Source organism: Callospermophilus lateralis, chromosome 8 (genome assembly GCF_048772815.1).
Source record: "Callospermophilus lateralis isolate mCalLat2 chromosome 8, mCalLat2.hap1, whole genome shotgun sequence".
NCBI lineage: Eukaryota > Metazoa > Chordata > Mammalia > Rodentia > Sciuridae > Callospermophilus > Callospermophilus lateralis.
This window is the reverse complement of record NC_135312.1, coordinates 41,813,455-41,935,350: the sequence shown is the minus strand read 5'-3', so window position 1 is coordinate 41,935,350 and position 121,896 is coordinate 41,813,455. Positions and strand designations below refer to the sequence as shown.

The window sequence follows — 121,896 nt, the reverse complement described above, 5'->3', positions numbered from 1 at the left end:
GCTGGCTGGATTATGCTACCTACCGGCCTAAGCTATAAGCAAAGGATGTAAAAGAAAAAATGATTTTATGCAGTTTAATCAAAACGAAGAGAAGCAACTACCATGTTTCTCCACTGGTCCTACAGAATGGTTACAATTTATAGAAACAAAGATTAGGATGGATATAGATTATAGATTCTATATAGATTATAGAAACAAGCTCTAGGTTGTGCTTAGCCAGCCTAAGAATATTAGTTTAAGCTTCCTCGGCGCTTGTCTTCAGCATGAGGAAGTTTGGAAGTTCTATTTCACAGACACCACAGTTATTGTACTCAGGGCTTAGGGAATTCGCTTCACCTCAGAACTGCTTTGTTTTCTTTACGGATCCTATTAAAAGTTGCAGATTTCTTAAAACGTCAATTTCATCATGAAATGGACTTCGCTTGTAGGTTTCGCCACTGCAGTCACTGTCCCCATCAGTCTTGGGCAAAGTTCTCAGAAAATATCGAGTGAATGAAAGCCAATCATTATCATATTTCACAAAGATTTATTCTTTATAGCCTTAGGAGACATTTTTATCCCCGCTTTATGAATGAGGAGACAGGGGGTCAAAATTCAAGACTCTTGTCCAGGGTTTTCTTGGCAAGTAGGAAAGGGTGAGATTTTACACTGATCACTCCAAAGTCCTTGCAATCCCTGTCCGAGATCCAGCGTGACTCGACTCAGCGCCTAGGCCGAGAACCGTAGCAAAAACCCACCAAGTCCTCTCGGCTTTTCGCCACTGGTTTCGGAAGGGGCGAAGCAGAGGTTACGGAAGGGGCCAGGCAGAGCTGCGCTACCATCTGGGGTCGCCGGGGTGACGTCAACCAGCGACACGGAAGATTTACTTGAAGTGCGTCACGACGGTGTAGCTTTACGGCTGCTGGGTAACTGCTGTGTCTCAGCGAGGAGTGTCCCGCGTGGGCTGCAGGGAAAAGTTCCGGGTCATCAGACCTCCCTGGGGGACCGTCCCAGTGAGTCGCTGCTGGGTGTCGGGCAGGGTTCTTTGAGCGGGAGGGGATGGATGGCGACCCCCCGCACAGGTTTGCTCAGCCGCAGAACCTCTCCTAGGCTTTAAATTGGTGGGGTTTGATGGGCTGGTAAGGTGCGGATTAAACGTGACCTGTGTGATCTCCCGAGTGACTTCATTAAGTGGAAGTAAATACGCCTGTAATCCCAGCGACTCGGGAGGCTGTGGGATTACAGGCGTAGTTTACTTGAAAGTATGAGGTCAGCCTCAGCAATTTAGCAAGTCCCTGTCTCAAAATTTAAAATAAATGAATAAATTTTTTAAATAGAGCTGGAGGTGTAGCTCAGTGGTAAAGCGCCCCTGGGCTCAGTCAGTAACCCTTGCCTCGCAATCGCTCCCCCCGAAAAAAGAAAGAAACTTGCTTTGCCTGCCACTTCCTAATGTGATTATGGAGCACAAATGAAAAAACTGTTTTGAAAGCTGTAAAGTGTGTTATTGTTAAACGTAGTTACATACTGAAGACGCAGGTGGATAAGGAAAAATTACTTACTCATCTTTAAAATACCCAATAACCTAGAAAGAGTCCTTATTTAACACTCTTCTTTGTTGTTTTTGTGGTGTGCTGGGGATTGAACCCAGGGTTTTGCACATGTTATTGTTGACAGTTTTAATACCTCTGATGCCTAACAGCCTGTAAGTTGTAAAATAGCAAATAACTTAAACTTGATACCCGTTATATGTAAAATCTGCTTACCATATTTTTGTTGTTGTTGTTGCTTTTCTTATAAGGACCCAGAAATGTCTGGACAACTAATAAGTAGAGTGTTCTTTATTGGAGAAATTATATATTTACAAATCAATGAATGAAAATGAAAACCTGGGATAAGATTGGATTTCCCCACTGGAAAACTGGAAATTAACCATAGAAAAACATTTTATTATATTGATACCTGTGGTGAGTTGTTATAATTTAAAAATGGCATATTAGGGACTGGGGTGGTGGCTTAGAGATAGAGCCCTTTCCTAGCATGTGTGAGGCACTGAATATGATCCTCAGCACTATGTAAAAAAATAAAAAGTTATTTTGTCCATATACAACTAAAAATATTTTTAAGTGGCATTTTATTTTTTAAGATTTTAGGGTCTGGGGTATGGCTCAGTGGTAGAGTGCTTGCCTAGCAAGTGTGAAGTACTGGGTTTGATCCACAGCACCACATAAAAATAAATAAATAAAATAAAGGTATGAAGTCCAACTACAACAAAAAAAAATTAAAAAAAAAAGAATTTATTTTATAATTCTGCTGTTACTTTGATATAATTCTGAGGAGTTATGAGTTAATCAGGTTGGGAAATTAACTGTTGGATGTATTTTTGTGTTCAAGGTGGGAAAATGCATTTTTTGCACATAGACTAAATTTTGTAAGAATGCCTCAGTATGATATATTACACAGTGTAGGCAGTTTGGTATTCATGTGTTACACAGCTTGATCAATCTGTAGCAGTAACTGAAGGAAAAGGAAAAAATAAAGTGTGTGGTGCTTTTAATTATTGGTTAATTTTCAAATATATTTCCTTTTTATATTGTGGTCAGTTGAGAAAGAAGTCTACATATCTTTTTCATTCTCATTTCTGTATATGTTACATCCTTCAATTTTTTTAAGGCTCTAACTTAGTGCTAGTTTGGCTATATCAAGTTAATTTTTAACCTCGTTGCTATAAAGATACTATAAACATTTATTAAATTCACAGGTGCTACAGTTATGTATTTTGATAGTTATTTTTATGAGGTTTTCCCTCTCCTTGGACTAAATTCCTAAAGCTCCCTTTCACCCTGTAATTTTTGTGTATGGCTAGAGTCCTCTGCACCAATATTTGGATAAACTTAAATGAAATGACTCTTCAGGAATTAGTACATCAGGCTGCTTCCCTTTATTTGGACAAAATAGCTGTTTGTTTTGATGAATGCAACAACCAGCCTCCAGTTTATTATACCTACAAGACTGTGATTAATGCTGCTTCAGAACTATCAGATTTCCTGCTATTACACTGTGACTTTGAAGGAATTCGTGAAATTGGTCTGTACTGCCAACCTGGAATAAACTTACCCTCTTGGATTTTAGGGTAATATTTTTCATTGCTATTAATTAACAATAACTTACTCTAAGCTAATTGAAAGTTTTTAGTACAAGAGTATATTGCAAGTTACTATTTTATTTACTACTGGTTTCAGTGAATGAATGAAAATATTGGAGAATGTCTATTAAAATTGAGATATGAAGCCAAGTTCTAGGATGTTATCTTTTTGTGATTTCTGTTTTAGGACTCTGCAGTAAATAAATGCAGCCAACCAATTAAAGTCAATATTCATCCCATAGTATATATCTTAGATTAATTTTATAATTATAAAGTCAAAAATGCTTCAGAATTTACTCAATCATTGACAAAGGTTTATTGAGAATTTACTATATGTGAAGATCTAGTGTCTCCCAAGTGTACCTCAAGAGTATTTTTACTTTTTTTTAAGAGAGTGAGAGAGAGAGAGAGAATTTTTTTTTTTAATATTTATTTTTTAGTTTTTAGCGGACACAACATCTTTGTTTGTATGTGGTGCTGAGGATCGAACCCGGGCTGCACGCATGCCAGGCAAGCGCGCTACCACTTGAGCCACATCCCCAGCCCAAGAGTATTTTACTTAACATGACTAAATGATGTTTGATCTTGTTTATATAATATTGGTATATACAGAAATTTAAAGGTGGTTTTTTTTCCCTTTAAGGTGTCCTAATTTAGGTGAAGTATGCATAATCTGCATACTAATAATTGCATGTGGATGTTTAGCTTCTTTTATACCAGTCTGTGTAGACAGAAAAAGAAAATAGATTTTGCTACTTTTTTGGTATTTTAGTAGTGGCCAGTTAGTCAAGTATATTATGCTGTAATACATTAATTTTTAAAAAATCTTGTATTTCTTTATATTACATAGTAAGAATTTAATATAGAATCTTATAATACTCAGATAGTCATTAAGAGCAAGATAAAATAACCAAAGATCTGTCCATAAAAACACTGGGAATTTTTGGTAAATAGTAATGTACATAGAAAGACAGAAATGCTAAAAGGAGGATTATATTTGGTAGACATTGTATCTGACTCTACTTATTTCTTTAGAATTCTCCAGGTTCCTGCCGCTTATGCTCCTATTGATCCAGATTCACCACCATCATTATCAACGCATTTTATGAAAAAATGTAATCTAAAGTATATTCTTGTTGAAAAAAAGCAGATTAATGTAAGTCTATGTGTTTAAACTGCTTTGTTTGTGTTATATTTATCTTTGAATTTAAGAATTTTCTCCTCCCCCATCTTAATTTTTGAATTTGCTAACTCCAGCATGGTGAATTAGTCAGATTTTCAGTTGCTGTGACCAGTACCTGTCAGTAACAACTTAGAGGTGGAAAGGTCTGTTTTGAGCTCACAGTTTCAGAGGTTCAGTCGGTGATTCAGTGACTCTGTGTGTCTGGATTCAAGGTGAGGCAGAGCATCATGGCCAAAAGTTAGGTGAAGGAAAGCTGCTTACTGCATGGCAGCTGGGAAGGATAGAGAGAGAAGGAGGAGCTAGGGGACAATATATTATTCCCAAGGGATGCCCCAACCACCCCACCACCCTACAGTTAACACCCAGTTAGTCCTTTCAAATTATTAATCCATCAAATGGATCAGTCCACTGATTAGGTTACAGTTCTGCTGATCTAATCATTTTACTTCTGAACATAACCTGCATTTATGCAGGAGGGACTTTAGGGGGATACCTTATATTCAAACCATTACACATAGTTTCTCAGGCTCAGTTTTATTGACAGTTTGAGTGGAGTAATTGTTTATTGTGGGAAGTGTCCTGTGTATTATTGAATGTTTAACAGATTTCTTGCCCTTCTCTCATTAGATACCAGTAGCACCTCCCAGTTGTGACAACCAAAAATGTCCAGACTTTGCCTCATTGCCAAATGTTCTTGGCACTTTCCACCCCTAGCACTCCATTAAGAGCCACTACTCTATGGCATGAAAGTATCCTCTGATCTTATGATATCTGTGCATTTTTCAGGATTTTCTTTGTGTTTCCAATGTATTTCCTATACTGGAAAAATTTTTTAATACTTGAATCTTTGATCTTTGATTATTTATGGAAAGCACATTGGTCAAAACATGAAAGAATTATAATCAAGCTTAACATTTTGAAAAATAGATTGACACATAGACCAAACCTTTCTGGGAAATTAACTTCATAATTTTTTATTTTTAAGTGTCTGTCAAGCAAAAGTGTAGCTAAGAAACATTGATTTAAAAACAAGAATTAGTATTACATATTCAGCAGTGTGAAGCAGCTCATATTTCAGTGTTATTTCTTACTTATAAAATATTGTTTTACCAAAAAAGAATGTTATAGAAGATATATTCAACTTAACTTGTTTTTACCCATTTCCTATATGAACCAGTTTATATTTGGGAGTAACCAAAATGCATTGTGTGTGTGTTGCACATGTGTGTGCATGCATACACTCATATGGAGTAACAAGCGCTTGAGATGAATGAGGCTTCCTAGAGAATCACGGGTATTAGATAAAGATGCTTAGAAAGAGATCTGAAGTATTAAAATGGTTAATATTTAAAAGTGTTTTCAAAATAAACATTAGAATCTGGCCAAAGTTTTCTCTTTTCCTCAAATTGGTTATTTTATTGTATGTAAATAAGCAAAACTGAAATGGGAATAGATTATTTACTTTTCTTAACTTTGGTGAAAGTTTTATGAAGGAGTTGGTTGGGTATGAGAATTGTTAATAACAAGCCATTCTCTTCTCTCTTTCGTGTGTGTGTGTGTGTGTGTGTGTGTGTGTGTGTGTGTGTTGGGGGGGTGGTACTGGAAATCAAATCCAGAGGTGCTTTACCACTGAACTGTATGCATCTCCATTCCTAAAAATTATTTTGAGATAGGGTCTTGCTAAATTGCCAAGGCTGGCCTCAAATTTGCAATCTGCCTTAGCTTCCTGGTAGCTTGGAATTCAGGACCAGCTTTAAGGTATCTTTTTTTCCCCCCAGTATTACTGAGGATCAAACCCAGGAGTGTTTACCATTTTTTAAAAATTTTGTTTCAGAACTTTTGTTTATTTTTATTATGTGGTGCTAAGGATTGAAGCCAGAGCTTCATATGTGCAAGGCAAGCTCTCTGCTGCCGAGCTCAGCCCCAGCCCTTACTTTTTCAATTTTGAAGCAGGGTTTGGCTAAGTTGCTGAGGCTCTTGCTAAATTTCTGAGGCTGTTCTTGGACTTGTGATCCTTCTGCCTCAGCCTCCCATGTCTCTGGGATTACAGCCATGTGCTACCATGCCCAGTGAGAATAGCTACTTAGAATACAGATATTACCTGTAGAGCAATTTTTGACCATCCATGCAGAGTTCAGTCTAACCTTTTCTGTCTCCGTTAACATTTCAAGAACATGTCTTTATTACATTTGCCAAACTGCATTGCAGTTGCAGGTTTTTGTCTGTTTTGAAGGTGAGTTTGAAAATAAGGACAGCACTTTACTCTTGATGTCTTTTGTCTTTTTATCCCTGTATTGTATAGTGAATACCCCATTCCCCCCAAAAACCTCATTGAATGAGTAAATGAGTATTTCATGTTACTTCTATATTAGAAATTCCTTTTAACATATTAACAATATAAACTTTGTCCCCTATCCAACATAGAAATTCACATCTTTAAGTGAAACATTATTGAACTATGATACAGTCACAGTAGAACACAAAGATCTGGTACTCTTCAGACTGCACTGGGAAAATGCTGACGTTAACTTGAAGTTAAATGATAGAAAAGAGAAATGTGCAAAAGAAAAAAGAAAAAACAGCATGAGGTCTGAGAACAGCATTGAAGAAAAAGAACACATGGATGTAAGACTAAAGCATTGCTTAGCCTATGTTCTACACACATCGGGGACTACAGGGACACCAAAGATTGTCAGAGTGCCTCACGCATGTATCCTACCAAATATTCAGCATTTTCGGTAAGTTCTGTTATGTGAATTCTTCTTAGAACTTGTGTTTTAAAAAGAAAAGGACTTTTAAGTATTTATTTTTTGTATGTCTTGTTTCTAAATGGATAATACTAAGTAATTGTGTTTGCTTTGCTCATCTCTATCTGAACTTTAGCTCTGCCAACAAGTATATCTTTTGATCCAGGCCAATCAAAGGAATGATATGTTTAGAAGCTTTTGTTTTCCAATTATTAATAAAAAGAGCAGAAAGATGTTACTGGCAGAGGTACCAGCAGAAGCATGGGAAAAAGGGGTTTGTCCTGTTAGAATGTGTCTGGGCAGGACTAAGGAAAGTGTGGGAGAGCAGGAGCTTAGAATTTCCACTTGAAATTTGAATTTAATCTATTAGATGATGAGGAATGATTTAAAGATTTGCATTTCATTAAATTCACTCCGTGGTGGTATTTTGGAGTTTGGCTAATGATGTGGCCAAAAGATAAGAACTAACTAAAGTTGCGATTCTCAATTTGTGAATAAAGAAGTAGAGGAGGAAGAGTGAACCAGTAGGGTGTAGGTAATCAAGAAAGGAAATAATTCCCAGTGCTGCAAAAAAGAAAAAATAAAGTTATATGAAACTTATAATTACATGAAATTATATGTGTCTTATGAAATTCATATTTCTTTTGTAGTACCAGCTGCACTATACCACTGAGTTACATTCCCAGCCCTCTTTAGGTCTTGCTAAGTTGCCCAGGTTGGGCTTGAACTTTCAGTCCTCCCACCTCAACTTCCCAGTTTTCTGGGGTCACAGGTGTGCAACCCTGTGTCCAGCAAGAATTTTAGTTTTGAAGGAGCTGTTTTATTTTATTGGACAATAGCCAAGTTTGATTATTGAGTCAGAAATGAAATGAAAATTTAAAATTCCTTATGTCACAATCTAAAAAGGTAACTCAGTAAAAAACAAAATACATTTCTTTCTATTATTTTGGTATGCCCCTACTTTTCTACTTCTGGAGTTGGTAATCTTTTTATTTTTTTCTTTTTGCTACTGGGGGTTGAACCCAGGGTTAAGAACCCAGGGGTGCTTAATGCTGAGCCATATCCCTGCCCTTTGTATTGTTTATTTGGAGACAGGGTCTTGATAAATTGCTGAGGGACTGGCTAAATTGCTGGGCCTGGCTAAATTGCTGAGACTGGCCTTGAACTCTTGCTTCAGCCTCCTAGGTCACAGGGATCACAGGCACACTACACCATGCCCCTTTTAGCTTGGTAATCTTTAATATAGTCCTTGAAGTGATACTTACTAAGCTATATCGTTTTATGTTTTGGTTTAGATTAATTTTATTAAAGATTTTTATAATTTCATATCTTGAAGAGAATTGTTATTTTTTCATGTTGAATTCTCTTCTCCATTGACTTTTTTTTTTTTTTTTTTTTTTTTGTAGTGTAGGGGTTGGAACCCATGGCCCTGTGCATCCAAGGCAGGCACTCTACCAACTGAGCTATCTCCAGCCCCATATGTCAATTTTTTTTTTTTTTTGTATTGGGGATTGAATTCAGGTGTGCTTAACCACTGAGCCATATCCCCAACTTTTTTTTTATATTTTATTTTGATTACTTATTTGTGGAGCCTGGGATTGAACTCAGGGATTGAACATACAAGGCAAGCACTCTATCAACTGAGTTATATCCCCAGCCCTCCATTGACATTTTTTTTTGTGGGGGGGAGGTACCAGAGATTGAACTCAGGGGCACTCCACCACTGAGCCACATCCCCAGCCCTGTTTTATATATTATTAGAAACAGGGTCTCACTGAGTTGTTTAGTGCTTCACTTTTGCTGAGGCTGGCTTTGAACTCAGAATCCTCCTGCCTCATCCTCCTGAGCCACTGGGATTACAGGTCTATGCCACTGCATCTGGCTCCTCCATTGACATTTTTAAAACCAAATTTTTAGATTGACATTTTTTCTGTATCACATTATTAAATTAATAATAAATACCAAGTGAGTTAAAATAGGCACAATTTTAAAGTATTTTTTTAAAAGATATTTACTAATTGATGTAAAGCTGGGCACTCTGGTGCCTGCCTGTAATGCTAGCAATTTGGGAGTCTGAGGCAGGAGTAAGTCCTTGTAAGTCCAAGGCCAGACTCAGAAATTTATCTAGACCCTGTCTCAAAATAAAAAGGGCTGGGGACTTGGGGACTTGACTAAGGGGTAAAGTACTTAGTTCAACCCCCAATACAAAAAAGAAGTAGAAGAAGAATTAGATGATATATATGACTTTGCAAATGTTACTTAACCTCCTGGGACTTTAGTTTTCTCAGTTTTAAAATGGGGATTAAAAAATGGGAGGAAACACTAGGTGTGGTGGTGCAAGCCTATAATCCTATTACTCAGGACCCTGAGGCAGGAGGACTGGAGGTTCAAGGCAACCTGAATAATTTAGTGAGACCTGTCTCAAAAAGGACGGGGAATTTAGCTCAGTGTTAGAGCACCCCAGGTATAATCCCCTATTCCAAAATGAAATACAAAAGGGGTGTGGATACATCTTGGAATGCTTGTGTTTTGCACACAAGGCCCTGATTCAATCTACAGCACCCCAAAGAGAGGGAAAACTTTTCCTCTCTTTTCCCCAGTATTCTCACTGTCTGGGGACCTCAAAATAAACTGATAAAAGACAATAACAGGAGATGTAGCTTGATAAATGGTTAAAATTAGAAATATATATATATACACTTTAGTTGTAAAAAGAGATGGGGAGAAAAGACTTCTGTAGGAAGAATAAGTAAAGACAAATAGGTTCAGAAACACAAACAGGAGATGAGAAAGATTGTGATGATGCTATACTGAGTAAAAAGAGCCTTCCTGTCTCCTTCATGGCCAAAAACTTCCCCTGGGGGAAGGGATTTATGATAGGCTTTTCCTTGGTCTTCCTAGGAGGAAAAGTCACCCTGAGGAGGTATTTTACTGCAGCCTCATTTCTCAGAAGTTTCTGCTTTTAGTCAGAAAAAGGAAGCTTCATGAAGGTTTCTTCTCTTTTTGGGGGGGTGCCAGGGTTGAACTCAGGGGAACTTGACCACTGAGCCACATCCCCAGCCCTATTTTGTATTTTATTTAGAGACATGATCTCACTGAGTTGCTTAGCACCTTGCCATTGCTGAGGCTGGCTTTGAACTCTCGGTCCTCCTGCCTTAGCCTCCCAAGCTGCTGGGATTACAAGTGTGTGCCACTGTGCCTGGCTGAAGGTTTCTTCTTGATTTGTTGACTCTCAAATGTCTTCTGCTTAAAGAAATAACATAACAACTTCAGGACTCTGAGTGTGTCCTCATACAACCATATGTGCTTCATATTGTGGTTGGAAAATTAAGAACCAGTGTATTAGACAACCATCACAGTATCACAAATAGTAAGTTCAAACATTCCTTCCATTCCACATTTTCTTCTTTCCTCCTTCAAAATCTCTTCTTTTTTTCAGGTTTTCTTATATTGAATACATCTGTTATGGTTTAGATATGAGGTATGTCCCCAAAGCTCATGTGTTTTAAGGTTATCTCTGCTTTTAGATACAGTGGGTTTTCTGTGCCATAGGTTCAATGCTGACTTTCCATGCCCTGTAATATCCTAACCATATATTCTTGTTCTACTCTCTGTTTAGATCCTGTGAGGAAAATGCCAAATAGTGGGGAAAGGGAGTTAAGGGTCTCTATTAAGCATCATTGAAAAAACTATCTCAGAATATGATTTCTACTAGAATAAACCCAGGAGGATATATTAGGGTTAAAACAAGGAATTGGCTTACACAGTTGTGGGAGCAGGCAAAAGTCCATAGGCAGGCAGTCAGGAAAGGATGATCAGGAGCAGGCTGGAACCCCAGGGGCATCAGATTAACAACAGGCTAGTCAGAAAAGAACTCAGGCAGAAGGAAGTTTATTGCAGACCCAGCTGGTGTCTCTGGGCTCTTCAGAAAAGGGCTCACCCTTCTAATAAAGGTCTCAATTGATTATATCCAACCAATTCGACATAATCTCCTAATTGATAAAAGAGGCTGATTAAAGCTTTTAGATTAGGCCAGTTGCACACCTGTAATCCCAGTGGTTTAGAAGCTAGGGCAGGAGAATATCAAGTTTAGAGTCAGCCTCAGCAACTTCGTGAGACCTATCACAAAATGAAAAATGAAAAAATAAAAAATGGGATGTATCTCAATGGTAAAGTACCCATCAATTCCAATACACACCACACACACACACACACACACACACACACACGACTCGATTAGATTCTTTTTTTTATATATAAATTTTTTTAGTTGTACATGGACACATATATTTATTTTTTATTCATTTGTTTTTATATGGTGCTGAGAACCCAGGGCCTCATGCGTATGAGGCATGCACTCTACCACTGAGCCACAACCCCAGCCAAGATTAGGGTTTTTTAAAATATTTTTTTAGTTGTAGTTGGACACAATACCTTTATTTTATTTGTTTATTTTTATGTCGTGCGGAGGTTCGAACCCAGCACCTCTCACATGCTAGGCGAGTGCTTTTCTACTGAGCTACAATCCCAGCCCTAGATTAGGGTTTGATTGAATAACTGGGAGGAGTGTGTGTGCTGCCAAGTGGCAGCTGCCACCCTGCTGTTCTTCATCTCTCTCACCCTAAGGAGAAGCATGCTAGAAAGGCAATTCTGGGAACTACAGTTCTGTCTATCCAAGTTAATATATCAGAAAACCATCATAAGGACAGGTGCAGTGGGGCACACCTGTAATCCCAGCAATTTGGAAGGCTGAGGCAGGAAGATCCAAGTTACAAAGCCAGTGAGGGATATGGCTCATTGGTTAAGTGCCCCTCGGTTCAGTTCTTGGTATCAGCAAAAAAGAAAGCCATAACTGATGATAAAATATATCTAATAAAAAAATGAATATTGCTTTAAACTGACTTTAATCCTTTTATAAAAAGGATTTCCAGAATTAATAGCACTATTTTTGTTAATCTAAAGGAAGAATAAAATTGCACAACATTCAGAAACTTAATCATCATAATTATTTTTTTAGAGTCTGTGTTTACAAAATGTTAGACATTCTTATGACTACCTTCTGTTTTGCCTTAGGGTACTTTTTGACATCACGCAAGATGATGTTTTGTTTCTGGCTTCACCTCTGACCTTTGATCCTTCCGTTGTGGAAATGTTTGTGGCTCTATCAAGTGGTGCCTCTCTGCTTATCATACCACCTTCTGTCAAAGTGCTCTCATCAAAATTAGCTGAGGTTCTCTTTTCCCATCACAGAGTGACTGTTCTGCAGGTACATTTTAGGAGCAAATGAAGTGTTTTGGTTTTTATTATTTAATATTTTAAATGTTTTAGGGAAATTTTATATTTCTTTAGTTCTTTGCAATAGATTAATGATAATCAAGTTAGATTACCAAGTACTATCCCTTTATGATGTCATTTATTTATTTAAAAATTTAAAAATCAGTTAATTCTATCAAGAAAATTATTTTATTGTGGATTTGGTGCTTACTATATAATAACTAAAGGAATTTGATTCAAATCTTTTGGACATGCTATGGGATATCTCCTATCTTAAAATTTAAGTGTATCAAAAGCTAACATAAGTAAATTATAATTGACTTAGGGATTTAAATTTTTAAAATTTTTATATCAGTGCATTTACAATAACCTCTAAAAGCATTTTTGAAGTTTGGCCTTCTAAAATGCTTTTCAAATGTGTACTTGGGAAGTATATGGTACACAAACCTAAAGATATTACATTGTAAATGGTTAAAGAGAGAATTAACAAAATTATGTACATATCATGATATCTTAAGTGTTTAGCTGCTATGAAACTGTTTAATCCATAAATAGAAATATTAATTTCATATGGTATGTAAATTAAATGAGAATAGCATAGTTCCTGGTATGTATGTGTCTCAGATTATATGAATTGTTATAACAAAACACCATAAACTGGGTAGCTTATAAATAACAGAAATTTATTTATCATAGTTTTGGGATCTGGGAAGCCCAGGATCAGGCCCCAGCAGATTGAGTTTTAAGTGAGGGCCTGCTCATTGATTCATGGATCATTTTCTTAACTGGGTCCTCACATGATGGAAGGGCCAAGGGTCTCTCTTGGGCCTCTTTTTTTTTTTTTTGGTGCCAGGGATTGAAACACTGAGCCACATCCCCCAGCCCTATTTTTTGTACTTTATATTTAGAGACAGGGTCTCACTGAGTTGTTTAGTGCCTTGGCTTTGCTGAGGCTGGTTTTGAACTCTAGATCCTCCTGTCTTAGCCTCCTGAGCTGCTGTGATTATTCTGTGTCCAGCCCTTCTTGGGCTTCTTTTGTCAGCATATATTTCATTCAAGAATGCTCTGCCTGTGTGGCCAAATCACCTTCCAAAGGTGCTACTTCCTAATTTTATTCCATGGATGTTAGGATTTTAGCATATCATGTTTTTATCTAGTGTAATAAGAGAGAAGGATGATAAATTTCTGCTCCAAAGACAAAATTTAATATTTTGAATTTTTTTTGGACTAGTGTGTTTCCTCTAAAGTAGAATTTATCTCAAATGTATTTGACTTATGATGATACACATTACATGAAGAGCAATGGACAAAAAAGCACATGCTTATCTTAATAAATGCAGAAAAATGTGTTTGGCAAGATTTAAAACCTATGATTAAAAGGAAATATATATATATATATATTTTTTTTTTAAATATTTTTTTTTATTGGTTGTTCAAAACATTGCAAAGCTCATGGCATATCATCTTCCATACATTTGATTCAAATGGGTTATCAGCTCCCATTTTTACCCCAAATACAAGTTGCAGAATCACATCGGTTACACATCCACATTTTTACATAATACCATATTAATGACTGTTGTATTCTGCTACCTTTCCTAAGGAAATATATTTTTAAAAAATTTTTTCAAGCCAGGTATGGTGAACCTGTAATTCCAGTAGCTCAGGAGGCTGAGGTAGGTGGATCGCAAGTTCAAAGCCAGCCTCAGAAACTGCAAAGTGCTAAGCAACTCAGTGAAACTCTGTCTCTAAATAAAATACAAAATAGGGCTTGGGATGTGGCTCAGTGGTTGAGTGCCCCTGAGTTTAATCCCCAGCACCAAAAAAAAAAAAAAATCTTTAAACAAACTTTGAATTGAAGGAAACTTTTCCTCAAATCATAAAGGGCATCTATTGTTAAAAAAAACAACTAGGACTGGGGACATACCTCAGTGGTAGAGCACCTGCCTAGCAAGCAAGAGGCCTGGAGTCCAATTCCCAATACCCCCCCCCCCCATGCAAAAACCAAACTACAGCTGATGAAACTCTGAATGCTCTCATCTTAAGATTTAGAACAAGGCAAAGGTATTTGCTTTTACCACTTTTCAGCATTGTTTTGGCAGTTCTAGCCAACACAATAAGATAAAAAGAAAAGGAAGAAAAGGAGGAAGAGGGAGAAAGAGAAGAAAAGAATTAAAGTCACCTACATTGGATAGGAGGAAATAAAACTCTTCATACACAGATGACATGATATTATAGAAAATCCTAGGGGTAGATCAGGATGAAGAAGGGAAGACTACTAAAATTAGTAAACACATTTATCATTTTAACTTTAAATCTTTTTTATAAACTATATAATGAAACAACTAATATTTTTGCATACCTTTTTTCCTAAAGCATAATCCCTGTCCTCATAAAAAAAGATGATGCATACATCAGTCGTTTTCTAAATATGATTTGCCATTTGATATGTATTTACAGAGTAATCATAGCAGCTCAGGAGGCTGAGACTAGAGGATCTAGAGTTCAGAACCAGCCTCAGCAATGCCAAGGCGTTAAGCAACTCAGTGAGACCCTGTCTCTAAATATAAAGTACAAAAAGTAGGGCTGGGGGATGTGGCTCAGTGGTTCAATCCCTGGTACAAAAAAAAAAAAAAAAAGGCCCAAGAGAGACCCTTGGCCCTTCTATTATTGAGGGCACAGTGAAGAAAATGATCCATAAATCAATGAGCAATAATTTTATGGCTGTGAACTTCAAATGCATTGCTGTGAATTAATTATTACAGTGTTTACCTTCTCAAGAAGTGAGTAGACAGAAATTATTTTAATGTATCTGCAGGCAACGCCAACATTGCTTAGAAGATTTGGATCTCAGCTTATTAAGTCAACTGTTTTATCATCTAGTACTTCTCTTCGGGTGTTAGCCCTCGGTGGGGAAGCATTCCCATCATTGACTGTTCTCAAAAGCTGGAGAGGAGAAGGCAATAAAACACAGATATTCAACATTTATGGTGTCACAGAGGTATCAAGTTGGGCGACCACTTATAGGATTCCAGAGAAGATTCTTAACTCTACTTTGAAGTAAGGATTTTAATTATTCCAGAGAGGAAATTGTGTTTTTTTTCAGGATTTTAGTGCCATGAGTGGGGTTTTTGTTGTTGGTGTTTTTGAATTTTGGGGGAGGTTGGGTTTGGGGTTGGTTGGTGCTTGTGATTGAACCCAGGGCCTCGAATGCCAAACATATACTCTACCCCTGAGCTATATGCCCACCCCCTGCTAACTGTATTTTGATAGGCACAGGAGTAAAAATTTTAGAAACCCTATTTACCTACTATTTTAAGTTAGGAATCCTTATTATAACTGGTGCTGAGATCCTGCTAGAACTTTTTGTGACTAAATTATAATGAACAATATACGTGACAACATTTCCACGTAACCATTTCCTATTGGAAATCTTTGATTTATAATAAACTTCCTTTTTTTCTTTATTTGGTGTAGTGTGATTTAAATACACGAGGACATATTCTTTTCAAGTGTAAAATTTTAAATCTACTTTGGGTTTGTTTTTCCTAGATGTGATTTGCCTATACAACTGGGATTTCCTCTGCTTGGAACTGTAGTTGAAGTCAGAGATACAAATGGATTCACAATTCAAGAAGGCAGTGGCCAAGTATTTTTAGGTTCTTTTACATTTGTTGATTGGCAATAATTTTTTTTTTTTTTCAGGAAGAACAACTAATGTGTTTATCTTACTCTTGATTTTTATAATGTCTAATGTGCTTTTCAGTTGTAATTTTCAGTCTCATTCTCAATCATGAAATATTTCATGTTGCCATAATTATATACATTGTCTAATACTCTAATTAATTTAGAAACTAACTTGGACTGTTATATAAAAATAATATTTAATGATTATTATAGAATTTTTAAAAATAACATTTTTACAAATAAGCTTTTTATGTCTAAATTTTTTTTTTTTTTTTTGGTACTGGGGATTGAACTCACAGGCACTCAACCACTGAGACCCATTCCAAGCCCCATTTTGTATTTTATTTAGAGACAGGGTCTCACTGAGTTGCTAAGCACCTTGCTTTTGCTAAACTCCCGATCCTCCTGCCTCCTGAGCCAGTGGGATTACAGGTGTGCGCCACCATACCTGGCCTGAAGTTAGGTCTAATTTTATCTGGCATTATTTAAAAGTGAGCCCCCTTTTAATATAAATGTTCAAATTTTGAGTGTTAGTAACTGAGTTTGAAGTTGTAGTTAAGTTCATGGTTTTAAAATATATTTTCCATGCATTTTTATGACATTGGTGTTTATATCTTTGGAAGGTGGCAAAAACAGAGTGTGTTTTGTTGATGATGAAATAACAGTACCTCTTGGCACAATGCGAGCCACAGGAGACTTTGTGACTGTGAAAGATGGAGAGATGTTTTTCTTGGGACGAAAGGACAGTCAGATCAAACGCCATGGTAAACGTCTTAACATCGAGCTTCTGCAGCAGGTATAGCTATTTAAATATTAACTATCTATTAATACATGTAGGTATTGGAGGTGATTACCACCAATTTTCTATACCAGGTTCTTTTATCAATTATTTTTGTCTGAGATTTTTGTGTTGGTGATGAATCACACTAAATATTCAGTATGCCTTTTATTCCCAGCGTAATTAAATAGAGTTTTTTTTTTTTTTTTTTTAGAACTAAGGATTGAACCCAGAGGCACTCTACCACTGAGCTATATCCCTGGCCATTTTTATTTTTTATTTTGAGATAGGGTCTCACTAAGTTGCTGAGACTGATCTTGAACTTGTGATCCTCTTGCTTCATCCTCCCAAGTCACTGGAATTAAAAATATAGGCATGTGCCACTGTGCCTGGAAGTGATTATTTTTTAAATTAGTGACAGAATGGGTTTTGAGATCTGTGAAAGTAAATTTATTTGCTTTAGGACAATTTTTTTTTTTTTTTTTTTTGGTACTGGGGCTTGAACTCAGGGGCACTTGACCACTGAGCATGTCCCCAGCCTATTTTGTATTTAGAGACAGGGTCTCACTGAATTGCTTAGTGCCTCACTTTTGCTGAAGCTGGCTTTGAACTCACGATTCTCCTGCATCAGCCTCCTGAGCTGCTGGGATTATAGGTGTGTCCTACCACCCCCAGCACAGTTTTTTAAAAAGATCTCTAGGATATTCCAGAATTTAATTCAGCTGTACTTTTTTTTTTTTTTTTTTAATCAGTGATTGAACCTAGAGTGCTTTAGATGTTGAGCCATATCCCCAGCCCTTTTTACTTTTTTAATTTTTAAAAATTTTTTTTTTGAGACAGTGTCTTGCTAAGTTGCTGAGGCTGGTTTGAATTTGTAATCCTCCTGCCTCAGCCTCCCGAGTTGCTGGGATTACAGGTGTGTATCTGTGCCTGGCCACTGTACTGATTTCAGACATAAAAAATTAGAGCATCAAAGTTCATTTTTAAATGTCTTCATTGGCAAATTGGAATATTCTCTTATAGGTTGCTGAAGAACTTCAGCAAGTGGAATCTTGTGCAGTTACATGGTATAATCAGGAAAAATTAATTCTCTTCATAGTGTCCAAAGATGATTTAGTGAAGGATTACATCTTTAAAGAACTGCAGAAATATCTTCCAAATCATGCAATCCCGGACGAGATTGTGCTGATTGATACTCTGCCATTTACGTCTCATGGTAAAATAATTTAAAGCAGCTATATTCAATGATGACAGATAATACTAAGTGTATTCATACTAGTTAGTTGCCACATAAATCTCTATTATGATAAATGATACTAGCATTTATTGTAGTAGAACCTCTGTTAAATACTTTGTATAATTAACCCATTTTCAGAAAATCCTGTGGGTAGGTGATATTATTCCCATTTATAGCTGAGGAAAATAAGATTAAAAGAGGTGAGCTAATTTTCCCAAAATCGCTTTGCTAGTTTGTGCTTGTATTAATCAGGATTCTCTAGAGACACAGGACTGATTTTTAGATAAATATATATAAAAAGGAGATTTATTATAAGAAATTGTCTCATGTGCTTATAGAGGCTGAGAAATCCCATGCTCTTTCTGCAACCTGGAGACCCAGGAAAGCTAATGGTATAATTCACACTGAATTTATAGTCCTCAAAATGATACAGACCCCACAGGGCAGTAGAAGACAAGATATCCCAGCTTAAACAGGCTCCTTCTTCTGTCTTTTGTTTTGTTCAGGACTTCTAGGGATTGGATAATAACCAACACTTGGAGGTGGGGCAGTCTTCTTTCCTGAGTCCACTGACTCCTTAATCTCAATCGGAAATACTGTTATAGACACCAGATATAGTGTTTAATTGGGCATCCTGTGACCCACTCAAATTGACATATGAAATCAACCATTAAATAGTATTAAAATTCTGCCTAGCACTGTCTTTAAAATATGCTCCTATTGTTCATATTATATTACCTTCTCAATTTTTATTTACTGTATACTTCAAAATGTAATAATTCCTCACTTAACAGTACTATTTCTTTTAGCTCTTTAAATTACATAAATATTTAGCTCCTTTGCTCTTGGCTATTACTACATTCTTTGTAGCATTGGACTATTTTCTTAAGAATTAATTATCTTTTACAAACTATATGATTTCTATGTAATGAAAATTATGCATGACTAATGAAGATATAAAATATCTTTGAGACAAAATTTTATTTATTCATTTGTGGTATTGGGGATCAAACCCAGAGCCTTACACATGTAAGCGTGCACTCTACCACTGAACAACACTTGGCCCTGAGGGTAAATTTTAAATATTATTTTAAAATATATTATTTCTCTTTTATATTAAGGCAAAATTGATGTTTCTGAGTTAAACAAGATATATTTAGACTACATGAATTCAAAGCCTGAGAAGAAACTCAATGGAAAAGAGGAGCTTTGGGAAAAATTACAGTTTTTATGGAAGGTACAACTTTTAAAATACAAGTTTATTATTATAAAGAGTTCATTTTAGGGAATGTAGCATCCTGATAAATCTGAAAAAATTTTCTAGGAATGTTATCAATGTCCACAAGTCAGGTAATATGTATTCAATTTATATAAAAATAAAAGTTAGTCTCTTAGACAAATTTCCCACCTTGAAATGTATTGGAAGAAGGTAGTTAGGGTGTAGGTAGATGAGGCCTGTCTTGACTAATTTACATTTAGAATTATGTTATTAGTCCAGAACAACTTTAGTAACAACCTGTGTTTCTGTTTAAAGAAATTTTTGTTTTTTAAAGTACTGGGGATTGAACCCAGTTCAATCTTAGTGTATCTTTAGGTCTATATCTTCAATATAGATACTGTGATCTTTGTATCTTACTTGTAAGTAATGGAATCTTTTGGTTTGGGGCTTTTACCATATTTCTTCCTTCTCTCACTCTAGTCTGTTCTGAGTCTCTCAGAAGATCTTTTGAAGGTTCCTGATGAATCGCTCTTCTTAAATAGTGGTGGAGATTCCTTAAAGTCCATACGGCTTCTTAATGAGATTGAGGAACTTGTTGGTGCATCAGTACCTGGCCTTCTGGAAATTATTCTCAGCAGTTCCATTTTAGAAATTTACAATCACATTCTTCAAACAGTGTTTCCAGATGAAGACAAGACATTCAGCAAGAGTTATGCCACAAAGAGGAAACTCAGTGACACTAATCAGGAGGAAGCCAGTGGAAAATCTTTATATCAGAAGTCTCTCCTACCTTTAAATTATGACAGTGAGATAAATGCCTTTATTGCACTGAGCAGAGGGAGTCAGATTTTGTCTGATTATATAACTATGTTAGGACATTACCCTTCAGCGTGTTCTTCTGACTTTACTATACAGACCAATATTGAGAATTTGAAATGCTTAAGTCCTTCAGCTATATTTGGGAAGTCAGAAGATCCATCCTATGTTGCAAAAGTTTGTGAAGAGGGGAAACCTGTGATAGGGGCTGAAAAACTGGAGTTACGTGTTCGGTGGAAGTCGGACACAGGCAAATGTGTAGATGCTTCCCCTCTGGTTATAATACCAGCTGTTGATAAGTCTTCTGCAACTGTGTACATTGGCTCTCATTCTCACAGAATGAAGGCAGTTGATCTTTATTCTGGGAAGGTGAGATGGGAACAGACTTTGGGAGATCGGATTGAGTCATCAGCATGTGTATCTAAATGTGGAAACTTTATCATGGTGGGTAAGTTTCTGAATTTGAGGTTTGTCAGGTTAAATTGAATTACCTTACAATAATGCTAGTAGGGCCGAGTTAAATTAAAAAAAAAAAAATGGTGGGGGACTGGGCATGTAGGTCAGTGGTAAAGTGCTTGCCTGACATGCATGAGGTTCTGGGTTTGATTTCCGCCTCCCACCCCACACACATTTTTTTGTTTAAAATATGTATGATGTTTTGGTTGCTCCCAATGAATAATGATTTAGTTTGTGCTGAATAAATATGGATCTTGGGGGTCAAAGTTCTTGGGTTTGAACTTAATGCCATAGATGTTATAAACTTTGACCATTGGCAAGTTGCTGAACTTCTTTGAACTTCAGTTTTCTCATGGGAAAACTAATGAAATGTGTTGTTACATCACACATTTTCCCAAACTTAAGGACCTAATAACATTTATTATCTTACAGTTTTGTGTGTCAGGAATTTAGGAGCAGCTTAGCGAGCCTGTCTCATGCAAAGTCTCTCATGTTTCTATAACCATCTGAAGGCTTTACTTTGGCTAGAAAATCTGCTTCTAAGATGGCTTATTCACATTGCTCTCGGCAGAGGGCCTCAGTTCTTTGCTGGGTCTTGATGGGAAGCTACATTTTGGGCCACATGAGCCCCTTCTCTGTAGGCTGCTTGACTGTCTTCACATGGCAGCCAACTTCCCTCAGAATGAGTGATTAAGTGAGGAAGGACCCAGAACCGTTTACGACCCAGCCTCTAAACTTGTATACTATCATTTTGCTTTATTCCATTCATTAGAAGCCCACATTCAAGGGGAGGGGAATTAGACTCCACCTCTTGAAAGGAAGAAAAGCAAATAATTTATGGACTTATTTTTATTTTTTGGTTCTGGGAATTGAACCCAGGGGCACTTAACTATTGAGCCACATCCCCAACCCTTTTTATTTTTTATTTTGAGACAGTGTCTCACTAAGTTGCTGAGGCTAGCTTTGAACTCAAGTTACTGGGATTACAGTTGTACATCACTGCACCCAGTTATGGACTTAATTTAAAACTATAATCATCCTAGAGCTTTTGGGAGGATTAAGTGAGGTGTTTTTTTATGAAACCCTTAGTACCTTGCCAGGAAAGTACTAAACACCAGTTGCTTAGAAAGTGTTAGTTACTAGCTGCGGTTCAGTTCCTTAAGGTAGAGGTGACTTTGCTAGAAACGTGGACCTCTCTAGTGTGAAATCTCTCCCTCATTATACTTTTTACTCCCCCAGGTACATAAGGTTTCACTTTATATGCTCATGGAATCTGTCAAACTTTTCAGACTAAGTGCTTCGAAATTTGTACCCCTGCTTTTGCTGTGCCAGCTGGGACCTACTTGAATCTAAATTTGATAATTTCATTTTAAACACCTACATTTTGAAAATTATAGAAGAGGAAACTTTCAGTTTTACATGAGATTATCAGTTCTAGAGTAATGCCCATCCCGAAATTAACTTGTTGAAATTCGTTTTTGTATTCTGAGAAACTAGACTGGGCATGAGTTCAAGCATCTTTGTTCTGGGTGATCACAGGCCTTGAGTCTAGATGCAAGTTTAAAAATGCACAAAAGATTTGAACAGACAGATTGCAAATAAGCCTATGGAAGCTGCACTACATACTGGGCAGTAGCTCACATCTATAATCCCAGTGACTAGAGAGGCTGAAAAGTGAGGATTGCAAGTTCGAGGCCACCTCAGCAGCTTTGCAAGGCCCTAAGCAACTTAGTGAGACCCTGTCTCAAAAATTAAAAAGGACTGGAGGAGGGACTGGGGTTGTGGCTTAGTGGTAGAATGCTTGCCTTGCATGTGTGAGGCATTGGGTTCGATTCATAGCACTACATATAAATAAATGAATAAGATAAAGGTTCATCAACAATTAAAAAATAAAAATTAAAAAGGACTGGAGGAGATGGGGCTGGGGTTGTATCTCAGGGCTGGAGTGCTTGCCTAACACAGAGGAGGCGCTGGGTTTGATCCTCAGCACCACATAAAAATATAAAAGGGGCTGGGGTTGTGGCTCAGCGGTAGAGCACTCGCCTAGCACGTGTGAGGCCCTGGGTTCAATCCTCAGCACCATATATAAATAAATAAAACAAAGAAAAAAAAAATATAAAGGTATTGTGTTCATCTACAACTAACAAATTTAAAAAGAAGTGGAAATGTAGCTCAGTGATAAAGTGCTCATGGGTTCAATCCTCAGTACTGGGAAAAAAAAAAAAGAAAAAGAAAAGCTGTTTAACATCATTAGTCACTAGGGAAAGGCAAGATACAAGTCCTATTTTGTTTGTTTTCTTTTATTTTTGCAATGTTGGGGATTGAACTCAAGGCCTCCTGCATATTAGGCCCACTCTTTACCACTGAGCTACATCCCCAGCCCTGGATATGAGTCTTTTATCAGATGTGTTTTCTCCCAGTCTGTTGCTTGTTTTATCATTTTCTTAACATAGTATCTTTATTTATTTATTTATTTTTCCTTTTTGAAGTACTAAGGATTGAACCCAGGGACTCTCTATCATTGAGTTACATCCCCAGCCCCCTTTTGTTTTTAAGACAGGGTCTTGCTAAATTACCCAGGCTGGCCTTAAATTTATGATCCTCTTTCATCTGTCTCCTGAGTAGCTGGGATTACATAGTATCTTTTGAAGAGAAGTTCTTAATTTGATGAAATCTGTTTTTCCCCCTGGTTCTGGGGATAGAACTCAGCAGCCCTCTATCACTGAGCTATATCCCAGCCCTTTTTTGTTTTTTATTTTGAGACAGGATCTTGCTAAATTATGCAAGGTGGCCTTGAACTCCTGTTGGTCTTGTCTCTGTGTCCTGAGTTGCTGGGATTACAGGTATGTACTACCACACCCAGCTCAATTTATTTGTTTTATTTTTTTTATTGAGTTGTGCTTTAAGTGTTATATCTAAGCAATCTTTGCTTAACCCTTAGCCACAATGATTTTCTTATATACATATTTTTGGAATTGAATTCAACTGAAAGAAATATTATTACTAAGCAGGAGTTTGCTATTTTTGTGCCACTAAGTAGTCTCTTTCAGAAAAAAGACATCACAGGGGCTGGGATTGTGGCTCATCGGTAGAGCACTCGTCTAGCACGTGCGAGGCCCTGGGTTCGATCCTCAGCATCACATACAAAAAATAAATAAAATAAAGGTATTGTGTCCAACTACTTCTTAAAAAAAAATACAGCACAAAAAGTATATTGGAAATTGAACCTCAAGTGAGCAGCAAACGGTCATGGCCATGGGCATTACCATCTAGAGAATGGAGGCCAATGAGATTTCCCTAAATAACTGTCCTCAAATTCTTATGATTTACATATGGATACATTACACAGAAGTCGAGTAATCTTTCTTTGTAGATTTTGACCACTCCTACTTCTAGCTAGGTATTTGACTACAACCAAGATCAGGGATCCCTACCCTGTCTCTCATCCATGGTTGTAGTCTGAGAAAAGCAGTCTATTGTCATTATTAAGAATATAGACTCTATGACTCAAAATGGGATAGGGAGGAAGAGCATGAGAAGAAGACTACCACTAAATAGGGAAGAGAGGTGGGAGGGAAAAAGAGGGAGAAGGGGAGTTGCACAGAAGATGGAAGGAGAACCTCATTGTTATACAGAATACATATATGATGTTGTGATGAGAAAAAGAAAAATAAAGTGTGTCACATTAGATTGGATAGAGAAGAAGGGATGGGAGAGGAGGGGAGGAGTAGGGGGGATAGGAAGGGCAGCAGAATAGACAGTATGATTGATGTATGTACATTCCATGTATGTATTATATGTCAAAATACATTCTGCTGTCATGTATGACAAAAAAAAATAAAAATAAATCGTATGGTTAAAAAAAAAAAGAACACAGACTATAGAACTTGACTTCTTAGATTTAAATACTGGCTCTGCCACATGTTACCTTTTTAATTTTGCCCAAGTGACTTAATCTCTCTGTGTTTCAATGTTATCATCTGTAGAAGGCAGATAGTGCTTTTTTACATAGTGCTTACTTCACTGTGAGTTATTTAAATAAGTTAGTGGATATATCATACTTAGCATAGTGCTGACACTTAGTAAATGCTCAGTGAACATTAACTGGTAATAATGTTACCCCTTCTTGTTTACAATAACCCTTGTAAGTAGATGAATCCACATTCTGCACATTCTGCAGAAGAATAAACTGAGTCTCACTGGTGCTGGATGATTTGCCCAGTGTCAGCCCTAGTGAAATTTGAATCCATATTTATCAAATCCTTTCTCTGCCACACCATGATTTATTGTGTTCTTGGTTGTGAAGCACTTCATAGTACTTATTAATAATTAGCAGATGATGTGGTGCATGCCTATAGTTACAGCTACTCAGGAGGCTAGATAGGGTGAGCAACTTAATGAGACAGTGTCTCAAAATAAAACATAAAAATGCTGAGAATGTAGCTCAGTGGTAGAGCATCCTTGGGTTCAATACCACACACACAAAAAAGGTATGACTCCTAAATAGGTGTTTTACATAAATGACTACTGTTCATTCGGTTTCTGCTTTACGTTGCTGAAATTTAAATTAGATGAGTGAACATAGAGACTACATACATAAGAAAGCATCCAATACAAATTGTTATGATTTAGGCTAAAGAGTTATTTTCTAACTTCTGGAATCCAAGGTTTGGGGTGTAGCTGAGCTGGAGAAGTCCTCAGGAGTCTATTGTGAACACATTGATCTAGGTTCTCTGGCCTGGGTTACTCTAGGAGTTTCTTGGTACTCGCAGGAAAATAACAAAGATAAATAGTAGAAAAGTTAGGTCAGGAAGGAAACAGTCTGGGTAATAGGCTAATAAATCTGTGCTGAGTGGGACATTAACCAAAAAATCTCAGATGATGCCACTTTAAAAAAAAGTTATCTTCCAGTGATGTATTTGAATCTCATCTTTTATATTTTGTTTCTCTCTAGGCTGTTACAATGGATTAGTTTATGTTTTGAAAAGTATTAACGGAGAAAAATACTGGATGTTTACTACTGAGGATGCTGTCAAAAGCTCAGCGACCATGGATCCCACCACAGGCCTTTTTTATATTGGATCTCATGACAAGCATGTGTATGCTTTAGATATTTATGTAAGCATTCACCTCATTAGTCTTGTACTGTAAGCATAGAGGAGTTAGAAACTATCAGATGGTGTTGACTTTAGGAATAGGTATTAACTATTAAGAAGGGGTTAATTAAGTTTTAATATCATAAGACTTTTTTATTAGATCTTTATAGTAATACATAGTAGTTCTTAAGGCATTTTTAATATCTTTACCAAATTTAGCACAAATACATTTTGAAGTATAAAAAAACTTAGAATTATTATCTTTTTAAAAAATGTTTTTTAGTTGTAGTTGGACACAATACCTTTATTTTTATTTTTTTAATGTGGTGCTGAGGATCGAACCCAGTGCCTCATATGTGCTAGGTGAGTGCTCTATGGCAGAGTCACAACCTAGAATTATTATCTTAACAATAGAAAAAAATTACAAAGTAAGATATCAGTAAGATATTTTAAGACCTGGTTATATAAAAATACTAAGTTAATGTAAGAATTATAAAAATAGAAGAAACAAGCTGGGGAAAGTTTTGCAATAACTGAAAGAGTAAAAAATTGTTTGTAAGTATAAATTAAAATAAAAAGATATTTAGAGGAAAAAAAAAAGAGGATCCAGATAGTAAAATAGATTTAAGGGATGTAAATACCTAGGACCCCAAAGAAAAAATGGCTAATAAATGTATGTAAATATTTCATACCTTTAATAATCAAAGGAATGAAAATAAAAACTGTAAGATAAATAGTGTTAGATTAGAAAAAATGTTGCAGTGATAACAGAACTGCTGAGGAGAGTAGTAGAGAGTTATAATTGGTGAGGACTCTAAGGAATAAACAGTTTAATCATAGATAGCAATTTTCTTTTTCTTTTTTTTTTTTTTTTTAAGAGAGAGAGTGGGGGAGGGAGAAAGAGAGAAAGAGAATTTTTTAGTATTTATTTTTTAGTTCTCGGCGGACACAACATCTTTGTTTGTATGTGGTGCTGAGGATCGAACCCGGGCCGCACGCATGCCAGGCGAGCGCGCTACTGCTTGAGCCACATCCCCAGCCCCATAGATAGCAATTTTCTATCTTTTGATCAAGTAAAATTATTTTTCTAGGATTCTATCCTGGCAAAATAATCAGAAACCCAAGTTGTTTAAAAGCCAGGTGGAATAGTTCATGCCTGTAATTTCAGTGACTTAGAGGATAAGGCAGGAGATTCTCAAGTTTGAGGCCAGCCTCAGCAGCAAGATCTTGTCTCAAAATAAAAAATAAAGAGGGCTAAGGGTGTATGTAGCTCAGTGGTAGAGCTCCCGTGGATTTGACTCTCAGTCCCACAAAAACAAACAGGTCATTTATAATACCTAATAATTGGTTCAAGGCAATTTTCAGTGTTTAGGTAGAGAAATTATTTTATGTTCATACAGGATAGTATGAATTAAAATTATATTTAAGTTATTTTACACAATAAGTGAGATAAATGTGATACCAGGTTATTTATTTAGAATTATTTCAACTATGTTAATCTCACAGCTATACATATATGAAAAAGATCAAAAGGGAAAATACTAAAATATTAACAGAATATCTGGGGATGTCCTTTGTTGTCTTTATACTAAGTTGATTCCCCACAATGGGCATGTGTTTTTTGCTGAGTTAAAAATCTTTGTTAACTAAATAGACATAATACATGGGAGGTGGGATATATGGATTAGTTACCCACCAGCAAAACTCACATTTTCCATTCTTATTTGCAGGAAAAAAAGTGTGTTTGGAAGTTAGCTTGTGGAGGAACTGTCTTTTCTTCTCCTTGTTTGAACCCGATTCCACATCATTTGTATTGTGCTACACTGGGAGGACTTTTATTGGCTATAAATCCTGTAAGTTAAAATAAAAGTGTGTGTGTGTGTGTGTGTGTGTGTGTGCGTGTGTATTTTTTCTTTTCTTTGATTTTTTTTAATATTTATTTTTTAGTTTTAGGTGGACACAATATCTTTATTTTATTTTTATGTGGTGCTGAGAATCGAACCCAGTGTCTCACGCGTGCTAGGCGAGCGCGCTACCACTTGAGCCACATCCCCAGCCCTCTTTTCTTTGATTTTTAAAAAATGTTTGCTTTGGATTCTGAAAGTGTGAGTAGTTTTCATTTAGATATAATCCATTTATTACTGAACCTGGATTTGTTAAAAATGATTGACAGTAAGTCTGGGAAGATGAGATAATCTGAGTTCATATGTTTTTCTTTTTACCTGTTTTTAAAATTTTTAGACATAATTTTCCTCATTATTTTAAGAACTGCTTGTCCATTATAAGGTGAAATCTGGGTTGTTGTTTTCTTTTTTTTTTAATGTATGTGTGTTTTTTAAAATTTATATTTTGTGGGGGCAATCTGCCTAGCAAAAGCTCCATCCCTAGCCCTCTTTTTCTTTATGTCTAGAGCTTATGTGCTGCTTTTTTCTTTGTTGGTTTTCTTGCAGCTTTTTATCTGCTCTCATAATTAGCACTGATTAATTTTATAGCTGTGTACCTGTGTTCTTGCTTCAGTAGTCAGCATACTACTGTAGCAATCTCATGTTCTAGCTCTGCCTCTGGGAGATTCATGAGTTTGTTTTTAAAAGGATAACTGATTAGTAGAATGATTTTAAGAGCTGTGAAATACTTTTTGCCCATGACAGGCTACTGGAAACATAGTTTGGAAACATTCCTGTGGAAAACCACTCTTCTCCTCCCCACGGTGCTGCCACCAGTACATCTGTATTGGCTGTGTAGATGGGAATTTACTCTGCTTTACTCACTTGGGAGAACAGGTAAGAAAGATATAGTTATGTTTTATATATCTTTCTTAAAGGCACAGTAGCAAGTGACAATGGAAATAAAATTTTGAACGTTATTATTCAACGCACTGTGTTCAGACTAGTTCTACTTAATTGTCAAATCATAGATTTCTTATTATTTGAATGATGATATAGTGGGTTTAAAAGATTTCTACTTAAACCTTGTTTTAAATTTTTAATAGTGTTTTCCCAGTTTTATTATAACTTCTGTAGAGGTTATTTAGTGTTTTAGTCAGCTTTTTCTGTGACTAAAAGACCTGACAAGAACAATTGTAGAGGAGGAGAAGTTTATTTGGGGGCTTACGGTTTCAGAAGTCTCAATCGATAGACAGCAGGCCCCATTCTTCAGGGCTCAGGGTGAGGCAGAACATCATAGTGGAAGAGTGTGGTGGAGCAAAACTGTTCACATGCTGATCAGGAAGCAGAGAGAGACTCCACTTGCCAGAAACAAAATATATACCACAAAGGCACACCCACAAGGCAAGCTTGGGCAATTTAGCAAGATCCTATCTCAAAAGATAAAAAGGACTTAGTGTGTAGTTCAGTGGTAGAATATTCCTGGGTTTAATCCCTAGCATAAAGGGGAAAAGAACGTTTAAAGATGCATTTGTCTTTTAATATGAAAACCAAAATCTGTTCTGCAGTTAGAATTCCATTTTGTGTTTGTCTCATTTCTCAACTTTATGACTGACAAGGTAGGCTTTTTCTGGGTTATATTAGCTCTTTGCTTGGGATAATCAACACTTTTGTAAATTTCTCCAGTGGCTCCTTTATGTACAACTTCTGCTACATTCTGGATTTGGGGAATTATTTTGTAGATTTGAGAGTGTACTTGCTACAACAAATAGCTCATCAACAACTGAGCTTGATTCTGTATGCCTTTTTTGTTGTTGTTGTTCTAGGGATTGAGCCCAGGGGCGCTTTATAACTGAGCTAAGTCCTCGACCCTTTTTATTTTTTATTTTGAGAAAGGGTCTCACTAAGTTGTTTAGCGCCTCATTAAAGTTGCTGAGGCTGACCAACCTTAAACTTGGGATTCTCTTGCCTCAGCCTCCCAAATTGCTGGGATTACAGATGTGTACCACCATGCCTAGCTTGATTCTATATGCTATATTTAATTTATATTCATCCTTCTTAACTTAGCAGTTCCTTTTGCTCTGTGTAATAAGTTGTAATGAATTTATTATTACATTCACTTAATATTATTTACAAAGTAGTATGAATATATTCTCACCTTGAGATTTCTGAGAAGATGAGGCAAAGGCACGTGCTGTTTTGCCCCTGTCTTTCTTTTTGTATGCCATGAAAAATAAAAGTGATTTTATACAAGTCAAGATAGTATTGAGCTCACAAATCATATTTTGTGAATATGTCCACTGTTTTCTTATTTTTTCCATTATGCTGTTGCTCTGCAGTTACCTTAGATATCATGCCCTTTTTTTCTTATATCTTTTCTTCTATAAATAAAACCCAGAAGTTTATTTATAGTAGCTTTGAAATGAGGAAATAGTAGATACCCATGGGGCAGACACACAACTCATGTTTTTTTTTTTTTTTCTTTTTTTTTTTTGAGAGAGAGAGAGTGAGAGAGAATTTTTTAATGTTTATTTTTTAGTTTTCGGTGGACACAACATCTTTGTTTGTACATGGTGCTGAGGATCGAACCCGGGCCACACGCATGACAGGCGAGTGCGCTACTGCTTGAGCCACATCCCCAGCCCTCATGTTTTTTTTTTTTTTAATATAATTTTTTAGTCATAGTTGGACACAAAACCTTTATTTATTTATATTTATGTGGTGCTGAGGATTGAACCCAGTGCCTCCCACATGCTAGGGGAGCGCTCTACCACTGAACCACAACCCCAGCCCCACAACTCATGTTTTTGTGTAAAGCTCTAAATTATTGCATGTAAACTCTTTGAGCCCAATTATGTCCTTCTCCCTACCTTTAGAGAATAGAGTAAGATGCAGTTTTTAAATAAGATACATTAAAACCAATGTGTCTGAACATAACAGTGATAACTCTCAAATGATTGAAAATTAATTTTATTTCATAATATCCTATAATAAGAATGCTTCAGTGTATTTTGTCCTGGATTTTACTACTGGGACAGAGGATACTAGGATGGTGCTACTTTTTAGAAGAAGGCATCTTTATCTGTATTTGTAGTTACCAGTCAAAAAGCTGACATCACTTACATCTGTATTAAGAAACTTGTAGAGCTTTAATCTAAGGCAGAAGTTTGCAATTAGGTGAATGTATTATTTTTGCTTTTACTTCCCTTGTATAGGTTTGGCAGTTCTCTACTAGTGGACCAATCTTTTCATCCCCATGTACTGCAGCATCAGAGCAAGAAATATTTTTTGGTTCCCATGACTTCTTTATCTACTGTTGTAATATGGAAGGTCATCTCCAATGGAAATTTAAAACTACTTCAAGGGTGTATGCAACACCATTTGTTTTCCATAACCATAATTGCAGCAATGAAATGTTACTGGCAGCAGCATCTACTGATGGGAAACTGTGGATCTTGGAATCTCAGAGTGGAAAATTACAAAGTGTATATGAACTTCCTGGAGAAGTCTTCTCCTCGCCTGTAGTCTGGGAATCAATGCTTATTATTGGGTGTAGAAATAATTATATTTATTGTTTGGATTTATTGAGTGGAAGTCAAAAATAATCAAGTCCAGTTTCTATCTGTGAAATGTTTGAAAATATTCACTATGATGAGCATGATATAATATTTTATATTAAAGATTATATTTTGGTTAGGAAATGTGCCTACTATACTTTATTTATTTTTTTATTTTTATTTTTTTAAAGAAAGAGTGAGAGAGAGGAGAGAGAGGGAGAGAGAATTTTAATATTTATTTTTTAGTATTTGGCGGACACAACATCTTTGTCTATATGTGGTGCTGAGGATCGAACCTGGGCCGCACGCATGCCAGGCGAGCGCGCTACCGCTTGAGCCACATCCCCAGCCCCCTACTATACTTTAATAGAGAGCAAACATATTTTACTTTCTGTAGGAGCAGCATAAACTTTAAGAAGGCAGGGACAGAACATCAATATATTTAGTAGTGCTTTCTTTTAATTAGGAGTGAAGGTTAATTTGGTGTCAAAAATTTTTAATTAGTCAAAGGGATGCTGCTGTGGTTTGAATGTTCCACCTGAATCAAGTTGGAATCTAATTCCCACTGTCAGGTATTAGGAGGTAGAAACTTAATCTGAGGATGGAATTAGAGTGGGACCTTTCAGAGATGATTAAGGTTAAGTGAGGCCATAAGGGTGGGGCCCTCATCCCTTTGGACTGTGGCTTATTATAAGAAGAGACCTGAGCTAGGACATTGTCTTGACATGTGATGCCTTGTACAGGTTTGGGACTCTGCAGAGAATTCCCTCCAACAAAAAGAACCTTGGCAGATGCAGCTACTGCTCTTAAACTTCAGCTTTCAGAACTAAGAGCAAAATAAATAGTCTGTAGTTATGTGGTATTCAGTTATAATAGAAAACGGACTAAGACAGTTGGGCAGATAGTTGTTAAAACACTATTTCTGAGTGTGCCTGTGAGGGGTTTTTAGAACAGATTAAAATTTGAATTTGAAGCAATAAACTTGAGTGAAGGTCCGTCTTCACCAATGGGCCACTGTGGGTGGGCATTATCCAATCTGATAAGGGCCTAAATATAACGGAAAGACAGAAAAAGGACAGATTCTCTTTTTGAGCTGGAGTAACCATCTTTCCTGCCCTTAGACACAGAGCTCTTGATTTGGAGGCTTTTGGACTATGTGACCTACTAGCTTCTCAGGCCCCTGTGTTCTGAGGTTTTTGGATTTGGACTGAATTATATCACATGCTTTCCTGGGTCTGCAACTTGTAAACAGTAGATGGTGGGACTTCTCAGCCTTGATAGTCAGATGAGTTAATTCCCATATTCCATCAATCGATCTCTCCCTATCTCCTATTGGTTATGTTTCTGTGGAGAACTCACATTAGTGCTACATATTTTATATGTTGTGTATAAGAAGTCTTATATATATATGTATGTATACATATAAATACATGTATATACATACATATTTAAATACACACACATATACATGCACACACATTTTTTTTTTAAGTCCTGTTGGTAATATTTCTGTAGAGAACCCTAAAAGGATTTGGGTTTTAAGAAAAGACCTCTGTGGGAAAAAAAGATCAAAATATAACTCAATGGGTTAGAAACAGTGATGCAATTCACCATTCACTTATTTACACTGAGATTTACAGCAAAAGCTTTTCAAAGGTAGGAGCTGTCAAATTAAGTTCCTTTTGTTGTTGGTGAGTGTGTATGTGTGTAGCTGGGGATCAGACCAGGTTGGCAAGCACTCTACTACTGAACTACATCCTCATAATTGATGTAGTTCAATAGTAGAGTGATATTTTTTAAGTGAACTAAAGTACCAATGTAGAATTTATACACACACACAAACACCCCCCCCCCCCCACACACACTGTGTAGTTTCAAATTGATTTATGGTGATTTTAGGCATTCCTGGCTACATAGCTTGAGCCCTATTCAAATTCTTCACAAGTTGGTTGCTATCCTTTTAGGTTCTAAATGTTCCACTTTTGGTTCCCTCCATTAATACTGGGAATTGTTCCCCATGACTGGCATCACTACAGGCTTCTTCACAGTTCTTCCATCTTTTGTTCAGTTGCTCCCAATTCATTCTCTTCCAATTTAAAGTGAAACAGGTTCTATACCCTCAAAGCAGTATAGTAAAGCACATCTGTGGTAGGAAGTGGGTGCTCTCTCCCATCAAGACCCATGACTTGAACAGTGCCCCAGGCAGGGGATGTTAGTGTTGGCTGTCTAAAAGACCTGTCTTCACCTTTTAGATCAGTGTATCTCAAGCCTTAATCACTTAATCACTTGGAGTTCTTGTGCACATTTGGGTTGAGCAAGGCTGAGAGTGGGGTGCCCTGATGGGCCATGCTGGAGCCTGCAGCAAAAGGAAAATCAGTACTCCTGAACCTGACTTGACTCAAATTTTGAACTTTTTTCCACTGTAGTATTTAAAAATATTTTTTTGCATTTCGATTTTTTAAAATATTGCATTGAAATAAAATTCTCTAGTTACTGAGTTTTTTGGCACCTGAGGCAAGTGCCTGATTGACCTTACTTCACCCTGGTCCAGCCCTGTGAGTCAGCCCCAGCTGCACTGTCACAGGCTCTTGACTAAAGCTGACCTGTCTGGACATGGTCTGCACTGTAAGGAGGCTATAGGATTATTTTGTCTTGAGACTCAAGTCATTCAGGATTGAAACAAACATTTGTCCCTGTTAATTATTTTTTCCCTGTTAATTAATAATTATTAATTATTTTAAGTACCTAGGAAAAGTATAATAAAGTACTATATAAAACACTTTGAAATTCTTTTTCCCAATAGCTCTGTAATTGAGACTGCTTGTAGATGGTCATCAAATAAGTATAAACTTCAGCTTAAAAAGGAAATCCATCAGTGCCAAAGATCTTGTTGGTATTTTTTATTGAAAGATCTTTTCCCCTTCAGTAATGGACATTTTACATTAAAACTTTATACAACCAAAATCCCAAAATAATATTAAAATCACACTAAGGTATTTTCATTAAGTCTCTACTTAGCTTTATTGTTGGTAAAAATATTGCAAGACACTTGTAGCTAATATTTCTGCTTTAAAATAAGCAATTAAACTAAATGTCACAAGAAGAGACAATACATACTATACATTTGCAGATAACTGGCTAAACTGATAATTTAATAGTAATAATATTTGTAAGAAACAATTGCACTTGAAAAATTAAAAAAGTAAACAAAAAACTCTAGTTTTACATATAAGTCTATGAACCAGAGGTTAATCATCTATAATTTTGCCAGAAGTGTATTTAAATTCAAAACAAAACAAAACAAAAACCTCATGTATTTAACAATCATCCATTAAAAAAAAAACCTCTTAAGCTGTTTATATGGTTTTACAGAATTTTCCTATAGTTTTGTTGCTCAGAAAAGACTACAACACAACTAAATCAAAATAACACTTCATTGGTATTTAGTGCAAATTTGGGGTGATGTGTAAATGAAATGTTAAACATGTACCTTTTAGAAGTTGTTAGAAATAAATATGGTGACTGCCTTTACCCCAGTAGACTCTTAAAAAAACATAGATGGAGCATTTTTAACTCAGGCATTTCTCCTACTTGGTATGAGACCTGAGCCAGTACAGACTTGACTCATCTTCATTCTTTGTTAATGATCTTATTTCCTCATCAGTTCCCTGCCATTACTGTGATATTGTCCAAAGCTGATAAGATGAAAGAAAAAGTCAATTCAGAAGAATTACCTTAGCACTCTAATTCCAGGGTTCTAGGTGGCGATTCCCATTAAAAAGTGTTTTATCAGTAAGGAAGTCATTGAACTAACAAATGCCTAGACATAAGACTTAGAAATGAGCATCAGCATGGAAAACGTGCAGTGGGATATTAATTGCTTCCAGTAGCAATAAAAAAATGTTATATTGATTCTTAACAGTTTGAAGGTCCAGTATATATAATATTAAATCCAATTTGTAAGAGAACAACTATCCATTTGGCCACACATGCCAGCTGCTACAGTGAAGCTGAGCCATTGTTTCTAGAAAGAAAGTGCTTTCAATATGGTGAATAACTTTGCTGTCATTCTTTCTTTAAGGACAGCACATTGCATATTGAGTAAAAGTAATAATGTATACTAGAAAAGTAATAATGAATACTATAAAATGTTTTTATAGGAGAGGAAAATGGATGTAATTCCCCCTGCACTCGGCCAAGAATTTGCACCTACATTTTGGAGTAAGAATCTATGAAAAGGGGAATATGCCAATACCATGAAATATAAAGTTAGTGCCAAAGTATGTGGTGGGAAAGGATTTGCTGGTATGTTTGTGTTCTGTGTAAAGCAAATTTAGGGAAATAAAAATAAATATGTGTGGTTTTGAAATTGCAAAATTCTTTTTTAGTATGCACATGTGTATGATAATAACAAGGCCACTTAAAACTTTGAGATGTTTTTTAAAGGTAGCAAGGTGAATACTCTGAATTTTAAATGCTACTGAACATTTGACTCTAAGAATGAATTGTTCAATTATAGTAAAGAAAAAAAAAATTCCTGCAGGAAATCCTTAGTACAAAGGCTTCAAATCTTTGCTTTCTGCAATTTTTCCCTAAAGACCAAAGGGAATCTTCAGAGACATGTAATGTCAATCTCCTAACATATCTTTCTAATTAATGGCTGGTTTAGGTAGCTGTTTATTATTATTATCTCACTTTTGTTTGAATGAGCTGTCCCTTCAGAGTCTAGAAAATGAGACTACATTAGAATAAGTGAATCCCAAGGTTCATAACATTAGATACATTAACATCACCTCAAGAATTCTTGCCAGCATGTACATTCCTGGCCCTGATCTCACAGGATTGATTCAGTAGGCCTGGGATGTAGCCTGGATACCTTATGACCCACATGCTCTAGGTAGAGAGTCTCAGAGCTAGAACAAGAACTTGTAATTAATATAGGATCTCCTTTCTTTGCCACATTAAATAAAAATGTTCCCTAGGAGCCAACTGGGCCGCATGTTTCACATGTCCTTGAGGGTACTAGTATGACAGAGACTCACACTGTGTTGATGGTATTGTGGGTCCACAGTGTGCTAGAAGAGTGAATGGATTTGCCTTCCATCTGACAGCTTTGGGGCAGGGGAATTCATGAAAACTGGACATGGGCACAGAATTGGGAGGCAGACTGCTCCTTATGATTCCCAGTTACTGCATTCAGGAGGATAGGCATTCTTGTTCTAACTTACATAAAATCCTTTCATCATTGTTGTAGAAAGAGTAGATGCACCCAAATATATGGTAACATTCATGTTTTGGATAGAAGAAATCAAGGGTAGAGAATCAAAAAACTATTACAAAGGTTGGCAAAAGTACATGTCCTGAATGGTGTGTGGGTGTACACGTGTGGAAGGACCATGGGATGAGCACGGTAGGCTTTCAAGAGGAGCTATTAGTTTGGAGATTTTGCTTCACGTGGTCCCTTGGACGGAATTGACTCTTGAGAATTAGGGGGAGCTCAAGGCACCAGGACCTAGGGTTGTGCAAATCCACTCTTTACAATGAACACCACCAGTTCAGTTTCTAAACATTATTATAGAACCTATAAAACATGCTTCTTTTCCCTAACTTGGTTTCTTTACCTCATATAAAAAATAAATAAATAAAAAGGGCAAGAGAGGAGCCAATAACAGGCAATAGGAATGGGTAAGAGTCACTTTTTACTTAATAATCTGTGGACAGTCGCTCCAGGCCTTCGCTTTTCTTTTGGCCAAAGCCAGCCAGGCTGGCTCCGTGGACACAGGGGCAGCATCTGGGGTGGAGAATCTCTTGGTTACTTCTTTCACCAGTGGTGCTGGGGGAGCTGAGTCTGAGATCTCCACTACATTTTGTTTGGAAGCAAAAAGAGAAAGGAATAAGTCAGAACCAATTTAATTTTTTTTTAATTAACAGAATTACATGTAGTTACTGTGTATATCATAATGTTTTAAATATATATACACATTGTGGGATGGCAAAATCTAGCTAATTAACATGCATTCCTTCACAAAGTTACCTTTTTGTGCTGAGTACATTTAAAATCTACTGTTAGCATTTTTCAAGAATAGATTGTTATTAATTATAGGCACCATGTTGCACAAATATGTACCTTATCTAAATGAAAAATTTTTTAAAATATTTTTTAGTTGTAGTTGGACACAATCTTTATTTTACTTATTTTTATGTGGTGCTTAGGATCGAACCCAGGGCCTTGCATGTGCTAGGCGAGTACTCTACCGCTAAGCCACAATCCCAGCCCTAAATGAGATTTTGTAGCCCACATCTCCCCATCTCTTACTGCAGAAGCACATTTTGAATTATTGGTATGATGAGGAAAACTGAAACACAAAGAGAGGCAAGTTCTTAGGTGGGCTTAGTGAGAAGAGTAAGCCATGTGGTTATAACTTGCTTAGAGAGTTACAGTGATCACAGTGCAGTAAGTTCAAATTTCAGTGGATTTCTAGAAGTCTAGTTTTCAGTACACAATAGCTATGCCTGCATGAATACAAGAAATAAAGGCAAATTTTGTAATTCCTGTTATACAACCAGTCAATCCCATGAAGAAAAAGATCAAAGCAGTTTGAATTCATCAATCTGGCAGGGTTAATAGCTGCCTCCTCCACAAAGCATCCCCTGGGTCCCTCCATCTGAGTCTCAAGAATCCTACCAGCTCTTGTGACTTGCAGTCTTCTAGGAATTCCTTTGCATTCTCTCACTTCTTCTTTTTTTTTTTTTTTTTAGTAGTAGATGAACACTACCTTTATTTATTTATTTTATGTGATGCTGAGGATCGAACCCAGTGCCTCATATGTGCAAGGCAAGTGCTCTACCACTGAGCCACAACCCCAACTGCTCTCACATCTTTACCAGAGCTTACAGGCTTCTGTGAGAGAGTTTTGTGAGAAAGTGAGAGGGTTAACATATTCTCTTTGGATCACATTTAGTGACTGCCCCCGCCCCCACCCCATTGCCTACACATATGCTTCTAGAACTCAGGCAATAGTGATTGAAAGACAAATACTTCAGAAAATGTCGTTTCATTAAACTGGAGCCACTGTTGAGTTGTGATATCCCTTTGGTACTTCCAATCAGGCAGGGGAAGGTGTGCGCTCTTCAACTTCAGAGCTTTTATTTTATTTTGAAAGAAATTCCCTCTTTCCCTTCCCGCTGCCATCCTACCTATCTTTAATTCCTATATGTAAAAGCTAATGATAATGCCTATGGAGTTTCTAGAGAAATTATAGTGTTCTAAAATGTTTTTTCAAACAGAAAGCACCCCCACCATCTCACCAAGTAGTAAATACATCTTTAATATTGAGACCTCTTTATATAGCCAGATCTCAGGTACCAAGTAACCAGAGAGAAGCCTGGCATGGTGGTTGGGACACTGCTACAGAGTGTGACCCCCAAAAGCTCATCTTTTGGAAACTTAATTCCTCAGTGTGACAGTGTTGGAAAGTGGTGCCGACAGGGAGGTTCTTGGGTCATGGGGGCAAGCCTTCTGAATAGATGATGAATGTTTTAATTACATGAATAGGTTAGCTAGTACATAAATTCACCTCCTTTTTCTCTTTTCCACACACTTGCCCATCCATTTTCTTTCTTTCTTTTTTTGGTACTAGAGATTTAACCCAGGGGTACTCAACCATTAAACCATGTTCTCAGCCCTTTTTAAAATTTTATTTAGACACAGAGTCTTGCTTAGTTGCTGAGGGTCTCACTAAGTTGCAGAGGCTGGCTTTGAACTTTCAATCTTCCATCCTTAGCCTCACGAGCTGCTAGGTTTACAGGTGTGTGCCACCATGCCCGGCTTGCCCATCCTCTTTCTACCTTAATAGCACAAGGCCCTCACCAGATGCAGCTGCCTAATCTTGGATTTCCTGATCTATGAGCTAAACAACAACAACAACAACAACAACAAACAAAAAAAAAGCAAAAAAACCTTCTTTATTAACTACAAAGTTTCAGGTATTTTGTTATAGCAGCAGAAAACAGACTAAGACAGATGCCCTTTGGGCAACATTGCTGTCAAATGGGGAAAACAAATGCTATGTTAACTCTGGGGAGGAAACATGTTCATCTATCTTCCATGTGATTTGTAATAAGAAAACAGAATAAAGATTTTTTTTAAATAAGTGTCTTTAATGTGTTAGGAAGATATAAAAACTGTTATTGCTTTCGCAGCATATACTAAACAAACAAACAAACCCCCAAACTCCTGTTGTTAATTAACATCAAGGACCCAGTGTTAAGAAACTTAACTTCGAATCTTAGACTACAAGAAATGCTGTTTGATCCCAGCAGTGAGAATGGACCATCATAGTTTTTCCTGGAGCATCTGAGCCACATGGGTCACTAGGAAGCAGTTTCCACTTCCAACTAAGGTGTAGAGCTCCAAGGTAGGAGATTTTAGATATGAGATTTCACACATTTATCTTTTTTTTTCTTTTTCTGGGGATACTGGGGATTTCCAGGGGCATTTTAGCATTAAGCCACATCCCCAGCACTTTTTATTTTTTATTTTGAGACAAGGGTCTTACTAAGTTGCTGAGGCCCTCAGCCTCCTGAGTCACTGGGATGATAGGTGTGTGCCACTGCTCCCAGCCACACATTTAGCTATCAGTTTTTCAAAGGAAACAGGACCTTGAATCTACTTTGCAGCTCTAGCTTGATGTCCACCCCTGCTTTGCTTGGAGCCTATCATCAAAATGTTGCTCCATTTAAATTTTACCTCAATTAACCCTCTCCCCCAAATACTAATATATTCTTGTCTCTTCCTTCATTTAAGTTTTTCTGGTATGTGTTGTCATTTGCTGCAACAAGTTAACAACCTCAACTTTGTCAGACAATAAGCAAGTGAGGTATTGTCACACTTTCTTGATAAATGTTTGAGAATTTAGCAGGCCAATCACCAGGCATAGTAGCACACACTTGTAATCCCAGCAGCTCTGGAGGCTGAGACAAGAGGATCACAAGTTCAAAACCAGCCTCAGCAATTTAGCAAGGTCCTAAGCAACATAGTGAGATTCTTCTCAAAATAAAAGAATAAAAAGGGCTGGAGATGTGACTCAGTGATTAAGCACTCCTTGGGTTCAATCCCTGACACCTCCACCAAAAAAAAAAAAAAAAAAAAAAAAAAATTAGGCCAGTTGACCAGTTAATGTCACATTAGTAGCTTCAAATTGGCCATGGTAGAAGGATTTACATCATGGAAAATGGAAAAATGCTACAAAGAGGTTTCTCCATGCCCAGAAGAGCTGAAGGCTAAACATTTACCATCATACCACTGATAGAAGGCAAGTTCCTGGTGGTCTTTATTGGATGAGCTTTATTAATATGAAAGTTTATGAATGGGGTTCTAGACATCACTCTGTGATGCCCAAAGTGCTGTGCTAGTGAGAACACTATAGGAAATTAAGCGTGTCCTAAGAGAAATGTGCAACCAGAGTCAAACAGGCATGGACCAGCTCCCTACCTGTCACAGACGTAGGGAGAGTGTTGGCCTTTTTCAGTTGTTCTCTGCGCTCAAGCCTGGACACTGCAGTCTCAGGCTTCTTCTCTTCTGGCTGAGCTGTGGATTTGTGCAGGGAACCTGCTCTGCTGACACTGCCGCTTCCAGGCTGCGGGCTCACACTGACCTGGGTGGGCAGACAGGGAAAGCATGTTTTCAACCTGTGACGTTTAAAAGCCTGAACTGAAGAGCTTCAAGTCCTGTTCCACCTGCCAGCTCTGACCTCTGTTCCCAGAGGAAGGGCTGGGGCACACTTGTGAGCAATGTGTGCTCAAGCCTGGCCTCCAATGAGGGAGCGGCTCAGCGCCCGTGTACCAAGGAAAGTCACTCTCCAGAAAAGCCCCATCCAGCTGACTGTAAAATCAGGTTACAGAACAGGCTCTGGATTTGCTCTCTGCTGCTCAAATAAAATCATTTTCATATTTCTCATATACAGTACTCTCCCCTTATCCATGAGGGATCTATTCTAAAACCCCTGTAGATTGCAGAAATCATGGACAGTAATGAACCCTTCATAAACTATGTGTTGTTCTTACCTTAGATGTTAGCAATGTTGATATATTTCATATTGTCAAGAACTTTCAACTTTACACACCAAGAAAATACTCCACAGTTTCACTTTGGCATATTCAAATTGCCAATATCACTTCTCTTATGTTTTATGGCCATTTTTTTTGTCATTGTAGATGGATGGCATGCCTTTATTTTATTTTATTATTGTTTTTGCAGTACTAAGGATCAAACCTAGTGCCTCACGCATGCTAGGCAAGTGCTCTGCCACTGAGCTACAGCCCCAGTCCCTATGGCCATTCTTAAGTAAAATGAACACAATCACTGTGATCCTGTGACAGTTGATCTGATAACCATGATGGCTACCAAGTAACTAACAGAGGGGTAGTACATACAGTGTAGAAACACTGGACAAAGGGATGATTCATGTCCCAAAGGATGGAATGGGATGGCATGAGATTTTATCACACTATTAAAACTCATAAATTTAAAACTCATAAATTGTTATTTCTGGAATTTCCTATTAATATTTTGGGGACCACTGTTGACCTCAAGTAACCATGAAAAATGAACCTCAGATAAGGAGAACTACTGTACTTATGTTGTGTGTGGATCACATATACTATGTATATATCACCTCAGATCAATCCTTTGATCCTTCAATTCTTCCTTCCTGTCTTCATCCCCTCCCCTTCCACAACCCTCCTCTCTTTCCTTTCCTTTCTTCTTTTCTTGTGGTACTGGACTTGAACTTGCAATCATCCAGCCTCAGCCTCCCAAGTAGCTAGGATTACAGGTGTATGCCACCATGTCTGGCTGTCCCCCATTTAACTCTGCTTTCTATAAACTCTATCACCCTCTCCTATCATTTCTCTTCCTGTCTGACTGTCTGTCTCCCTCTCTTTCTTTAGTCCTTGTGACTTAAAAGAGAGTCAAACTTAGACAACAAAAATTTTTTTTAATTTCTCTGAACTTATCAAAGAACTGCTTTTTTTTTCTTGAGAGAGAACTTTAATATTTATTTTTTAGCTTTTGGCAGACACAACATCTTTGTTTGTATGTGGTGCTGAGGATCGAACCCGGGCCGCACGCATGCCAGGGGAGCGCGCTACCGCTTGAGCCACATCCCCAGCCCCAGACTAACAAAGTTAAAGTAGTGGAGCAGGCTACTCACGTTTTCTTTGGAGAGCTTTTCTGCCTGTTTGGCTTCTCGGGCTTGCTTTCTCTCCTCTCGGGTTGCTTGCTGCTCACGAAACCCCTTTTGCTTTTGTAGTGCTAACGTTATCCACAGTGGCTGGGCAGTTTCAACTTTCTCTGTAATTTTGGAGCCATCTAAGGAGTGCCTACTCTGAAGCACCGGCTTCTCTGTGGGGAAAAAGACAAAAGAGGTTTGCTGTGAAATTAATTGCTAACTTGTCTCAGTTCCTTACCGCCTAAGTCTTTTGGCATATTAATAAGCCTGGGAAATAGTCCTTCTTCACACAAATCTGTGCTGATGCCTGAGGGGCCCCACTGGGTGGGAAAGTATCATCTTTGATCAATAGAAAAAGGGGCATTTCTCTTCCTTAGACATGGAAGAAGCTACTTTGCAAGAAAATTAAATTTTCAGTGTCATCAAATCTCATGTCTACAGGAGACCAAGACAGTTATATGGCTCAAGGTGGTTTTCTATGAATTCACTGCTTTAATGAAATTTATTTTTTAGCAATAGCCATGTCCCTGCACACCACTCTTGCAGACAACACTCTATGTGGAACCCCAATGTTTGAAAGACAAACAGGCACTGCTCTGCCTCAGGAGCTGCTGAGGGCAGCAAAGCTCTGAGGAACACAGTGAGAATCCCATGATTTTGGTCCGATGCCCTCATCTGTCCACTGGGAGTACCAGCATCCACAGTAAACCAGTTGTCCCTGAGTCTTTTGACTTCCAGTCTCTGCAATGGGGAGTTCACACCCGGCAGGTGGTTGGTATCAGAGTAAGTATGGGGCTCTGACACTGGGCAGGTCTGGCTTTGATCTTGTGACTGTAGAAGAGCTACTTTACCTTTAGGTCTCTAATAAATAAAATGAAAATAATAGCACATGCCTTATCTGATCAGGATACTTGGAACAATATTGGTGATCGGAATATTTAGAACAATGCTTGGCATATAGTTGTCACTCTACAAAAATGAGCTGTAACTATTACTTATGTCTATGAGACAAAGGTTCCTCTTCTTTACTCTCAAGTAAAAAGTAAAGAGATAATCATTCTTGAATTGGATTCTTTACCAAGTCAAAGGAAAGGGGCTTATTCTAGTCATGTCCTTTTATAATCCAACAGAAGTTTACTCTTTGATAGTCCAGAATCTTGCCACTAGAGCTCTTGGTCAACTGACTTTTTAATATTGTGCTCCGAGGTGAGGACAAAGACCAAATGATGAGAAAACAAATTAGAAAGTTTCAATGAGGAATTTAAACAACAACAATAATAAAGGCAATAAAAGTAGATTCCAATTAATTTTCCTTTTTCTTTTTGGGACTGGGGATAGAACCCAGAGCCTTGCATATGCTACATAAGCGCTCTACCACTGAGCTACAAACTCAGGCTCCCTGCTTAATTTTCCATCTTCTATAAGGCTGTACATAGATAATTTATCTTCATAATGAAACTTGGACATTGCAATGTCCCTAATCATCAAATAAAGATTCAAGTATGATCTAACACAAGAAAGAAAAACAAAACAGGGCTGAGGTTGTGGCTCAGTGGTAGAGCACTCGCCTAGCATGTGTGAGGCACCACATAAAAATAAATAAAATAAAGAAATTGTGTCCAACTACAACTGAAAAAATTTTTAAAAAGAAAAAATATTTAAATCAGAAGGTTTAAAAACAAAATAAAAAAGTGAAATTGAAAGGAGATCTTTGATAATTTTTCAGTTAACTGGAAAATTTGAAAAAAGTCTTTGCCCCTCAAGCTTCTTCGGTACTGAGTTGTTTATATATACTGGAACTAACCTGATGAGTTCCTGTTTCCTACCCAAGAATTGTGGAGCACTTGTTTGTAAAACTTCTAACCAAACTGCCAAGACCTAAATGATTTTCATATAAAGCTATTATACAAAAGAGAATTTTGAACTAAAATTTCAGTCTGAAGCAGCCTGCCCAAAACATTGACTGGTGCTTATCATAAGGGTCAAAAATGCCTTCAAAATATAATTGAATAAATTTATAATTGACTAAAATGAAAAAAAAAAACACCCAAACCTCTGGTTGGGGTCAGAGGTGGAGGAGAGATGGTGGCTGCAGTTCTGTGATGGTGGGGTGTATTAGGGATACAGAATCTGTGGTTTGGATGAAGCTAGCCTTGGGCTCACAGTGTTTCTCCCCAATCATATATCCATAAAAGTGCTTCTCCTTTCTCAAAAAGTGGGAAGAAGAATAAAAGTGTCTTCCTCTTGGCAGATGGAGAAGAGTGTATGCTGGGGCAAAGGCTGTGTGAGTGGTGTCTGGGGTCCACAGGTGGAGAGACAGAGATGGGCAGATGGATTGAGAACCAGGGCGCAGGGGGAAGAGGAGATTGGAGGAGATTTACTGATAGTAAGAGCATTGCAGAGAAGGGGGAAAAGTGGAGGGAGGCAGGCGAGGCATCTGAGGAACCCACAGAAGAAATAGCACTGCACCCAAGAAGAATGAACCTCAAAATGTTTCACCTCTCTCCCTTCCTTTCCTCTAGCTCCAGAGCCAGTTTCTGGGATGAAAGCAAAGGGAGCATTGGCCATGTCCACATCCCCACTTAAGGGATTTCAGACCTAAGCAGGCCAAAGTGGGAGAAGGGAGATATATTTTTTTTTAATATTTAGTTTTTAGTTTTTTTTCTTTATTTTCTTTTATGTGGTGCTGAGGATTGAACCCAGTCCCTCACGCATGCCAGGCAAGTGCACTACCACTTGAGCCACATCCCAAGTCCCAGAAGGGAGACATTTTAATTGAAAAAAAACTTTTTATTATTATTACTCTGGATGGAACTTATTAGTTACTAACATGAGGCTACTGTTACTGAAAATGAGGGATTTTTAATAATAGAAAAGGGACTGAAACTACAAAAAAACCTAAAAAACGAAACAAAAAACCAACTCCTACAGATCGACAATTTTTTTTTTTTCAGTGCTTGAAACTGAGTACAGTTCTCTACCACTGAACTACATCTACAGCCCATTTTTAAAATTTTTATTTTGAAATAGGGGTGTCAGTAAATTGCCCAGGCTGGCCTTGAACTTGCATTCCTCCTGCCTCAACTTCTCAAGTTGCTGGGATAACAGGTATGTGCCACCATCCCTAGCTGTAAAAAGTGTTCAAAGGCTTTCAGAATTTTACAAATGCCAAGTGAGGATTACCAGGGGCAGCTGTAGAGTGATGGGAAGAAAATTTATCGTAGGAAAAAAACTCATGCTGGTGTTACCACTGTGGACGCCAGGAAAACACCCAACCTTACAGATACTGTTGTCCACATCTACAAAACAGAGCCAAGACTATCTAACATATGTGCTGGTGAGCGTCTCAGGAACAGTGTAAATAAACGTACTTGGAAGTTGTCCAAAGAAGGACTGCTGTTGAAATCATCCAAACACAATGAAATCTTTCATTTTATCAAGGTTTTACCAGACAGGGATGCTCTCTGTCAATTGCATAACTTTTTTAGGAAGCAAGTTTATAATTCCTAATTAAAAATTGATTTTGTTGCAATTTAAACCTATTGTCTTTCATCCTAAACTCAGTGAACTCAAGTTCCTGTCTTCCAATTCTAAGGGACAGGCAAGTGATACCTGCAGTTACAGGGTTCAAGTCACTACTCCCAAAGGTTATTTCTTGGAGAAAGGTGTACTTAATTATTTATCTGTTCTGCATACCACAATAGGTAGGAATTCTAGAATGAGATGATACCAGTAATCAAAGTCTGTACATAGTACAACCCATTCCCATGAGGTGGGTTCAAAATCAATACAGTGGCTTGGCAGAGGGCGTGGCTTACATATTCTGGCAGCCTGTTCAGCCTCCAGAACTCAGACCTCTTTGTAAAGCAGTGGTCTTCAAAAAAGGGCGCCTACACCCTAGGGGATGTGCAAGACAATTCACTGGGGTGAAGAAAGAAATGATTAGAATTTCTACTTATCTATTTTAAAATCTAAGTATAAAAATAAAAAATGCTTTTCTAATATTTAATACTCAGACATACTGACATACTCACTAAGCCCACATAGCCAAAGACTATATATAACAAATAGGATGTTTAAATAATCATGAGGGAAGTTGGGAGGGCTACATTGTGGGGGATATTGGGGGAGGTTGGGAAGGACCGGCATTGTTGTTCTCACTAATTCTTTCTTTTAGCATAGTGGAAGGTTCCATAGTTAGATGATTGCATGGAATATCCTATCTCTTTTAACTAAATGATCTTTTACAAGATGGACAAATGGCATAAAAGAACTCCTTAGATTCAATTTACTACAGAATGCAAGCATCAGAAAATAGCAGAGCTCTTTGCCGCCACTTTATGAAGAAATCAGATTTGACAAGAAGTTGGCCAAAGAAAATAAAACATGGCACCATGATTTGCAAAGCATCCACTGTTGTTACAATGAACTTCACTCCAAATATACATGATGTCCCAGGGGTGATAGTTAATGATGGTACCACATGTATATGACCAACAAATAAATTGGAAGTCTATGCTTAACATTTTTATCCTGACGGGGTGTTCAGTTAAACAAATCTGGTCAGCCCTGGCAGCAAGTTGAATAGCAAAACACCCACGAATGGAGGCAGCAGGTCCCATAAGGCGGGGGTGTGTGTGGGGGGTCTTGCTTCTATGTTTGTTTGTTTTTCCCCCTGAATCAAGAAAAATTCAATTGGCAGATATTGACAGCCCAAAATCTGAATGCTGGGCAATAATAGTTTTGGTGAGAAAATTACAATAATTGAAGGATCATGTCTAAAAGAAAGAAGCAAGCATGAGCTTTCTTTCTTCAGGGAGAGAGAAAGTGAGCAACAGAACAGGCCAAGCCTTGAGAGGGAATCTGCAGATGCCAGAAAAGTAACACACAAAAGCTAATGTCAAAACTAAAAATGGACCCATCATTCAGCAGGACAGAAATCATTAGGGAGAAACAGTCTAGAAGCTGCTGCTCAACATGTGCATTCAGAAAAACAAGCTAGGTAAGTGGATAATTTAAAAAGGATGTTAGGAGTTGGTTGCTGTGGAGCATGCCTGTAATGTCAGCTACTCAGGAGGCTGAGACAGGAAGTTTGCAAGTTCAAGGCCAACCCTGGCAATTTAGAAAGCCCCTGTCTCAAAATAAAAAAGGATGTAGTTCAGAGAAAAAAGAAAAACTATACATATGTAGAAAGAGAAAGAAAAGAATCATCATGGTTGGCCAGAAGTAAAGGGTGCCCTGAAATTTCTTTATAGGAGGACTTCACAATGGCAAGACTTTGGGGAGGATGTGAGGCTGCATTTGCAGGGCATTTTACATAAAATTAAGTGAAAGCTGAGCATTCACAGAGGGGACCCATAGACAGGATGGGATGTCTGAAGCCCCTAACCTCCCACCTCAGTGCAGCTACTGCCCAGAGGCCAAGCACAGACACTGGTCCGGGAAACTAGTTTTTTTTTTTTTTTCCATCACTGCACATCTCCCTTAGAATGATTAATGACATCTTTGTTAATTAGGACTATATTTCATATCAAATAACAAGGATCTCACTATGACTATGAGTGAGTGTCCTTTGAGAATGATGTCAGTCACTGGATACCCCAGCCAGCATTTGAGGCTCTTGCATATATGAGCTGGACAGAGACCAAGGCTCCACCTTACAATACCTACCTTTCCTCCCCACCTCAGGCGTTTGGGAAGGTCTCTCTAGCAGAGTGGTAGACAGAGGTGGGGAAGAAGGTTTCTTCTCCAGCACCTCTTCCTCATCCTCTTCCCTCTTCTGCCCCTTCCTTTCCTCTGGGGGTGGTGGTGATGGTGGCTGGGTACCACTGCTCTCCTGGCCCTCCTGGCCCTGCTGGCCCTCCCTAGACAGCTCGCTGGGCTCAGAGTCTGGCTTCCCAGCTCTGCGAGCCAGCAGCTCTACCAGGTAGGGCCTGCTTAGTTTGGAGAGCGGGGATGGCGGCGGGGTCTGGCTGGCAGGCTTGGGAGCCAGTGCTGGTTTCTGCCCTAATGGCATCTTGTTTGCTCCCTTGTCGTGCTCTGGAGCTGGGGCCTGGCTGCTGGACGGTGGGGGTCCCGGCTGGGCTGCAGGAGGAGAGTGGCTGGAAGGGATTTCAGCAGAGTCCCTTCGAGGGGCTAGGACTTGTTTCCTTTCCTGGGGGAGGGATGGGCCAGGCTTGGGGGCCACGCCCTCTGTCTCTTTGTCTGCATTGGCGCTGGCCCCGGCAGGAGGCCCCCCATCGCCACTGTCACTCGTGCTGCTGTGCCTCTTTTTCTTCTTTTGTTCCGCTTGTTGGTCGCAGTGGAAGCGCAAGGAATAGTTGGTCCTTCTCAGCTTTATTCCAAAAGGTGAGGCTTTTTCCTCTGCACCGGGCATCCCGGGGTCTGGCTTTGCTACACCACTTGTGGCCTCGCTGTGCGCAGTGCTCGTGGATTCCGTGTGGACTCCTTTCGGGGAAGGCAGGCTTGGAACAAGGAAAGATGGAAGGTCTTTGGCAAATTTGCACCCCTCTGTGGTGTCTGCTGGCTCGTGGCGCACCTCTGGCTTCTCTGGACCCTTCCGGGGCTCCTGGGTACTAGCAGGCGAGGGCGGGGGCGCTGTCTCTTCGCCGGGCCCGGGTCTTTTTCTAATGCTCTCTGCCTCCGGATTCTGTTTGGAGGCCTCGGTGCCACCGTCTGCGAATTTCTGCCAGGCGGGCATTATGGAGAACTTGGCGTTCACGGGCGGGGTCTTGCGGAGGTTCCCGCGGGAGTCAGATCGGGCCCTGGGAGTGGGCTCCTCCGCTGGCCTCGCCTGCTCTCTGTCGCCGCGCGGCTCGCTCTCCGCGTTCTTCAGGATCCTGGACCGAATGGAGGCCCACTCGGCCAGTGCGGTCACACTGCTTTGCGACTCCTGCGGAGGCCTGGCTTTCCCGCCGCCTCCCCGGGGCTCGCCCGGGGCGCGGACGGGCTGCTCCACTGTAGGGACGTCCACGTGCCTCTTCTCTTCCGACAGGCCCAGAAGGGACTTGCAGGCCGTGTCCTTGATCTGGTTCAGGTTGACGGCGGGGCCGCAGAGCTGAGCTCCGGTGACCAGGATGGCGGTATGGGGGATGCTCAGGGTGGAGGGCAGGGCGTGCGAGGCCGCGCTGGCTCTGGGGGCCTTGGGTTCCTGCGCAGCAGGGCTGGGTCCCGCGTCCTTGGCGGGGGTCACGGGGGTCAGGTTGACCTTGGGGAAGAGAATCTGTCTCCCTCCGGAGGACACCTGGAACGTGTAGGGCCTCGGCATGGTCTGCCTCTCATCCACCTCCTGCCACCTGAGCTCCTCCACCTTTCTCTCCTTTTCTGGAGTGGAGGCTTCGTTCTTCTCCCCCAGGGGCAGCGCTTCTTCCTTCTGCTCCTCTTGCTGCTGGGGAGGGTCCATTTTGACTGATTCTCTCCGGTCCTCCACGACGCGATCATCATCGACGCGATGATCATCCTCGCCAAAGTCGCCCCTCTTCCCAGGCTGCTCAGTTGCTGGCCCCGCGTCCTGCTTCTGCTCTTGCTCGGAGCTTTCTCGTTGCCTTCTGAGTTCCAGGTCTTCTCCATCTTCTGGCTTCTCCTCAAAGCCATTCTGCAGGGCGTTCCGCGGGCCTCTGCGGGCCTCTGCCTGTGGCTGCCTCTCTTCCTCCGGACTCTGTGGCCTCTGTGGCGTATCCCCAAGCTCCTTCGGGGCCTCCTGTGGCCCAGGAGCCTCCATTTCCTCCTGCTGTATCAGCTCTTGCCTTCGCTTCTCTTCCTCTTGCTGCTGTCTGAGCTCCTCCAGTCGTTTCCTTTCCTCCTGCTCCCGCCTTCTCTGGGCCTCCAGCTCCTCCCGCTGCCTCTGCTCCTCCAGCCTTCTGGCCTCCTCCTCCTGCCGCTGTGCCTCCAGCCTTTGGAGTTCCTTCAACTCCTTTTCTTCTTCCTGCCGCTGCCTCTCGGCTTCACGCTGCCTCTCGGCCACGCGCTGCCTCAGCTCTTCCACCCGCTGGGCCTCTTCCTGCAGGGGACTCCGTTCCTCAGCCTCCAGGTGCTCTGCGTCCTCGGGCTCCCTCTGCTCTTGTTCTCGGCAACCTTGCTCTTCTGGGCCCCGCTGCAGCCCTTCCCCAGGCCCCCTTTCCTTTTCCGTTTCTAGCTGGAGTTCCTCCTCTTCGCCCCCCTCTTCATGGCCCTCCTCCTCCTCCAAGAGCTCCTGCCTTCTGCTCTCTTCCCACAGCCTCCTCTCCAGGGCCTGCTGCCTCTGCTCCTCCAGGCGTCTCTTCTCTGCTGCTTCTGCCTTTTGCCTCTTGCACTTGGCCTCTAGTTCTCGCCAGTAGTCTTCTTGGTGTCTTTTCTCTTCCTCAGAATCCAGCGGCTCCGGTTCCTCTTCAAGCCACATATGCTTGACTTCTCCTGGGTGTCCGTTTTGGTCCAGGGAAGGCTGCCTGTCAAGGCCACCCGGTTCATTTTGTCGATCCTAACAGGGGGAAGGGAAATAGAATTAGTCTTTCACTTTTCTCGCAGAAAACCCTTTTCTTCCTATTCACAATGCAGGCGGCCCTGTCAGTCTCAAAAGGGACAGGTGTTCAGTCTCCCCTTATCCAAGGTTTTGCTTCCCATGATTTCAGTTACCTGCCCTTAACCAAACATTAAATGGAAGTTCCTGGAATAATTTACACATTTTAAATAACACACACTCACACACATACTCTCTCTCTCTCTCTCTCTCTCTTAATTCCTTTCAAATGAAGACTTACTGCCACTGCTGTCTAGGCTGGACTTGAATTTATAAATCCTCCTGCCTCAGCCTCCCCAGCAGCTGGGATTGCAGGTGTAAGCCTCTGTGTCCAACACTAACTTGTATTACAGTAAATTGTTATAATTGTTGTTAATCTCTTACCTAATTTATATATTAATTTCTTGCCTAATTTATAAACTTTATAATAGGGATGTATAAGAAAGAACATGGCCTATGTAGTATCCAGAACTAGTCGAGGCTTCAGGCCTCCATTAGGAATCTTGGAAGTTTCCTCTGTGGATAGAAGGAATAGTGTGAAGGTGAAATCAGGCAAGGGTCACACCAAGCAAGAGTAAACTGTGGGAGAGAAAAACTTCCTCTTTATGGTTTACCCTCTAGCCCTTCTGTCATTTCCAAATTCCTTTTTCTTAATATAAATGGACACCAGGAAAATAGATAGCCCAAAAGTAGGAAGATGGGGACTGGGGATGCGGCTCAAGTGGTAGCACGCTCGCCTAGCATGCGTAAGGCACTGGGTTCGATTCTCAGCACAACATAAAAGTAAAATAAAAGATTTTTTTTTTAAAACTAAAAAATAAACATTTTTAAAAAAGTAGGAAGATGAACAAAGAAAGAGATTTGGGTCAGGCATGTGGTGCTTGCCTATAATTCCAGCTACTTGGGAGGTTAAGGTGGAGCAATGGCAAGTCTGAGGCTCAGTCTGGGCAATTTCATGAAATTTGTCTCACAATAAAAAATAAAAAAAGGGCAGGGGATGTAGTGCAGTGGTAGAGCACCCCTGAATTCAATCCCTAGTATCTGCCTTCCCCAACATATACACACAAAAAGAATAAGAGAGATTTGAACTTCATTAATGTCCCCTGAAGCCCAGTGCTTAGAAGTCTACCCTAGTCAGACTAAAGGCCTTTTGGCTAGAAAGGCAAGCCCTCCACCCATGACCTCCCCCTCCGAGGTCCACCAGCCTCATCTCAGAAAGGGCAGTGGAGACAGACCTGCAGATTCCCACATGCAGGTACACTCAAGTTCCCAATGTGCAGAGACCTAGATCCTTCTAGGGCTCCACCCCAACACCAACGCACTTGGCAGAATTAGTGCCCAGCAAGCAAGGGCACCTGTCAGGTCAGCCAGGACACGCTCTACGCACCCCGGCAAGCCGCCTGTGCTTCTTTGACACCCTCTGGTTTTTTGGCTTAACAGACAGTTTGTGCTTGGCAGCACTGTTGTCCAGGCGAGCGATGGCCAGGGGGATGGCATCGAGGTTGACACTTTCAATGGTGCCAGCAGAAGAGAAGTGTCTTTTTGGCCGAGATGGTTTAACTGGAGCAACCTACAGCACAGATTAAGATATAAGGTCAGTCTGGATCAGAATGCCTTGCAGGGAATCCAACGACAGTAGAGTTCTATCCTGTGTCTGCCCAGCTTGGCCCAGGAAACACTGGCAAGCAGGAGGGCTGGGGTACAGTGAAATGAGCCCTAGTTTTGGAATCAAAGGACGGGATGATATTTGTTCTGCCAACGGTGAATGTATTCACTAGTGAGGGTCATTTAATCTTTATATGACTAATTTTCCTACTCTGATTGATATGGGTTATAGTAAATGGAGAGCCAAAGCACCTGCAGCCTATTTTTGGTAAACAGAATTTTACTGGTCCACAGCCATGCCCACTGTCTTTGACTGCTTTTGTGCTACAAAGGACAGCACAAAGGAGAGTCATGCTGTGTGGCTAATGTCACAAGCCTAAAATGATTAGTGGTTGCTGGTTCCTGGTCAAGATCACCTCTGTGCTAAGGACTCTTTAACTCTCAGACACTGTGTACATGCTCAACTTCTATGTAGGATTTCAGTCCCTTCAAGGCAGGAAGGAATCTTTTTCATCTCTGTCTCAGTCCTTTTTCTGCTCAAGCAGAAAATCTCATTTGGTAAGTGATCAGTACATACTTGTTCAAGGAATGAAGGCAAAGTAAAGTATAATGTTCCCATCTAGGACTTGGCAAAAATGTTTTGACATAATCATTCCAAAGTCACAGAGTACTGAGTGTACCAAAAAGCTAAAAGAAAAAGGGCCCTAAATTAGGTATGGTGGTCCATGCCCATATTCCCATGTTCAAGGCCAGTCTCAGCAATTTAGCAAGGCCCTAAGCAACTTAGCAAGACTCTTGTCTCAAAATAAAAAATAAAAAGGACCAGGCTCAATGTAGCTCAATGGTAAAGTGCCTCTGGGCTCAAAACCCAGTTCCAAATAAAGAAATAAATAAAGAAAGTAAAAGGTTTCTGGTGGAAAAAAAAAAGTGGTGAAAATGTGCCTCTTGGGCAGGTGCAATTCCTCAAAGGATGAACTACAGAACAGACTGCAGTTCTGGAATACAAATGCAATCACTAAAAAAAACCACTGTCTCAGATTACACATTTAGAAAGATCCGAGCTGCCGTGGCACCTGAACAAGAAGCCACACTAAATGAGAAGGTAGGAAGCCAGGCCTGTAACTGCAGAGAATGTAGATGGTGAGAAAGGGACTCCCAGGTACACAATGCCAACTTGCAGCAGCAGGTGCTCACAGCCCCATCTGCCCACAGTCGGCAGTTTGCACACACAAGGGCAGCCCTGGATTGGAAGGGACAGGGTTCATGTGTTTGTGCTTGTGCTGGCAGTGCAGAGTCGATGAGGTTTAGCTGAAGGGCCTGCTTTTTGCAATTACCCTCCATATTTATGCACAAAAGATAAAAGACCAAGCTAGCACCAGGAGCAAAATGGAAGCCCAGAGCATTATAAATTTATGACTAGAAGTACTGAAAAATAATTCCAGTACTTTGGCCTTTTAGCTTTCATTTATTTATGGCTATCTTTTTTATAATAGGTATCAAATTCTGAGCTATTGTTGAGAAGAGACAAATTAAACATTTATTTCCATCCCCTATGAGATGCACAAGGAAAAGGAGTCAGAGCCAAAGTGACAGATTGAAGACAGAGATAAGCACTTGGAGTTGAGATTGAAGTGCCATGCTCTGTATCTAGTTATCCCAGCTGGGCTTCGTCATTGTCTTGGTGGTGGCACCGTCTTGAGCCATTTCTTTTATGGGAACAGACCTGCTCAGGGTTCCACCTGCCAGATCTTAGGAAGTGGCCTGGTTCCCTGTGCAGGTGAAAAGTCCTTGTCAGAGCAGATCCGCTCCTACAGAAAGGTGCTCAGGAAAACGGTTCTAGACTCCCTAGACTCCTGTAGGTAAAGCTCTAAGTTTAAAAGAGACACCAAAACATTTAAAAAATATTATGTAAAAGTAGAGAAAGGACAAGGTCGGCTCTTTTGTTTCTCACATCTCTAAGAGGACCGTTCCTTTCAGACTTGGGTATCTCCACCTATTATAGAATAGCTTTTTCAACAGATTAACAGTGTCTTGAAGGATGTGATACATTTAGAAAGACGACCAACTTGTAAGACCCCAGAGCATGCTGGGAGTGTGGCTATTTTTCAGAGCAGGGTTCAGTTCCAGCAGTTGCATTGCCATGGAAACAGATGCACCAGCCTCTACCACTAGTTGCATGTTGAAGAAATTTAAAGTAACATCCGAAGGTGACATTTAGGAATGGAAAATGAAGCAGTGTATTTGGGGGGTAGGAAGGAAAAATGGAAGTTCAAGTAAGGAAGCTCAACAAATAATTTCAAGTCCAATTACCTTCTCTTCCATCTCACTTCCAGCTCCAGGGAGATTCAGAGGACTCGGAGAACTTGGCGTATCACTGGACTGGAACAGTAGAGAGAGCGCTCAAGTCAAACGCAGGAACAGGAAGTTCTGGGCAAATTACTGGACACTGGCTGGGGCCTGGGCAGGGCTGCCTCCTCCCACACAGGGGTCAGCTGGCCTCAAAGAACCAGCAGGAGGCACGGTGAGGACTTTGCTGACAAGGACTACCTGAGGCGCAGAGGGGCCACCATCCTCTTCCCGAGTTCAATGCACTCCCACCTGGGTAGTCCCCACCTCAGCTGAGTGTTTCTGTCCACTGGCTGAGAGAAGCCCTGGGCGGCTCATCAGCCACCTTACCTGGGAAACGGAGCTGCGTTACACACATGGCCTCCAACCTTGGAGCTCTCGCCTTTGCTGGCTCTCTTCCCCCCTTCACCTGTCAGATCTCTCCCCTCTAAGCAAGGATGCAAAGGGCAGGGCTGAGAAGGTGAAAGCCCAGGGAGGGGAACAAAACCACAGAAGGGAAGGAGAAGGGAAAGGCTGAAGGCTCACACCCCGCGACCTAGGCACCCTCTGAGAGCACCCCAGTAGGTCGTCTGCATGTTTCAGACTAGTAGACCTGCTATGTCTTGTGCTGCTATTTTATACAAAAGGATTCGATCTTCCTTTCCAGTTTGCCGTACCTAAGTCCATTCTTCACATCACACTTAGGAAAATCTTTAGAAAACACAAACCTGATGAAAACACTACTCTGCTTAACATTACTCAGAGGTTTCCTATTGCCTTCAAAACAGAATTCACCATTTCCCCATAGTCTACGCCACCTGGCGTCACCACCTCCTCCCTTCTATCCCAGTTGGTTCATACTGGCCTGCTTCCTCGTCCTCTTTTGGGGATGACTTCTTTTGGCCTGTCCTGGGCCTCTCTGTGCTGGGATAGTTTTCCATCTATCATTGCCAGGTCTGCTCTCAACTTCATATGCAGAGATGTATCCTGTCCCTCACCAAGTTATTCACTTTTGCGTTACTCTGTTTATTTTCTGTGTGACCAACACTTTTCCCGGTCTGAAATGATTATATTTATCCATTTGTTGACTTGTGTGACTCCCTTCTCATTAGGGTATAAACTACTTAGAAGCAGCTCCCAGGCAAATCTTGCCCATCTCTGTAACACCCACATCTAAGACAAGGTTTGCTGAACAAAGATCCTTTCTTCTTCTAAGGCCACGGCACCTTGCACTTATGAGGTCATTGATAATAGAAGAAGCTGCTTCAGTCCTTACAAAATCTCTGCCTCAAGGTGGTGGCTGCTGCTGTGACCCTGGCATTGGAGAGGCTGGGAGAGCAATCTCAGACCTACTGCAAGGGAAGGATCCATCTCTGCTTCATCCACCACCCCAAAGGGTGTCAACATGTGAGTGCCGGGGGTCATCAGGGCCAGGCAAAGATGGACAATGGGGTGGACCAGCCTTCACTTCCCTTCCTTGCTTTCCTGTGCAAATCACTTGCATCTTTCTTAATATTCTCATCATATATTAGCTGATAAAAGGCATGATTTCTTCTGAGATGCCCATTTTAATAACATCTGCCACAACTTCATGTTCCTTGATAAACAGAACTGAAAAAAAATGCTTTTTCCTTTTTTAAAAAATATATGAAGTCCCATCTTTCATTTAAGAATTTCAAATTCTGGTTACTGGTAGGACTTTTGCTTCTTTTTCCATAAGTTTTTTAAGGACATCCTTTTTGCTGGTGGAAAACTCTCAATTCAGGACATGCTCAAAGCATTACCTTAAAGTGTCAACAGACCAAATTTAGATAAGTCAGCACTGGAATATGACTTTCTACACTAGGGTGACTTCAAGCTGGCCTGTTGGATGGATTCTAGCTCACTAAACCCCTATAGTTTTCTTTTTTCATTTCCCTTTAAATCACCCTAACCTGACAAGTCATTATACAGTGCACCTAAGCAGGCACTAGCTAAGATCTTGGGGACACCCAGATGGGTGAGACCCACTTTATCCTCAAGAAAGTCAGTGTTTTGAGGTGGATGTTTTGAGACTAGTTCCATGGACAGACATGGATGGGAGATATGGGTGAGGAAACAGTGGTGACACAGCAAACGCAGAGAGAAAATACACTCAGAAGTGAGGCCAGGAGAGTGTTCCCAGAAGAGGTGGGCCCAACCTGAGTCTTGAAGGGTACTTGGAAGGCACTAGAAAGAGACCTCACGGGCACCAGGAAGTACCCTCCACCCCTGAGTTACTTCTCAGAGAAGCTTCTCCCATCTTGTTCTCCCCACTGCAGACTGCAGGGTCACGAGGAGCCTGTGTTCACTGCCTAAAGTCCTGCGAATGGCTTAGGAGCCATCAAGTCATTCCCCAGCAGAGACTTACTTTGTTCTCAGCGTCTGAGAGGATGATGTCCTGCTGAGCCACAATTTCCATGGGACTGGCCAGGAACAGGTCCTCTTCTGAGCTGGCCTCTCCACTGCCTGCCTTCTTCATGGGAATGGCATTGGGTGGCCGCTGCCCAAACTTGATATTCTTGCCCAATTGTCGCTGGAGAGGAACAAAAGAAAGACATTCTGAAGCGGTGAAGCAGTCCCAAAAACCACAACCAGGTTCTCCAGCATATCTAGGAAGCGCTGAGGCATACGCCTGAGCCCAGCTGCTTCCTAGACCCACTGCCATGCCAGGGAACCACAGGCAGTCCTAGAGAGCATGCGTGTCTTCCAGTCCCTCTGACTTTCCCATCTTCAAACCGGGTCTTTTTTCATCCAGCCACCTCTTTCATGGAAATGCCAACATTTTTCTAGGGTACAGGCACCATATTTCTGAACCAAACGTTGAAATATGTTTTTTGATTTTGGACTTGTCTATAAATCTAGGAAGTCTTTTTTAAAAGTACAAAAACTGTGCAGAAAACAGTTACATGAAATGTAGAAACTTCTGGGGGAAATGAAAACTCTTAAAGCAGGTACAACTTGGGAACTTTCTGGCCTCTTCTGGACACGTTCCCTGTGAAAATCATTCTTCCACCATCTTCACCTCTGGCACCCAGCTTGCAACCCCACGCCAGACCTCATGCTTAGGTCATGGTGGGTCACAGCCACGGTGAAGAAGGTCCCTGGGCCAGCAGGTCTTTCCCTGATCAATGTCGAGAGCATATAAGGGATGGGAACGGTCCAGACTTCTTTGCCTTGGAGTATTTACACATCACGAAATAGGAGAGAGACCAAGACTGAAGGAACCAGGAGGAGAAAAAGGTCAAGGAGGGGTGGACCACTAGTAGTTACAAGGAGAAGGGAAGACAAATTGTATTTGGAATTAGACAAGGGCCAGCTTAGAAAAGAAAAGAAAAAAAAGTCTCTAGATGTTTCCCAGTGTCCCTGGGGTAGGGGGTAAAATAGCCCCCAGCTGAGAACCACTGCTCTAGATAGTAGGTTCTTGAGTTTCACAATCCTTATATGCCTCAAAAAAAAAATTTCTCTGATATTTATCTTTAATCTGGCTAATGTTTAATCTCACAGACCAGCAAAGAACCTTAGTAATCACCTATTGAAAACTCTTCACTTAATTAATAAATAAGTAAGTAAGTAAATAAATAAATAAATGCCAGATGTCCCACAGGGAGAGGCAACTGGCCCAAACTTATGGGAAGAGTAAGTAGCCCCAAAGGAATCAGAACCCGAGTCTTCTTAAATCACATTAAGGTTATTTTCATTGCACTTCATCAGCCCTCATAAATTTGACAATGTCCTTCCTGCTTGCAGGGGCAGTTATATAAAGAGATGATGCAGCATTTAAAATATTTGTCTGAAGTTCCCTTGAGGGAATTGCCCTCTCTCCCTTAGAAGTCAATGGTACCAAATCCACCCACGTTCACCCAGCGCCCCCACCCCCAGCCTCGCCTAGTGAGCAGGAACACACAGACAGAGACGGGCCCCAGCCTCCCCTCCCCGCGCACCCAAGGAACCCCCCGCATGCCCAGGCAGGAGCGGCAAGGCAAGGGTGGGGATCTGGCCCGCAGGTGTTTCAGCCTGAGCAGGGCTCCCCAGCTCCAAGGGGAAGGAGCACACATCAAAAGCCTTGTGTTCAGCCAGGGACGGGCAGCTTCAGCAGCCTGAAGGGGTTGCAGGGAGGAGAAGGTTGAAAAAAAGGTGTTTTCCAAAAACAAGCCCAGCAGGAAACAGCAGTTAGTGTCTACCCTAAGCAGGTCAGTAAGCAGGCACGTGAGGATAGCGATGGAGTCAGACAAGAGGACAGGGGGTTGCAAAGCCAGCGGCCAGCTGGGTTCTGCTGCCCAGGGGCAGAAGACTGGGGCAGGTTCCTGTGTCCTCCCAGGCTGGCCTTCCTATTAGTGTTGGCTAAGAGCTAGGGGCTGTCCTAAACCCTGTGACCCTGGACACCTCCTGTGAGCAGGGTCTGCTGATTGCCAATGCTCCCAATTACTGAGATGCACGTGTTTCTTTGTTTAATTGACATATACTAATTATATGCTTTTATGGAGTGTGATACTTTAATATATGTATACAGGGTATGATGATTAGGTCAGGGTAGCTGGCATATCCATGACCTCAAACACTTATGCTTTCTTTGTGCTAAGAACAAAGTTCTGTTTTCTAGCTACTTTGAAATACACAATAAATTGTTAACTAATATTTCAATACATGAATACAATGTATAATCAGGATAATTGATATATGCATCATCTCAAAAATTTATCATTTCTTTGTTAGGAATATTCAAAATTCCCTTTTCTAGCTATTTTGAAACATACAGCAAATGATTGTTAATTCTAGTTACTCTATAGTGTGCTACAAAACACTAGAATTTATTCCTCCTCCTAACAGTAATGTACAAACCAACTGAGGTGAGGTTATTTCTTGTACTTATAATGGAAAGAATAATTCTTTAGTGTAATTCTTGGCCTAATACTCGGATGCCATTTAATTGTGAATAAATATGCTGATATTTTACTTTTTAGAATACTCATGTTGGTCCATTAAGATGCTTATGAGGCAAAAAAAAAAAAATGAGGCAAAATGTAATCACATTCTAGACTGAAATAACTGCAAAGTTGGGATGACTATTGTGGCCACAAAGGGAACAGGAAAGAGAACATGAAAAGAAACAAATAAATGAATAAGAACAGGGATAAGGGGCTGGGGTTGTGGCTCAAAGGTAGAGCGCATGCGTGAGGTACTGGGTTCGATCCTCAGCACCACATAAACATAAAATAAAGATATTGTGTCTACCTATAACTTAAAACAAAACAAAACAAAACAACAACAACAAAAAAAAAAAAACAGGGACCATACAGTACCAGGGGCATGTTCACAAATGAGGTAGAGAATTCAAGAGGCGGGTTGAGGGAAAGGTGCTGGGGACAGAGGAAATGCATAGGGAAGAAGAGAGAGAAGGGCCCAGAGAGAGCTGAAGGCCTTGCTGGCAGTTTCAATAGCTAGGGGGCCTGGGGGACAGAGAGAGAAAAGGAGGAAGGGGAAGAGGACAGGAGGCAATGACTGTGTGTGTGTGTGTGTGTGTGTGTGTGTGTGTGTGTGTGTATGTCAAAAGGTTGATTTCTATCACAGATATGTTCATCCTGGCAAAAGAAAAACACTGCTGTTGCCTTTGGAAATGAAAATGTGCCTCTTGGTACAGGAACAGATTTGAAATCCCCCCAGAGAAAACAGATTCAGGCTAGTGGTTTGGGACCTTGGGGGTGGGGACTGAGAAGCAGGAGAGGAATGGTAGCAGGGATCTGAGTAGGGCTAGTCTCTGTGTCCAGACAAAGGACTGGCCTCACAGACATGTTCTGCAACTGTCAGGCACTAGAGGTCAGGGCAGGACTTAGGGTCCAGGGCTATGGCCATCGATCCTCGCACACCCAGTGACCAGGAGCTCCCACCCACACGTCCTCCCTGCAGTTCCTCCTGCAAAGGTCTCCTTCAGCCTCCTCAAAGGAGACCGGGCAGTTGTGACATTTTGTGAAATGTATTGACAATTAAAAGGTAACTGCCAAAACCTACTGGGCAATCTCAGGTGTCACTTGAATTGAATATTTGGATAAACATGGCTTTTCTGTTACTCTAATTTGTGTGCTACTCATTGTCACGAGACGAACTATGACATCAGTGAGCAGTCATCTCAATAAGATGAGGTGGTCTTAGGTTCAGAGACAAAACTACTGCTCTCCTCACTTTTTTCTTTTTTTAATACCCATGAGCTGTCTTTATACACACTGCAGTTATTACTTGTGTCTATATTGAGTCTATTGCGGGGCTATGAATGGAGTTACTGTTGAGACCAGAATGTGAGCTAAGAGGAGCCATATTTTATTCATTCATATTGGGCCATTTTGTTGTAATATGGAATGCCAGAGAATGACGCTACAGGAATGCACATCCATATTCATGAGGTTTGTTCCTATGGTGAGGAAATGCCAAGCACATCATATTCTGTAGCTCTCTCGTTGCCAGTGTCTAGAATTCCCCAGATTTTTCATGGCCATTCTTCAGACCATAATTGTAAGAGTTAAGCAGAGGAACAATAAAGTTCCTGTCTTCTTGAGCAAACTACAGATACTTCCATTGTTAATGTGAATTTTTTAAAAAAGGAAAGCTTAACAATTTAAAAACAACTGCTCTTTAAAAGTGACTTTAGAAGTGACTAAGTGCACGTGTTTATTCTTTGTGTCCTTGATAGCTGCATTAGTTATCAAAATGCTCAAACGTATGATTTTTGGTATTTTTAAGTGAAATCCAGCTCAGTGGGAGATACTAGCTACTGAGGATGAAGGTTTCCCTCCTATGCCAAACAATCCATGATTCAATATTTCCCTGACAAAATTCTGGTATAATTGTATAAATCACCCACAGGCTTAAAATATGATACCCCTGACTTTTCTCATTGGCTGGGACATAACCTCATAGCCTGGTCTGATCTCAAGGAGGCACTCTCCCAATCCATGTTGCTGGAAAACTGTAAGTAGTGTCAAGGTCATTTAGTCCAAATGCCACAAAGTTTAACACGTATCTAGCCACCTTGCACAACAGCAGGTGAACAATGACTTCCTAAGGTGGGGCAGATTTTAAGAACCAGAAGGGCCCTTCACATTGTCCATCACAGGCTTCCCCCTTATCAAGGTGGGTGAAGTGAGTATCAAAGAGTTTAATGGCTTCTTTACAAGGCCACAGAGCCAGATGGTGGCCAAGGCCTGACACACTTTTTATTTCACCTAATTCCCTCCCTGGTTGACCTTGAACTTGTGATCCTCCTGCCTCAGCCTCCTGAATTGCTGGAACTACAGGCATGTACCACCATGCCTGGCTGTATTATTTTTATACTCAGAAAAAAAATTAGTTTTTCTTTTGAAAGGTTCAATAGTTTGCCACAAAATTTTTAGCAGGTGATAGGCTGGCTTTATTCAGGAAAGGACAAATTAATTTATGCTATATTCAGTTAGTCTGCACTGAGATGCTAACAGCTGCCCATCTACCATGACAGCTCCAGGTGAGATGACTGCTATGGACACTGGAGGGCAGCCTTGCCAAATGCAGAAAGACAAATGCCTTTCTAGGAGTTTCCAAGGGTTTGAGAGCTGGGCAGTTTTTTAAGCTATGGAGAAAAAAAAAAAAATTTTTTTTTTTTTTTAAATGGCATTCCAGTAGAAATCTCATTTCAAAAGAATGTTTTAATATGGTGGCTAATCAGCTCGTCAGGACGTTTACAGTGTTATCCATCCCGTACCTCTCTTTAAAAATAAACATACACATATACACAAAGACAATTCCAGACATGAAACATACATGCCTCTGACACGCTGAACTCTCTCATTCCATGCTGGAGTTTACAAGGGGGCGATCTTTTATGCTGCTTACTAAGCATCAACACCAGCATAATGTTGTCATGGAAAAATGCAAAGCATTCATGCAAGTTAATAAAGTTACTACTATTTCTACGACTTACCAGGAACATACTGCTTAGTCGACTGAAAAATAAAGCATAGTCTTTTGGGGGTGATACAGTCACATCTTAGGTTACTCCAAACTCACATTTGCTATGATCACGGTCCCCATTTCCCTCCTTGAAGAGCAAAAGCCTTTTGTGTTTTCAAAAACATCACTACCAAGCTGAAAGGAAGCTTGTGACTCCATGCAAGCAGAAGCTAAATTAGGCAGACCTTGTATGAGGAGATGTTATCAAAATGAGAGCACTCAAATAATTATTTTGCTTTATTCCCATTTTTCTTCTTGCGTTAAAAGAACGGTCACTTCAGGAAAGTTAGTTATTCGATATTTTATTGATTAAAAAGATCAGATTATTTAAAATCATCCTTATTGGTAACAAATCCTAAGCACTCACATATTTTTCACTAGGTTTCTATATTTTCAATACTGCACAATTGCCTCATGGATTGTCGTGAACATTAAACTGGACAACACCTGTGGAGATGCCTACCATGATGTCTGGCATTTGGTAGCTTCTCCAGAAATACTGTGTTGATGAATCTCAAGTATTGTCCAAAGTAGCAATATTAACATAGGTGACCACAGGTTTCATATTCCATCTCTTTATCAAGAATGTAAATGGCAACTTTATGATATACTAAATATTTTCAGTATTGTCACAACCAGTTTTTGGAGTGGTGGTGGCATGTGGTATGTTACAGAGCACCTATCATTGAAGACAACAGGCTATTGTCTTTTTTCAAGAAATTCTAGAATTCCTTATATTTTACAAATATAGCTATTTCATACCCTGCATTCTGCACATCATTCGTCTTAGAAAAGGAATATGATGAGCCAGGAGTTCAAAACCTATTCGAAATAATATTCTAGAAATCAAAGGACTAGAAGGGGGAGGGTCAGGGTCTTCCCTGGCCATCCCCATTCTCTCTTCTTCTCCAATCTATGGAAAGTGACAACCTGCTTTGCCATCAGTCTATGAACAGTGCAAGAGCACAGCCAGCTAGAACCAGGAGTGGGAGCTGGTTGGGGCACGCTGGGATATGAGGGACAGGCCTGGGCTGGCTCTGCAAGCAGGACTCTGGCCCTGGGCAGCAGTGGCCACAGGCATAAAGATGTAGGCATGCCTGGGTGTGGTTACAGGGTGTTGGCTATTCACCACATGCTACCTTTGGCTGAGTGTGTGTGGAATATGTGACCAAACACAGGTCACAAAATACAAAGCTCATGCTCAGGAGAACAAGAGCAGCTTAAGAAAACAAAAATCTCCTTTTGGGTACAATGCTTTATCGTATCAGTAGCTACTCAGGTCAGCTTTTCCTCTTTTTCCCTCCCCCGTCCCTTATTCATTCACTCATTGTTGTAGACTTACAGACAGATGAGAATCCAGAGCCCTCTGTTCAAAATCTGGGTAGCTTCTCAGTGCTTCCATCTCAGAGAATGCTTGCTTTGGCACTGCTCTTGGGTATTTGGGGGCAAGGGAATTCTATGAAGAACTGGGGCAAACCTACCACCGTGCCCTCAGTGTTTTTGCTCTTCTTGCTTACCCTGGCTTCTCATTATTTTGATGGCATTTGGTAAAGGATCATTGTATTTTCATTGCTAGGGAGTCACTCCCCGAGTCAATTTTTACATAGGAAAACTGCCCCACCCTGCAGCATGAACAGGAGGGAGCCTGTGGTGTTCCTCTAAGAAAAGGTGGCTGGGGGGCCAGATTTACAAACAGCAGAAAGTCTCATTAATCACTATCCAGCAATAGAGACAGACAGTGAACATGTGCTATGTAGATTCCATTGGCAGGAATATGGGTTCATTTGGTTAGGAGATGTTTTTCCCATCCAAGCCCTGCAGATTGTCTTGGGTATTTGTTCTTCTCATGTCCATTTTTTTTTTTTTTTTAAAGGAACAATTTGAGAGAAAAGGGGAGGGCAAGTCGTGCAGGTGGGTATGTTGGTGATGTCTCATAGGAGGCACAGGAAACTTCCAGAGAACTGAGTCAGGTTCAGGAAGGAATCTTACCAGGAGCGACCCTGAACCTCCCAATCCATCACTCAAGGATGAGCTAGGGACTTGTCCACTTCCCTCCACGGCCGGACCCCTCCTCTGGCTCTGACCTTCCAGTCTTAAGCTGTCTTACCTGAAGAGTTTTGACTTTGCCCAGGATGTTGTCCTGTGACATTGCTTGAACTGTCTGCTCACTTTCTGCTCCCCCATCAGGGATAAAAATACTGTCATGGGAAAGCGCCCGAGTTCCCATAGAATAGTTGAAGGACCTGGAATGCAAATCATGTGCTTCATTTATTAGGATGATAAATTTCTTTTGGCAATTCAGTTTTCTGTTCTGACTTGGGGGGACTCCACCCATGTCCTCTGTCTCATTCAGAAATCGCTTCCAGCACTGTGACCCCTCCTGCTGGCGGTCAGCCAAGGGGCTAGATAGATGAAAATGTCCCCCAGGAATGGGAGAACATGGCTCTTACACAATCCTGGTTCAGAGCCATTCAGAGAGAACTCAAAGACTGTTAGTTATTTGTAAAGGATCCAGGGTAGAATTTACAGCAGAACTTTTAAATGGAAGAGCCTTTCCCAGCTGGGCTGTCATATCAGTTTTGTTCCAGGAAATCTTGCCAATCAGCATTTACTAAGGACATGAAGATCTAGAGGCAAGAGTTTCTTTCATATTACAATCAAGTTGGAATAAAGATATGTACATCTAAAGCAAAGGCTTTGGAATAGAACCAGAGTTCCTGATAGGGATAGTCAATGCTTGAGGATTTCAGAGAAGAGAGGAGGAATATGGATGGGGCTTTTATGACAGGCTTCATACATACTGAACACCTGACATGTGGTTAGCACCTGGCTGCTATGGTTTGTACATGATGTGAACCCAAGTGTTCGTGCATTGGAAGCTTGGTTCCCAGTGTGGCAATGTTAAAAGACGGTAAAATCTTTAAGAGGTGGGGGCCTAGGTAATTGAGGCCGCTGCCTTTGGAAGGAAATGATGGTGTTCTCGTGGGACCCTGGTTAGTTCTCACTAGAACTTTACAAAGAGCAAGCCCAGCCCCTCCTTGTGCTCTCAGGCTTCCTGCCTCACCACATGAACTCTCCCTCTTGCACACATCCTGCTATGATGCCGTCCACCATGATGTGATATATCCAGAGATTCTTTGCCAGAGCCAGCACCATGCTGTTTGGACTTTCAGGCTCCACAACTAGGAACTAAATAAATATATATATATTTTTGCTCTTATTTATAAGAATTTATTTTTATAATTCTAAGCAATAAATCTTATTTTTTATAGGTTACCCAGTCTCAGGTATATCATTATAGTAATGGGCAATGGAGCTGGGGGTGTAGCTCAGTGATAGTGTGCTTAGCATGCATGAGGCCCTGGGTTCAATTTCCAACACCCCTCCTTCAAAAAGAAAGGAAGAAAGAAAGAAAAAAAAGAAAAACAAGAAAATGGACTAATACTCAAGCTCTTTAGTGTAAAGGTTGGACTTTGAGGAAGTCCAGACTTCCATCTGACATGAGGTATGAGCACTGTGAAATGCAGGACGAGGAAGCTGCAGAAGCAAACTCCTTACTTGATCTTAGAAACTAACTTGTCTCTGGAAAAGAGCACCTACCAACTCTCCCAGTTCCTCAGGGCAGGGAGAGAGGTTCACCCTCCCTTTGGCAAGACAGCACATTTCCCAATGCCAGGCAACATGGTGGCACTCGGGAAGCAGCAGAGGGCAGTGAGAGCATCACTTCTCCCTCTCCATCCTCAGAAAGGGACCTCAACTGGAGGTTTTCTCAGTGAAGGAGTGCATGAGAATGCAGCCTTCCTGCAGACCCCTCGTGCTAAATTTCGAAGTGCAGTGTGCAGGATCCCTGGGCAGCTGTACTGTTATCTGTTACAGTCTAGACTGAGCTGGGAAGATTGGTTATAAAATTATATCATTTAATTTACCAAATTACGGAAGTATGGCAAAGAGCATTTGAGGTGTGTGACATTAGGCAATAACACCACCAATTAACCAACCAACCAACCAAACAACAAATGAATCAGCCTTCAGTTTGATTTCATTTGTGCATTTGATTTCACTCTGTGCACCGAGGTTTAATTTCATTTTTTTTTAAATTTTTTAATATTTATTTTTTAGTTTTCAGCAGACACAACATCTTTGTTTGTATGTGGTGCTGAGGATCGAACCCGGGCTGCACGCATGCCAGGCGAGGGCGTTACCGCTTGAGCCACATCCCCAGCCCCGGTTTAATTTCATTATCTCATTAAATCCTTATCACCACCATTTTGTTAGAGTTGAAACATACAGTTGTGTGTGCAGTATATACCACTGCCAGGCTAAGTTCCACTCCAGCTTCTAAGTCAATTTTGACTGTGTCATGAAGTTTATCACCCTTGCTTCTATTATTTTTTTCAGGTAGGCTAAGAATTTTTTGCTGCTCTTCTGTGTGAACCCGCAAATGTTCTTTGTTGCCAGTCAGGATCCACTGTTTGCCCATCCCCCAGTTACAGATGATTACATTGAAAACAAGAAAAAAAAATGTTAATAATATTAGTTGTAATAATTATAACAATAGAGGTAGTCACAATGTTAAGAATTAATTCTAGCTAAATTTTTTGGGGCACTTAAGATACCCTTTAAATGTGTTAGCCTATTAGTGTAATATCTAAATCTTTAATGTATAAAATTTAAATCTTGGGTGGTATATACTATAATTAAGTCTATTTTATAAATGGGAAATTAATACTTAACGACAGTAACTTGTCATAAATAAAGGGACTTTCCATATGTGAATCTAACCCTGGCCTCTGTACCCTAAGTCAGCTTGTCTGTTTTAACAGCAATAACCCCATACTATAGCTTCCAAATGAGTCTTGATAGTTTCAATTTTTCAAATTTGATATTTGGGTCTTTTATCCCAAGAAGGCTATTCCTGTCCCTTTGCTTTACTATATAAGTTCTCTCTCTTTCCTATGCTCCTAAGACTATTTTTGTGATGGCATTAGATATATAGATAAATTTTGGGTTAACCAATGTTTTTACAATATTAAATCTTTTAATCCATGAACATGGGCTACCTTTTATTTTTGGAGGGGGCGTACCAAGGATTGAACTCAGGAGCATTTGACCACTGAGCCACATTCCCCTGCCCTATTTTGTATCTTTGAATTGCTTAGGGTCTTGCTAAATTGCTGAGGCTGGATTTGAACTCTCAATCCTCCTGTCTCAGCCTCCTCCCGAGCTGCTGGGATTACAGGAATGTGCCACTGCACTTGGCTACCTCTTGTACTTAGAGCATCATTAATTTCTTTAAAGACTGTCTTGATGGTTTTCTGTATAGAGATCTTATACATATTTTGTTAGATTTACTCCTACATATTTGGTGGTTTCAAATTTTTATAAATGCTATAGGTTAAAATTCTTATTTTCTGATGTTTTATTGGTGGAATATACAACTGTTTTTTGTTATATTGATCTTTTATTTTTTTATTTTTTTGGTGCTGGGGATCAAACCCAGGGCCTTGTGCATGCAGGGTAAGCACTCTACCACTGAGCCATACCTCAGCCCTGTTATACTAATCTTATAACCAGCAACTTTAATAAGTTTATTTACTGAATATAATAATATAACTGTTGATTCTTTTGGATTTTCTACATATTGCAATCAGATTGTATGCAACAAAAGACCATTTTATTTATTCTTTTCACATTCTGTATTTTTTTCTTTCCATACTGAATTAGTTAGAATTTTCATATAAAATTGAATAGCAGTGGTGATGGTGGACCTTGTAATGTTCTCAAACTTACGGAGAAAACAATATTTCAGCACTAACTACAATGTTAGCTATAAAATTTTTATAGATATAACAGTATCACTGCTTCTTTGAAAAGGCAAATAATCTGTCTTTTATTTATAGTGTAGTTAAAAATTCATCTCGTTAACTTTGGTTTTCAGCAGTTTTTCTCTGACATGGCTGTGAACATCTTCTAATTTATCCAGTCTGGGGCACATAGTGCTTTTTAAATATGAGGCTTGATGTATTTCATTAGTTTTGGAAAATTCTTAGCCCTTATTTATTTTTTAAAAAAATATTTATTTTTAGTTATAGTTGGACACAATACCTTTATTTTATTTATTTATTTTTATGTGGTGCTGAGGACTAAACCCAGGGCCTTGCACATGCTAAGCGAGCACTATACCGCTGAGCCACAACCCCAGTCCAGCCTTTATTTCTTTAATATTGTTTCTGGTCATTTTCCTCTTAATCACTTTCTAATATCCCCACATTAAGCCCTTTCAAAAATGAGTCATTTGATTTTATTCTCATGTCTGTATCTATCATTCTTCTTAACTAAAAACGATTCCGTCTAGATCTTTCCATGGACCTGCCCACTAGCAAATTCTCTCTTCAGTTTTTTTCAATCTGCTATTAAAATCCCCCACTGAGTTCTTAATTTCAGAAGTCTTTTTTTAAATCTCAAATTTCCACTTATCTAATAGATTCCAATTCTCCAGTGAAACTCCTCCATCTCATCAACTCATTTCTTGACTATACTAATCAAAATTACTTAAAAAGTCTCTGAAACTCCAGTATCTTAGTCACCTCTGGGTCTATGTCTATTATCCTGTTTTCCTTGTAGTCTTGTTTCTTAGATGCTTGGTAACCTTTTGCTGAACAACACATATCATAAATGAAAAATTTTAGAGGTTAGGTTCTCTCCTTCCAGAGAGGATTCACACAACTCTCATGTAGGCAGCAAATGGCAAGAGAGCAAGTCACTTCCGTCCAATCACCAACAGGCGACTCATGGCTGGCCAGCAAACTGGTAGGACTCCGACTACCTCTGTTGCTACTTCTAAGTCCTCTTGTAGTCTTAACAGAGAGCCTAGTTTATTTCCTAAGATCCCCCTACTTGGCAGGCTGGGAAACCCAATTTCTATCTTTCCAGTACCACAGGCTTCCAAAAACTCTGAGCTGTCAGCTCTTTGCCTAATACTAATACTAATCTTATAACCAGCAACTTTGATAAATTTATTTACTAAATATAATAATATTTATTATATATAATAAATCAGCAAATGCTTCAAAAGGAAAACTCTGTCTAGATCTGGCTTCACTGTTCTGGACTTTTCTTGGGGATCTTAATCCCTTAAGCCCTGACTACCTTAGCACCCTCAAACTCCAATTTTGAGTCCCTGGTCCCATGAAATTGCCTATAGCTCTGCTGTATTCTCTTCCTATTGCCAACTACCCACAGACTTTCTGACCTCTTGCCTTGCACCAAAAATCAGCTAAAGACCACAAGAGAGGAACAATACACGGAAGGCTGTGCTCAACCAAAGGTTCCCTTCTCTCCTGGATATCACTGCTCTGGTCTGTCCTGTGAGTTGGCCACCAAGTAATGCCTTCAAATGGATGTCCTTAACATGCTCTGTATTTCTAGCTGTTCTTGGTGGCAGTACAGATTTGCCCACAAGCTACTTCATTCTAGTCATAACTGGAAGAATTAAATAACTTTTTGATATTTTTTTGTTTTTACCATGTTATACATATCAAAGCCTATTTGTTAATATTACCATTGCTTTTAAGAGGTGTGTTTTTTCAAAATGATCATAAACCTTTATACCTTTTTTCTTGTTATATTTAGTTTTTTTTTTTTTTTTGGGGGGGTGTTGCAGTACCAAGGATTGAACTCAGAGAAACTCAACCACTGAGCCACATCCCAAGCCCCTTTTTGTATTTTTTCATTTAGAGACAGTCTCACTGAGTTGCTTAGCACCTTGCCATTGCTGAGGCTGGCTTTGACCTTGCAATCCTCCTGCCTTAGCCTCCTGAGCCGCTGGGATTACAGGCATGTGCCACTGTGTGCCCAGCTTGTCATATTTAGTTTTTGTTTCAATTTAAGGCACTAGAAAAATAGTGGTGAAGGAGGCTGGGGTTGTAGAGCACTTGCCTAGCATGTGTGAGGCCCTGGGTTTGATCCTCAGCATCGCATAAAAATAAATAAATAAAATAAAGGTATTGTGTCCATCTACAACTAAAAAATTAAAAATTAAAAAAAAAAAAACAAGGCTGGGAACTGGATTATGAGTTACATGAGTGAACATGCTCTTGTAAGTAATTTCATTTACATAATGCCACTCTATATTAGATCTTTAGAAATCATGGCTGCTGGCTCCCATGATGTAGATTTTTCTACTCTATGATGTATATTATTTCCTTTTCTCTGAAGACGTAGCTGAGACAGAGCGGGTGAAAATGTTCCCCAAAGTTCCAGAGTCTAGGGCAGGGTAGGAATGGAAACCAAGCCCACATGTGGAGATCTAAGCTCAAAACTATGTTCTAATGAACAAAGAGCCTGGGGGGAATCATGGTCCTGAACCAGCTGAGAACTACAACTTACACGATTGGGAGGTGAAGGGACAATTTCTCACAAACTGCACCTCAGCAGAGTTCACCTGAACCTCTGTATTCTTGACATTTAAAGTCTTTCACGACTGAGAGGCAGGCCACCCTCTCTTCTCCACTACCTCCCTTTGACATGAGTAAACCAAGAGCGTGAGAGGTCTCCCAGCCTCACTGCTAAAACCTTTCCTCAGAGTCCCCCTGCTGAAGCGTAAGAAATAGGGCCCAGCCTGTCGGTCATGAGAAGACATGTGTAAAGCCCTGTAAAATCCTGTATTTTAAGCCTCTAATTGCAGATAGTCATATAGCCATTTAACTGTTTTTTGTTTGTTTGTTTTTTGGTGAGGGGCACCAGGGATTGAATTCAGGGGCACTTGCCCGCTAAGCCACATCCCCAGCTCTATTTTCTATTTTATTTAGACACAGGATCTCATTGAGTTGCTTAGCACCTCGCTTTTGCTGAGGCTGGCTTTGAACTCTAGATTCTCCTGCCTCAGCCTCCAGAGCCACTGGGATTACAGACATGTGCCACCATGCTTGGTTCACAGAACTTTCCACTTTAACGTTTGCAGATACTGGGATTTCTTTGGGGACATACACACTATGAACAGTGGCTGCTGGACCATAAGGCAGGAGCCTTAATTAAGGTCCCTGGACCCCCACAATTATAAATCTTATACAAAGAGGGTGATTTCCACTTCTATATGAAATTATAAAGCAGTAATTTAAATAATCATAATAATAAAACAAAGAAGACTAGTAGAGTAGAGCAAGCCTCAGCAATGGTAAGGTGCTAAGCAACTCAGTGAGACCCTGTGTCTAAAATACAAAATAGGGCTGGGGATGTGGCTCAGTGGTCGAGTGCCCCTGAGTTCAATTACCCCTGGCAAAAAGAGGGTAAAATGAGTTTTGCTTCTTCAACACCAAATCTGTCAACATCAAAAATAATGTCAGCATCCACAGATTTCTTTGTTAACGTAATTTTGATTGAGACTTTTTTTTATTGTGGTAGAAGCATATGTAAGATAAAATTTATCATTTTAACCATATGATTCAATGACATTATATTATTATACAACCATCCCCACTATCCATCTCTAGAACGTTCTCATCACCCCTAACTGAAATTCCATGTTCATTCAATAGTAACTTCACAATTCCTCTCTCCCCACAGCTCTAGCAGCCTTGATTCTACTTTGTATTTCTATATTTTGACTCTTCCAGGTGTCTCCTGTAGGTGAAATCATATAACGTCTGTCCTTTCGTGTCTAGTTTTTCACTCAGTACAGTGTCTCCAAGGTTCACTCATGCTGTAGCATCTTGTCAGACTTCCATTCCTTTTTAAGAATGGGTAATCTCTCTTCGTATGTTACACACCACATCTCCTTTAAACATTCACCCATCAGTGGACATCTGGCTTGTTTCCACCTTTGGCTATTGGGAATGGTGCTGCAATGATCGTGGATGAATTAATTGAAAACTTTAAAAATGTAGGAATGGAGCACTATGACTCAACTGTGTAGACATGGCCAAAAATTAGGTAAATGGGTGCACCACAGTCCTCGTTTCACGACAGAATTGTCTTTACTATCCGCAAAGATTAGCAGAGACTTTATGGAGCAAAAGAAGTAGAGGGAGGAGAAGAAGGAAAGTGGGAAGAAGATAAGAAAAACTGGAAAAAGAGGGAGGAAGAAAAGAAAGAAGAAGAACCTCTTGGCATTGCCTGAGTCGTGGAGGGTTTTGAGGTGCAAAGCTGGAAAGGGTGGTCCTGGTGTCTGTGTCCGGAGCAGCAGCCCCAGGGAGAGTGAAGCACCACCCCACTCCCTCCAGGCAGGAGGGCCAAACACCACCAATGCCTTCCAGAATCTAAGGGCTGGAGACCAGAGACTTCACATAGGCTGCTGATGCTGAGGAAGGATGTGTGTTGGAGTGGCTTTGAGGGTCCTGTCCTACCTATATATTAGAACATCAGAGTCCTTTGACTTAAGTCATTGGTGGTTTTGGAAAGACAAGAGGAAAGACACTGCTGCTCTTACTCTCCTTCTCTTCCCCTTCATGTGCTCAGTGAGCTGGATGAGCTCTCAAGAGTCTACCCGCAGGCTCTAGAGGCTATTTTAGAACAAATAGCACAGCACTCTCAGTGCACTCTGGCAGCACGTAGAACAAAATACAGAGCTGTTCTCAAGGGCCCATCTCTGTGCTGAAAGATCTCAGGCTGCTCAGTGGAGGCCTGGCTGGGTGACCCTGCTCTGTTGGAATACACGGATTGGATCATTATTCAAATAACCACCTGTTGAGAGCCACAGCCGAAGGGGCCCCAGCAAACTTTCAGACTGCCAGCTGATGATTGGCTCACAGCGGCCCCAGCAACATCTAGCTGATTGGCTCCTCTGCGGTGAAGCTCATTGGGCTGTTTCCCTGCCCTTTCAGGCCACGGAGCTGCTCATTGGGGGACTTTTTGGCTCCACCCATGCGACCCAGCCAATCGGCATCAAGAGGAAGAGGATTGTGGGAGATGTGGAGGCTGGTGGTGGGGGAGTGTGGCTTGTGGGAAGCCGGTGGTGGCAGTTGGGCTCTGAGGGTTTTTTCCTGAGGAGTTGTTTTGTTTGGCTTGTGTGGTTCTAAAAATAAAGTTAGTTTCTTTTGACAAGTGGCTCCTGAATTGTGCCCAGCCAGACTGCGGCAACCATCAACAGCAATGCCAATGCCAATAGCAATAAAAAGTTCAAACTTTTAAACTTTTGTTGCTGTTGTTGGTATTGTTTATTTTGAAGCCACTTCAGACTTTGTTTCCCTGGACCATCTGAAAGGAAGCTGCTGGAAAGACACCCCATCACCCCATCAGGGCAGGTGGCAGGGGCCCAGAGCGTCTGCACTTGACCACATAGGACAATGTGCATGGGAACGTTCAGAAGTAAATGGAGGAACCACTGAGGGCAGCTGGAGGTCAGCATATCTGTCACTGTATCCCTGGTTTTACCTCCAGCCTCACCGGGCTCTGTCACCTCTCTCTGGATTGCCCAAGACCACCCTCTCCATTCAGTCTACTCATCCTTCAAGGTCCAAGACCCTACTTATCAACTCCACCCAGCCTTTCCTGCTTCCCTGGAAGAAAGGGGTGTTTTCTCCCTCTGAAAGCCCTGTTCAGAATGTCTTGATGCTTTCCGTTATGGCTACTGTGATCATCCTTAAATGAGAGGGCAAATAAAAGTGCTTTGCCTGTTGTACAGGGCAGCCCAGATGTGACAACAACGATGACAATGGCATCATCTGTGGCCACATGGTTCTGAGTTGCATGAGGACAGGATCGCATCTGCTGCCCTTGTTTCTCCCACATGCTTTCTATGATTAAATCTGTGAGTAAATTCTTTCAGTGGGCCAATCAGTGACTAGTACAGTAGGGTGAGCTGGTTTACCGGATGGATTTTCTGGAGAGGTCGCTGAGGGAGTGGGAGGCGTGATGCACACGAGTTGAAGGAGGAGAGAGAACTCCAGGTCACGGGGTGTGTGTGTGTGTGTGTGTGTGTGTGCAGGTGGCCACTGTGGAAAGCTATGAGCAGCCCCTGGTGGCCAAGTCAGGAGGATCTTCAGCAGCTTTAAAGAGTTCTTCCAGGCTCTCTTTTCAACTCAAACCAGGAATGGCTCAGGGTTTTGCTTTCTGTCTTTTATTTCAAACCTTCTGTCTTGCTTTGTTCTCCTGGGGTCTACCTGTGTCCATTAGAGTTCCTAGCTGCAAGCAACAGAAACTGACTTTACCTCTCTCATCCAAAAGAAATGGTGGGGGCTGACAAAACAAAAGCAGCCAGAGCCCAGGCTTGGAAAAACACAGGAACTGAGAGAGCACGAGACATCTAGGCCTCATCAGCTGCAGGAAGAGCCCGGCTGTCAACTCCTCTTAAAGTTGTGTCTCTTACATCCTTGAGACACCTGTCCAGGCAGGTCCTAGGATAGACAGACTGATTGTGCTCATGCCAGTCTGAAGCGGGAGGAGAAGTGGAGGATCTCAGCCTTTTGGCTTCAGACACTATGTCCTATTGGAGCTACACGACAAGGCAAAGGCAAGTCCCAGAAAGGAAATTTGGATGCTAATGGCTGGATGCTAGGATCTGCACCTTGGTTCCATTTCCTAGGCTAGTCCCTCCCGATGGACAGCTCATTTGTAGAGCTGTATGGTGTTTTGTTTCTACTTCTCTAGAGGCTGCTTTCTTTCTTGGTGGTATGTGCTGCTGTCTGAGATCAAAGGATGCCACACCTCAGCAACGGGAATACCCAAGCCCATGCTTATCTGGAGAAGTGGAGGAGATGGGACAGAGGGCACCTGCTGGGCCTGTGGCCTGGAGCTCAGGGCACTAGGAGGTCAGAGTAGAGAGACAAGTTGAGAAGAAAAGCAAATCAAAGCCAGACCTGTAGTCATGCAACTCCATCCCTCACCCACCCACTGTGGACTTTGTACTAAGGAGTGTGGGGAGGAGCCAAGAAGAGCTCCTCTCCATTTTAAGTTCCATTGTCTTGACCTACCATCTAAAGCAGGCTCTGGTGTGAAAGGGACCATTAAAAGCAAGTGGCAGGGGTTGGGGCTGTAGCTCAGTGGTAGAGAACTTGCCTTGCAGGTGTGAGGCCCTGGGTTTGATCCTCAGCACCATGTAAAAATAAATAAAGAAATAAAGAAATAATCTTGCTAGGAGGAGGCATTCCTGGGAAATTCTCACTCACAAAAATGACACAAAGCTGGGTGTAGTGGCGCATGCCTGTAATCCTAGCAGCTTGGGAGGCTAAGGCAGGAGGATCATGAATTCAAAGCCAGCCTCAGCAAAAGTGAGGCGCTAAGCAACTCTGTGAGACCCTGTTTCTAAATAAAATACAAAATAGGACAAGGGATGTGGCTCAGTGGTCAAGTGCCCCTGAATTCAAGCCCCCCCCGCCCCGAAAAAAAAATACATGAGACAGGGACAGTCCTCTTCCTTCCTTCCTTCCTTCCTTCCTTCCTTCCTTCCTTCCTTCCTTCCTTTCTTTCTTTCTTTCTTTCTTTCTTTCTTTTTTTCTGCTGAGGATTGAACCCAGGGCCTTGTGCATGTGAGGCAAGCACTCTACCAACTGAGCTATATCCCCAGCCCTGGGATAGTAGTCTTTCCATTCCTGGTCTTTGTTGTCTGTGTGTGACATCTGGAACTGTGGCAGTCATCTTGTGACCATGAGGAGACAAACATGAAGACAAAAGTCCACTCCCCAAAGGAATCTGACCAGATCTGGATGATGTTGCTGGACTCATCAAGCTCTCCACCTTCCATACATTGGTTGATATATATCATTATTGCTGAAGACACTAGCACTTGTGTTTTCTGTTAGAACTGAACTTGTGCTACCTGGTATAGCCTTCTTAACACTACCGTAAGTACTGGGCACATTCTGAGACCTGCTGACGTCATCTACCCTTGGATTGGAGCCAACAGAGGGAAATTCTCTATATCCAAAAAAGGAGAAAGCTTTCGGCAGCTGCACGAGAACACGTGCTTCAGGCCAGTCCTCCAACTCCTTAGCCTTTGTCTTTTTTGGACAAGCATCATGTAATTTGGGAACATAGATATTGGGTAATTACTATGGCATGATTAGGGATTCACTTCAGGAATAAGGAAATATAATTACAGTCCCTTTTCAGCCTGTTTCCATGACAACAGGGGCAATTGCAATTGATCAGCAGTTTTCTTTCTAAACAGATCCGTGAGTCTCATTCAAATGAAATGCTAAAGAGCAATTAGTTCCTCCACTCATCCCATGCCCCCCCCCCCATATGGATTAGCATGGGATGAGTGGAGGAACTTTGGATGGGGCCAAGGGGAGGTTGGGAGGGGGCAAAGGGATAGGAAAGACAGTGGAACGAGATAGACTTCATTACCCTAAGTACATGTATGACTGCACGAATGGTGTGACTCTACTTTATGCACAACCAGAGAAGTGAAAAATTCTGCTCCATTTGTGTGCAATGAATCAAAGAGCTTTCTACCGTCATGTATATCTGATTAGAACTAATAAATAAAAAAGTTGAGAAAACAGCTTTATAGTGATGCTCTTAAATACAGTTGTAGTGCAAATGTAAACCTCTATTCTTTCATAGAAACCCACTATGAAGGAAACTACCAAAGGAATAAAGTATCCAGTATGGAAAAAGAAAAATAAAGAGCAATTAGTTATCCTCATCAAACAAAAAACTGGAGTTGCTGGAAGAGACAGGGACCAGAGGATACATTATGTGGCATCCTGGAGGCTCATCCTGGATTCTATATATTCTATGAAAAAATGTGACACCCAATAGGCTACAGAGGTCCACATTACCTGCCACAACAGAAACAGGGCATGCCATACAGACTCAAGGAAGAAGAGGCGAGTTTGGAATCTTAAAATACTCAGTCTTGGAGCTGGAAATCAAAGGGGTCATCTACCCCAATCCCTAAGGACAGCAGTCATATGACCTGCCTCTCAAATTCTGCAGGGACTCCTCAGTCCACTCCTTGGCTGCCCCATGTGGAGACAGATCTTTTCTAGCTATCATTTGAATCAATGCTCTTGGTTTATGCTCTGGAAATAGAACACTAGTCATCAACATCTTTATCTCAGAACATCATCTCGTGTTTGTAAACTACTTTATAGCAGGTAGTGTAAAATTACATGGATCTTTTTTTTTTTTTTTGTCCTATGATAACCCTGGAAGATAGCATATCCATTTAACAGATGAAGAGGCTGACTTGGTTAAGGTCACCCAGCTTATTAGTGACAGCATCTGAATTCACAAGAGGACCCCGGCTTGGGGTCAGATGCATTTCCTACCTCTTGTACCTCTAAGAACTGCTATTACTGATTCCCCCGCTAGACTTATTCACCCTAATTCTTTTACTTCTCCTACTTAGTTCTTCATTTCCATTCATTTATTAGGTGTTGAATGTCTTCTCTATTCCCTGTTCAAATTCCAGGTCTTCATGATAGAAAATAAACGATCAAGTATACAATAGGTCTCTTCTGACTTCATCCTCTGAAAAGCAGTAAGGCCAAGTGACCTCAGGCGCACGCTGGAACTAGGGAGCCTGGGCTTCACCGTGATTTCACTGCTGACACGCTGCTTCAGGACGCTAACTGCGTGATTTTCCTTTTTCAGTGGGTCAGAGGGATGGTGACACTCTTCAGCACGGTGGGAAACTGGAGGCCGGGTTAGAACATGCACTTGTGCAGTGGGAAGAGTCAGTATGGTAGAGGGTAATATCCAGGCACCCATCCATTCAGTGAGTATTGACAGAATGCCCACTATGTGCTGGGCAGAGTGCCAGGGTTAGGGACCTCAGGCCACAAGTAAAAGTAGAAGTTGTAAGAATAATATCAAGGGAGGGACTTGATCTAGGTCGAGGGAACTGGAGAAAGCTTGCTCCCCGGGGGAAGCCACATTTGGGCAGAGAATTGAAGAATGTAGAGGGATTAGGTGAAGAGGTAGAGATGGGACATGGGGCTGTTCCTGGTAAATGGATCACCACGAAGGAAATCAGCAGGCTGAGGTTCTAGTCATATCTCTGATATTAAGAGCACAGGGATGGATCTCTTTGAGCCCGTTTTCCCACTTATAAATTAAAGGTACTGAATGAAGACTTAAAATTATCCTAAATCTTCATTTTTTTATTTTTGGCAGTGCTGAAGATTACACCAGCTACATCCCCAGCCACTTCTTTTTTAATTTATGTATTTATTTGTTCTAATTAGTTAAATAGGACAGCAGAATGCATTTCGATTTGTAGAGCTTGAATTTTCATTTCTCTGGTTGTACACAAAGTAGAGTCACACCCTTTCTGTCTTCATACATGCACTTAGGATAATGATGTCCATCTCATTCCACAATGTTTCCTACCCCCATGCCCCTTCCTTCCCCTCCCTCCCCTTTGGCCTATCCAAAGTTCCTCCATTCCTCATGTGCTCCCTTCCCAACATTATGGATCAGCATCCACTTATCAGAGAAAACATTCGGTGTTTGGTTTATTGGGATTGGCTCACTTCCCTTAGCATGATATTCTCCAACTCCATCCATTTACCTGCAAATGCCATGATTTTATTCTCTTTTAATGCTGGGTAATATTCCATTGAGTTTATATGCCACAGTTCTTTATCCATTTATCCTATTGAAAGGCATCTAGGTTACTTCCACAGTCTAGCTATTGTGAATTGTGCTGCTGTAATCATTGATGTGGCTGTGTCCCTGTAGTATGCTGTTTTTAAGTCTTTGGGGTATAAACCGAGGAGTGGGATAATTGGGTCAAATGGTGGTTCCATTCCAAGTTTTCCAAGGAATCTCCATACTACTTTCCATATTGGCTGCACCAATTTGCAGTCCCACCAGCAATGTATAAGTGTGCCTTTTCCCCACATCCTCGCCAACACTTATTGTTGTTTGTATTCTTAATAGCTGCCATTCTGACTGGAGTGAGATGAAATCTTATAGTAGTTTTTATTTGCATTTCTCTAATTGCTAGAGATGTTGAACATTTTTCATATATTTGTTGATGGGTTGTATATCTTCTTCTGAGAAGTGTCTCTTCAGTTACTTAGTCCGTTTATTGATTGGGTTATTTGTTTCTCTTGGAACTAAAAAAGAAAATTATGTTTTTTTGAGTTCATTATATATCCTAGAGACTAGTGCTCTATCTGATGTATGTGTGGCAAGAATTTGCTCCCATTCTGTAGGCTCTCTCTTCACCTCATTGATTATTTCTTTTGCTGAAAAGAAGATTTTTAGTTTGAATTCATCCCATTTATTGATTCTTGATTTTATTTCTTGTTAGGAGTCTTGTTAAGGAAGTTGGGGCCTAATCTGACATGATGGAGACTGGTGCCTACTTTTTCTTCTATTAGGCATAGATAGGGTCTCTGGTCTAATTCCCAGATCCTTGATCCACTTTGAGTTGCGTTCTATGCATGGTGAGAGATAGGGGCTTAATTTCATTTTGCTGCATATGGATTTCCAGTTTTCTCAGCACCATTTATTGAAGAGGCTATCTTTTCTCCAACACATGTTTTTGGCACTTTTGTCCAGTATGAGACCCAGCCCCTTTTTGAGATAGATTGGCCTGGAATTTGTGATCCTTCCACCTCAGCCTGTGGAGGAGCTGAAATTATGGGAGTGCAACGCCTAAATCTTTTAACATTTTACATTACCTCCATGAATGAATAAGGGTTCCAATTTCTATGTACCTCAGCCAGCACTTGTTTTTGTCTGTCTTTTGGGTTGTAATCTTCCTAAGGAGTGGGAAGTGGTATCTCTTTGCATTTCCCTGATAGCTAATGATATTCAGCAAGTACAGTTTATGTGCTAATGGACATTTTTATACACTTTTATTTTCTAATAAATGTCTATCCAAATTTAAAAAAAAGAAACTTTTTGTCTTTTTTATTATTGAGTTGTATGCATTCTTTACCTATTGTAGACACAAGTGTCTTATCAGATATATTACTTGCAAATGTTTTCTTATTCTGGATCTCCTTCCTTCCTTCTTTCCTCCCTCTCTTCATCCCTCCTTCCTTCCCTTTCTTCCTCCCTCCCTCTCTCCCTTTCTTCCATTGAACCCAGAGGTGCTTAGCCACTGAGCCACATCCCCAGCCCTTTTTCTTTTCTTTTTTTAGACAGGATCTTGACAAATTGCTTAGGGTTTCACGAATCTGCTGAGGCTGGCTTTGAACTTTTATCCTCCTGCCTCAGCCTCCTGAGACACTGGGATTACAGGCATGTGCCTCTGTACCCAGCTTTTTTTCACTTTTTTGATGGTATCATTTGTAGCACAAATTTAATTTTTATGTAGTCCAACTTATCTGTTTTCTTCTTTTGTTATGAGTGCTTTGGGTACTTAAGAAACCACTGCCTAATTCAAGAGACTTACTTCTTTGTTTTCTTTTAAGAGATTTTTGTTTTGTTTGGTACTTGGGATTGGACCAGGGAGCTGAACTGAATCACTGAAATACATTCCTAGTCCTTCATTTTTATTGTTTTATTTTTATGAGGCAAGTTTTTGCTCAGTTGCTGAGGGTCTCACTAAGTTGCTGAGGCTGGCTTTGAATTTACAATCCTCCTCCCTAAGCCTCCCCAAGTCACTGGAATTACAGGTGTATAGCATGGGGCCTGGCGTTATCATTTTGATTGTTACATTTAGATCTGCAATCCATTCTGAGTTAATCTTTGAACATGGTATAATAAAGGGGTCCAATTTCATTCTTTTGCATGTAACTATCTAATAGTCTCAGAATAATTTGTTGAAGACTATTTTTACTCATTGAATTGTCTTGGCACACTTGTTGAAAATCAGTTGATCATAACTGTAAGGGTTTATATCTGGACTCTATTATAAACCCAATTTTACATCCATCCATATCTCTCTCTCTCTCTCTCTCTCTCTCTCTCTCTATATATATATATATATATATATATATATATATATATATACTTATATATACTTATATCAAAATCACACTGTTCAGATTACTATAGCTTTATAATAAGTTTTAATATTGGGAAGTGTGAGTCCTCCAATTTTGTTTTTCTTTTTAAGGATTGTTTTAGCTGTTCTGGATTCCTTGCATTTTCCTAAGAATTTTAGGATCCACTTGCTCATTTCTAGAGTAAAATAAAGACAGCTGGGATTGATAGGGACTGCAGAGAATCTACTGATCAATTTGGGAGTACAGCCATCTTAATAATATTTTCTATTCCATGAACATAGTATATCTTCCATCTCTTTAGATCTTTCATGTCATTGTCAATGATACTTGTCATTTTTAGTGTATAAGTCTTGTATTAGTTTCATTAAGTTTATTCTAAAGTATTTTATTCTTTTTGATGTTATTGCAACTGAAATCGTTCTCCTAAGTTCCTTTTCAGATCATTCATTGATAGTATACAAAAATACTACTGAGGGGCTGGGGATGTGGCTCAAGCGGTAGCGCGCTCTCCTGGCATGCATGCGGCCCGGGTTCGATCCTCAGCACCATATACAAACAAAGATGTTGTGTCTGCCAAAAACTAAAGAATAAATATTTAAAAATTCTCTCTCTCTCTCTCTCTCCCTCTCTCTCTCTATCTTAAAAAAAAATACTACTGAGATACAAAAACTCCAATCCCACATCCTGCAGCCTTGCTCAACCTTGTTTATTAGTTTAGCAGTTTTTTATGTGAGTGGATTTCTCATATCTTTCTATATATAATCATGGCATTAGTAAACAGAGATAGTTTTACTTCTTTTCCAAGATGGATGTTTTTTATTTATTTTTCTTTTCTAATTGTCCCAGTAATAAACTATAGTACAATACTACACAGTACAGTGTTGAATAGAAAGGATCAGAAAAGACATCCTTTTCTCATTCCTGATTTTAAGAGAACACATTCATTCTTTCACCATTATGTTATTAGCTGTGGATTTTTCATAGGTGTCCTTTACAAAGACAAAAATATTCCTGCCTATTCCTATTGTGTAGTTTCTGTTTTTCAGTTATAAAAGAGGATTGGATTTTTGTCAAACTTTTTTTCTGTACATCTAGAGATGATTGTGTTTTTTTGTTCTTTGTTTTATTTTTTCTTCCTTTATTTTTATTAATATGACATAGTACACTGATTTATTTTTTCTACATTAAACCATCCTTGCACAAATTCCACTTGGTCATGAAATATAATCCTTTTCATATGTTTCTGAATTCCATTTGTTAGTATTTTGTTGAAGATTTTTGTGTCTATATCCATAAGGAGATTGACCTATGGGATTTTTAAAAATTTTAATTAAAAAAATTTTTTTCTTGTAATGTCTTTGCCTGGTTTTGGTGTGAGGGCACCAATAGTCTCTTAGAGTAACATGGAAAGGTCCCTCTTATTCTATTTACCACATTCATTCATCCTTGAAAGTTTCTGCTTATGTCATTATCTGGCAGGTTCATGCTCTTCTCAGCTCCTCCAAGTCCTGCACATTATCTGGAGCCAGCTCATGACCTCCTTATTCCTGAACCTATCCCGACTGTTTCAGTCCTAGAGTGAGCTCACCCACCCTGGAGCACCTTCATTTCTCCCTGTGCTTACAGTTGGTACTCAGTATAAAGTGCTGAAGTTGTGCATTGTATAATAGGTAATTGGTGTTCAGAAGAAACTGGAAGCAGAACAAGTGGAGTCTTAGTAAATAGTAGAACCTCAGTCAGGCAGCAGGAGGCAGTCGGACACCTAAGTCTAGTGACCCAGGACTGGTAGGACAACTCAGGGCCATGTGACTAGCTCCCTAGTAAGGTTGCAGCCTCCGTGAGAGGCAGTGCAGCCAACACTTAAGAATGCACTCTTTATGTTTGAATAGTTTGGGGACTTACTGGCTGTATGACCTTGGGCAAGTCACTCTATCCTTACTTTTCTCATTAGTATTCCAGGGAATAATAATGTCAATCTTAGAGGATAGTAAATATTCTGTGAGTTCACCTATGCAAAACATATCACATTAAGCTCAATTAGTGATAGATTTAATACATGCCATTAGATATTTCTATGAAGAAAAAAAAAAGGATCTGAAGTCAAAGGACTCTTGGAAATACTCTGTACCATATCCCTGGTCTTAGGATTCACAGGGCACATGAACACAGCAGAAGCCCTATAAAGTTCCACGTCAAGAATCTTATTTTTTCTTTGCCCAGCATTACCCAAACCAATTTATCAAAACGATTCTTTTCTCCCCTCTTTTACATATAACATCCATTTCACATACTTCTGGAAGCATAATATTAATTGTATTTAACTAACAAAGAAAGTCATATTAAATTGTTAAAAACTGGTGGTGTTTCATTGCTTCTCTTTTCCCAAGGCATGTATAATTTAAAAGCAGCAGCCTAGGAGACACAATGACTTCTCACCTAGAGGAAGAACAGAATGCTTTAAAAGCCCAAAGGAAATGGAAAACCTCAGGCAGAAGGAGCAGATCGATGAGGAGCTATTCTTGGTCACAGAATCATTTCTGGAATTACAGATTCTTAGAGTTCAATAACATGTTGAAGTTCAGCCACTTTAAATTCTGACTCAGTGAAGAAATCTCACTCTCATGGGCCCCATCCCCTGTGGACATATCACAAACTTCCTATTTTTAGGTGGCTTTACTAATTATGAAATTCTCCCTCACACTGCACTGCAATCTGCCTCCTTGAACCTCTACCCAAGACCATGTTGATAGAATTTCTGTTGTGGTTGTTTGTACCAGGGATTGAACCTAGGGGTGCTTAATCACTGAGCCACATCCCCAGCCATTTTTTATTTTGAGAGAGTGTCTTGCTAAGTTGCTGAGCCTGGCTTTGGACTTGTGATCCTCCAGCCCCAGAGTCACTGAGATTATAGACATGCAACATTGCATTGATTGAATTTTGAGTTTTGAGTTTCAATGAGAGTTTTCCCTAAGTAAAATGTTACGTTTAAAAATCATTGCAACATAAATTGAGCAGTGAACTGAAAATAATAATTATTGGAAACAATATTTTTCATTTTCTCCATCTAAAAGGCGGGCAGACAGAAGTTCAGTTATGCTGTAAGCAATACATGCAATTTTTACTTTGTGGACAGGATTGTTTTGTAATTGTCAATTTCCTGGAAGAAGGGGAAATACATATTTTTAGATTATTTCTATATTTCAATTTTGGGGGGTTCTGGGGTTTGACCCCAGGGGTATTGAACCACTGACTCAGTGAATTTAAATTCTGACTCAGTGAAGAAATCTCACTCTCATGGGCTACATCTCCAGCCCTATTTTGTATTTTTTTTTCTTTCCTTTTCTTTTCTTTTTTTTAAAAATTTTTTTTATTGATTGTTCAAAACATTACAGAGCTCATGATATATCATCTTTCATACATTTGACTCCTATTTTGTATTTTATTTAGAGACACAGTCTCACTGAGTTGCTTAGCACCTCACTTTGGTTGAGGCTGACTTTGAACTCATGATCCTCCTGCCTCAGTCTCACAAGTTTATAATTCCATTTTAATTTTTAAAGTATTTAGATATTTTTAAAAATGTATACTCCAAAGTGCTAGCTCCCTTATTTATTAAATGAGCTTTTAATATAAATACATACTTAATTGGAATATAGCACATGTTTCATAAGTGGAAGTTTATAAACAAGAGTCAATAATGGGAATGGGTGAAATTATCCATATTTTATAGAAATGAACCTGCTTGATCTAATATGAGCTTTTGCAAGCTTTTGAAAACCTTAAAACCTTAAGGAAATCTCAAGAGGGAAACAGAATGTAGACTTAAGTGAGAAGAGAACTTCTGAGGTCTCCATCTCCTCTGAGTCCAAAACAATTCAAGACGACTTCAGGGACATGGCAGAACCATTACCTACTATAAAAAAGACAAGTTGGTTTTATAGGATCATTTTTCCAAAGGCAAACTTTCCACACGACCTCATTTTTGCATAAAATGACTTCTTGGGCATGCTTTAGTAGTACCTGTATCTCATTCTGACACAGAGGCAAAGATTCACGTTCCTGTTTTACACCTGAAGAAACTGAAGTAAAATCAAAATGGATTCGTACTGGGCGATACTCAACGAGACATCAGCACGGGTATTCCAACAGTGGAGTCCCTCAGAGCTGGCTGAGTGTTCCTTTCAGTTAAGTCCTCTCCTTCCTGAAGGGTGAAGGCAACGGAAAACAAACACAGGCCTGTCGACAGCCAGTGGTGGCTGAACTAACGGATGCTGCTGGGAACACCACAGGGCTTAAGGCACGCTGTCTGCCTGAGGGTTTTGTAATTTGGGCACAACAGTAAGTGGTGTCCATTAGAATTTACTAACACACACCACTGAAAGAGCAGTTGTCTTTCTCCTTGCAACACAGTAAGAATATCACATTTCCTACATCCCTTCCTTCAGCCTGCATTAGGTACCAGGGCCAGACATTCATAGGAACTTTAAAAAAAAAAAATTTATAGGACACCGAGTTAAACCCAGTCCCTGACTTCATGAGACTAACAGTCGAACGAGAGAGACAGACAAGCAAATTAGTCATTTCCATAGGAAGTTCTTTGCTGGAGCCAGGCTCATGACATTGGGGAGCATGGGTGAAAGCAAATCAGTCAGACTAGGTACTTGCAAAGGCTTCTTCAAGGAGCCTATTTCTTTCTTTTTTAAACGCAAAGTGAACTTTTGTTTCTTTAAAAAAATTTTTTTAAGTGTAGATGGACAAATCTCTTTATTTTATTCAGTTATTTTATGTGGTGCTGAGGTTCGAACCCAGTGCCTCATGCATGTGAGGCAAGTGCTCTACCAATGAGCTACAACCCCAACCCTCAACCCTCAAGGAGCCCATTTCTAAACTGTCAGAGTCAGAGTGCAGCCGGCTGACTCTGACTTCAGTGCCCAGCACTCAGGTGATAAGTTCCCCCCTGACCCTGCTTTTCTGATTTTGACACAGACATTGTGAGATTTGGTGCCTGTGTTCTAAGAGGGAGGAAGGCAAGAGGGAGGGAGAGAAGGAGGAAGACAAAAAAGAAGTTACAAGCTTCACCAAAACACATTCCAGAAGCTGCAAAGGGTGCTCGCCCTGTGCCTGAGCAATCTGTGGCCTCAACTCAAATGTGAGGTCTCATCTGTGGTCATTTTATCTTTGCCAAGTAATGGGACGTGGGAACCTGGTCTTCGATCCTGAGGACCTTGCTGGGCGGGGCCATGTGCTGCCTTCTACCAACAGGGCAGACAGACACCAACGCCCGGTCCCTGTGCACTCCAGGAAAGCGAGGCCAGACTCGTCTGCTAAGTCTCCAAGGTGACTTCTCCACACAGAACGCACAAGTGCTGCCAGCATGCCCCAGGTGGGACACCCTTGTGAGGCTGTTCCTGCCTGGTGAATCCCCAAATGGCACCTGCCTCCTTAGGAATCTCATTCCCCAACCTAGGACTACACCAGAGAAATGAAAAAGAAAGTGCAAGTTATTACCTTAGATTGTCCTCCAGGGTCTCCTCATCTGAAGAGAAGGTCCCATTGCCGACACTCTGGGAAGAGGAACTCTTCTTCCCCACCGACTCCTCCCGGGACAATGAAGTGTCTTTCTTTTTCCTTTTGCCAAACAACTTCTTAAAAGGCTGGAATCTGCCTCCCTTCTTCTTGTCTGTGGATTACAAGATAAACACAGTTTGATAGGGCCGTGCCTCTGAGCCTAGGAGCAAATGACAACCGACTTGCCTCTGGCCCAGGGAGCCAGGGCAAAGGGCAGAGACCAAGCCCAGTGCCAGGAACAGAGGAGCCAGCCCCAGCGCAGTCTGTGCTCAGGAAGGCAGAGCACAAGCTGAGGGCATGGTGAGACTGTGTCCCCAGGAGCCCAAGAAACATCTGGGGTGAATGAGAAGAGGTTCCAAGCTTCATTGTGGCTGCTACTGTACCCCTTCACGCAGGCTACAGGAAGGTGGTGCCTGCTTTCTTTAACAAAGCAGATGGCCAGGGGCTGGGGTTGTGGCTCAGTGGTGGAGCCTAGCATGTGTGAGGTACTGTGTTTGATCCTCAGCACCACTTAAAAATAAATAAATAAAATAAAGGTACTGTGTCAATCTGCCAAAAAAAAAAAAAAAATAGCCAATGTCCTTTTCCAAAGAAGAAGCTGAGAAAAACATGTAAGTCATGCAAGTCGCGCAGGTGTTTGTGTTTACACACACACACATCTTTGATCATATGCTTCTGTATTAGATACAGAAGATAACTGCTAACTCTTGGTACAAGGTTTGCCCTCAATACCCCACATCGCCATATATCTCCATTTATTTCTTTTATCTCTTTTAAAAATCTACTATGAAGAGCCCCAAGGAATTGCTGTGAACACCTCCCCACACATTACTGCATCTAGTCAGGACGTAGGCTTGCTGCCAACATTTGCGGCAGATATTTTAGGTAATCCCTTGCAGTTCTGCTCTTTGGTACAGATTCCTTCACGTTACTCCACTTCCACCTTGGGAAAGAAAATGTAAATCACCGTCTACCAGAAATCACATTTTTTTTTTCTCATCTTTCCTTTAAGAAGCTTAAAAAGCCACTTAGCCAGTGGTCTGATAACCATTTTTAATGGTTTTTAAACTTGTTTACTTGTATACTACTGCTGTAAGAACCTTACAGATAGTAACTGAGTTCATCTTCACGACTATAAGGTAGACTTTAATAACGTCCCCATTTTACAGATGAGGAATCTGAGACATGGAGAGGTGGAATAACTTGCCTATATTGTGGGAAATACATCTCTGAAGCCAGAGTCAGGAGTTCCGAAAGAGAGGGAAAGGTGGAAGCTCACAAAGTAGACTGAAAAAATACCTGCTCAGAGCATCCAGATCTATCTCCAGAGGCCCCGGAGCTTTGCTGGCCACAACCTACAAAGGGATCTGGGGTTAACAGTGAGGTCAAGGATGTAACCAGCTGGGGTCTCCTTTCCTCTGGTGGCCTTCAGTGCTAGTCTTACTTCCCTGAAAATGTGAAGCGAGGAAGAAGTGGTTCCCGCCAAGTTCACCATCAGTAGTTACATAAGGTGCTGAGGAAGCAGGCAGAAAGCTCACCATTACAAAGAGAAACAACCTGGGATCTAGTACAGGTGCACACAGACCCTCAAACTTCAGTGTACTCAAGTTTGCTTTAGATGGCATTTAAATGGAAGTGATGTTTATGTGCACACTTCATAGATGCTTCATACACACCATTTGTATTGTGCTAGGCATTCAGTTCTCGAAAAAGGGTTAAATTATTTTTAGTGCATGTTATTTGAAAGATAAGAAAGTGGGCAACACAATTAAGATCATATTTTAAAATGGTTAAAAAGAACTGGAGGGCTGGGGTTGTGGCTCAGTGGCAGAGCGCTTGCCTAGCACATGTGAGGCACTGGTTTCGATCTTTTGCACCACATAAAAATAGACAAATAAAATAAAGGTATTGTGTCCATCCACAACTTCAAAAAAAAAAAAAAAAAGAAAAGAAAAGAAAAGAGGATTTGATTTCAAAATGTTTGTTTTTATAAGCCAGTGATTTTCATGAAGCCTACTTTGGATTTTCATGAGTAAAATCCCTCCAAATGAAACAATCTGTATGGAAATTGATGAAAAAAGTGAATATCTTCTCTACAACTGTCCAAGGCTGAAAATATGTAAATGATGCCTGATTTCTAACTTCGACAGCATCGTAGTAAACAGTCACACAGAAATTTGTACTCTACTTACTTATTTCCAACCTAAGTCTTTCTTTTTTCCTTTTATACCAACTGTTTTTTTTTTCCTCACTGCAGAAATAACTAACCTCAAATTTCCTAATCAGAAATATTCCAAAGGATAATAGTAAAATTCCAGAAATACCAATTTGGGTATCCTAACCCCAACCTGGGTCTGCAGTCTAGCATTTAAACTAAGCTAAGAACTGTAGATCATGTTAGAATTATTAATAGGAAAAAAATCATGAGTGCTGTAAAGTTAAAGTAATTTTGTTGGTGTTCAGTTGAGATGGAACCAAGGGAGTTAATTATAATTTAAAATCAAATAAACCACAATTTTTTTGAATAGGTTACTGGCATATTTAACCAACAGGTGACCTGGTGTGTGGGTCAGCTCAGAAGGTTGATGAGGTTCTCAGAGTCATAGCCACATGTTCTGAAAGGTGGCGGCCACCACGTGAGATATTTGCTGTGTTGGCCACGTGTTTGGGGGACAGAGTGTACAGAGCACGGAAGGAGCTGAATGTGAACACAGGGTAGGGAAAAGGCGGCCCTGGAGAGGACACCAGGATCCGAAGCCTTAGCTCTGAGACCTGGATGGGTTTCCGTAAGCACACAATGGCCTCCATCGGTGACCCACCCTCAGGGCTAGCCTGTTTGAGGACTGACTGTGAAATAGGTGCTGTCACTTGATGCTGTACCTTATATGGGCAATAACTTGGCACAAGTACATCATTCTGGAGGGCGTGTCGAAGTCCGAGTGTCATAGTGCACTTCTCAGAGGTCACCGGGGTGCTGTTTCAGCAATGCTCAGGTATTACCACAAAAGGAAAAGGACAGCAACACCTGTCCAAACTTCCATTCAACGACCAGCCCTTCTTACCAGGAGGGGACAAAGGTCATGTCCTGAGGACACAATTTCTCTTTCAGAACACAGACACTTTTGTTAGAAGTCTGCTCCAGAGTCTATGTTTGGAGACATCTCCATTATGAAAAAATAATTTCCCCATCCTCATTTCCAAAATTAATAATGCACTTCCTGTCAGAAATATCATTAAATCTTAAGATTTATTTCATTAATGACCATGGCAACTCACTGATTTTCTAGGATTAACTTTATGAAAAGATTCAGTTATAACATGTAAGCAGACCCTACGTGGAGACAGCCAAACTTGAGTGACATTAGGAGGGAATACACTTTATAAAGCAGAGGAGTTATACTGTGATTTATCTGATACCCTAACTTATACTTTCAGGTTCAAGATCTCTCAGCAAAAAAAGCAACTTACGAAACACACAATGACCATTATGAAAATTTGAGTGTGTGTCTATTAATATCCATTAAATAGACTGGTTTATTATCAACATATGGTTTGGGAGCGGTGTTCGCAGCCTGTCTCCACAGAATCAGCTACACTAAGTGCACGGTTGCCAGTAGCAGACATGTTCTTGACAAATTACCGATCCTGCGAATGCTTCAGTGGTTCACAGATGGAACCTGAAAGATCAAAGCAATTTTAGCAACATAGGAAAACAGCACCCTTCTGCATTGCTATTGTGAAATATCCCCAAACCCAACAGCCAGGAAGTACAGTCTAGCAAAGTATTTTCCAACATAGAGTATTTAAGGTGGCATTTTGGAATTTTATGACATTAAAGTCACTTTTGTTGGGTGGTTGAAGCAATGGGGAGAAGGGGTAGGAAAACTGCTGGTACCACCAAACTGGCTTTTTTAAAGGTTACAGCTCCAATTAGGGGTTAAGTGTGTGGGCTCGAGATGAGAGCTTGGCCCAGATCCTGATCCCATCTTTATTAGCTATGGAACATCTGCTCACCAGCCTCTCTAAAAATTTACCCTCTTGGGCTGTATGAACATATTTATAGGCAAAAAAAGGCAGTGGGCACCACATTTTCTTAATATTTCAGCATTTTTCTGTAATAATCTTCCACATGAAAGAATCTATATATGCATATATACTGCTTCAGGGATCACAGCAATTTTTATTTTTAAAGTATGGGATTAATTTATTTTCATCATCCAATAATTACTTTTAGGGATTTTTTTTTCACATAAGGAAGTGTTTATTATCCATTATTTCATGGATATAATCACATACTATCTGATGGCTGCATCATCATAATTACTAGTTTATCTAGAAGATCCTAAAAATTAAAAATCACTGGGCAAGTCAAGCAAATCTAGTTCATTTTCCATTTGTCATAAGGATGCAATTCTTACATTTTCATTTCTAAACCTAAAATAATAACAGCTTCCAATTCCTTTGCATCAAAGTTCTATTGTATGTTTCCAAATGAAAACCAGAAATCTCCTATGATAGTTCATTTTAAAACTTCATAAATGTCTTGGTCTTTGGGATTTCTCGGAAGTCAGTACAATTTCTTAAGGCCAGTACATTTGAGAATCCAGGGAAAATTAAAACAAAACAAAACAAAAAACACCAAACAAATTTACTGACTGTGGGACCTTTCAGAATCCTTAATATGCTGCTATCACTACTGGTCTCCAAAGAGCAAAGAATACGCAGTGCCTCCTAGACTGTTTTTGAAATTCGGCCTTGGAAATTGAAAGTCTCATTTGGCCAAGGAAACTTGACTTTCTTGACATTCATCATGACTGGGGTTCCTCTAAACACACTTTGGAAAATGGTCTGCATTATTTCTTTCAAACATCTTTTAGTTTCTTTAGGCACCATATATTTTGCAGGCATGTGCGCACGCGCGCGCGCGCACACACACAAACACACACACAAGTACTCTTTCTCTAAACCCTGGTGCACATCAGTCAGGAAACATGAGTGAAGTTGCCTGAAACATTTTTGAGCTTCATTGGTTAAATAAACCTAATGTTTTAGGTAACTACTGATTTCAACCATGCATATATTAGGACATGGTATACAGCAATTATTTGAGTCCTGTAATTTTACTCTTTAAAGAGGATTTTTGCAATGCTTTTCTTGGCTCTGAGATATCTAACTACACTTCAGAATCAACTGTTAGTTTGAAGGGTTACTTTTCAAACCCTGGGATGCACAAGCACTTCATAGCTATCACAACTGCACTGGACCCCACAATCCAGGGACATTTCAATTATGACTAAAAAAGGTAGCAACAAGTCAAGGTGGCTATGTGCTCCAGGGACCTGTGATGAAAAGACTGAGGACAGAAATTCTACTTCTGGAAAGGATGGGACATGTGAGGAGGATGACATGGTTACTTGCTGCTTTAAGGGAGAAAGAAGGAACAGTTTTTTTTTTTTTTTTTTCCTGGAGGAATCAGAAAGCAAGAGGACACTTGCTGCTGTGCTAACTGGAACATGAAGAGATGGGTCTGAAACTCTTTTAGGAGATAGAGGGGAATCCCTGCAGCCAATGGTGAGAGGCCCAAGAAAGGAAGAGACTGGCTTTCACAAGACAGGGGTCAGAGGCAGAAAGCATGATGACCAGCTGGGTGCAGAGGCACATGATGTAATCCCAGCTGCTTAGCTGAGGCAGAAGGACTGCAAGTTCAAGGCCAGCCTGGGCAACTTAGCAAGACCCAGGGGTTGGTGGGGTGCGGGTGGTAGCTAGGGATATAGTTCAGTAATAGAGTGCCCCTGGGTCCAATCCCCAGTAGTGTAAATAAAAATTTAAAAAAGAAGAAAATATGAGAAGGAAAGGGAGAAAAGTGAGGACTAGTGTATACTGGGCACACCAGGTTCTGGACATCGGGATGCATGGCTATGGTATGCTACAGATCTCTAAAGTAGGCCTAAAGCTTGGATTTGCTTTGTTTCTGCAGTCACAAATGTCATTCTCTTCCTTTTCAAAAAGATGCAATTTCTTTCCAACATCTTTAAGTTTCTGTAGGCACCATATACTTTGCAGGCATGCACATGCGCACAGGTACTTAAGACCTCTGTCCTTAAGCCTTTTTGCTGGGAGCCATCAGCCAAGTAGGTATGACAATCTCCTTGCCAGCTTACTTCCATGCTGTCTAGTGGAAGGACTTCTGAAAGGTGACCTTGCTCAAGGAATAGGGCAGTTTAGCATAATAGGAGAGTAGGGTGTTCCCCCTTTAGAATAGGGCGGTTTAGCATAATAGATTAGGGTGTTCCCCCTTTAGAATAGGGCGTATCCTGCTGCTGAGTTCCTCTTGAGTGCTTAGGGTCAGACAGTATATTTTGGGAGACAGAAGCCCATGTGGAGTGAATTTGGGCAGAGAACGTGGATTCCCCCAGAGCGTGTTTGTAGACGGCCGGTGTGAGTTCGGGAATAAAGAATTGCTGTTTGAATCTACAAGCTGTGTGGAGACTCGTGATTTGTGCCCAGCCAGAGACTGCGGCACCTTTTCTTGAGTCCTCAATCCCTGAGACCACTCCTTACCCCTTCCTGGCTCCTGGGTGCCCTACTCATACTTCAGCTTGGCCACACAATTGTTTCGGGCTGAACTGTGCCTCACCCCAAATTCACAAGTCTAAAGCCCTGACATTCAGAAGCTCAGAATGTGATCATTTAAAGGTAGGGTCTTTAAAAGGTGACAAGATTTAAATATGATCATTAGGGTGGACCCTAGTCCAATATCATCGATGTTCTCAGAAAAGGAGATTGGGACACAGACACATGCAGTCAGAAGACAAGGAGAGAGGCTGCAGAAAAAACCAACCCTGCCAACACCTTGGTCTTGAACTTCTGCCTCCAGAACTGCAAGGAAATAAGTTTGGGTTAAGCCAACAGTCTGGTTTAAGGCATCCTAGCAAACTGATCCAATGCATTATGGTTGTGTGACATTAAGGAGACAACCCTGGATGTGCTGTTTTGTAACTGTGCCTTCACACCTTGCTTCTACCTGGAATAACTTTCTCCCTCTGCCTAGAGAATTCCTAGCCACTAGCCCCAAACAGTCTAGCTGTCATGTCCTCCAGATTTCCTTTAACATTTCGGTCAGAAAGAATGGCTTCTTCCTGTTCTGTACTTGTGCACTGGGTAGACTACCTGACTACACCCCAGAGCACTAGATCGTCCCAGGCTGCAAGTTCCCTGGGGATTCCAAGGACTGCCCTTCATTTCCCCCCAGTATCTGCAACACTCAGCATGATGCCTGATTCTCAATAATATAGATCTCCATGTTCTCTACCCCTCAGGGCCAAGGGTATTTTAGAAATCAGTATTTTTCACATTGTATAACACCATATTTAGGTCCTCATGGGGTCTATGACAGCCCTTCATAATCAAACACATTATTTTTGGAAAACATCAATATTCACAGTAAACTTTACTAAACAAATGAATTTGCACCAGACATATAAAGAAATTTTGGGATAATTGCAGTAAAAATAAAGGATGGGTGATTTCCTTATGTTGTTTAGTCGGTCCTGTAATCAATCTTGTTCTGAAAATGCAAATTTGTTCCAATGTGATTGATACGTGCTATCTCATCCAAGAGAAGAACAAAATGAAAGCAGAAAATTGCCGTTGAAATGAGGTGTGTAGAAATAAGACAAAATGTATGTGTGCATAACCGCAAATATCTTCTTGCCACCTTAGATGGCTGCCTGAGTTAAGAGATGTGCCCATTCACATGTGGTGTTACAAGTTTCCATGATTCCAGATAAACCTCCTTGTACCAACCACCTCACCAACCACAGCCCTCACCATGTCCCAGTCCACAAGCCACTTGCATGATTTCTTCAAGGTAAAGTGCTGTATTTATTACTTTTAGGTATTTCTTTTTTGGGGGGAGGTGGGGGATTGAACTCAGGGGCACTCAACCACTGACTCACATCCACAGCCCTTTTTGTATTTTATTTAGAGATGGTCTCACTGAGTTGCTTAGCACCTCGCTTTTGCTGAGGCTGACTTTGATCTCGCGATCCTCCTGCCTCAGCTTCTGGAGTTGCTGTGATTATAGGCGTGTGCTACTGTGCCTGGCTCATTTCTTAACCACTATATCTGTGACACTGTGCTACATTTTTTATTAGGTCCCTACCCTTTTAAAATTAGGGTTAGAGTTTATTAAATTAGATGCTAGTGAACAGTGTGACGTTCAGAACAGCACTTTACAATCAAATGCAATCAATATTTGAGAAAATAATAATATTTACATTAAGCTTTGCTAGGAAATGAATTTGTGCCACACGAACACAAATTTGTAGCTGTCATTGTGACTGATTAATTTTTCAAGTATAGCACCACACCATAAGCCCTGTGTTTTTCATATCATAATTTTGCACTTCTCATATCATTAATTTTTAGCAAATATGTTGCTTAATAGAAAAACTACCTGTTGTAGCCATACACAATCTTCTGAAATAGTTTGTACTTACCTAGGTCTAGGCAAGGGCCTATGGATTAAAATGACAACTATTTTTTGTTTCCTCCCCATTTCTCAAACCCGTATTAAGCTGGGCATGGTGGTACACACCTGTAGTCCCAGCATCTCAGGAGGCTGAGACAGAAGGATCACAAGTTCAAAGCCAGCCTCAGCCACTTAGTAAGGTCCTAAGCAACTTAGTGAGACCCTGTCTCTAATAAAATATTAAAACAGAGCTAGGGTTGTGACTCATGTGCGAGGTGCTGGATTTGATCTTCAGCAACATGTAAAAATAAATAAATAAAATAAAGGTATTATGTCCAACTACAACTAATGTATGAATATTATATATGAATATATTAGTTGTAATTAGACACAATACCTTTATTTTATATCTATCTACTATATCTATCTATCTATCTATCTATCTATCTATCTATCTATGGCTGGGGATGTGGTTCAGTGGTTAAGTGCCTCTGGGTTCAATCCCCAATAAAACAAAACAGAAACAAATATATTAATTATTCTAGTTTTTTTTTTTTTTTTTTTTTCCGGGAATCAAACCCAGGGGCCCTTAACCACTGAGCCACATTTGTAGCCCTTTTTTTTTTTTTTTTTTAATTTTGAGATAGGGTCTTGCTAATTTTCTTAGGGCCTCTCTAAGTGGCTGAGGCTGGCTTCGAACTCTAGATCCTCCTGCCCCAGCCTCCAGAGTTGCTGGGATTACAGGCATGAGCGACTGCACCCAGCCCCTCTAGTTGTTTTCACTGGCCTGTCAGAACCTCCTTTTCATGTTTTACAATTCAAAAGGGAAATCAAATAATATTTAGAAATAGTAACAGAGGCAGAAAGAACTTTAGTGTGAAGCCTCCGTGTTTAGCCACATTTCTCCCACATACTAGAAGACGTGTGGGTGGTGGTTCCTCTCACTGCCAGTTTCTGCTACTTGTGTTTTGGAGGGTGCTGGGAATCTGTGATAGGCTCCCAGGGGAGGATGCCGGGAGGGGAGCTGCCTGCTGCCTGCCCTTGCACATTCAGAGAAGCAGCAAAGTACCTCAGTAAGGGAAGCCTCCCACAGAGGCCAACCACACGGAAACCATGTGGTTCAACACATGAACACCCAGCACCCAGGGCTCAGCGCTGCACCTGGCTGCCAGGGCTGATGGGTAAAACTAAACCCACAGAGGACAGCTGAGGGGGTTCAACCAGATAAACAAAACCAGCAGGAGATGGAAGACCCACGGATACGGATATCCCAACCTCTATATTACAAGGAATTGTCATCAGGAAAGACAGGTTGGAATTCACAGGCAGGAGCTGAAGCTGCTATCTGCAGGTGACATTTTTTTTCTTTCAGGGAAGCCTCTGCCCTGTGGAAGGTTCCTAAGAAAATCCTTTCAACACCTTGAATCGGGCCCACCCAGATGATCTTGAATAATCTCCCTCATTTGAAGGCAACTGACTGTAGACTTTAATTTCTTCTATAAAATACCTTCACAGCAAGAACTCAAGCAAAATTGCTGTTTAATAAAATAACTAGGGGCAACAGCCTAGCTGAGTTGACATACCAAAAAGATCATCATGCTTCAGTCTCTGTCGGTTTGGCATCCATACCCGTGGCCTTAAAACAGTGCTTAATCTCTATCAATCACAAATTTATATTCGCACGAACATGATATCCAATATCCCACATACATATGAAAACACTAGTCTCTGGAGGGTCCACACTTCTATTTCGAAACCCCATAACTTAAATACCAAGACATAAAGTGGACCATGATTACATCTTGTGTTAAATAAAAGGATACAATCAGGAAACAATCACAAAAATTTGGTTAATATATACAAACATTCGTAACAAAGTAAGGAAGAAACACAACTATTAAGAGTCCTTGTTCTTTTAACTGGTATATGGTCATGGCTGGTCTTCACAGCCATCTTCTGCTAACCATCCCATAACCCTGCCCTTGGCCAGGACTTTCACCGGTGGTGGCTTTTTGCTGGGTGGGATAGTCTACACCTGTGTTCCTGACAAACCTGGGCCATTAGTCATCCAGGCATGGTCATTCTGGTCTTCTGTGTCCTTAACTTCCACTGGGGGACACCAGCCCAGTTTCCCCGGGTCATCAGGATCAGACAGTCCGGCCAGCATAGTGGCCACTTCTTTTTCTCCTGGAGCAAGGACTCCTCCCTTTGGACCTAAGACTTCTAGATAAGTGGGCTCTCAGGATGGGAAACAAACATTAGAAGTAATAATGAATGGAGCCAATCCTATTTACACTCCTCAAATCCTGGGCCCACAAATCCAAGGTAGGAGAGAAACAGCACCTTGTATTAGGTATGGACTTGGAGCATAGACAGATAGTCCTTTCACGAATATTCACAAGGGGCAAATATCTTTAGATTCATTGCCCATTCAGAGAGGTGTATCCACCTACCCTTTCCCCAGATCCTTTGTCACTAATTTTCCAATCATGTGCTTTCCAAGTCCTTGTCCAGCGTCTGACACCTCTGGTAATTTCTCCTTACAATCAGATGCATTGCTTGAAGTTCTGCGCACTCGGGACATTCCCCTTCACCAATGTCATTTGAAACCATCCCAGAATGGGGCTATAGCATGAAATTTTCAAATGGTGCTTTCAATATCATGCAGAACTAACTGGAAATCAGGCCTGAGTTGTCCCTTCCTGCGTTATCTTGAGATAAGGTGAGAAAGTTTAGAAGTGAAATGATTGCATTGTAAAAGCCTTAACCTAATCAGGGCATTAAACCACAAATAGGGATTAGCTGGGTGGTAATTGTAGGCAGGTAGGGTGTGGCTGGATGAGGTAGGTCATTGGGGACGTGCCTTTGGGGTATATATTAAGGGTCAGTCTCTGCTTTCCTGTGGCCATGTCCTGAGCTGCTTTCCTTTCTCACCTTGATAGTCTGCCTCATCTTAGGCCAAGAGCAATGGAGCTGGGTGTCTATGGACTGAGATTAGCGAAACTGTGATCCCCAAATAAACTTTTCCTCCTCTAAAATTGTTTTTGTCAGGTCTTTGGTCACAGTGGCACAAAAGCTTACTGAAACAAGGTTCAATCATCATGTTTACAAGTTTGCAGTTTCTGCGATGTTACTGATGGGTCACTGATTTCTTTTAAAAACAAACTAACTAATTTTAAAACAATTCAGAGTCTTCATTTGGTACTCTTTCAAACTTTTAGCTGTTAATAATTTCAAAGTCTGTGTTCTTTACACTGGTAACTTTATTAAATTCAGAGCTGATAAACAGAAGAAAATCTTGACTAATAATATAGTGTTTATTGAGGACTGCAGAAAAGATGAGTTTAGGGTAAGATTCTCAAACCATGCCAGAGTATGTAAAAATTTTCAGAGATGCAGGGCAGAAGTCATTAGTTCTACTATGTGAGCACCAGCTCTTGATAAATCTAGTGGGAATTCTAGACAGTGCCAGTGGGAAGCAGACAAGGGTCAACGTGATACTAATTTTCTCAGATCCGGGAGGCACAAAGCATGTTTATTTCCTGAATAGATAAGACCCACGAAATATGAACCCAAGTGGTAGCAGAATGGACCCCAAAACATTCAGATGGTCTAGAACAGGAAGAAGGAGTCATTTGTGTATACCTATGGGTAGAGACACACTAATATTTCTGAGAACTGGGGTGGGGATTGGGGAGACACTGTTTTAAAGGATTTTCAAATGAAATTCTGTCATCTCTCTGCATGTTTCAGATTCCATCGGGCTGCACTTCCCCAAGTCTCCCTCCATTCTCCAGCGCTGACACAAATTTTCTTTCTTTTGGCCCCTTACTTCTTTTTGCCCCATTGGAGAGCACCAGGGGCCCTTGAAATCCCCATTCTGCCATCTTATTCCTGACTCAATCTGCTCCGGGAGATAACAGATTCACTCTGGCTCTGTCCTGTTCTGATGGGACAAAAAAGGCACAACCCCACCACCTGTTCTGTGCAATTTTCCGGCAAATTCATGCACCCAATTCTGGAACAGAATAGCTCCAATTCTGAGATCTGAAGGGCCAATGATTTGCATTTCCACCCATTTCTTGGAGGCGGTCCTTCTTTCACTAGTGAGGGCAGGTTCATGTGAGGTAGGAGAAGAAGAAAAATCCCCAAGCTGTCCTTTGTCCTTTTATCATTGGTAATAACTTCCTGAGCCATCTCTAGCGACAGTGACAGATGTCTTTGAAATGCAGATGTTGGCTTTGCAACTTTTCATTGTCCAAAGCCCAAGGGGAGGGCCGTGGAAGCTGCAAACCACCAGCAGGAAACCTCACAATGGTCTCTTCTGGACCATACACATTATTGCTCAAATTTTTGTTACGTAAATGCAGCCTCTTTGGGCAAATCTGGCTGGGTTTTTTGGATTGTTTTTGGGGTGTTGGTGTTTATTTTTGGTTTTAGCATCACTGAGTCCATGAACAAAGGTGGAAACCACAGGCACTTTTGTTTACTATTTCTTAACAACAAGGAAAAATCCTCTTTACTTCAAGAGGAAGTGAAACATAGGAAAATAAGCTCTGGGCCTTGGAGATCTGGGGTTAGTTACCTCTTCCATTTTCTAGCTTCTTAGGACCTCAATTTCCATCTGTAAAATAAAGCTACAGAATCACTATGGACTCTCTATGGTCCCTTCCAGCTCTAAATACTATGAGCTGTTTCTTTAAAAACCTAGGTATGTTTGGAATTTGGCTGACTCATAAAACTTATAACTTCATAAAATATCTATAATTATATTCATTATGTTTTTTTCCATTCCTAGTTTATCTCCATAATATGCTGGTTCTGTAATCATTGCGCTTATTTAGCAAAATAAACGACCTTTGGCACTTGGGAGAGGCTACAGCATAGTCTGCAAGTTGGAATGTGAGCCACATGGTTCCGTCAGGATCCAGGACCCATTCCTAGGAATGCAAATGCAGAGAGAGAAGGTGTCATAGTCCTAGAGCCTGGATACCCAACCGTTATGAGCATACAGCCACCCTGGGTCTGAACAACTGAGGTTTTCTAAGAAAGACTAACATGTGACCCTCAAATCTGAGCAAAATATGTGACCCTGCCCTTCTGAAATTAACAGGATTACAGTAGCCACTAAAGGCTACTTAGCTCCTGAGGATCTACTCCTAGAAGCAAAGTCAGATGGGCTTCAGAAAGTCACAGGCTTATGGGCCAATGATAGAGGGAAAGCTTTTCACCGACCAATTCTGCTCTAGTATATCCAAAATGGGCAAGTCCTGAATTTGCCTGTCTGCTTTTCTTGATGTCTTATGTATTTAGGAATATGCACCCTGCCTGGTCTCCTGCTCCACCTAACAATTTTACAACTTTAAATCCTGTACACTAATCTATGGAGCAGCCGGTATGACTCTAACACAGGTGAGGGTGATCTCTCTAACAGCCCTGTTTCCACTGTTCTCAGAGTGGACCTGGCAATAGGGCCAGTCCAGGTATGTTTCCTGCAGCCCTTCTGAATACAAAGCCACTGAGCCAGCACCAGCACATGCCAGGAATTCTCGAGTTTCGGATGACAGATAACCCTAAAAAACTTAGGAGGAGAGTGTGTGGCTTTGCAAAACTGACAACGTTTTCATGATTCTTGCCTTTTATGAGAAATAACTGGAGCCTACCTGTGGCAGAGTGGAGTGGGGGGGTCCCTAACAGGAGCTGATAGATTCTACTTGAGGGTCTAAAGAGTTTGGCTCTAGGGTGATGGTTATAATGGTGGTATGTGTATGTGTGTTGGGGCCATCTTAGATCTTGCCTGTGAAGTCTAGGGAAGTTAGGTGGTATTTTGGACTAAGGGGACTCCTAAGGCCAGTGTTCTCAAAATAGCTGAGTGTGGTGGTGCACACCTGTAATCCCAGCAGTTTAGGAGGCTGAGACAGAAGCATCTCAAATTGAAGGCCAGTCTCAGCAACTTAGCAACTTTGTGAGACCCTGTCTCAAAATGAAAACAAACCAAAAAAGGTCTGGGGATGTAGCTCAGTGGTAAACTGCTATGGGTTAAATCCTCAGTATTTTAAAAAAAAAGAAAGTAAGTAAAATAAAATAGCAGTTGAAGCTGCGCATGATGGTACACATCTGTAATCCCAGGGACTTGGGAGAATGAGGCAGAAGGATTGCAAGTTTGAAACCAGCCTTGGCAACTAGAGAGACCCTGTCTTTAAAAAAATGAATAAAAAGGGCTGGGGGTGTAGCTCAGTAGTAGAGTATCCTGGGTTCAATCCTAGTATGGTGAGAGGTGGCTGAGGGGTGAGGGGCAAGCAAGTCTGTAGGTGATGGCCCACTTAGTCCACCTAGCAATCCATTTAGTGGGTCATGACCAACATTATCCTTTAAAAATAAGTAGAAGAGGAGACGAAAGTGGAATGCAAGATAGGGTACTATTTCATGAGACTTGTTTCTAGTTTGTGTGTGTGTGTATATATATATATTTGTGTTAATATATGTATGCACAACTTTATACATATATATTTTCTGATAGAAAATATATTTCTTGTTCAGTATCAAGTAAAACAAACCTGAGAAATACTGATCAGGAAAAATTACATACTTTCCAATTAGGGAGGCATTTAGATGCAAGGTAGAACATCATGGTGGAGGGGCGTGGCTCACCTCAGGGCAGCCAGGAAGCAGAGACAGCAAGTGAGGAAGGGACCTCAGGGAAGATGATCCTTTCTAGGACAAGCCCCCAGTGACCCACCTCTTCCAGCCCTGTCCTGCCTGCCTGTAGTTAACACCCAATCAGTCCATTCAAATTAGAATGGACTGACCAGGCTCCAGCTCTCAGAATCCAATCATTTCACCTCTGAATATTCCTGCTCAACACAGGAGCTTTGGGGGGACACCTCATATCCAAACCATCACACATGACACTTTTGTTTCTGATTTACAAAGGTATGTGGATTTACACAATTTTATACATACATAACGATCTAATAGAAAACATACTTCTGAGCCGGGCATGGTGGTGCACACCTGTAATCCCAGAGATTCGGGAGGCTGAGGCAGGAAGATCATGAGTTCAAAGTCAGCCTCAGCAACTTAGTGAGGCCCTAAGCAACTCAGTGAGACTCGATCTCTAAATAAACTATAGAAAGGTCTGGGGATGTGGCTCAGTGGATAAGTACTATTGGGTTCAATCCCCAGTACCATTAAAAAGAAAGAAAGAAAGAAGAAGAAAACATATTTCTTGCTCAGGATCAAGTTACTCATACCTAAGAAACACTGATAAGGAAAAATTATCTCACTTCTCATTCAGATGCAAGTCAACAACCATCCTCATGAGCCATGGCATACGGGGCAGTCACTGTGGCTAAATGAAGATGAGGAAGAATTGCAAGTAAAACTGTGGGAAATTTTAGAATTTACTCATAACCCCCAGAAGCTGCATAGAATGAACACAGGGATGGATTCAGGAAATCTTTAAACACATTAACTAATGAAAAGTTCCTGGTGGTTACTGCAGACAGTCACAGGTATTTCAAATTGTTAAATGAAGATGGTTACAGAAGAAGCAAACTATTTTTTCCCCATAAATTACAATACTAGGCAACTCTGTAAACCTTTGGCCATGTGCCATAGTCAGAGTTTAACGTGTAATATCTCACAACAACTATGATGTATTATTTCCCACATTTTATTAGATAAGGAAAGGGAGGCTCAGAGAGGTAAGCTGATTTGCCCAGTGTCACATGTTAATAACTGGCAGTGCTGAGATTCAAACCATGTTTACCTAATTCAAATACCATGCTCTTAGCCATTTTGCTGCATTGAGAACGTAGATCTCAGAGACATCACCAGATGGAGAGCTCATTCGGTCCAAGGAATAGGAGCTTCAGAGTCAGACAGTGCATTTGAGACTCTATTACTAGCTACCAAACTTTGGGTAAATCCCATAATCTCTTAAATTTCAGGTCTCTTGTAAAACAGAAACAATAATAAGAATACATAGTTGACTGATTTGTAAGGATTAAACACTGCATTTAGAGCATTTATTACAATGCCCAACATATAGTAGCTACTCAAAAACTGTTAGCCATAATAGTACTAGTTAGTGTTAAGATAGTCATTGTAGCTCAGTGATAAGAGCACTTGCCTAGCATGTGTGAGGAACTGGGTTCGATCCTCAGCACCACACAAAATAAATAAATTAAATAAAGGAATTGTTTTCATTTACACCTGAAAAAAATTTTTTAAAAAGATCTTCATTAAATTAATGAATGGGTATGTCTTGACTTTACATGGCATTTCTTAGTTGTTATGAAAAAAGAGAAAAAGAAATGAGGAAGAGGAGAAGGGAAAGGAGAAATGTGTGATATATGAAAGCAAAAAAGAAGAAATGAATAAACCAAAAGGAAGAAAGGATGAAATGGAAAAAAATTAGAAAGTATGGAATGCAGAGAAAAATTAAAGAGCTATAGGTATTTTTTCAGAGCAATATTGATTTACTTAGAAGATGTAATAGTTTTTTTTTTTTTTAATCCTGTTTTACCCCAATCCCAGAACATATAAATCTCACTGGCGTGTGGCAGCATCCTGGAGGAAGAGGGAATAACATTAGCCCTCATAAATAATGTTGGTGACATATCAGATACACAAGCAATAACAGACGATTTAAAATTAGAGTTCAAAGAACCATGAGATAGGGCTGGGGCTGGGGCTGAGCGGTGGAGCAGTCGCCTAGCACACGTGAGCCCTGGGTTTCATCCTCAGCACCACATAAAAATAAATAAATAAAATAATGGTATTGTGTCCCACTACAACTTAAAAAAAAAAAAAAAAAAAAGAACCATGAGATAGGAATTTTCCTTTTTTCTAGGAAGGCTTGAAACCAATCTTTCTCCTAATAGTAGCACTAAACTGCCGACATGGTGCAAGGGGAAAGGGCAAGCCCCCAGGGAAAAGGGCGAATAGATGAGCTCAGAGAGGCAGCCTCCAGCTGCCTAAATGACCCAAGTAGCCTCTATAGAGGTGGGAGCTCAGTGATCTCTGCAAGATAACTGCCAAGGTAGGTTCCAGGTATTTTAGGAAAATTCATGTCTCTAGTGAATATATCAAGACTCGAATGCGTCTTAATTTTTAAAAATCTATGCTTGGGCTGGAGTATAGCTGCTCAGTGGTAGAGCATTTGCCTGCTAGCACTCACAAAGCCAAAAACAAACAAATGAACAAACAAACAAACAAATAAATAAATAAAAGTCCATGTTTATGCTCTCTCTCCAAGCAGAGGGTGAGCTCCAGGAGAACAGGATTTGTGTCCTCTGCTTCCCTGTACCCTTCAGGCGACCCACCTAACTGTGGCAGGAGCAAGATAGGCACATAAACACTTCCCACTAACTGTAGTTGCAGTTCACCAAAAGTGAACAAATTAATCACATGAATGAGCAAGTCCCTGAAAAGAACATCTTTCCTACAGAGATGTCAGCTCTAGCTCAGGATAAGGGTGATTTGGAGAATACTTTCCAGTAACTTGAATAAAGAAAACTCTCTGGAATAATTTTGCTGCGTTGCCTCTGCAAAGCTCCTGACTCTTGGGTGGAAATACATACCACTGGTGTCTGTGAGAAGAGCCTCCATCAGGCAGAAAAGCTGATCTTTCCCTTGTGGGATCCCATAGGCCCGCCACTGGACAGATCAACTCCACCTCCTGGCATCGCTGTGATGTCTTACCCATCTCCTTGGGTGCACCACAAAGAATCCTCAGCTCATAGAGTTTACTCTCGTGCTCTGTTCACCTTGGTAAAATACTGTGGAGTGCCAAATCCCTCCCTGGCTTTGCAGTGGGATTCTCTAGGTGGGTTTTCCTGTCCTGTTGTTAGGTGAAGGCCGCACATCATGGGGAGACAGGACAGGAGAGGTCCCTCCTGCAACTCTGAAGTCCAGAAAGGGCTATTCTTTCGATTTCTGAGTTACAATCAGCAGCCACTCAACAAATACCAAACCACACAGCTCAACATAAACCACATAGCGAATATACTAGTGAGTACCTGTAACACAGGAAATAAAGCCAGGATGAAAAAAGGCTATTAGAAAAGCAGAGCTTCGTCACGCAGGACTGATCAAATGAGAGACGCAAGGCTTCCAAAGACACTCTCTACCTGGGCTCCAACTCTTAAGCTTACTCTTAAGAGGCAGACAGAGAGGATCCTGTGCACAAGGGTTTCAGGCCTTGCTCCTCCCACAGCTGCCAGATGATGGTCACAGAGCATGAAGCTGGGATGAGATGCAACTCCCTGTCCCAGTGATAATGTAAACTTTCACACTCAACAAAGCTTACTGAAATGCAGGTATATGAGAATGACTTCCAGAGGCCTGCTAGGAATGCAGTCTGACTTTTCTGAGCTCTTCAGCACTTTGCAAATAATAACAGAATGTGTGGAGTAATATGCCAGGTGAAAAGCCTTACAAAGGAAAGAAGCCAGAAGCCATACTCTGTGTCATTAGTGATGACAAGGATGGGCTACTTTTTCCCACCTCCCAGTTCCAGAGGACAAGTGAAGGACCTTTTCTTCACATTCCATACTTTTCCTTACAGGCTGATGGAAACCTAAAGTTTCCAAATTAAACATCCGACATTCTTTTACCTGGCTACTTATTCCAGCCAGACACTGCAGTGTGGGGGTATGTGTGCTCCACCTGATGAGCTCAGAAGGGCATTTGTATATTATGATAAAAACTGGGGGCTGGGGTTGTGGCTCAGTGGTAGAACGCTGGCCTAGTACAGGTGAGGCCCTGGGTTTGATCCTCAGCACCACATAAAAATAAATAAATAAATTAAAGATAACATGTCCAACTACAACTAAAAAAATAAATACTAAAAAAAAAAAAAAAAAAAAAAGAAAAGAAAAGAAAAGCAAAGAAAGAAAAACCTGGTACAGTGGAATCAGGTTAGATCCAGGTACTGTTGGGTTGGTTTTGAGACAGTGCTGATTTCAGCAGGGAGAAAACGGCCAATGGAGTATCCAACCCAGGATTCTGCACCCGAAGGTGGATCTGGGAAAGGCTGGTACACGGTAACTGCCCCACCCCAAGTTACAACCTGGTTCCTGACCCTGAAGAGATGCCTATGCCAACTGACCTCATTTACATTCGACTCACCTTCTCACACACCTTCACCTTCCGGGGTAAAGATAAATAATCTTTTCATTGAACAACAACAATGAAAATGGATGAAGACAGAGGAAAAAGACCAGATATTTCCACCCAGCATTTTTAAGTTTCAGAGGCTAGAGCAGGGCATGGCAAGGAAGTTCCATTTCCCTATGTGGGACTGCTGGGGTGAGCAGGCTGGAGTTGGCAATCACAGCCTCACGTCGTACCCTGTGGCCTCCTGCCCTCCCCGCTCCATCAGTATCCTCCTACGGCAAACACCACATAGAAGCCTGTGTTTTTGCCTGAATCTTATTTAAAAGAAGACAGAAAAACAGTCAAACCTATACTAGGAAAATAAAATTTGTCTATATACCAGTGATTTCAAGTGCAAATTATTTGCTACTTCAACCAAACACTGTTAAGTTTTTTGATTTGTTTTGTTAAATTCACTGCTGTGAAGGGCAATAGCAGACTGAGTGTTCGTGGGAGATGATAGGTGCTGAGGTACCATTAAGCATTCTGTTCCTGTATTCAGCAAACACTTTTTCCCAGCCAAAGCAATGACTCATCCTGTGCTGCCACAGCTACAATAGGAGCTTGATTTGCTGCAATGGGAGCAAACTGTGCTATACTCCTCAGAAGAAAAGCCCTGCTCTAGCATTTCTGCAAGATGAATTAAAGTCAGTGCAGAAAATGGAAAATTACTATTACCATTTTAAATTAAAGAGAGATGACCAAAACACAACTGAAAGTACCCAAACCTTTAGTTCAGAAAAATCAACAAACACATGTTTGTTTGGTGTGGGTCGTGGTATTTTTGTTTGTTTGCTTGTTTTGGTATGTAATGAAATATAGGTATTGAACCCAGGGAGATTTTTCAGGGACTCTGAGATTATTCTATGCAGATATTCTAAAGAAGTGATGGAATGAATGGTCAGCAGCTAAAAATCAATGCGATGGATAGTCTTTCAATTTAGATTCATACTCTCATTCATTCACCATTTACTGCCTAGCCACGAGGAAAAGACATTATAGAAAGTCCTAAGGTACTCCCAACACAAGGAAGGAGGAGATACACTTCAGAAGAAGGCAATTATTTCGAGGAAGGAGCGATCATTTCTAAATGAAAGGTTTCTAGTAGAAAAGAGAATGAACTGGCCTTGAAGAATGAATAAGACATGGTATGCTCAGAAACCAGGGAAAAATCTGAGGAATTAGCACAAAGAAATAAAGGTGAGAAAAATGCAGGGAATTGGAGCAGTGAGAATTTATGACTGCCTGATGCCCAGGGAATTTTGGAGAGCTACTCAATTAGACTGGAATAGCAGTTTAGGAGCAGATTTGTGGAGGGCTGGAACACAGACCAAGCACGTGGATTTGTGGGATCTGTGTTCAGCCTTCATGGCCTGTTAGCTGGACTTACATTCAGAACCAACAACTAGGGCAGGCAGGACCACTACCTGGATGCTTTCATTAAAGCCTAGTGATGGATCCTTGGTTGTTCACTCATATTTAGTAACCAGGCACTGACATCTGATTTGCAGCTAGCATGCAGTATGAACGGGTAGGTTTATGTTTTGTAGTTCTGGAGAAGTAACCTAGGGTCTTGGTGCATGCTCATCAAGTGCTCTACCACTGACCTACACCCCCAGCCTCGGGAGGTTTCATAATAGAGTCTTTGAATAAAAAAGCCAGGGGTTGATTTTTCTTTTTAATAGAGGTTCCAAAATACTGTGACTCAAGCAAGTGACAAGTGGATGAGCAGGACAAGTGGCGCTGCTGTTCTCTCCATTCTTCCTGTCTGGTTGCTCCACACCTCCCAGAGTGGTGTCCCCGTCTGCCTGGTTGAGGCTGCCTCACCAGCACCACATCCACATTATATTCTTGAAGGCCCAAGGGAAATGCAAGGACAAGCAAAGCTGCCCACACCACAGACAACACGTGGGTCTGGACTGGGCTTGTCGATGGGGGCCTGGGAAAGGGAGTCTATGGAGGGAGCCACGTTCTTTGTCAAAACTTGAGGGGCTTCTGTTAGCAAAAATAAGACTAGAGACTTTGGGGACATCGGGGTCTTCTCTGAATTTAGGACTCTCAAATGTTGACATTAGAGGTCTTTCTGGGATGGTTCAGGTTCTCTAGTGGTGGTCCCCCCAACCCCTCACCTGGTGCACTAGGCCGTCGGTACTCAGCAGGCCCTACACACACTATACAAACTTCAGATACTCTGTTGTTTTCAACAGGGCTCCTCCCTTATACCCACCCCGGCCCTCAGGTTTTGTATTTCCAGAGAATAAGCCAGATGCAGGGCAGAGGCCTGCTTACCTTTCTATGGAATAGGGGAGAGGAACTGGGAGCCATTGCTCCAAGATAAACTTTCTCCCCAAATCCCTATTCTCAACCTCCCACACCCTCCTGCTGTCCGCATGCCTTTATTCCTGAGCATTGCAGGATTCTTTGGGTGCCCATCCTTGCAGGAACTTAGGTGTCACTCTCCTGCCCTCACCCTGTTCCTCGGCCACTTTTTAGCCTTTATAGACTCTAGTTCATGTGTCCTAGCGCCATTAAAAATGAAGCATGCATTTCTGTTTCTTGTTCACTTTATTACTTGGGGAATTTGGAAAAGGAGGAGGATGTAAAAATAGCTCTATTATCTTAAAAACTGGAAATATTTTTTTCATCTGTATATGATGCCATCATTGGAAATTTTATCTCAAGCCACAAATACCCATTTGCTCAAAATTAGGACAGTTTCTTTTTCCCATCCATCCTGTGGGTGATACTCATGATCTTCACAATGTAACCACTAATTGTATTTCACTCTAAAGTGATATTTAAAAGGCTTATTGGCAATGCTATCTAAGACTGGCAACTCTGAAGTCATCCCCCCAAATACTTACTAAATTCATATTGAATTTCTTTGCTTCCTTTCATATGACCTTCATAAACACTGAAACTAACAGGGACACAGATAGTTTCAGGGTATTGTGTTTTGCTTGGTGGTTCAAAATAAAGTCATTGAGACAGTGCCTTCTAATGGGAAAGATTTTTTAAAGACCTGGATGGAAGATGACTTTCCTCATTCTGAAAGATAATTTTTTTTAGAACAAATCTCCTTTTATATGTTGATATAAGGATCCAGACTCTTTTGCACTTTCCTGTTTTTTGCTCAGGTGAGGCCATATACATTGCCTTAGTTTGAGTCAAAGCTCAAAGATTCCTGTGTTAGAAGTTTGGTTCCAGTTTGGTTATATTGGGAGGTGATGGTAACTAGAGGCAGGGCCTCACGGGAGGTCTTCAGGTCATTGGAGGAGTTCCCTCAAATGGGACCGTGGGGCCCTGGTCTCTTCCTCTTTCTCTCTGACTTGCTGGACACGATATGAACAGTTTTGCTCCAGCATACACAGTGACATACTGCCATAAGCCCAAAGCAATGGGACCAAACACTCGTGGACTCAACCTCTGAAATTGGGAGCCAGAAATAACCTGTATAAGTTATCTCTGGTATTTGTTATAGTAATGGACAGCTAACACGTACACAGAGCACCATCTTCAGTTTCTTCCTCTAACTCCTATTTATTTTTCTATTTTAATTTCAGGTGTCACCTTCTATAAGAAGCCTCCCTTGACCACATCCCAGAGCTCTTTGAAGGCTGATCCAGTATTGCATTTACTTTTACACAGCACCCAGTGTCACCCTACAAAGCATTTACTATACTGTAATCATTGGTTTATTTGTCAATTTCCCTGACTAAACCACAAGGTCCTGGAGGACAAGGTTCACGTGTTGTTCCTCATATCTATAAATCATGCCTGCACACAGCAGTGGCTCATTATGTAATTGCTTACTGAATGAATAAAAGACAAGCTAGTATCCAAATGGAAATAAAGGGCCCTCGATGAAATTAGAGGCAGAGAAACTGAAACTGGGAAGGATAATTCACTTTGGTTATTCACTCATTTCTCATTAACTGAGCAAGCACAGAAAACTGCTATGAGACTCAATTAAATGAAATTTCAGAAAATAATGTTTACCTTGGAAAATTAAAGTCCTGCCAGTTGGATAGAAGAGTGCATAAACTTGTGCTTTGAGTATTTGTCTTAGTCAAGGACCTTGGGTTGTAATGAACAGAAATTCATCCAGGTTAAAAAATGGTGGTTCATGTATCCAAAAAGCATAAAAGCCCTATAATGAGCAGCCACACTGGAGAGAAAAGTCTTAGCAAGTAGGAAAATTTCATGAGCACTTTGGTATAAAATTTGCTCCTCTTTTCCATTTGCCAAGCAGATATGCAGAAGAAAATGGAAACTGGAGTAATGTGGACTTTGATTCAGAGGCTACACAGCTGGTGGAAAGGCTGGACGTCCTTTACTGTTGTCAATCACTGGCGTGAGGCTGCTCACCCGCCATGCTGAGTGTGGCAGGGCGGTTCCAAGCATGGCAGACATGCAGATGGAACTGATCACAGCGACACTGAGGGTGCAACACTGCAAGACAGACCTGCACTTAGGGTTAGGTTTCTAACATGTTTTTCTGAAGCAGCAGGACCCAAACCCAAGGACTTTCTGCCTCCAGAAGATCAGACATGCAGTTGGCTAAACAACTCTAACTGAGCCTTTCTTAAAACTCTGGGCTGGGATTGTGGCTCGGTGGCAGAGCGCTTGCCCTGAGCATGTGAGGAACTGTGTTCGATCCTCTGTACCACATTAAAAAATATATATAAACAAAATAAAGACTGGGCCCATGTATAAATAAAATAATTAACACAAAACAAAAACAACAACAAAAAAAACCTCTGGTCGCTTAGGACCAAGACAGTGCACTGGTGGATTTTGTATAGTTTATTCTCCAGGGAATCTCTCTGGAGGTGCTGGTTAGTGTTAGGTGACCCCCGTTCTAGCTATCATGCGCAGAGGAAGCTCTGTGCATGTCTTTCATGGTATTAATGATAACTGTGGCCTTGTCAGTCTTCCCTACTTCTTGAAGTTAGGAATGAAGTCATTTATTATAAAACATTTCATATACTTTTGGGGTTAAGAGGGTACACATATTTAATAAATGAATATTATGCCTGACAGGTCTGTCTTCTCAGTGCCTAATATATGCCTGAACATTAGATGAATGAATAATAAAAATAAATAAATAAAAAATAAATGAAATTTAAATTTCTGGAATTTAACTGCTTGTCAAAAAGCCTATAATAAGGGTCATAGGTTTAGTAATTTATGACTTATATTTGATTCATTTCACACACACACACACACACACACACACAAACACACACTAGAGCAAACGCCCATATGTCCATTTTTAGTGTTCAATTTCAGAAGTCTTAGTTCTGAAGTAATTAAAATACAAAGCTTTTTATTTTAGGCTGGAGCTCTTAACACACAGGACACTAAGGCAGGGCATGGGAGTGGGAGGTCCTAGGATATCTTGAAGCTTAATGCTAATTGACTCTCATGACAATAGACTTTATTTTCATTTTATTTTCTTACTTACTTACCTATTTATTTACCTATCTTGTTACTGGTGACTGAGCCCAAGGGTGCTTTACCAATCTACATCCCAATCCTTATTTATTTTATTTTTTAAATTTTGAGACCGGGTCTCACTAAGTTACTTAGGGCCTTGCTAAGTTTCTGAGGCTACCCTTGAACTTGTGATCTTTCTGCCTCCAGCCTCCTGAGCCACAGAGATTACAGGCGTGTGCCACTTCCCTAGTTGACTTCGTTTTTATAAAGGTTAGTTTAACCTGACAATATCCATACTATTTCTAGATTTAGATATTCTTTTTTTTTTTTTAGGTGCAAAGACAGTCTGAATCTGCTGCAGATGTAGAACTGGCATTTAGATGACAGGTCATTGTTCATGTCAGCTAAACAGGAAAGGGGAGTTTTGGTGGCTCTATCATTCCCGCATAAAAACAGAGCAGAGATTGACATTTATACTAAGGGTCAATTTGCACGTCTGTAAGTTGTGCCCCATGACACCCATCTCAGAGGCCATATGGGATGATGTTTGTTCCCCACGTTACATGGTACAGAGTGGGTGCTTGGTGCATGTTCATGGAATCTGAATCAATTTGATGAAATAAGGTTCTACCTCAAAGATACTTCCATCTATTTTTTTAGCTCATGGAAGACAACATTTTACAAAGAATTTCTTTCTCAGGGGATTGAAGCCTAGAAAATACCAAGTTTTGAAACACCAGGGAATAGAAAGTCTACGACGACCTAAATATTTTTCCAGTTTCCTCTTGGCTGGCTCCAACCGCACTCAGTTCTACTCTGCAGGGAACCTTCGGTCTTCATCATGTCATTTCTCCCCTGCTTCAGGGAAGGATGGGAAGCCAAAATGAGTTGGGCTGCATGTCCTAGGTCAGCTCTTCCTCCTCCACCTGCTGCAGCACCAAATTAAAAAGCCATGCTTCACTGTGGACAAGCAAAAGCCTCAGCCCACAGGACCACACACAATGACTTCACCTTGACAAGTCGGGGCAGATTTAGAAAAGGAGAAGAAGGGAATCAGGACATGCAAACCCCAAACATGGCATCTTGCAGCTGAGAACACAGCAGAAGCGGGAAGGTCACACTCACCTTCCCAGTGGCCTTCTTTCCTGAAGCAAGACCCTTCTTTGACAGGGACCTTCCCTCATTCCAGAGGAAAGCAACTTCCTCAGCTCTCACGATGCAAGGACACAGAAAAGCGTTGGAATGGACAGACCTTGCTAAGTTTATTACCATGAACTCAGACACTTTCCCTCTGTCATGTTTCTCCATGACCATCTACCCTTCCTCAAACAGCATACCGACACACAGGCTCCCTGCTTCTTTGGGTCTTCGTTTCTTTATGAAGGCTCCCATGTCACATGTCATGTGAAACTTAGGTAAAATAAACTCGCATGCTCTTCTCTTGTTAATCTACCTTTTGTTTTAGCTGCCTCAGCCCTGAACTTAGTGATGGGCAAGGAAAGAAATCTTATACTATCACAAAAGCAAACCACTCCCGAGTTTTGTGGTACATAATGAGTCAAGGACAGCACGGGAGGGTGACATCTACCTGACCTCTTACCTTCCTTGGCATCTTTATCTGCCATCAGCATCCTTGTCTCATTTTGCCTGGATGAACTGCAATCCATTTATACCATGACCTCCTCCAGTCTCAGAGCCAGGGATCTTTTAACAGGGGCCAAGTGAGGGCCAGAATCTTTTTTTTTTTTTTTTTGTACCAGGGATTGAATCCAGGAGATGCCTAACCACTGAGCCACATCCCCAGCCCTTTTAATTTTATTTTGAGACAGGGCCTTACTAAGTTGCTGAGGCTGGCTTTGAACTCGTGATCCTCCTGCCTCAGCCTCCCATGCCGCTGGTATTACAGGTGTGTGCCACTGTGCTCGACAAGGCCCAGGATCTTTATGAGTGGCTGGCTCAGCTGCTCTGGCCTTGCCAGCCTCCCTGGACTCCTCTGGTGCTCACTGCTTCCCCTCACACCACATCCCCTCCTTTCTTTGGACCTCTGCCTCCTCCTTGAAGCCCTTCCCCCAGTCCTTGCCTGGACGTCTCCTACTCATGCAGCAGTGAGATTTGAATAGCCCCCCTACTTGGTGCTCTCATTTACCCTGCACTTCCCCTTCACAGCACTTGTTAGAACTTGCAATGTTATATTCGTTTCTCTGGCCCTTTGTTCACTGTCCATCCCCAGTAGCAGAAGAAATGATCCAGGAGGCAGAATTTGTTCTGGGTACTACCTTACAATTTAGAACCCAGCATGGTGATTTGGGTGCTTTGAGTAACTGAAAGCAAAGAGGCGTTAGTGAACCCCTCCCTCTCTTGTCAGTGATGTACAGTGGGGTAGCACTGAAACCCAGAGGTATTCAGTAGGTAGGATCCTCTGTAAAGAGAAAAGGGTCCTTTTTTAAATTCTTTTCCATGCAGTACTAGGGATGGAATCTAGGAGCTCTCAACCCCTGAGCTATGCCCCAAACCCTTTATATATATATATATATATTTCTATTTTGAGACAGGGTCTCACCAAATTGCCCAGCCTGACCTCAAACTTGGGGTCAGTCTCCCGAGTCCCCAGGATTACAGGTGTATGCCACTACTCCCAGCAAAAGTTTAAAATTTTATATGGTCAAAGTCCTACATGGTTGCTTAGACCTTTGTTTTAAAAGCTGAACCTACTGTCAGTGGTTACCATTTGTGGGTGTGGTGGACAGAGCAGCCTGGATAGGATCATCCCCTCTACACTGAGCATGTGCAGCGGGGCTCTCACTTAGTACTCTGTAGCCAGTGTCGAGGGAGGTGATCCTCATGTGATCTAGACGTGTGGTGTGTCTCATAACCTCCCAGATGAAGATGTGAGCTGGTATTCAATGGGCTCCTAGCACCAGAGAATGTGCTAATCATTTTCCTGTTCCTCCCTGGAAATAACAAATAACCTGTAAAACAATCTTTGCATAGACATTTCACAAAATGAAAGCTTCTGAATTCTATAATATGTCACTGTTCCTAAGCAGAATCCTTAAATGGTCTATTCAGATCCAGGCGGCTCCAGCTTTAGATGTCTTCTTTGTTTTTGATGAAAGATCTCATTTGACAAAACAGCTCCAGGGTTTATTGTTTTATGGCATTTGGTCAGATATGAGTTAACAGGAGCTTTACAATTTCCTCCCCTACTCTCATTGTAATTTTCTTTAAACTAGAGATTAAACCGAGGGGTGCTCTACCGCTGAGCCACATTCCCAGATCTTCTTATTTATTTTGGGACAGGGTCTCACTAAGTTTCCGAGAAGGCTGGCCTCAATCTTTTGATCCTCCTGCCTCAGTCTCCCAAGGTGCTGGAACTGCAAGTGTGCTGCACCATGCCTGGCTCCCTATGGGTCTTCTTAAGGACATAATCTAGTGTTTTTATCTAATGAAAACAGGGTGTGGCATTTTATTTCTTTTAAAATCCCCAGTTTGCAGATACCTAAAGGTCTATGATATCATAAATGCATATAAGTGATAATGCATTGTTGGAAATGTGCCCTCAGACACAAGAGGACTCTGCCCTACTCTATCCAATTCCCAACAATTAGACTGGGGAGCGGGGAGGAGAAAAAGGCATATTTTACTTAATTCTGATTTGTGCGTGGAAGAAAAATCAGAGAGTGGCCAAGGCTTGGATAGTACTACTCTGCTGATTTCTAAGTCGGTATCTTCAGTCTTAATCTCTCACCCACATTCTAGCTGTCTACTGAAACATCTCCACATGCAGGCACTTTGTATATAATGATATGAAAGCAAATTAACCAACATCCCTTCCATTTCCCGGTTTCTGGTAGGACTAGGTCTTTAAATCTTGTAGTTCCCTTGAGCCCTGCCTTTTCTACATCCTATCAAATCTGGTTGACTCATTCTCTAAGTTTGTTTTACTATTTCCCCCTTTTTCAAACATATTTTCACCATTACAAACGGAGTTTAAGAATTGATGGACTCGCCATATAAAAACTTGTATACGAATGTTCATAGCAGTGTTACCCATAACCTTCAAAAGCAGCCACAATCTCCATGTCCTGTCCTTCAACTGATGAATGATAAATGTCCTTCATTTGAATAAATAAAATGTGGTATACATCCATACGGTGCATACAATGGAATATGACCCAGTTACAAACAGGAATGAAGGATTTAGTCATGCTTCCACAGAGATGAACCTCAAAAACCGTATGTTATAGGAAAGAAGCTAGTCACAAAAGGCCACATGTGTGTGACTCCATATGTGTGTGTTATTCTGGAAAGGGGACAGAAAACAAATTGCCAGGGCTAGGAGGAGGGAGGAAGGGACCTGATTGCTGTGGGGCTTCGGGAGTGATGGAAACACTAGAGCGAGGTAGAGGTGACGACGGTTGCACGACATGGAACGCGCTAACAACACCAACTGCACACTTGGAAAGGGTGAATCTTGCAGTTTGTGAATTATCTCTCAATAAAGTTGTTATAAAAAAGGATGGAATCTACAAATAAGGCAGTATGTCTAGTAAGTCTAGTAAGTCAGTCTAGAAAGACTGCAGGAAGCAAGATGAAGATATGAAAATCAATTATGTTTCTAGGTGGCAGTGAGAAATGAAAACTGAAAAGATAAAAATGACAGCATTGGAAAACAAGACACAGGACTGAATCTGCCAGAAGATGTAAAAGACACGTACATTGAAACTGCAGAACACTGATGAGAAATAAAAAGGAACTTACGTAACTGCAGAGGGATACAAATCCATGGGTTAGAAGCCTCAACACTGTTATCCATACTCCCCAGATTAACCTACAGGTTCAACACAATCCCTGTCCTACCAGGGTTTTTTTTTTTGGTTGTTGAAGCTTGACCAATTCTAAAATCCAGCTTAGGCTGCAAAAGACTTAGAGTTGCCAAAACAGCTTTTGAAAGATAAACAGAATGAGAGCAATACCACTGATGTCAATAGCGCTGGCTAAAGTGCACTATTGGCGTAAAGATAAACAGATAAAAGATAAATAAGATAAAGATAAATGAAGCACAGTCTACTTTTGTATATATCGACAAAGTGATTTTTGACAAAGGTGTAAGATAATCTAGTGAAGAAATATGAAGACTTTCCAACAAATGGTGCTAGAAAAATTGAATCTTCATATGCAGAAGAACTCTTTGATCCACACCAGATAGAAAAGTAAACTTGAAATGGAATACAGATCCATCTGTAAAATCTAAAGTTTTTAGGGAAATAAAAAAAAAAAAACAGGAGAAAACCTTTAAGATCTCAAATTGCACAGAGGTCTCAAAAACTACATTGAAAGGATAATCTATAAAATGCAAACTGATAAATTGGACTTCATAAAAATTAAAAACTGCTTTTCAAAAGAGTTATTCTGTACTACTGAGTTCGAATATTTCTTACTGCTTAGTTGCTTATGTAACTTTCCTTCCTTTAGTTCTTTTTGCACCACATTTGTATGGTTTGAAATTAGCATTCCATTATATATTTTTATTTGTATTGAACAGTCTAGCAGTTCATCATCTTATACACAATGTTTTATTTATATAATTTGTGTCAAACCTCCCTAGGTGTGAGAGACCATTATTGGTCTTACACGATTATTCACTAATTGCATTTTTCCATACATTTATCTTTTTTTCCTAGATATTTTTCTGTTTTTGTAAATATTTTTAGGCAGATTTTAAAGTTAATTGGATCTGTAAAGTGTACTAATTATACATTACAGGTCTAAGGCAGATTCTATTATTCTATTATTCAGTTGCATATTATTAGTGGATGATCTGATTTAAGAAATAGAAGATTACTAGAGGATAGATCAGAGTGTTGGTTTGATAAGAATGATTCCACCTGAAATGAGAACAGTGGCACAACATATCAAATCTCTGGGACACTACAAAGGTAGTTCTAAGAAGGTCCCTAGCATTGAGCTCATTCATTAAAAGAATAGAATGTCACCCAATAAAACAACCTAACATTATATCTCCAAGCCTTATAGAAAGAAGAACAAATCAACACCAAAAGCAACATAAGACATGAAATAATTAAAATTAGAGCTGAAATCAATGAAAACAAAAAAAATTTTAAAAAATCAATGAAACAAAAATTTGGTTCTTTGAATAAATAAATAAAATTGATAAACCCTTAGCCAAGTTAACCAAGAGAACGGAAAAAACTGAAATCATTAAAATTCATGATGAAAAAGAAAATATCACCACAGACACTACTAAAATACAGATGATAATCAGAAACTATTTTGAAAGATTATACTCCAATAAAATAGAAAATCTCGAAGACATCAACACATTTCTAGAGACATATGACCTACCCATATTGGATGAGGAGGATGTAGAAAATTTAAACAGATCAATTTCAAGCAATGAAATGTTAGATGCCATTAAAAGCCCAGGACAGACAAATTCTCAGCTGAGTCTACCAGACCTTCATAGAAGAACTAACACAATCCTCCTCAAATCATTCCATAAAACAGAAAAGGAGGGAACCCTTCCAAACTCATCCTGAAGCTAGTATCACCCTGATACCAAAACCAGACAAAGACACATCATGGAAAGAAAAACCCAGACCAATACCTCTAATAAACAGATGCAAAAATTCTTAATAAAATAATAGCAAATTGCATACAAAAACATATTAAAAAGATAGCGCACCATGATCAAGTGGGGTTCCTCCCAGGGATGCAAGGTTGGTTCAACATATAGAAGTCAATAAACATAATTCACCACATCAGTAAACTTAAAGACAAAAATCATATAATTATGTCAATAGATGCAGAAAAGCACTTGACACAACACAGCATTCATTCATGTTAAGACACTAGAAACTAGGCATAGTGGGATCATACCTCAACACTGTAAAAGCTGTATGCGTTACACCCAAGGCCAACATCATTCCATACAGAAAAAAACTGAAAGCATTCCCTCTAAAAACTAGAACAAGCCAGGGATGCCCTCTTTCACCACTTCTGTTCAACATCATCCTTGAAACTCTAGCTGGAGCAGTTAGGCAAAAGAAAGAAATTAAAGGGATATGAATAGGAAAAGAAGCACTTAAACTATCCCTATGCCTATCTGCTAATGACATGATTCTACATTTAGAAGACCAAGCAAATTCCACCAGAAAATTTCTAGAACTTATAAACTAATTCATCACAGTAGCAAGATATAAAATTAACATTCATAAATCAACTGTTTCTATACACCAATGATGTACCGCATGATATTCTTCAGCTCCAGCCATTTATCAGCAAATGCCATAAAGTCATTCTTCTTTATGGCTGAGTAATACTCCACTGTGTATACATTTTCTTCATTCATCTGTTGAAGGGCACCTAGGTTGGTTTCATAGCTTGGCTATCATGAATCATGCTGCTATAAACCCCATGTGGCTCCATCACTGTAGTGTGCTGACTTAAAATCCTTTGGTATACACACACATACACACACACACACACATACACAACAAGAAGTGGTATAACCGTGTCAAATGGTAGTTCCATTCCAAGTTTTCTAATGAATCTCCATATTGCTTTCTATAGTTGTTTCACCAATTTGCTGTGCTGGCCATGGATTTGCAGTCCCACCAGCAATGTATGAGGGTAGCTTCCCCCCACCCTGGCAACATCCTCGCCAACATTTATTGTTACTGGCCTTCTGACAGTTTTTCAAGCCGACTCTATGCTTTTCAATTACAGGAGCAATGGGTGTGGCTTGTGTCTGCCACAGACAGACAGCAGAGCTCAGAACATCCCCTTCAATCAAGCAATTGATACATATATACCTGCAATGCAATTGGGAAAGGCCAGATTACGCCCCAGGTGAACTATAGGTGAAGCCCCGCATGCTTTATAGAAGGGGAGCTCAGGGTCATTTCAGCCTCAGGGCATTGCCCAACACCAGTAAGAAGATTAAGAAGTTAAACAATAAAACAGCTGGGCTCTGTGATGGATTTAAGGCAGGAAGAAAACCCGTACTGAAGAAAGTTCTTCCTGCCCAGAGCAATTAATGTGGTGAACAGATGGGGAGGGCGGTGCACTATTTTTAAGCTTTAAAATGAAGATAAAATACATAAGGAAATAATAAACAATTACATTTGCAGTGCAGGGGCCTCCGTGGAGGGGGGGGGGGAAGAAGACGAGCTCCCGAAGCCTGGCGTGCACTCCACCCGGGGCTGAGATGGTAGAGGGGCAAGCTTCCCTTTATTCAGAAGGTACCAGACAAGGTGGATGCTTGTCATGTGATCATGAGGTGGCATCTGGAGCGGCAAAAAAAGCACCAGGGTGTGTGTTCAATATAGTTTTATTGTGGGTTTTGTCGACTGGTGATCCATACAAAGTTCAGGTACTGCTCCACTTCACTCACAGCTGTCTTAATCCACCAGGCTGCTAGAACAAGACACCTTATACTAGGTAATCTGTAAACAACTGAAACTCACTTCTTACAGTTTTAGAGACTGAGAAGTCCAAGATTCAGGGGCCAGAATATTTGGGATCTGGCAAAGGCCCCATGGTTCACGAACGGTGCCTTTTTGTGTCCTTATATGGCAGAAGGGCATAAAAAGGGACAAACACTGTACTCACAGGAGAAGAAGAGATGGACAGGGAAGAGAATATAGGTTCCTCTAACCCCGTTGTAAGGGCATGGATTCCATTCAAGAGAGTGGACGGCCCACCCTCTGACATCCTCACCTTGGGGTTTAAGTTCCAGCTCATGAATTTGGGGGAAACAAATACAATCGATCAGAGCAACATGAGACTGAAGCCATCCTGTCTAGTTCCTCCGTTATTGTTCGTTTTGCTTCTACCTATGAGCATGACCCTCCTGCGTCACCACGTCACCGCACTGACATCTCTTACGTTTGTGGAGAACTTTAGATGTTCAGAACATTCTCCACGTCCCTTTTCCCATTTTATCCTCAGGATGGCTCCATGACAGGCCTTGCCATTTGACAGATCAGGAAACTTTAAGCTCAAAGATTTTCAGGTCTCATAGTTATTCCTGACAGGGTTGAAAGAGGAACCTTGAACTTCTGGGTTTTAGTCATTCTTCTTACTTTCCTCTAAATCACAGAAAGGACCATCAGATGTTCCTGACTGTCCTCTTGATAACTCCACAGACTCAGCTTGGCTTTCCAGGTCCCCTGGATCGGCTGCTGACACCTGTCTGACCTTGTCTCCCGCTTCTCTCCAACATGCACTCGCGGCTTATGCATAATAATGGCCTCCCTGGACTGTTCTCCCCTCTTCCCTTCTACTTAATCAAATGCTCCATGTCCTTCAAGGCTCAGCACAAGTGTCTGGCAGATGTAATCTCCCACCAAAATCTGCTCATACACAAACTGCACATTTTCTAAAAAATATTTTTTTAGATGCTGACGATCCTTTATTTTAGTCATTTATTCATATGCGGTGCTGAGAATGGAACCCAGTGCCTCACACATGCTAGGCAAGTGCTCTACCACTGAGCCACAACCGCAGCCCCAGAACTGCACATTTTAAACATTTAATTGTATTTTATATAATTTGTACTAAACCATAGTTATTCAATTATTTGTTTTTTAAACTTATTTGTTCTTTCTAGATATAAATGACAGTAGAGTGTATTTTGTCAAATTAGACATACATAGAATAAGTAAAACTTCTCC

General features: G+C 40.6%; 2 protein-coding genes across 12 annotated transcripts; one reads left to right on the top strand and one right to left on the bottom strand.

Annotated features, from left to right (window-relative positions):
* Positions 1-909: 909 nt before the first annotated feature.
* On the top strand, positions 910-31,173 carry Aasdh (aminoadipate-semialdehyde dehydrogenase). 9 transcript variants are annotated; one of them, XM_076864599.2, is made up of 16 exons: positions 910-992; positions 1,778-1,943; positions 2,843-3,109; positions 4,157-4,277; positions 6,729-7,042; positions 12,125-12,317; positions 15,144-15,385; positions 15,878-15,984; positions 16,636-16,808; positions 17,814-18,006; positions 19,149-19,264; positions 19,727-20,510; positions 25,473-25,636; positions 27,345-27,467; positions 28,263-28,394; positions 30,713-31,173. In XM_076864599.2, exons 3-16 carry the CDS (start codon positions 2,880-2,882, stop codon positions 31,100-31,102), a joined length of 3,282 nt encoding a protein of 1,093 aa, XP_076720714.1. In that variant the 5' UTR covers positions 910-992; positions 1,778-1,943; positions 2,843-2,879; the 3' UTR covers positions 31,103-31,173. The 9 variants fall into 9 exon arrangements, 7 of the variants coding, with proteins under 7 accessions (XP_076720714.1, XP_076720713.1, XP_076720716.1 ...); XR_013092161.1 differs by lacking the exon at positions 30,713-31,173 and adding an exon at positions 27,562-27,719 and having other exon boundaries at positions 981-1,061; positions 28,263-28,349; XM_076864598.2 differs by having other exon boundaries at positions 981-1,061.
* A 5,580-nt stretch (positions 31,174-36,753) lies between these two features.
* Cracd (capping protein inhibiting regulator of actin dynamics) lies at positions 36,754-64,931 on the bottom strand. Of its 3 annotated transcripts, XM_076864998.2 has the most exons (9): positions 64,812-64,931; positions 57,099-57,263; positions 54,695-54,763; positions 52,167-52,349; positions 50,296-50,740; positions 47,956-50,202; positions 42,268-42,458; positions 40,548-40,710; positions 36,754-36,914 (listed from the first exon to the last, which is right to left on the bottom strand). In XM_076864998.2, exons 1-9 carry the CDS (start codon positions 64,929-64,931, stop codon positions 36,754-36,756), a joined length of 3,744 nt encoding a protein of 1,247 aa, XP_076721113.2. The 3 variants fall into 3 exon arrangements, with proteins under 3 accessions (XP_076721113.2, XP_076721111.2, XP_076721112.2); XM_076864996.2 differs by having other exon boundaries at positions 47,956-50,740; XM_076864997.2 differs by having other exon boundaries at positions 42,268-42,486; positions 47,969-50,740.
* Positions 64,932-121,896: the final 56,965 nt, after the last annotated feature.

What these genes read in the sequence shown, in the direction of transcription:
- Aasdh (XM_076864599.2), top strand. Translation starts at nt 2,880, where the DNA reads ATGACTCTTCAGGAATTAGTACATCAGGCTGCTTCCCTTTATTTGGAC. An exon ending in ACAGAGTGACTGTTCTGCAG is followed by an intron (nt 12,318 to 15,143) that starts GTACATTTTAGG and finishes ATGTATCTGCAG; the next exon opens with GCAACGCCAACATTGCTTAG. An exon ending in ACATCGAGCTTCTGCAGCAG is followed by an intron (nt 16,809 to 17,813) that starts GTATAGCTATTT and finishes ATTCTCTTATAG; the next exon opens with GTTGCTGAAGAACTTCAGCA.
- Cracd (XM_076864997.2), bottom strand. Translation starts at nt 64,931, where the DNA reads ATGGGAACTCGGGCGCTTTCCCATGACAGTATTTTTATCCCTGATGGG. An exon ending in GCAAAGTCAAAACTCTTCAG is followed by an intron (nt 57,264 to 64,811) that starts GTAAGACAGCTT and finishes GTTCCTCTCCAG; the next exon opens with CGACAATTGGGCAAGAATAT. An exon ending in TCTCAGACGCTGAGAACAAA is followed by an intron (nt 54,764 to 57,098) that starts GTAAGTCTCTGC and finishes CTACTGTTCCAG; the next exon opens with TCCAGTGATACGCCAAGTTC.